Source organism: Cherax quadricarinatus, chromosome 72 (assembly GCF_038502225.1).
Source record: "Cherax quadricarinatus isolate ZL_2023a chromosome 72, ASM3850222v1, whole genome shotgun sequence".
In the NCBI taxonomy this organism is placed as follows: Eukaryota; Metazoa; Arthropoda; class Malacostraca; order Decapoda; family Parastacidae; genus Cherax; species Cherax quadricarinatus.
Window position 1 is genome coordinate 23,731,108 of NC_091363.1, and position 127,275 is coordinate 23,858,382.

The 127,275-nt window shown below is 42.1% G+C and overlaps 1 protein-coding gene across 1 annotated transcript; it reads left to right on the forward strand.

The window, feature by feature from the left end:
- Window positions 1-47,589: 47,589 nt before the first annotated feature.
- Window positions 47,590-119,068, forward strand: LOC128701223 (TELO2-interacting protein 2; the record flags this gene model as incomplete). Its single annotated transcript, XM_070100473.1, is given in 4 exon segments — window positions 47,590-47,698; window positions 48,413-48,537; window positions 106,257-106,897; window positions 118,946-119,068. Coding segments are annotated over 2 exon segments (738 nt in total), but the record flags the coding sequence as incomplete, so codon positions are not given.
- Window positions 119,069-127,275: the final 8,207 nt, after the last annotated feature.

A 127,275-nucleotide genomic window follows, 5' to 3' on the forward strand; every position in this document is an offset into this window, starting at 1 on the left:
CATGTAGTGACTCATCAGTGAGGACGATGATGGTTAATTTAGCATATAGTGACTCATCAGTGAGGACGATGAAGGTTAATTTAGCATGTAGTGACTCATCAGTGAGGACGATGATGGTTAATTTAGCATGTAGTAACTCATCAGTGAGGACGATGAAGGTTAATTTAGCATGTAGTGACTCATCAGTGAGGACGATGATGGTTAATTTAGCATGTAGTGACTCATCAGTGAGGACGATGAAGGTTAATTTAGCATGTAGTGACTCATCAGTGAGAACGATGAAGGTTAATTTAGCATGTAGTGACTCATCAGTGAGAACGATGAAGGTTAATTTAGCATGTAGTGATTCATCAGTGAGGACGATGAAGGTTAATTTAGCATGTAGTGACTCATCAGTGAGAGCGATGAAGGTTAATTTAGCATGTAGTGATTCATCAGTGAGGACGATGAAGGTTAATTTAGCATGTAGTGACTCATCAGTGAGAACGATGAAGGTTAATTTAGCATGTAGTGACTCATCAGTGAGAACGATGAAGGTTAATTTAGCATGTAGTGACTCATCAGTGAGAACGATGAAGGTTAATTTAGCATGTAGTGATTCATCAGTGAGGACGATGAAGGTTAATTTAGCATGTAGTGACTCATCAGTGAGAACGATGAAGGTTAATTTAGCATGTAGTGACTCATCAGTGAGGACGATGAAGGTTAATTTAGCATGTAGTGACTCATCAGTGAGGACGATGATGGTTAATTTAGCATGTAGTGACTCATCAGTGAGGACGATGAAGGTTAATTTAGCATATAGTGACTCATCAGTGAGGACGATGATGGTTAATTTAGCATATAGTGACTCATCAGTGAGGACGATGAAGGTTAATTTAGCATGTAGTGACTCATCAGTGAGGACGATGATGGTTAATTTAGCATATAGTGACTCATCAGTGAGGACGATGATGGTTAATTTAGCATGTAGTGACTCATCAGTGAGGACGATGATGGTTAATTTAGCATGTAGTGACTCATCAGTGAGGACGATGATGGTTAATTTAGCATGTAGTGACTCATCAGTGAGGACGATGATGGTTAATTTAGCATATAGTGACTCATCAGTGAGGACGATGATGGTTAATTTAGCATATAGTGACTCATCAGTGAGGACGATGAAGGTTAATTTAGCATGTAGTGACTCATCAGTGAGGACGATGATGGTTAATTTAGCATATAGTGACTCATCAGTGAGGACGATGATGGTTAATTTAGCATGTAGTGACTCATCAGTGAGGACGATGATGGTTAATTTAGCATGTAGTGACTCATCAGTGAGGACGATGATGGTTAATTTAGCATGTAGTGACTCATCAGTGAGGACGATGAAGGTTAATTTAGCATATAGTGACTCATCAGTGAGGACGATGATGGTTAATTTAGCATGTAGTGACTCATCAGTGAGGACGATGAAGGTTAATTTAGCATATAGTGACTCATCAGTGAGGACGATGATGGTTAATTTAGCATGTAGTGACTCATCAGTGAGGACGATGAAGGTTAATTTAGCATATAGTGACTCATCAGTGAGGACGATGATGGTTAATTTAGCATGTAGTGACTCATCAGTGAGGACGATGATGGTTAATTTAGCATGTAGTGACTCATCAGTGAGGACGATGAAGGTTAATTTAGCATGTAGTGACTCATCAGTGAGGACGATGAAGGTTAATTTAGCATGTAGTGACTCATCAGTGAGGACGATGAAGGTTAATTTAGCATGTAGTGACTCATCAGTGAGGACGATGATGGTTAATTTAGCATGTAGTGACTCATCAGTGAGGACGATGATGGTTAATTTAGCATGTAGTGACTCATCAGTGAGGACGATGAAGGTTAATTTAGCATGTAGTAACTCATCAGTGAGGACGATGATGGTTAATTTAGCATGTAGTGACTCATCAGTGAGGACGATGAAGGTTAATTTAGCATGTAGTGACTCATCAGTGAGGACGATGAAGGTTAATTTAGCATGTAGTGACTCATCAGTGAGGACGATGAAGGTTAATTTAGCATGTAGTGACTCATCAGTGAGGACGATGAAGGTTAATTTAGCATGTAGTGACTCATCAGTGAGGACGATGAAGGTTAATTTAGCATGTAGTGACTCATCAGTGAGGACGATGAAGGTTAATTTAGCATGTAGTGACTCATCAGTGAGGACGATGATGGTTAATTTAGCATGTAGTGACTCATCAGTGAGGACGATGAAGGTTAATTTAGCATGTAGTGACTCATCAGTGAGGACGATGAAGGTTAATTTAGCATGTAGTGACTCATCAGTGAGGACGATGAAGGTTAATTTAGCATGTAGTGACTCATCAGTGAGGACGATGATGGTTAATTTAGCATGTAGTGACTCATCAGTGAGGACGATGATGGTTAATTTAGCATGTAGTGACTCATCAGTGAGGACGATGAAGGTTAATTTAGCATGTAGTAACTCATCAGTGAGGACGATGATGGTTAATTTAGCATGTAGTGACTCATCAGTGAGGACGATGAAGGTTAATTTAGCATGTAGTGACTCATCAGTGAGGACGATGAAGGTTAATTTAGCATGTAGTGACTCATCAGTGAGGACGATGAAGGTTAATTTAGCATGTAGTGACTCATCAGTGAGGACGATGAAGGTTAATTTAGCATGTAGTGACTCATCAGTGAGGACGATGAAGGTTAATTTAGCATGTAGTGACTCATCAGTGAGGACGATGAAGGTTAATTTAGCATGTAGTGACTCATCAGTGAGGACGATGATGGTTAATTTAGCATGTAGTGACTCATCAGTGAGGACGATGAAGGTTAATTTAGCATGTAGTGACTCATCAGTGAGGACGATGAAGGTTAATTTAGCATGTAGTGACTCATCAGTGAGGACGATGAAGGTTAATTTAGCATGTAGTGACTCATCAGTGAGGACGATGAAGGTTAATTTAGCATGTAGTGACTCATCAGTGAGGACGATGAAGGTTAATTTAGCATGTAGTGACTCATCAGTGAGGACGATGAAGGTTAATTTAGCATGTAGTGACTCATCAGTGAGGACGATGATGGTTAATTTAGCATGTAGTGACTCATCAGTGAGGACGATGAAGGTTAATTTAGCATGTAGTGACTCATCAGTGAGGACGATGAAGGTTAATTTAGCATGTAGTGACTCATCAGTGAGGACGATGAAGGTTAATTTAGCATGTAGTGACTCATCAGTGAGGACGATGATGGTTAATTTAGCATGTAGTGACTCATCAGTGAGGACGATGAAGGTTAATTTAGCATGTAGTGACTCATCAGTGAGGACGATGAAGGTTAATTTAGCATGTAGTGACTCATCAGTGAGGACGATGATGGTTAATTTAGCATGTAGTGACTCATCAGTGAGGACGATGAAGGTTAATTTAGCATGTAGTGACTCATCAGTGAGGACGATGAAGGTTAATTTAGCATGTAGTGACTCATCAGTGAGGACGATGATGGTTAATTTAGCATGTAGTGACTCATCAGTGAGGACGATGAAGGTTAATTTAGCATGTAGTGACTCATCAGTGAGGACGATGAAGGTTAATATAGCATGTAGTGACTCATCAGTGAGGACGATGAAGGTTAATATAGCATGTAGTGACTCATCAGTGAGGAAGATGAAGGTTAATTTAGCATGTAGTGACTCATCAGTGAGGACGATGAAGGTTAATTTAGCATGTAGTGACTCATCAGTGAGGACGATGAAGGTTAATTTAGCATGTAGTGACTCATCAGTGAGAACGATGAAGGTTAATTTAGCATGTAGTGATTCATCAGTGAGGACGATGAAGGTTAATTTAGCATGTAGTGACTCATCAGTGAGGACGATGAAGGTTAATTTAGCATGTAGTGACTCATCAGTGAGAACGATGAAGGTTAATTTAGCATGTAGTGACTCATCAGTGAGAACGATGAAGGTTAATTTAGCATGTAGTGATTCATCAGTGAGGACGATGAAGGTTAATTTAGCATGTAGTGACTCATCAGTGAGGACGATGAAGGTTAATTTAGCATGTAGTGACTCATCAGTGAGGACGATGAAGGTTAATTTAGCATGTAGTAACTCATCAGTGAGGACGATGAAGGTTAATTTAGCATGTAGTAACTCATCAGTGAGGACGATGAAGGTTAATTTAGCATGTAGTAACTCATCAGTGAGAACGATGAAGGTTAATTTAGCATGTAGTAACTCATCAGTGAGAACGATGAAGGTTAATTTAGCATGTAGTGAGTCAAGGAACGCTGTGATCTCATCATAGTGTTTACTGAGAAATCTGGCACTGTATTTAAAAAAAAATGAAATTTTTTTAAACATACCGTCCGCCTCCTACAGAGGTAGAGTGACCCAAAAAAAAGAAACACACTTTAGCCATCACTCATTTCATCACTGTCTTGCCAGAGAGGCGGCCATATTACAACTCAGCTGTCTTTCCAAGCTGCAACATCCACATCACTTCTGCAGAGCGTATACACTGTACAGTGATACCTTGTATAACGCGGTTTTAAACAGTGCGGATTTTGTTATAACAAGGTTTATAATTTTAAAGTTTTTAACAATTAGATTATTTTTATTAAATAGAAGTACGTTTTTATACGCAATAATGAATGGGAAGAAGAATTACAACGAAGCTTGTGAAACTAACAAACATAAATGTTAATTAAACAACATAGTACGTATATGTAATGATGTTTTAAACAGCACGGTTCTCTATAGCACGGAACTTTATCGGCACTTATTAACAACGCTATGCAAAGCCACCTCCAGGACTAAAGTCCGACTAACTGGAAATAAGTCACTCTGACTTTTAAGGCTTGTCCTAGGTTCTCTACACACATGCTGCTATGTTTGATAATCTATGTAACTGTATTTGTGTATACCTCAATAAATTTACTGGTTTCCCAGCATCCCTTCACAAATATTCCCCTGCTCACGCTCCAACAGTACAAGTCATAACATCACTTGACTCCTTTTCTAACACGCTTATGCACGTCTCTTGGATCAACGTCAGGAAACACTTAGCTAAGCAAAGAAATGCGAGGAACAATTTATAAGCTAAGGATAAAGTATAGTTATTCAGTAATGGATAATTGGGTAAAACATGCAAGGAACACTTAGAGGCCTAGTCACGGACCAAGACCACGGGGGCGTTGACCCCCCGAAACCCCCCTCCAGGTGCACTCCAGGTAAAAGTTAATTACAAAATGCAGAGTTTTACAAACAATAATGAGGAATAAAAATAATTCTGTAAAAAGTGCAAGATATGGAAGCCATATTAGTGTAAAAGAGACTGTGATGAGAGAGCATTTCGTAAATATAATTCACTGTTTTTGCAATAGAAAATTTGACGCCATATGAATGGCCCAGCTGGCTGCGCCATCTATCGGTTGTAGGATGACACAGCCTTCGATGTATACCTTTAACTTGTACGAAATCAAGGAAAATGCTATTATTATCTTGAATTCCCCCCAAAAAAAGTCTTCCTAAAAGACAATTTTTAAGAAAAAATAGTACTGTGATGTGGATTCCTAAGAAATGGTCTTGGAGCTAAATTTTGAAACGCCAGGTAATATCTTAAACATTTTTCTAGATCGAGAGTAATGTCATGTCCAATTACTCTGACGACTTCCACAAACTCTTCATTATTAATGACAATGGTAAAGACGGGAGCTTCATCCAGTGTACACTTGCCTCATACTAGTTCTTTTACAGACTGTGTACACAGAGCTAATCAAATATAATTCGATGTTGTACGTAACAGTATAGACACACAGTATATGAATGTAGCGGGAAGACCACTAGGGAAGACATTTCTGAATGTGTTTACCAGAGATCTGTGTGATGGCAGGTAAATCTACTGAGAGTTCTGAGCTAACATGATAATGTGGAACCTCGGTACACGACCATCCCACTACTCGAACAAAGCTCAGCACTCGACCAAGCAAATACGACCTGCCAGAACTTCGCTGTAAACTATTTTAAGTTTCTTCGTATTTTTTGGTGCTTTTGATATTTGTATAAGTCACCATGGAGTCTACGGCGATTAGTGATAACAGCCAACCAAACAGAAAATTGGTTGGGAGGAACTTGTTCGATACTCAAACAGAGCGGCACTCAAACAGCCTTCTGGAATGAATTATGTTCGTATACCGAGGTTTCGCTGTAGTTCATTTGTAGAACAATCTGATGGAGGGCGAGGAAGAGAAGCATAGTGTACGTAAATAGTAGTGCAATTTACCTTAACATAATGAATTTCTTACAAATTTGATAAAGTATCTAATTTACCAATTCTCGATATGTTTAAAATATACTGAGGCATCAAGCATAGTTATTTTTTTTTTTCAATTATCACTGTGCATGCTTCTGACTCTTCGGAAATATTATTAAAACTAGTTTTATTACTTTTGTTACTAATGTTATCTTAATTTATGTGAATTTATCATTAATTTACAGGTAAACAAGACTGTTGAAATGTTGAAGGATATGAGTTGCCTGATCAGAGACCGAGATCTGAAGTTGCAAGTAAGTTGATTGTTCTACTATATTGTATTACTACTACTACTACTACTACTACTACTACTACTACTACTACTACTACTACTACTACTACTACTACTACTACTACCACTAGTATTACACCTCACTCTAAGCCTATATATACCCTCTGTGTCCATGTATTGTTTGTAACGACTTGATAAAGCTCCTGGAGAGCGAAACGTTGCTACAATAAAATGTCACATTAGTTGCATTTGTGTCCTCTTACTTAACACGTAAGTTGTAGATTGTTGTATGAAGCTTCATGTAAAATATACGTAGCATTGTTAAATTTTGGGTGAGTTCTCCATTGAATTGCTAATTTGAAACTGTTGTTGACTGAAGTGTGATGCTGAAAGATATTTACCTAAATTCATCGAGTTGCAAGTTAGTTTTAGGATAAACCATACCACGGGTGGGGTTAGAACCCGCGATCAGAGAGTCACAAAACTCCAGACCGACGCTTTAGCCACTAGGCCAGCTAGCTTCAATAAGATTCATCCAACTAAGTATATTTCTACACCATGGGAAGGTTAGCATAGGCACCACTGTGACCAGAAATGCAAGATTTTACTGACGAATCTCCCGCCGCTAGCATGGCAGTGACGAACTCTAGCTCAGGTCCCCTCAAAGCCGTCAACGTGGTCTGATAAGTTGCAGGGGAAATTTTAATAACAGCGCTGTTATGAATGGTGTAGAAATTTAACAAGTGGACTTGCTAATTTAAGGGGAAATGTATTTTTAATGAAAGAGACGTAATATATAGCAGAAAAGCAAATAAATATTAAAGTTGTTTAATATATTCAGAGAATGGAAGTTGTATGTGAGATGGTATATATATGAATTATAATAATAATCAAGGAAGCCTTAGGATGACTAAAATTCACTCAGCATTGCAGGGCAGGGATAAGAGAGAGAGAGAGAGAGAGAGAGGCGGTGCGGGGGGGGGGGGGGGTTGAGGTAAGGCCACCAGCAGCAAGGCTGAGGAAAAGGGTCACAACTGGTGCAGCAAGCAGCATCGATTAAGAAATCAAATTGCTTTCATCAGATGTGAGACTGTCAGAGAGAAGGGAAGTCAAAATGCGAGTTTCAGGGCGTTGTTCAAGACGACTGAAATGAAGTAAGAAGAATAATTAGATGTACAGGATAGTCGCTCATGAAATATTGGAGTGACAAGAAGACCTGGTAATCTACGCAGAGTGGCGCTGAGCTCCTAGACTCTAGGAGCCTTTAGGCTTCAGCCTTTAGCCTTTAGGGCCTAAAGGAATCCAATTACCAGGTCTTCTTGTCACTCCAATATTTCATGAGCGACTATCCTGTACATCTAATTATTCTTCTTACTTCATTTCAGTCGTCTTGAACAACGCCCTGAAACTCGCATTTTGACTTCCCTTCTCTCTGACAGTCTCACATCTGATGAAAGCAATTTGATTTCTTAATCGATGCTGCTTGCTGCACCAGTTGTGACCCTTTTCCTCAGCCTTGCTGCTGGTGGCCTTACCTCAACCCCCCCCCCCCCCGCCTCTCTCTCTCTCTCTCTTATCCCTGCCCTGCAATGCTGAGCGAATTTTAGTCATCCTAAGGCTTCCTTGATTATTATTATAATTCATATATATGGCATCTCACATACAACTTCCATTCTCTGAAAATTGGGTTGGTCAAATGTTTTTTAGTGGGATGAATTGTAAAGGACCTGCCTAGTATGGGCCAACAGGCCTGCTGCAGTGTTCCTCCTTTCTTATGTTCTTATGTTCTTATGTTAAGATCAAACGAAAAATGAGGATGCAGCATTAAAATATAGCTGTTATAAGCAGGTGCTTCTGTACACTTGGCTGAAATCTATTAATAACTCGAGCAGAATCATAATTATTTTGGAAGTATGAAAGAGAACAGTGACTGGAAATGATGATTACAATAAAATGATTATACTTAAGATTATCTTTGTAGGTTATTAACATGCATATATGTAGAAGTGAAATACTAAGCAGTCTTACTAAATATATTGTATGTATTTGTCAACAGCTGCACCAAATGATTACAAGCCTGAAACCTCTGCAGGTGTTCAACATGTGTGGCTGGTACACCCTGGGCTCCAGCTCCTTTCTCTCAGTGAGTCTCAACTTCCATTGATATTGAAGATTGAGACACTTACGCAACATATGGGAATCTTTATTAAGGAAACGTTTCGCCACACAGTGGCTTCATCAGTCCAGTACAAAAGAGAGAGAGGTAAGTAGAGGAGGAGTTTGAGGTAATCAGTCCTTCAGTTTGTCCGAGGGACTGATTACCTCAAACTCCTTCTCTCCTTACCCTTTCTGCCTTGTAATGGACTGATGAAGCCACTGTGTGGCGAGACGTTTCCTCAGTAAAGATTCCCATATGTTGCATAAGTGTCTCAATCTTCAACTTGTCGGTTTTCAAACCATTTATCCATTGATATTTTTCCCTTGTCTCATGCAGTCCTCAGCGACGTTTAAAATCTAATATCACAAAAATATTAAATGTTTAAAAAATAGTATGGTGATACTGACAAGATGTGGAATAAGACATGTACAGTTCAGGACATATATTAGAGGCAACGTTTCTCCCATCCTAATAAAGAGATTAGGACTGAAGCCACACTGGGCGAAATGTTTCCTGTAATAAATGTCCTGAGCTGTGTATTATCTTTGTCCACACTGAGTGTCTATTTGACTATTGGTTTCCGCATTTACGGACGTGAGTTTCCATTACCAAAAATTATTAATATAATTTCCAGAATGATTCATTTTATTTTTAACTTCGTTTAAGTTTAAAGTTTGCGAGAGAGAGACTGCCGGAGTTATGGTGTCTGTCATAGTGGCAGCTTCACCACCAGTGGCTCGTACGTTGAACTACGTGAGACCAGCAGTAACAGCTTGGTTGATCAGGACCTGATGCGCCGGGTGGCCTGGTCGTGGACCGGGCCGCGGGGGCCAGTAGGCCTGCTGCAGTGCCCCTTCCTTCTTGAGCGGGTGTGACTTGGAGCTGCTTAGCATGGGCTTGATGCAGTGAGCTTTCTGGAGAGCATAAGAATGGAGGAACACTGCAGAAGGCCTACTGGCCCATACAAGGCAGTTCCTTGTCAAAACTACCCTTCTCAAAGTTACCCAAGGATTTACTCCCGTTGATAAATTAGACACATATGCAACGCTTGGGTATCTTTACTGAGGGAACGTTTCGCCACACAGTGGCTTCATCAGTCCATACAAAGGAGAATGGTGAAGAACAGGAGTTGAGGAAGTCAGTCCCTCACCCTTGAGTCGATGCAGTCAGTCCATCAATCTTGAAAAGAATACAGCATATGTGCGAAGAAGTAGCTTATATACCATAAGCAGGAGAGGTGCAGCTGTCGTAGGTGGTATCACATTTGTCGGTTTTCGGTTCTCCGAACCATTCATCTACATTTACTCCCGTACACATGACACCGATCAAACCCAGGGTACTAGTCTCCATTACCCTAAACTCTTCGCACCTAGGAAACCACGATATGGGTTTCAACGAAAGTGCTGGGTTTTACCCTCAATGAAACCACCAGAAACACGAGGACTGCAGCATTTCTCTTCCAGCGCCTCAGCGTGGCTATCCAGTGGCTGCTGCTTCTTCCAGTCCTGGCATATGAGGAGTTCCAGGAAATCCTCAACATAAATTAATTTTCAGTGGTGACGTGTACTTAGCTCAGTGAGGACGTTAGTGTACTCTCCTTGGACTGAACCAAGATGCCCTCCATCGAGCAACTTGACCAGCAGCTTAAGGAAAAATTGAGGGTAGCGAAGATGTAGATACGGCGATTGACTGAAGAAAACAAGAGGATTCGTAGTAGTCCTGTTGTGAATCCTCAGGTCAAGAAGGGAACCTGGACAGTGGCTGGACAGCATGGAACGAAGTTGACGATCAAGAAGACGAATGGAAAGGTAGAAACGACGAAGAAGAAAGAGACTGCTGTGGAAACTGTTGTGGAAACATCTTATGCATTCTCTGTGCTACCCGACGAATGTGAGACGACTACTGAAAACGTCACGACGAAAGACACCATGGAAGGTAAGAATATTGTTGTTGTTGGGGATAGCCAAGTTAGGTACATGGATACGGCGCTCTGCTTGAAGGACAGGAGTAGGAGATAGAGGGCTTGCTTTCCTGGGGCTGGGATAGAGGATATTGTTAGCCGACTTGACAACATCATGAACGGTAATGGGGTCAATCCTATTATCTGCCTCAGTGCTGGAGGCAACGATGTTGGCAAGCGTAGAAGTGAGGATTTATTTAGAAGGTTCAGAACAGCAATAGACATAATTAGGAAGAAGGGGAGCGTCATGTTATATGTGGCATTTTGCCAAGAAGGGGTGTTGGAAATGAATGGTTGTCCAGAGCAAATGGTATTAGTTGTTGGCTGAACAAACACTGTAAGGATAATGTTGTACCATTCATTGACAACTGGGACAACTTCTATGGCCGAAATGACATATATGCCAGGGATGGGGTTCACTTATCCAGGGCAGGTGTGGGTTTTCTTGCTAGCTCAGTTGAAGGGGTTGCTAGAACTTTAAATTAGGATTAGTTGGATGTATGGGTTTAGAAATAAAAAATAATGAGTATGGACATATTGATTTAGGCTTTGATATTATGAATCTTAATAATAACAGTCATGAAATAACGTTGGGTAATGATAATTTCAGTAATTGTGTGAAAGCAAAGGTGAATAAGAAAAATGTGCAGAAGAAAAAACATATGATGGTATTTTATGCTAACAGTTGAAGTGCAAGAAATAAGATTAATGAACTACGTTTGATAGCATGTGCTGGGAACTTTGATATCATTGCATTAACTGAAACCTGGTATGATTTTAAAGAGTCGGGATATGATTGCTGAGTGTAATATTCAAAGGTTTAAGTTGTTCCATGTGGATAGATGTAATGGGAAGGGGGGAGTTGTATTATATGTTCGAGAAAATATTAATTGTTGCATAAAAACAGGTATAAAAATAGATGGAATAGTAACAGAATCTGTTTGGGTAGAGTTTGCAGATCAAGAAAAACTAATTCTAGGTGTAATATACCGACCTCCAGGCTTGGATCACGATAGAGGGAGACTTCTTTGGGACGAAATTGTTAGGGCTTCTGGACACAGTAACGTAGTCATAGTAGGGGACTTTAACTTTAGTCAAATTGACTGGAATTCTTTGAGGGGTAATCTGGAGCCCAGTGACATTATGGAAACAGTTCAGGACTATTTTCCGAAGCAGTGTGTAACAGAGCTTACCACGGGTAATAATTTGCTAGACCTAGTCTTGTCAAACAAGGAAACACTCGTAAATAATCTGGAGATCACCGAAGAGCTTGGCGCAAATGATCACAAATCCATCACTTTTAGCAATAACTGGGAATACAAGAATTATGATAATACGGTAAAAGTCCCTGATTTTTGTTCTGCGGATTACAATGGACTCAGGGAACACCTGTCTAATCTCGATTGGGGTTATCTAGCTAATGATTTTATTGACGATGATCATACCTATGATTACGAAGGGATCTCCATTTATGATTTTTGTCTTAATAATGTACACAGTGCCCAGAGTATATACATTCCCCAGAGAGAAATTAGGTCTAATAAAAAGATCCCAAATGGGTTAACAGTAGGCTAAAGCATCTATTAGGGGAGAAAAGAGGAATTTACAGGCGCATCACAAGAGGAGAGGTTAACCTTACTGACCAATATGTTCAGCTTAAAAGAGAAGTAAAAACGGGAATTAGAAAGGCTAAACGTGGCTATGAAATTAGAGTTGCTAATGAATCAAAGACCAATCCAAAGGGGTTCTTTCAAGTGTATAGGACGAAGGTGAAGGAAAAAGTAGGACCTCTGAAAATTGGGAATGGACAGCTGATGGATAACGAACTGGAAATGTGTTCCTTATTTAATGACTATTTTTTGTCAGTTTTTACACAGGAAGATGTAAATGAAATTCCAGAAATTAAGAAATTTTCAGTTCCTGATGAATTCAAATTAACTAATATTACTGTCACGAGGGACATGCTTATCAAACAGACAAACTGAAGCAGAATAAGTCCCCAGGGCCTGACGAGTTGTTTTCCAGGGTACTGAAGGATTGCAAGATGGAACTTAGTGTGTGTAATGCATACATCCTTACTGGTGATGTGCCAGAGATGTGGACGATGGGTAATGTGGTTCCTATATTCAAATCAGGAGATAAGTCCGATTCTTCAAATTACCGCCCAATAAGCCTGACATCTATAGTGGGCAAGTTATTAGAATCAATTATAGCTGATATTATTAGAAGTCACCTTGAGGAGCATAATTTGATTAATGAATCTCAGCATGGGTTCACAAGAGGTCGTTCCTAACTGACAAATTTACTGACGTTCTTCAATAGAACATTTGAGGCAGTAGATAATGATAAAGAATATGATAATGTTTATCTGGATTTTAGTAAAGCCTTCGATAGAGTACCTCACAAGAGACTCTTAAGAAAAGTGGCAGCTCATGGTATAGTAGGTAAAGTTCTAGCATGGATAGAGGCATGGCTTACCAATAGAAAGCAGAGGGTTTCCATTAATGGGGTCAAATCTGAATGGGGATTAGTCACTTGTGGCGTTCCACAAGGATCAGTTTTAGGCCCTCTCTTGTTCATAATTTACATTAATGACCTTGATGAAAGAATTACGAGTGACATGAGCAAATTTGCTGATGATACAAAGATTGGCCGTATAATTTATTCTGAGGAGGATAGCAATGAACTTCAGGAGGATTTGGACAAATTAATGTCTTGGTCTGAAAAATGGCAGACGAAATTTAATGTGGATAAGTGTAAGGTACTAGTCCTTGGTAATGAAAATAACCCTCGAAGCTATAAACTAGGCGAAGTAGAGCTTGATCATGCAGAATGTGAAAAGGACTTGGGAGTCATGGTGAGCAGAAACCTAAAGCCAAGACAGCAGTGCCTAAGTGTGCGCAACAAAGCTAACAGATTACTTGGATTTATCTCAAGAAATATAAGTAACAGAAGTCCAAAAGTTATTTTACAGCTGTATACATCACTAGCGAGGCCTCATTTAGATTATTCCGCTCAGTTTTGTTCTCCTTACTACAGGATGGATATAGACTCATTGGAGAACATACAGAGAAGAATGACTAAAATGATTTACTATGTAAGGAATCTCCCGTATGAAGATAGACTTAAAGCCTTAAATCTCCACTCTCTGGAGAGACGTAGAATGAGGGGAGATATCATTGAAGTGTTTAAGTGGATGACGGGCATAAACAAAGGAGATATTAATAAAGTACTGAGGGTGTCGAACCAGGTAAGAACCAGGAATAATGGATTTAAGTTGGATAAATTTAGATTTAGAAAGGACATAGGTAAGTACTGGTTTTCTAACAGAGTTGTGGATGCGTGGAACAATCTTCCCAGTAGGGTGATAGAGGCTAGGACTTTGGGTTGCTTTAAAAAGAGACTGTACAAATATGAGTGGGAGGGGCTGGGTCTGATTTGTGTCATTGGGTACGGGAGTAAATTCGTGGGTAGCTTTGGGTAGAGGTCATTTTGATAAGGACCTGCCTTGTATGGGCCAGTAGGCTTTCTGCAGTTAGTGTATACGCTGGCGCTTTCATACTAACGTCAGGTGGAAAAGGGACGTGTGGCAGACGAGGGCATAGTCACTGGTAGGCGGGATTCCCCAGTGGAAGTAGGTCCTCCCTAAGAGATGGATTAGTTGTAGTAGTAGTTGTAGCCTTAAATAAGGTTATGTACATGTCCTCCCAGCATAATGGGAAAAAAATAAATAATTTCAGTTTGCATACTTTGCTAACAAATCAAGTTATTGCCGTTGATGTTATCGATAATCTTATTAATATTGCAATTATTTGATTTTACAGTGTGTGAGTACGATTGTGACGTACCTGGTGATACTACTACAGGTGGGCTCCGTTTCTATAGAAGCATGTGCACATCCGGAAACAACACCGTCCAATCAAGGTGATGGACTTGCCTAGTATGGGCCAACAAGCCTGCTGCAGTGTTCCTCCTTATGTTCTTATGATGTAACAGTGACTCCAGTTGCTGTGATGACTTTATTTATTTATTTATTTATTTATTTCCAATTTGAGCACACATACAGAGGTACAAAAAAATACAGATAAGAGCAGCATGCCAAAGCCACTTATACTATGCATAGCATTACGGGCTGGCTTAAAATTAACTTAAGATTAACTAAGCAATGATGAAATCAGTGATAAAACATTAATGTAAACAGATTACTATAAAGCACAAGTGAGTATTACAAAGACAGGTCATATGGTTGCATTCAGTCATATGAAGGATTCTGTTAGGTAGTGTATTTAAAAAATAATAAAGTTAGATTGGGTTTTAGGTTTAACATTTATGTGATATAATTGTGAGAAACATTTAAGATATACAATTTATAAGGTTCATTTATTCAGTATTTATTTGGTTTTGGGTGAGTAAGTGATCTTTGAGAAGAGACTTGAATTTATAAACAGGTAGTGTTTCTTTTATATTTACAGGTAATGAATTCCAGATTTTAGGGCCCTTTATGTGCATTGAGTTTTTGCATAGTGTGAGATGGACAGGAGGAACATCAAAGAGTGATCTGTGCCTTGTGTTATGGTCATGTGTTCTGTTGAGGTTGGCAAGGAGATGTTTGAGGGGAGGGTTAATATCAGAGTTAAGTGTTCTATGTATGTAATAGGTGCAGTAATAAGTATGGATGTTTTGTATGGTGAGTAGGTTTAGTGTATTGAATATTGGTGGAGTGTGCTGCCTGTAGTGAGAATTTGTTATCATTCTAACTGCAGCCTTTTGTTGGGTAATTAGTGGTCTTAGATGGTTAATTGTTGTTGAGCCCCATGCACAAATTCCATAGGTGAGATAGGGGTAAATAAGAGAGTGATATAAGGCCAGGAAGGCTGACTGTGGAACATAGTACCGTATCTTCGATAGTATGCCTACAGTCTTGGAAATTTTCTTAGAAATTTGTTGTATATGTGTATGAAATTTGAGTCTATTATCAAGGTGGATTCCTAAGAATTTTCCCTCTGTTAGCTTTGTGATAGGTGATCCGTTTATCATTATGTTAAGAGGGACATCTGTAGCTCTGTTACCAAACTGAATGAAGTAGGTTTTGTCAATGTTTAGTGTAAGTTTGTTAGTCCTCATCCAGGTAGATATTTTCTGTAGTTCGGTGTTTACAGTATTGGCTAGCGTGACTGGGCTCGGGTGAGAGAAGACGTATGTAGTGTCATCTGCAAATAGTGTGGGTTTGAGTAATTGCGAAGCATTTGGAAGGTCATTTATGTATAGGAGAAAGAGAAGAGGGCCAAGGACACTTCCCTGTGGGACACCAACTGTAATTGGTTGCGCAGAAGAGTTTGCCCCATTTGCGTACACATATTGGCTTCTGTTGCTGAGGTAAGACTTGAGGTAGTTGAGGGAGTGCCCTCTTATACCATAGTGTGACAATTTTACGTGGAGCAAGTCATGGTCAACTGTATCAAAAGCTTTACGTAAGTCAATGAAGATCCCCAGTGGGACTTCTTTTTTCTCTATTGCAGAGTATATATGTTCTAGCATGTGTATAATAGCATCATTAGTATTTTTATTAGGCCTGAATCCAAATTGGCAGGGGTTGAGTATGTTTTGGGAGATAAGGTAGGAGTAGATTCGTTTATGAATTAATTTTTCGAAGATTTTTGAGAGAGGGTGTAAGTTGGATATTGGCCTATAGTTATTCAACTCTGTTTGGTCTCCTCCTTTGTGGATCGGGGTGACCCTTGCTATTTTGAGTACTGTAGGGAAGGTGGAGGATTCAATGGATTTGTTAAAGAGTGTTGCAATGATTGGTGATAGCACTTGTGACACTTTTTTGTATATAAAGGGTGGTAAGGTATTTAAATCTCCTGCCTTGTTTTTTAGTGCGTTGATAATAAGGGAGACTTCGTATGGGTTAGTCGGAACTAGGAACAGTGTGTTCGGGTAGTTGCCGGTGAGGTAGTCATTTGGTGGGGTATCTGAGCTTGGGATTTTATTGGCAAGGTTTTGTCCTATAGTGGAGAAGAAATCATTGAGTCTGTTTGCTGTTTCTGTTGGTGGGAATTGGGGTTCATCTGATTTTGCTAATTTTATTTCGGTATTTCGTGATATCTTTTTTGTTCCCAGAATTTCTGATAGGGTTTTCCAGGTCTTTTTTATATCACCTCGTAAGTTGGATAATCTGTTCTCATAATACAATTTTTTTGCCCTTCTTATCAGGCTGGTTAGGATTGACGAGTAACGTTTTGTTTGGTCTCTGGTTATGTGACCCATTCTGTACTGTTTTTCATATTGGTGTTTTGTATTTATGGATTTGAGAATGCTGGGTGTTAGCCAGGGACTGTTCAGTCTCTTTGCTGTCATCTGTTTAGTTTTTTTAGGGCAGTGCTTGTTGTAGAGGTATTGGGTCTTTTTTAGAAAATTATTAATACATTCGTCAATATCTGTATAGATTTCTAGCTCAGTGTGCCAATCAATGTTTGCTACTGCTGTTGTGAAGTTATTAATGGCTGCCTCATTGTGAAGTCTGAAGGTGACTTTAGTAGTGTCTTGGGGTAGTTTACCAAGAGTTGTTATGAGGAAAGTAGGGTAGTGGTCTGTGGTATTATCTGTAATTATGCCTGATTTTAAAGGGGATACGGTGTTGGTCCAGATGTGGTCAAGTAGGGAAACACTAGTCTCTGTAACTCTTGTAGGTTTTGTTACTGTTGGTAGTAACATACAGTTACTCATTGTGTTTGTGAATTCAGTAACGTGTGGGTCCCGGTCTTGCAGGAGATTTATATTGAAGTCACCTGAGAGTAGTAAGTGATCTTTGTTCACGCGTGCATCAGTTATCATACTTCCTAGATTTTGACTAAATTGGCTAATGTTTGACTGTGGAACTCTGTAGATGTTTATCAATGTGAGAGGTTTTTGTAGGTATTTGGATTTGAATTTAGCTATTATATATTCCCCATGTTCATCCCTTGTGCAAGTATTAGTGATACATTCTAGTTGGTCTGAGTAGTATATGGCTGTGCCACCCCCTTGTTGGTCTGGCCTACAGTTGTGTATGGCTGTGTAACCAGGAATGGCATAGACATCTGTACTATCAGGCTTTAGCCAGGTTTCAGTTAGTGTAATGATGGACATATTGGCATGTAAGGAATTTAGTAATGCTATGAGGTCATCGTAATGCTTGCTTAAAGATCTGATATTGTAGTTAAAGATAGTTATGTTGTTGTTGGCACTGAGAAGTGCCTTTGATTGTTCTGCAGTGTAGTAATTACAGTAACTGTTTGATTCATTTAAGTCATTAAATAATAGGTTGGTATCAGGATCAATGCTTGTAATCATAAGATTTGCAGTGAATCTATAGTTAGAATTAAGTATAAAACAAAGTAAGTAGTCTTAAGCTAAAAAATAGCACCTGGATTATTTAACAAATGTAAAATAATGAGCTAAGGGACTAATACAAAGTAATGATCAAATAATGGAGCTTGGGAATATGATAGTAGGTAGTACTATAAAGGTAATTTTTTAAAGTTAGAATTATAGTATAAAATTATAATATAAAAGGGACTAATATAGGTTGTGGTGAACAATAAAGTGGTAATCAAATAAATGAGCTTTGGAATATAATGGCAAAATTGTGAACTTATTCTACTTTAGCACCTGAGAATAGCACCTTGATTATTTTAACAATTGTGAATATATAAACTAGGATAGTTATATAAAGCTAAAATAAAGGAGAAAATATATAAGGGACTAAAATTAAGTGATGGTAAGCAAAGTTAAGTGGACAGATGGTAGGAATTATAATATAATCTTATAATATAAAAATACAATTTGAAATGGTACTTGCAATTGCACTAGAGTCTGGTATAGGTTGTTGACAAGATCAAGATTATAACTAGATTTAAATTGACAAAATAAAATTCACAATTAAAGTACCAAAAGAACAATAGTAAAAAAATAACAATGGTAATGTCTTGGTTATAATATGATAGTAAGATGGTAGACAGGTACACAGATACACAGGTACACAGGCACACAGGTACACAGGTACATAGGTACACAGGTACCCAGGTACACAGGTACAAAGGATAATATAAAGGTTGGAGTTGAATATACAAACTTGAAAATTTGGCAACAAAATGTTATGGGAAGTATAAAATAATGTTTAATGTACAAAAGTAAAATTGACTGGTAGTAAATATGGTGTCTAATAAAATTTTAGTAAGTAATAATGATTACAAAAAAGTGAAAAAGTAATGTTTATTTCATTCAATATTGCACTGGTAGTTATACTTGAGGTTATATGGCAGTACAAGGTAATTAAGAGTAATCTAGGATAGTAAATGTGGTATTAAAACAGGTAAAGGTAATTAGACAAGTAATGGTTATTAAATGTCAAAAATGTTAAGAGTAAATTGAAATTTTAGTAAAAATGATATTTATTAATTTTAGTAAGTAATATCAATTGATAGTATTTAAAAAAATATGAGGTAGTAATATGGACAGAGAAAGTATCAATTCAGCTAATGTTCAAGCGAACAATAGTAAATAAGAAAATCACATAAGGTGACTTATGCTTACTAGTAAAATCACAAAATGAGGTAGTTGATTATTTAATTATTAAGAGATTGTACAATGAAATTTGAACAATAATGGAGCAAAACATACACTACACTACGTAGGCTTTTAAGTTGGACATTGTTTAGTTATTCTCTGTAAGATTAGTATCCCTGAGAAATCGTGATAGATCATTCTCGTTCGTGATTGTGTACAGTTGACCTACATTTGTTTTCCTAACAAGAATTTTCCCATCCCGTGTGAAGCATTGGTGTATTGTGTCGTTATTCTCTCGCTTAAGTTTTCTGACTCTATACAGGATATTTTAAAGCAGTAGTCTCTTAGTCTTTCTATATAAGTGCACAAATAACCCGCACATAGAAGAGAAGAGCTTACGACGACGTTTCGGCCCGACTTGGAGCATTTACAAAGTCACACTAAGAGGAAGGGGCGAAGGAGGGAGTATATATAGGACAGCAGACAATGGCGGGAGCAGGAGAGGTAGTAGTGGAGGTAGTAGTAGTAGTAGTAGTAGTAGTAATAATAGTAGTAGTAATGGATTCAGTCAAATACTAAGAAAGAGGAGCACTGCAAGGGAACTAGGGGCCCACAGAGGGACACATTAGACGGTCAAATGAGAGTGATATCTAGAACTGAAGAAATTTGATCTGGTAAGAAACATAACTAACTTTGACACTTATCCGAAATTTCGTATCAAGATCAGAACACCTCTTCCATAAAACTATAATTTTGTGAAAAAATAACCATTATTTTGAACAATTAGCTGATTAACACAGAAGTAAAACACAGTTTACCTTTGCACTCCTTTGAAAGTTATTATCACAGTTATAACGAAGTGAATATAACAGCTAATTTATGTTGCATCGCACGCTTAAAGTTTGCCTATTTAATTCTAACGTGATATTTAAGATTGCAGTTTTGTAAAGAGAGAGAGAGGGACAGACTTGGCTCCACTTCGAGGACAGCGAAAAGCAAGCTTCTATACCACAAGACGGGCAGACAGCAGCAATTTCACACTGGCTGTATCCTTCTCCAGAACATCATTCCATCTGAGATTATATATACCCAGGATGTCTCGAGTATGGAACACATTCGTACAGCATAATGATGTCAACGAGGTAAAGTCAGTTGATCAAATGAAAATGCTGGCCCACAGATGTCTCCAACTTCATCCTGTTCCCTACTTGTATGTCTCTCAACAATAAAAATGCTTTCAAATGAGCTAATGTAGGTAACAGCTCTTAGCTTGCCAATAAAGTTAGGAATCCTTAACCTGTAAATAGCTTGTCAATAAAGCTAGGGATCCTTAACATTGTCAAACCCTGTGTAAAAAAAATAAAGAATAAAATAAAAGAAAAATGCAGAGAGAGAGAGAGAGAGAGAGAGAGAGATAAACACAGAGAGAAATGCAGAGAAACAGAGAGAGAGAAAGAGAGAGAGAATGAAAGAGAGAGAGAGAAAGAGAAATGCAGAGAAACAGAGAGAGAGAGAGAGAGAGAGAGAGAGAGAGAGAGAGAGAGAGAGAGAGAGAGAGAAGTTATCCTTGGGGTGAAATTTGACTCCAAACTGACCATGAAGAACTATGTTGTAAATCTTGCAAACAAGGCAGCCAGGAAGCTTACAGCACTTCGCCGTATCTCGCATCTGCTTGACAGTAGGGGTTGCAAGATTCTGTACGAGGCACAAGTACGCTCTCACCTTGAGTATGCTCCACTTTCTTGGTTTGCCTGCCCCACCCCCTCTCATCTGCGACTGCTTGACAGAGTAGAGAACAGAGCAAGACGTCTCATCTCTCGCCTGGACCAATCCTGGATAGATCTGTCATTTCAGCAGAGCCTACAACACAGGAGAGAAGTGGGTGGCCTTACAGTTATGTACAAGGCCAATTTTGTCAAAGTACTACACTTGGATTCACTTCGAGGACAGCGTGAAACAAGCTTTTATGCCACAAGACGGGCAGAAAGCAGCAACTTCACTCTGGCTGTACCCTTCTCCAGAACATCACTCCATCTGAGATCATATACCCAGGATGACTCGAGTCTGGAACACATTCATACAGCATAATGATGTCAACGAGATGAAGTCAGTTGATCAAACGAAAATGCTGGCCCACAGATCCTCTTCAAGGGGGGCTCCTTGTTGTGGTGAAGAGGCTCTTGGTCTGAGGAATTAGACCTGTCGGTCTCCTTCCTCAGACCAAACCTAATTACCCTACAATCCCCCCTTCCCTATCCCATCCTCCCAATCCTCCCCTTTTTCCTTTCCTCCTCCTCCTCCCCACCCATCCCTTTTGCTCTTCCTTTTTGGCCTTTGGGATTCTTTCCCACAGGCACGCTAGTTCCTAGGTAGGGGAAAGGGTACCGGGGTCCATCCCATTCCATTGAGGTTCTTGGCTGTGGTGTAGTTTGCCGTGGAATCTGGATTGCCTGGGGATGTCCCGATCCCTCTCCGGTATCCCAGAGGGCGGCTTTGGGTGTCTTTCGGGCGACGGGTGTATCTCTGAAAGCCACCTTTTGGATTCCGGGGGTGGTGGCCCAAGGAGGTATGCTTTGTGGCAGATATCCAGCCGCCCTCTCTTTTGTCCACCGAGGTAGCTCGGCAGATGTGAGGTTGCTATCCCGGATTGCTGGTTTCTTGGCATGATGGGTAGGGTATGGCACGGGTTCCATGCTGCATCTGTGCTACTTGCGGTGCTGAGGTCCTCTTGGGCATGGAGGGAGATTTCTGGCCCTTTCATTCCTCCTAGGAACTATCCCTCCCCGGTCCCCCCTTTTTTTATTCTTTTTTTTTATTTTTATTTTCTTTTCTTCCTTCTTTTTTTTTCTTAAAAACAAAAAGAAAGAAGTAACCTAACCATGGAAGCCCTAGTCCATGAACCTGCTACCCCCGGGCCCCTTCTTGATACTGCACCCTGTTCTGACCCCGCCTCGTCTTTGGACCACTCTTTGGACACATCTAATGCCTCTGTACCTCTTGCTTGTGCTGTTTCCTCACCCGCTTCAGGTACTGAGGTCTCGACTGACTCCTTCGATTTATCTAACCTCCGCTCTCCTTTGACTATGCTTCTGGCCTCTCCCTCTATGGTGCGGCAATTTTCGAATCGCCGGCCCGTTCCACGTCGGACCAACTCTGGTCCCACGCCTAAACACCAATGACAGTTACCTGCTGATGATACTTCTCCACCTTCTCGTTCTTCTCAGAAAAGATCGACACGTCCTGCACTCCCTTTCCACGCTCAGTTTCAGAATGCACAATGGACTAAATTCTTCACTTTACGACCGACTTCCTCTATTGCCTATCTTTCCGACCATAGTATTGGCAAGGCACTCCTTCGCCATGTTGGTAAAGATATTTCTTTTCATGCTCTTAAGAGTGGTATGTGCATCATCACTGTACAGAATGCTACCCAAGCTCATGATCTTTCTCTTCTTTCCCATATCGATACTGTTCCTGTCACTATTGAAAAACACCATTCCCTCAATTCTTGTAGTGGTACCGTCATTCTGCCCCATACCATAGTTCAACAAAATTTCCAGACATGTGGCAATGACATTCTTGAACAGCTGGAACTCCAAGATCTCCCAATCCTCAAGGTAGACACTTATGTTCTTCCTGCCTGCGGGCGGAGACGATACCCTAGCAATGTGGCTCGTTTAACTTTTGACAGCTGTGAACTCCCATCCTCATTTTATGCAGCATGACATCGGTTACACGTTCGAAAGGTGATCCCTACACCACAACAGTGTAGAAATTGCTGGCGATTTGGCCATCCATTCGAAATATTGCAGATCTATACCCGAATGCCCAGTCTGTGGTGCTGATGACCATTCTAATACATCTTGCAATCGACCTCCCTCTTGCCTTAATTGTCATGAGGCTCACCCTTCGTACTCTCGCCGTTGCCAAGTCTGCTTAAATGAGCGGGAAATCCATTACCTCAAAGAGGCAGAGGGTCTCCCTTATACCATGGCAGTTTCTCATCTCCGCCTCCAAGGAAGACTACCTCGTGTTTCTTATTCCCGTGTTTCAAAACGTCCCCCCACTTCTGGGGTCCCATCTTCTGCAGCCTCCTCTGTGGTTACCTCTCCCATAGTCATTCCTGTATCTAATTCTTTTGCTCTCCTGGGCTCAGACGTCCCTACTTCAAATGCCTCAGTCTGTTCTCTCTTCTTCGTGTTCTCCCTCACAAGCCTCGATATCGACGACACCTCCCAATCGTCCCTCTACTTCTCAGAAATCAAAAAAAGCTCCTTTAACCCCTCCTTCCCTTCTTCCACCTCCCCATTTTACCTTCCCTGTCTGTGTACCTGGTTCTTCCCCTCTCACTGGCTCTGTTACGAGTGTAGAGGTTCACCCTCCTCCTCGTACTGTACCTTCCTCCCCTGTTCCCTCCCAAGTTTCTTCCTCGTCTGCCACCTCCCAGGTTTTTGCCTCTTCTGTCCCCTTCCACGCTTCTTCTCCAGTTCCCTCCACCCTTTCGCCCCCCCTACCTTGGTACAGTCAATTACAGTTCCAATCTTTACTCATCTTCCCCCTACCATCTCCAATATTGTCTCCCATACGACGTCTCTGAATTCCGAAACACTTGAAGCAATCTCTGAATATATTGCAGAGACCAAACCATCAATGGACACTGATCCACCCTCTGTTCCTTCTCTCTCCTCTCCTCCATCTGCACAACTCCTTTCTTTGCAGTGCACTGTTCCTTTGCTGCTTGAACATTTTTCGCTGCCTCCGCATGTGGACTTTTCTAACCCCTCTAGTCTGTAGGAACCCTTACCTGTGGATTTCAGGTATCTTTGTCGTTGCCAATCATGGCCTATTTACAGTGGAATATACGTGGCCTCAGGGGTAATCGGGGGGAGCTTCAGATGTTACTCTCCCAGTTTTCCCCTGTTGGTGTTTGCTTACAGGAACCAAAATTACATTCTGCTGCTGTCTATCCCATCTCAGGCTATAATTTATTGTATTCTTCAGATCTTTTTCCTGATGGGACCTTTAATGAAAGTGCCCTTCTTCTATGCACTGATATTCCGTACCATCAGCTATTTGTTCGTACTTCGCTGCATTACACAGCATCCTGTATCCACTTGCATAGGTGGTATACGCTCTGTTCTTTATATCTCTCTCCTCGGGCATTATCTATTCCGGATATTGCCTTTCTTGTTTCATCATTACTGCCACCGCTTCTGTTACTTGGCGATTTTAATGCCCATCATTTCCTCTAGGAGGGTCTCACTGTGATTCCCGTGGCATTCAGTTAGAGACTTTTCTTGCTACCCACCCCCTCCATGTTTTAAATACAGGTATTCACACCCATTTTGATCCTCGGACTCACACTCTCTCTTGCATCTATCTCTCAATCTGCTCTTCCTCCACCGCATTAGACTTCACCTGGTCTGTTTTCCCAAATTTACATGACAGTGATCATTTCCCAATCATTCTTTCTTTCCCTTCATATTCACCACCTCTTCGTATCCCACGCTGGCAATTTGATCAGGCAAATTGGAACCTTTACTCACAACTAACTGTTTTTAGTGAGGTTCCTTCTTTGTCCTCCATTGATGAGCTCTTACACCTCTTCTCGTCCTCCGTTTTAACTGCAGCTTCTCATTCTATACCCCAAAGTTCGGGCAGGCATTCTCAGAAATGCGTGCCTTGGTGGTCTCCTGCTTGTGCTCATGCAGTACGTTTGAAATGCGCTGCATGGGGCAGGTACAGGTACAATAGAACCATGGAGAGACTTCTTGATTTTAAGCAGAAGCGTGCGATCGCTCGCCGTGTCATCCGTGATGCTAAACGCACTTGCTGGCGAGATTATGTCTCCACCATCACCTCTGGTTCCTCTATGAGTGCAGTCTGGAAAAAAGTACGAAAAGTGAGTGGTAAATATTCTCCTGACCCGGCTCCTGTTCTGCGGGTTGCCGGTGTTGATATACCAAACCCACTAGATGTTGCCAATGAAATTGGCAATCATCTGGTCTGTATTTCTCAGGGGCTCCATCTATGCCCCTCGTTTCTTTCCTCAAAGTCTGCCAGAGAGTTAGCACCCTTGGACTTTTCTTCTCTCAGAGAAGAACAGTATAATGTGCCTTTTACACTTCAAGAACTGAAGGCAACACTCTCAGCTTGCCGATCATCGGCAGCTGGGCCCGACGACATTCATATTCATATGCTACAACATTTACATCAGTCAGCCCTTGCAGTCCTATTACGCCTTTTCAATCTTTTTTGGTCAAAAGGAGTTCTTCCACAGCCGTGGAAATCTTCCATTGTTCTCCCTTTCCGCAAACCAGGCACTACGGGACATGAAGCCTCCCACTATCGTCCCATTGCTCTTACCAGTGCAGTTTGCAATGTGATGGAACGCCTGGTAAATAGACGTTTAGTGTGGTATTTAGAGACACACAACAGTCTCTCCACTCGTCAATATGGCTTTCGTAAGGGACATTCTACCATAGACCCCTTACTAAGCTTGGATACGTATGTTCGTAATGCCTTTGCGAATAACCACTCAGTTATTGCCATATTTTTTGACCTTGAGAAGGCATATGACACAATTTGGAGGTATAATATTTTGGCCCAAGCCCACTCCTTAGGCCTCCAAGGCAATCTACCATCCTTCCTTAAGTACTTTTTAACTGACAGGCATTTCCGTGTTTGGGTTAAAAATGTGCTCTCCCCGGACTTTATCCAAGCTGAAGGTGTCCCCAGGGATGTGTTCTGAGCACAACACTTTTTCTCCTTGCTATTAATGATTTGGCCTCTAGTCTTCCATCAAATATTGGTCATCACTCTATGTTGATGACTTCGCTATTGCCTGTGCAGGCGCTGACTGTCACCTCATTACAGTTTCTCTCCAGCATGCGGTCGACCGTGTTTCCAATTGGGCCACCACACATTGGTTTAAATTTTCAAGTACCAAAACTCACCGAATTACTTTCACTAGATGCTCTGTCATCTCCAATCATCCTTTGTACCTCTATGGCTCCCGTATCCCTGAACGTGATACAGTCAGAATTCTGGGCCTCCTCTTTGACCGTAGGCTATCCTGGAAACCTCACATTACCTCTCTGAAGGCAACTTGTCACAGCCAGCTGAACCTTCTTAAAACCCTTGCTCATCTTTCATGGGGAACTGATCGTCGAACTCTCCTTCGCCTACATTCCACCCTCATTTTATGGAAGCTTGATTATGGTAACCAGATCTATTCAGCGGCCTCTCCTGCTACTCTCTCTAGCGTCAACCCCATTCATCACCAAGGATTACGTTTATGCCTTGGTGCTTTTCGCTCTTACCCTGTTGAGAGCCTCTATGCAGAAGCGAACGTTCCATCCTTATCCGATCACCGTGATGCCCATTGCCTCCGCTACTATGTACGTTCTCATGATCTCCGCAATCCTTCCACTTATCAAATGGTCACTGATATTAGTAGACATTCTTTATTTGTTCGCTGCTCCTGTTCACTCCGTCCCTTCTCTCTTCACCTACATTCGCTCTTGTCTTTTCTTCAATTACCACCTTTCTATGTTCATGCAGCATCTCACTTTTCCCTACCCCCTCTGGGAAGTTCCAGCTGTTCGAGTCTGTTCTTTCTTTCTCCCTTGTTCGAAAGCCCAACTGTCTACAGTCGCTTCCCGCTCTCTTTTTCTTGACCACTTCCACTCTCATTCTCATGCCATTGCAGTATACACAGATGGCTCTAAGTCTTCTGACGGCATAGGATTCGCAGCACTGTTTCCGGACAGCGTCATACGAGGGCATTTACTATCTTTGGCTAGTATTTTTATTGCCAAATTGTATGCCATTCTTGCAGCACTTATCCGTATTGCATATATGCCTGTGTCATCATTTGTGGTTGTCTCAGACTCCCTTAGTGCTTTACAGGCTATACAGAAATTTGATACACCTCACCCCTTAGTCCTCCGTATCCAACTTTGGCTACGCCGCATCTTTACCAAGCATAAAGATATTGTTTTTTGTTGGGTCCCTGGCCATGTTGACGTACAGGGCAATGAACAGGCAGACACTGCTGCACGGTCAGCAGTACATGATCTGCCAGTTTCATATAGAGGTATTCCATTTATGGGCTATTTTGCTGCAATAGCTACCCACCTTCAACTTTGGTCTACTCTGCTCGGTAACAAACTTCAGTCTATTAATCCAAGTATAGGTTACTGGCCATCTTCTTGTCACCAGTTTCGAGGTTGGGAGACTACTCTCTCCCGTCTTCGCATTGGCCATACTCGTCTTACTCATGGATATCTCATGGAGAGGCTCCCTGCTCCTCTCTGTGAGAACTGTCAGGTTCCATTATCAGTCAGCCACATTCAGTTGGACTGCCCACTTTATCAACGAGCACGCAGAATTTACCTCCAAAGTCGTCTTCGCTCCGCTGCTCTCTCTTTACCTTCCCTTCTCGCTGATGGACCCACCTTTCATCTGGACTCTCTCATTGACTTTTTGACAACAACTGACTAACTTCACAAACTCTGATGAAACCTTCAGCCCTTTCTACCTCAATCTCTTGCTAACCTCTACCCCCGCACTATCCCCTGCCCCGCTGTTTTCTGTAACCTACTGATCAACCCTCCCCCCTTCTGCCGCCTAATACCCTCGCTTCCTTCCCTACCCTGCAGCGCTGTATAGCCCTTGTGGCTTAGCGCTTCTTTTTGATTATAATAATAATAATAATAATGGCCCACAGATGGCTCCAACTTCATCCTGTTCCCTACTTGTATGTCTCATAACAATAAAAATGCTTTCAAATGAGCTGATGTAGGTAACAGCTCTTAGCTTGCCAATAAAGTTAGGAATCCTTAACCTGTAAATAGCTTGTCAATAAAGCTAGGGATCCTTAACCTTGTCAAACCCTGTGTAAAAAAAAGAGAGAGAAAGAGAGAGAGCATAAATACCAAGTTCAATTTTTGTGTAACACATTCTTAAATTTTTAGTGTAAATGCCCATTAGTAAATTTTAACCAATTCGACTTAATTTTCATTATTGAAAAAGTTTACTCACAAATACATTTCTTACAACAAACTCGTAAAAATATAATGAGTCCAGTCTGAAATATTTCACTCGCGTCATCTGGTGGAACATCAAATGGATTATGAAATTATATTTCCTGTCTGTTCTTTCGTATGTCAACATAATCGATTTTGAAATCACTGTAAGAGATTTAATGCTTTAATGTATATTTTCTAGAGTGAACTGTGAAATTCCTTAACTTGTTTAATGAGAAATGTTCATTACAGTAAGGCAGGTGTTAAAACTGATCACTATTGTTCAACAAGCAATGTCTCCCCTCACAAGCACTCAACGCTGCGAACATGTCGGACACCAGATATTCTCCCTTATATTCCTAGAATCTGGGCACCAGTTGAAGCTATCCTCAGCTTGTTGGGCACCAGTTGAAGCTATCCTCAGCTTGTTGGGCACCAGTTGAAGCAATCCTCAGCTTGTTGGGCACCAGTTGAAGCTATCCTCAGCTTGCTGGGCGCCAGTTGAGGAAGCTAACTTCAGCTTGCTGGGCACCAGTTGAGGAAGCTGTCTTCAGCTTGCTGGGCACCAGTTGAGGAAGCTGTCTTCAGCTTGCTTGGCACCAGTTGAGGAAGCTGTCTTCAGCTTGCTTGGCACCAGTTGAGGAAGCTCTCTTAAGCTTGCTGGGCACCAGTTGAGGAAGCTGTCTTCAGCTTGCTGGGCACCAGTTGAAGCTATCCTCAGCTTTCTGGGCACCAGCTGAAGCTGTCTTCAGCTTGCTGGGCACCAGTTGAAGCTATCCTCAGCTTGCTGGGCACCAGTTGAAGCTGTCTTCAGCTTGCTGGCACCAGTTGAAGCTGTCTTCAGCTTGCTGGGCACCAGTTGACGAAGCTGTCTTCAGCTTGCTGGGACACCAGGTAAGGAAGCTGTCTTCAGCGTGCCTTCTGGACACCATTTGAGGACGCTGTCTTCAGCATGCTGTTGGACACCAGTTGAGGACGCTGTATTCAGCAGACTGTTGGACGCCAGTTGAGGATGCTGTGTTCAGAATGCTGATAGACAATAGTTGAGGATGCTGTGTTCAGCATGCTGATGAACACTAGTTGATGGCGCTGTCTTCAGCTTGTTCGGCACCAGTTGAAGCTGTCTTCAGCTTACTGGGCACCAGTTGAAGCTGTCTTCAGCTTACTGGGCACCAGTTGAAGCTATCCTTAGCTTGCTGGGCACCAGTTGACGATACTGCCTTCAGTTTGCTGGGCACAGGTTGAACCTGTCTTCAGCTTGCTGGGCACCAGTTGAGGAAACTGTCTTCAGCTTGCTGGGCACCAGTTGAAGCTGTCTTCAGCTTGCTGGGCACCAGTTGAGGAAACTGTCTTCAGCTTGCTGGGCACCAGTAGACGATACTGCCTTCAGCTTGCTGGGCACCAGTTGAAGCTGTCTTCAGCTTGCTGGGCGCCAGTTGAAGCTGTCTTCAACTTGCTGGGCACCAGTTGAGGAAACTGTCTTCAGCATGCTGATAGACACTAGTTGAGGACGCTGCCTTCATGATGCCGATGGCCACCAGTTGAGGACGCTGTCTTCAGCATGCTGATGGACACCAGTTGAGGACGCTGTCTTCAGCATGCTGATGGACACCAGTTGAGGACGCTGTCTTCAGCATGCTGTTGGGCACCAGTTGAGGACGCTGTCTTCAGCATGCTGATGACACCAGTTGAGGACGCTGTCTTCAGCATGCTGATGGACACCAGTTGAGGACGCTGTCTTCAGCATGCTGTTGGGCACCAGTTGAGGATGCTGTCTTCAGCATGCTGATGACACCAGTTGAGGACGCTGCCTTCATCATGCCGATGGCCACCAGTTGAGGACGCTGTCTTCAGCATGCTGTTGGGCACCAGTTGAGGACGCTGTCTTCAGCATGCTGATGGACACCAGTTGAGGACGCTGTGTTCAGCATGCTGATGGACACCAGTTGAGGACGCTGTCTTCAGCATGCTGATGGGCACCAGTTGAGGACGCTGTCTTCAACATGCTGATGGACACCAGTTGAGGACGTTGTGTTCATCATGCTGATGGACACCAGTTGACGAAGCTGTGTTCATCATGCTGATGGACACCAGTTGAGGATGCTGTCTTCAGCATGCTGATGGACACCAGTTGAGGACGCTGTCTTCAGCATGCTGATGGACACTAGTTGAGGACGCTGTCTTCAGCATGCTGATGGACACCAGTTGAGGACGCTGTCTTCAGCATGCTGTTAAACACTAGTTGAGGACGCTGTCTTCAGCATGCTGATGGACACTAGTTGAGGACGCTGTCTTCAGCATGCTGTTAGGCACTAGTTGAGGACGCTGTCTTCGGCATGCTGATGGACACTAGTTGAGGACGCTGTCTTCAGCATGCTGTTAGACACTAGTTGAGGACGCTGTCTTCAGCATGCTGTTAGGCACTAGTTGAGGACGCTGTCTTCAGCATGCTGATGGACACTAGTTGAGGACAGTCTTCAGCATGCTGATGGACATCAGTTGAGGACAGTCTTCAGCATGCTTATGGACGCCAGTTGAGGACAGTCTTCAGCACGCTGATGGACATCAGTTGAGGACAGTCTTCAACACGCTGATGGACATCAGTTGAGGACAGTCTTCAGCACGCTGATGGACATCAGTTGAGGACAGTCTTCAGCACGCTGATGGACATCAGTTGAGGACAGTCTTCAGCACTCTGATGGACATCAGTTGAGGACAGTCTTCAGCACGATGATGGACATCAGTTGAGGACAGTCTTCAGCATGCTGATGGACATCAGTTGAGGACAGTCTTCAGCACGCTGATCGACATCAGTTGAGGACAGTCTTCAGCATGCTGATGGACATCAGTTGACAGTCTTAGCATGCTCATGGACATCAGTTGAGGTCAGTCTTCAGCACGCTGATGGACATCAGTTGAGGACAGTCTTCAGCATGCTGATGGACATCAGTTGAGAACAGTCTTCAGCATGCTGATGGACATCAGTTGAGGACAGTCTTCAGCACGCTGATGGACATCAGTTGAGGACAGTCTTCAGCATGCTGATGGACATCAGTTGAGGACAGTCTTCAGCACGCTGATGGACATCAGTTGAGGACAGTCTTCAGCACGCTGATGGACATCAGTTGAGGACAGTCTTCAGCACGCTGATGGACATCAGTTGAGGACAGTCTTCAGCATGCTGATGGACATCAGTTGAGGACAGTCTTCAGCATGCTGATGGACATCAGTTGAGGACAGTCTTCAGCATGCTGATGGACATCAGTTGAGGACACTCTTCAGAATGCTGATGGACATCAGTTGAGGACAGTCTTCAGCATGCTGATGGACATCAATTGAGGACAATTTTCAGCACGCTGATGGACATCAGTTGAGGACAGTCTTCAGCATGCTGATGGACATCAGTTGAGGACAGTCTTCACCACGCTGATGGACGCCAGTTGAGGACAGTCTTCAGCATTCTGATGGACGCCAGTTGAGGACAGTCTTCAGCACGCTGATGGACGCCAGTTGAGGACAGTCTTCAGCACGCTGATGGACATCAGTTGAGGACAGTCTTCAGCATGCTGATGGACATCAGTTGACAGTCTTCAGCATGCTGATGGACATCAGTTGAGGTCAGTCTTCAGCACGCTGATGGACATCAGTTGAGGACAGTCTTCAGCATGCTGATGGACATCAGTTGAGAACAGTCTTCAGCATGCTGATGGACATCAGTTGAGGACAGTCTTCAGCACGCTGATGGACATCAGTTGAGGACAGTCTTCAGCATGCTGATGGACATCAGTTGAGGACAGTCTTCAGCACGCTGATGGACATCAGTTGAGGACAGTCTTCAGCACGCTGATGGACATCAGTTGAGGACAGTCTTCAGCATGCTGATGGACATCAGTTGAGGACAGTCTTCAGCATGCTGATGGACATCAGTTGAGGACAGTCTTCAGCATGCTGATGGACATCAGTTGAGGACACTCTTCAGAATGCTGATGGACATCAGTTGAGGACAGTCTTCAGCATGCTGATGGACATCAATTGAGGACAATTTTCAGCACGCTGATGGACATCAGTTGAGGACAGTCTTCAGCATGCTGATGGACATCAGTTGAGGACAGTCTTCACCACGCTGATGGACGCCAGTTGAGGACAGTCTTCAGCATTCTGATGGACGCCAGTTGAGGACAGTCTTCAGCACGCTGATGGACGCCAGTTGAGGATAGTCTTCAGCACGCTGATGGACATCAGTTGAGGACAGTCTTCAGCACGCTGATGGACATCAGTTGAGGACAGTCTTCACCACGCTGATGGACATCAGTTGAGGACAGTCTTCACCACGCTGATGGACGCCAGATGAGGACAGTCTTCACCACGCTGATGGACGCCAGTTGAGGACAGTCTTCAGCATTCTGATGGACGCCAGTTGAGGACAGTCTTCACCACGCTGATGGACATCAGTTCCACCTCACAGTCGCCATCATCATCTTTTAATCTTCCGTTCAGCATTTAATTTAAAACATTTTTGAATGTTAAAATTTTTTTTTTTTCGTATTTTTCAACTGGAAATAATCCATCACGTATGAATTTTGTCTTGTTATTAATACTATTCAAACTTGGACGAAATAAAAGATTTTTTCCGCATGGAAGAATTCGTATGTTTTTTTAAATTTTACTTCCAGTGACCTAATATACTTTTTTTCTGCGTCTGAGTGATATGTACTATACTGATGTCCATAAAATTGTACATAGCATCATTGTAGTATATGACAGTACATAATGTCAGTACATAACATCAGTGTAGTACATAACATCAGTGCAGTACATGACATCAGTACATAACATCAGTGTAGTACATGACTTCAGTACATAACATCAGTGTAGTACATGACATCAGTACATAACATCAGTGTAGTACATGACATAAGTGTACATAACATCGGTGTAGTACATGACATCAGTGTACATAACATCGGTGTAGTATATGACATCAGTACAGAACATCAGTGTAGTACATATCATTACATAACATCAGCGTAGTACATACCATCAGTGTAGCACATGACGTCAGTACATAACATCAGTGTAGTACATAACAGTGTACATAATATCAGTGTAGTATATGACATCAATACATAAAATCAGTGTAGTACATAAGATTAGTACATAACATCAGTGTAAAGCATGACATCAGTACATAACATCATTGTAGTACATGACAGTGTACATAACATCAATGTAATACACGACATCAGTACATAACATCAGTGTAGTACATAACAGTATACATAATATCAGAGTAGTACATGACATCAATACATAACATCAGTGTAGTATATAAAATCAGTACATAACATCAGTATACTACAACACATCAGTACATAACATCAGTGTAGTACATAAGAGTTTACACAACATCAGTGTAGTACATGACATCAATACATAAAATCAGTGGAGTACATAACATCAGTACATAACATCAGAGTAGTACATAAAATCAGTGTAGTACATAACATCAGTACATAACATCAGTGTAGTACATAACAGTACATAACATCAGTGTAGTACATAACATCAATGTAGCACATGGCATCAGTACATAACCAGTGTAGTGCATAACATCAGTACATAACATTAGTGTAGCAGATGACATCAGTATATAACATTAGTGTAGTACATGACATCAGTGCATAACATCACTGTAGTACAAAACATCAGTACATTACATCAGTGTAGTACATGACATCAGTACTTAATATCAGTGTCGTGCATGACATCAGTGCATAACATCACCGTAGTACATAACATCAGTACATAACATCAGTGTAGTACATGACATCAGTGTAGTACATAACATTAGTACATAACATCAGTGTAGTACAGGACATCAGTACATAACATCAGTGTAGTACAGGACATCAGTACATAACATCAGTGTAGTACATAACAGTACGTAACATCGGTGTAGTACATAACATCAGTGTAATACATGACGTTAGTACATAACATCAGTGTAGTACATAACATCAGTGTAGTACATGACATTAGTACATAACATCAGTGTAGTGCATGATATCAGTGTAGTATATGACATCAATACATATCAATGTAGCACATAGCATCAGTACATAACATCAGTGTAGTAAATAACATCAGTACATAGCATCAGTGTACATAACATCAGTGTAGTACATGACATCAGTGTTGTACATAATATCAGAAGGGGCAAGCGTCTTGTTTACTGCTACAGTGAGTAATTGATCCCTGATGCAGTACCAGTATGCGTGTGTCAAGCGACCACCGCTCCGTGCGGTCCAGTGTTGCAAAGTGTAGTTTAATAAGAGACAGTCAATCTCTTACCTTAGCAGGACAATTAAGGAAAATCCTGCTTCCTGGCCCGGTGGTCTGGTGGCTAAAGCTCCCGCTTCACACACGGAGGGCCCGGGTTCGATTCCCGGCGGGTGGAAACATTTGACACGTTTCCTTACACCTGTTGTCCTGTTCACCTAGCAGCAAATAGGTACCTGGGTGTTAGTCGACTGGTGTGGGTCGCATCCTGGGGGACAAGATTAAGGACCCCAATGGAAATAAGTTAGACAGTCCTCGATGACGCACTGACTTTCTTGGGTTATCCTGGGTGGCTAACCCTCCGGGGTTAAAAATCCTAACGAAATCTTATCTTATCTTCTCACTTTATTACCATAGTAAAGATAGTGGACATTGTTGTCTATGCTTAAGACAGCAAGAATCAAACATTCTGTTTTGCTTCCTGGAGGAAGTGGCAGGGAAGCAAAAGTACTTGGTCAGCTTTTCCTTTGTGCTGGGGGCAGTGACGGCATGGGGCATTGTGGCGTCTTCAGATTATTTTTGACTCTACTGAGAGTGACACTGATGCCAGGATAACCAACAAAGAACACTGATCTGTGCGTTAGTGTGAACAACGCGTCTCATACAACACAATAAACACTTAAGAGAAGTGTGATCAGCTTCTTCAGTGATAAGATTGTGAACAATAAAGACAAATCTTGTGGAAAATAGTGTACCAGTGTGCGTATTTCTAGACAATGGAAGACGTGGACATCCAAGGACACTTCAGCTTCTATCAAGTCACCGATATCTGTCGAAGGTGTGAAGAACACCGTAGCTCACGCTACAAGAGCAAGGTAGGTTACGAATTTCTTGTAGTACAGGGGACTGTGCAGTTCTTGAGTCGCAAGGAGTTTGTAATTAACCTATAGTCGGCAGTTAGGTGCGGACTTTTGAGTCCACGCAAGTAAGTTTGTCAGCCATCAGTGCATGAAATATGCTGACATAACACACCCTAGGGGTAAATTATTGTTTGCATAATATGATCTATTCCAGCCCATTGAGAGATGATCATGACAACAATTCAAGACCTCGTCTGCAGGGGCGGCTGTGTAGACGATTTGCTGTCTTTTATCAGCTAAGTGTTCCCTATATTTAAATTTATAAATTATATCTTAGTTGGTAAAACCATTTCTCAACATCAATATAGTACATGACATCAGTACATAACATCAGTGTAGTACATAACATCAGTACATAACATCAATACATAACATCAGTACATTACATCAGTGTAGTACATGACATCAGTACATATCAGTGTGGTACATAACATCAGTGTAGTACATGACATCAGTACATAACATCAGTGTAGTACATGACATCAGTACATAACATGAATGAACTAACCCAGCTTATAACGACGATGGTGATTGGCTAACAAAATTAATTGCCGGTACTTTCTGTCTTTATATAAAAGAAGCTTAATGAATACACAATGAGCCAATAACTTTTTCAGACATAATATCCAATACTAAAACAAAAAAATGATCTGAGAAGGTGACCGAATATTCTGAAAGGTAATTATGATGGCAGCTGCTAAGTTATTGTACATCAGTCACATCTATTCAAGTTAAGCATAATATTGCTGGACGAGTTGGTAGGTGTATGAGACTTGGTGCCCATAATGTGTGAAGCTTGGTGCCCATCAGAGTACCATGATGACACTCTTCAGGTCGCTTGCTCTATCTAGGCTGGAATATTGCTGCACACTAATAGCACCTCTCAAGGAAGGTGAAATTGCTGACCTAGAAAATGTACAGAGAACCTTCACGGCGCGCATAACGGAGATAAAACACCTCAGTTACTGGGAGCACTTGAGGTTCCTGAACCTGTACTCCCTGGAACGCAGGTGGGAGAGATACATGATTATATACACCTGCAAAATCCTAGAGGAACTAGTACCGAACTTGCACAGGAAAATCACTCACAACGAAAGCAAAAGACTCAGCAGACGATCCAACATCCCCCCAATAAAACGCAGGGGTGTCACTTGCATGTTAATAGACAATACAATAAGTGTCAGGGGCCCAAGACTGTTCAACTGCCTCTCAGCATACATAAGGGGGATTACCAATAGACCCCTGGCAGTCTTCAAGCTGGCAATGGACAAACACATAAAGTCGGTACCTGACTAGCCGGGCTGTGGCTCGTACGTTGGATTGCGTGCAGCCAGCAGTAACAGCCAGGTTGATCAGGCTCTGATCCACCAGGAGGCCTGGTCACAAACCGGGCCGCGGAGGCGTTGACCCCCGGAACTCTCTCCAGGTAAACTCCAGGTAAACATAATGTGTGAGGCTTGGTGCCCATATATGTAAGACTTGGTGCCCATATATGTAAGACTTGGTGCCCATAATGTGTGAGACTTGGTGCCCTTAATGCGTGAGACTTGGTGCCCATAATGTGTGAGACTTGGTGCCCATAATGTGTGAGACTTGGTGCCCATAATGTGTGAGACTTGGTGCCCATAATGTGCGAGACTTGGTGCCCATAATGTGTGAGACTTGGTGCCCAAAATGTGTGAGACTTGGTGCCCATAATGTGTGAGACTTGGTGCCCATAATCTGTGAGACTTGGTGCCCTTAATGTGTGAGACTTGCCCTTAATGTGCCCATAATGTGTGAGACTTGGTGCCCATAATGTGTGAGACATGGTGCCCATAATGTGTGAGACTTGGTGAGACTTGGTGCCCATTAATGTGTGAGACTTGGTGCCCATATATATAAGACTTGGTGCCCATAATGTGTGCCCTTAGAGACTTGGTGCCCATAATCTGTGAGACTTGGTGCCCTTAATGTGTGAGACTTGGTGCCCATATATATAAGACTTGGTGCCCATATATGTGGTGCCCTTAGAGACTTGGTGCCCATAATGTGTGAGACTTGGTGCCCATAATGTGCGAGACTTGGTGCCTATAATGTGTGAGACTTGGTGCCCAAAATGTGTGAGACTTGGTGCCCATAATGTGTGAGACTTGGTGCCCATATATGTAAGACTTGGTGCCCATAATGTGTGAGACTTCGTGCCCATAATGTGTGAGACTTGGTGCCCATAATGTGTGAGACTTGCTGCCTTAATATGTGAGACTTGGTGCCCATAATGTGTGAGACTTGGTGCCCATATATGTAAGACTTGATGCCCATAATGTGTGAGACTTGGTGCCCATAATGTGTGAGACTTGGTGCCCATAATGTGTGAGACATAGTGCCCATAATGTGTGAGACATAGTGCCCATAATGTGTGAGACTTGGTGCCCATATATGTAAGACTTGGTGCCCAAAATGTGTGAGACTTGGTGCCATTAATGTGTGATAATTGGTGCCCATAATGTGTGAGACTTGGTGCCCGTATATGTAAGACTTGGTGCCCATAATGTGTGAGACTTGGTGCCCATAATGTGTGAGACTTGGTGCCCATAATGTGTGAGACTTGGTACCCATATATGTAAGACTTGTTGCCCATATACGTAAGACTTGGTGCCCATAATGTGTGAGACTTGGTGCCCTTAATGTGTGAGACTTGGTGCCCATAATGTGTGAGACTTGGTGCCCATATTTGTAAGACTTGGTGCCCATAATGTGTGAGACTTGGTGCCCATAATGTGTGAGACTTGGTGCCCATAATGTGTGAGACTTGGTGCCCATAATGTGTGAGACTTGTCTCAGTAGTAGTAACCAGTTACCAGTAACCACTGTGCCAGTTGACTCACGACCAACCGTCCCTGCCTGAGTCACTGTCTATTCATATTGAGCTGACCTGGCATTATTCAAAGACCCTCATATGGGTACGTGGGCGGCCAGTCAGTCAGTGTTAGGAGTGTGAGCAAGGAGGCAGGTCACGGCTGTAAGGGCGCATCCCACCTTATCTGTAATTATACGTACTACCAGCCTACGTGAGTAGAATTGATCAATCAAATGCTTGATGATAGAGTTATTGCACCTAGCAATTCCCCTTGGAATGCACCCTTGATACTAGTACCTAAGAAGGATGGTACTTGGCGCCCAGTGATTGACTTTAGGAAGTTAAACGCGAAAACCATTCCAGATCGCTTTCCACTCCCAGTACTGGGTGATCTTTTACGTAATATCGGAGATAACAAAGTCTTTTCAACCCTAGATTTGTTACAAGGGTTTTGGCAAGTCCCTCTTCACGAGGACAGCCAAGAGCTAACTGCATTCTCCACTCCTACAGGTCATTATCACTTCCTCCGTATGGCATTTGGATTACGATCTTCCCCTATCACGTTCTCAAGGCTCATGACTAATATCTTTAGAGGTCTCATAGGTAATGCACTTATGGTGTACTTAGATGACGTAATCGTCATGTCTAAAGACGTGGATACACACTTGAAAAGACTTGATGTAGTACTTGGTAAGCTTGAAGAAGCCAATTTAAAGATCAAACTGTCTAAATGTCAATTTTTCAGATCAGAAATTAAGTTTCTTGGTCACGTAGTCACTCCTAGAGGGGTTACGACTGACCAAAGTAAAGTAACTGCAGTACTAAATTTTCCAACTCCCAAAACTGCTGATGCCGTAAGATCCTTTGTGGGCTTAGCAGGTTTTTATAGATCCTTCATTGCCAATTTTTCTTCCATAGCTGCTCCTCTAACTGAGTTGCTTAAGAAAGATGCTCCTTTTGTTTGGACCTTCCATCAAGAAAGAGCATTCCACACTCTAAAAGAAAAGCTAACATCTGCTCCAATTTTGAAATTTCCAGATTTTTCTAAGCCCTTCTATCTGACAACTGATGCTAGTTCAATTGGCACAGGTGCCGTACTAGCTCAGAAGACCGATGGCAAGTACAACGCAGTTGCATTTGCTAGCCGAGTCCTTACGAAGGCTGAACGTAATTATACAGTAACTGAGCAAGAAGCTTTAGCAATAGTATGGTCTTTAAAGCACTTCCGAGACATTATTTATCAGTACTCTGTTCATGTCTTGACAGACCATGCTCCACTGATACCCTTATTCCAGAACAAACAACCTACTGGAAGGTTAGCCAGATGGACCTTGACTATCCAAGAGTTCAATCCCACCTTTGAGCATTTACCTGGCAAGTCAAATGTAGTCGCAGATGCCTTATCGCGACATGTTAGTATAGTAACTGCAGACCCTCCATTTAGAGCTGAAGATGTAAAGAATGCTCAACGAACAGATCCCATGTGGTCTGGTGTGATTCGATTCCTGCTCCAGGAAGATCTTATTCTGACTGTGAAGCCACCAGCACCCATCAGTGACTTTGTCATGAACCAAGAATTACTGTATCGAACAGCCGAGTTGGGTACTCCTAGCAGAAGAGTATACCAGTTAGTAATTCCACAGTCACTAGTGAATGTAGCCTTTCAGCTAGTTCACGATGTACCAGGTGTTGCACACCCTGGTATGGATCGTTCAGTAAAACAAGCCAGATTGAAATACTTTTGGCCTCGTATGGCAACTGATATTTCTGAGTATGTTAAGAAATGTAGTGTCTGCATGCAACATAAAGGCAATGCTAATGGTCCTAACCCAATCCAAGTATATCCAACTACTAGCGAACCTTGGGAAAGAGTTGCGCTAGATTTGTTAACTAATTTCCAATGTTCCCTCCAAGGCAACAAACATCTGTGTGTTATGGTAGACCATTTCACCAGATATTGTGAGTTAGTTCCTATTGCAGATAAGACTGCCGAGACAGTAGCTAAAGCGTTTAAAGAACGCATTATCTGCAGGCATACCACTCCTAAGTCCCTAGTAACAGATAATGGAGGTGAATTCTGTAATGAGATTCTTGAAAATTTGTGTACCTTGTACAAGATCTCTAAATCCACCATTGTTCCTCATCATCCTGCCAGCAATGGGTTAGCGGAACGAACCAATAAGAAAGTACTTGATGTCTTGAGAGCCACTATCAATCCCAACAGTGAAACTTGGGATGAAGTTATACCTGATGTGCAGTGTGCTATAAATTCTGCTTACAATGTTTCTATAGGTGACACTCCACATTATGCATTGTATGGTGTAGATAAACGTTTGCCTTATGAGTTGTTATATTCTAATCCGAAACCAAATTACAACCCTGATGATTTCATAGCAACTCGTACCAGCTTAGCTCAAAGTGTTTTTAGAAGAATCCGTGAAACACTTCATAAATCAACAGCAGAATTTACAAGAGTCGCAAACACTCGAGCAAAGCCATCCAAAATCAAAGTAGGTTCGAGAGTTATGCTGATTAACTTTAACAAAACGTCTGCAATGCCAAAGCTTGATCAAAAGTTTATTGGTCCTTATCGAGTAGTTGAACATATCACTGGTAATAAGTATAAGGTTAGAGAGATTAGTACTGGTCAGTATAAAGAATCGCATTTAGATCATATGAAGTTAGTATGTGATGATAATGATGTTCCAACCCAGACTAATGTGACAGACTCTGACAATCCTCCTGATCCTGTACTCTCTTCCTCTGATACTCAGTCAGACGATCAACCTGAATGTCGTTATTCCCTACGTACACGACAGGTCTTGAGAAATCCTCAAGTATCATTTGAAACTTCCAATTCAGATTTGCCTCAAATACAGCATGAGTTAGCCAATGCTACAGAGTTTGATCCTCCCAGAGATGACACCCATTCTGCATATGTCAATCTCACCCTAGCAGAGTTGGGGTTAAATGTAAATAACCTGTATAGATGAATAATTACAGTATCAACTTATCAGTATTCAAGAATTTTTTTTTGTGTTCATGTTCTCTCCGCATTCTGAGAGTTAACAGTCTAGATTTGAGTGCACCGAATCTGCCTTTCTGTTAAACACTCTTTCTTTGTATATATTCCTTCCTCAGAATCCGTAGATCACATGAATACAGATCGATCGATCAAAATTTTTTCTTTTTATCACTTGTAATCTCAACGTTGAGTTCGTTGTTAATTTGTTGAGTTTTAAGTTGTACTATAGTATACCTTGTATTGCATTCCAGTTTCAGTCAAGTAAGCTTCCATTCCAATGTTCTACTTAGTATGTTATAATGTTTAATTGTTGTGTACTTTGACATTGTATAGAATCAGCCCAAGCCGTATACCTGCCATCTCTAGTTTGTATTAGTTGTATGTCGGGACGACATACGTTAGCGTCGCCGAGCTCTCAGTAGTAGTAACCAGTTACCAGTAACCACTGTGCCAGTTGACTCACGACCAACCGTCCATGCCGGAGTCACTGTCTATTCATATTGAGCTGACCTGGCATTATTCAAAGACCCTCATATGGGTACGTGGGCGGCCAGTCAGTCAGTGTTAGGAGTGTGAGCAAGGAGGCAGGTCACGGCTGTAAGGGCGCAACCCACCTTATCTGTAATTATACGTACTACCAGCCTACGTGAGTATTTCTTTACCTAATCCACGTATTCGAACTCCCACATGATACTTGGTGCCCTTAATGTGTGAGACTTGGTGCCCATAATGTGTGAGACTTTGCGCCCATAATGTGTGAGACTTGGTGCCCATAATCTGTGAGACTTGGTGCCCATAATGTGTGAGACTTGGTGCCCATAATGTGAGAGACTTGGTGCCCATAATGTGTGAGACTTGGTGCCCTTAATGTGAGAGAATTGGTGCCCTTAATGTGTGAGACTTGGTGCCCATAATGTGTGAGACTTGGTGCCCTTAATGTGTGAGACTTTGTGCCAATATTGTGTGAGACTTGTTGCCCATAATGTGTGAGACTTGGTGCCCTTAATGTGTGGGACTTGGTGCCCATAATGTGTGAGACTTGGTGCCCTTAATGTGTGAGACATGGGGTCCATAATGTGTGAGACTTGGTGCCCATAATGTGTGAGACTTGGTGCCCATAATGTGTGAGACTTGGTGCCTATAATGTGTGAGATTTGGTGCCCATAATGTGTGAGACTTGGTGCCCATAATGTGTGAGACTTGGTGCCCATAAGGTGTGAGACTTGGTGCCCATAATGTGTGAGACTTGGTGCCCATAATGTGTGAGACTTGGTGCCCATAATGTGTGAGACTTGGTGCCCATAATATGTGAGACTTGGTGCCCTTAATGTGAGAGACTTGGTGTCCATAATGTGTGAGACTTGGTGCCCATAATGTGTGAGACTTGGTGCCCATAATGGGTGAGACTTGGTGCCCATAATGTGTGAGACTTTGTGCCCATAATGTGTGAGACTTGGTGCCCTTAATGTGTGAGACTTGGTGTCCATAATGTGTGAGACTTAGTGCCCATATATGTAAGACTTGGTGCCCATAATGTGTGAGACTTGGTGCCTTTAATGTGTGAGACTTGGTGCCCATAATGTGTGAGACTTGGTGCCCATATATGTAAGACTTGTTGCCCATAATGTGTGAGACTTGGTGCCCATAATGTGTGAGACTTGGTGCCCTTAATGTATGAGACTTGGTGCCCATATTGTGTGAGACTTGTTGCCCATAATGTGTGAGACTTGGCGCCCTTAATGTGTGAGACATGGTGCCCATAATGTGTGAGACTTAGTGCCCATAATGTGTGAGACTTGGTGCCCATAATGTGTGAGACTTGGTGCCCATAATGTGTGAGACTTGGTGCCCATAATGTGTGAGACTTTGTGCCCATATATGTAAGACTTGGTGCCCATATATGTAAGACTTGGTGCCCATATATGTAAAACTTGGTGCCCATAATGTCTGAGACTTGGTGCCCTTAATGGGAGACTTGGTGCCCATAATGTGTGAGACTTGGTGCCCATAATGTGTGAGACTTGGTGCCCATATATGAAAGACTTGGTGCCCATATATGTAAAACTTGGTGCCCATATATGTAAGACTTGGTGCCCATAATGTGTGAGACTTGGTGCTCTTAATGTGTGAGACTTGGTGCCCATAATGTGTGAGACTTGGTGCCCATATATGTAAGACTTGGTGCCCATAATGTGTGAGACTTGTTGCCCATAATGTGTGAGACTTGGTGCCCATAATGTGTGAGACTTGGTGCCCATAATGTGTGAGACTTGGTGCCTATAATGTGTGAGACTTGGTGCCCATAATGTGTGAGACTTGGTACCCATATAAGTAAGACTTCGTGCCCATATATGTAAGACTTGGTGCCCATAATGTGTGAGACTTGGTGCCCTTAATGTGTGAGACTTGGTGTCCATAATGTGTGAGACTTGGTGCCCATATATGTAAGACTTGGTGCCCATAATGTGTGAGACTTGGTGCCTTTAATGTGTGAGACTTGGTGCCCATAATGTGTGAGACTTGGGGCCCATAATGTGTGAGACTTGGTGCCCTTAATGTGAGAGAATTGGTGCCCTTAATGTGTGAGACTTGGTGCCCATAATGTGTGAGACTTGGTGCCCTTAATGTGTGAGACTTTGTGCCAATATTGTGTGAGACTTGTTGCCCATAATGTGTGAGACTTGGTGCCCTTAATGTGTGGGACTTGGTGCCCATAATGTGTGAGACTTGGTGCCCTTAATGTGTGAGATATGGGGTCCATAATGTGTGAGACTTGGTGCCCATAATGTGTGAGACTTGGTGCCCATAATGTGTGAGACTTGGTGCCTATAATGTGTGAGATTTGGTGCCCATAATGTGTGAGACTTGGTGTCCATAATGTGTGAGACTTGGTGCCCATAAGGTGTGAGACTTGGTGCCCATAATGTGTGAGACTTGGTGCCGATAATGTGTGAGATTTGGTGCCCATAATGTGTGAGACTTGGTGCCCATAATATGTGAGACTTGGTGCCCTTAATGTGTGAGACTTGGTGTCCATAATGTGTGAGACTTGGTGCCCATAATGTGTGAGACTTGGTGCCCATAATGGGTGAGACTTGGTGCCCATAATGTGTGAGACTTTGTGCCCATAATGTGTGAGACTTGGTGCCCTTAATGTGTGAGACTTGGTGTCCATAATGTGTGAGACTTGGTGCCCATATATGTAAGACTTGGTGCCCATAATGTGTGAGACTTGGTGCCTTTAATGTGTGAGACTTGGTGCCCATAATGTGTGAGACTTGGTGCCCATATATGTAAGACTTGATGCCCATAATGTGTGAGACTTGGTGCCCATAATGTGTGAGACTTGGTGCCCTTAATGTGTGAGACTTGGTGCCCATATTGTGTGAGACTTGTTGCCCATAATGTGTGAGACTTGGCGCCCTTAATGTGTGAGACATGGTGCCCATAATGTGTGAGACTTGGTGCCCATAATGTGTGAGACTTGGTGCCCATAACGTGTGAGACTTGGTGCCCATAATGTGTGAGACTTGGTGCCCATAATGTGTGAGACTTGGTGCCCATATATGTAAGACTTGGTGCCCATATATGTAAGACTTGGTGCCCATATATGTAAGACTTGGTGCCCATAATGTCTGAGACTTGGTGCCCTTAATGTGAGACTTGGTGCCCATAATGTGTGAGACTTGGTGCCCATAATGTGTGAGACTTGGTGCCCATATATGAAAGACTTGGTGCCCATATATGTAAGACTTGGTGCCCATATATGTAAGACTTGGTGCCCATAATGTGTGAGACTTGGTGCTCTTAATGTGTGAGACTTGGTGCCCATAATGTGTGAGACTTGGTGCCCATATATATAAGACTTGGTGCCCATAATGTGTGAGACTTGGTGCCCATAATGTGTGAGACTTCGTGCCCATAATGTGTGAGACTTGGTGCCCATAATGTGTGAGACTTGGTGCCCATAATGTGTGAGACTTGGTGCCCATAATGTGTGAGACTTGGTACCCATATAAGTAAGACTTCGTGCCCATATATGTAAGACTTGGTGCCCATAATGTGTGAGACTTGGTGCCCTTAATGTGTGAGACTTGGTGTCCATAATGTGTGAGACTTGGTGCCCATATATGTAAGACTTGGTGCCCATAATGTGTGAGACTTGGTGCCTTTAATGTGTGAGACTTGGTGCCCATAATGTGTGAGACTTGGTGCCCATAATGTGTGAGACTTGGTGCCCATAATTTGTGAGACTTGGTGCCCTTAATGTGTGAGACTTGGTGTCCATAATGTGTGAGACTTGGTGCCCATAATGTGTGAGACATGGTGCCCATAATGTGTGAGACTTCGTGCCCATAATGTGTGAGACTTGGTGCCCATAATGTGTGAGACTTGGTGCCCATAATGTGAGAGACTTGGTGCCCATATATGTAAGACTTGGCGCCCATATATGTAAGACTTGGTGCCCATATATGTAAGACTTGGTGCCCATAATATGTGAGACTTGGTGCCCTTAATGTGAGACTTGGTGCCCATGATATGTGAGACTTGGTGCCCATAATGTGTGAGACTTGGTGCCCATATTGTGTGAGACTTGGTGCCCATAATGTGTGAGACTTGGTGCCCATATATGTGAGACTTGGTGCCCATATATGTAAGACTTGGTGCCAATATATGTAAGACTTGGTGCCCATAATGTGTGAGACTTGTTGCCCTTAATGTGTGAGACTTGGTGCCCATAATGTGTGAGACGGTGCCCATATATGTAAGACTTGGTGCCCATAATGTGTGAGACTTGGTGTCCATAATGTGTGAGACTTGGTGGCCATAATGTGTGAGACTTGGTGCCCATAATGTGTGAGACTTGGTGCCCATAATGTGTGAGACTTGGTGCCCATAATGTGAGAGACTTGGTGCCCATAATGTGTGAGACTTGTTGCCCTTAATGTGTGAGACTTGGTGCCCTTAATGTGTGAGACTTGGTGCCCTTAATGTGTGAGACTTGGTGCCCTTAATGTGTGAGACTTGGTGCCCATATATGTAAGACTTGGTGCCCATAATGTGTGAGACTTGGTGCCCATAATGTGTGAGACTTGGTGCCTTTAATGTGTGAGACTTGGTTCCCATAATGTGTGAGACTTGGTGCCCATAATGTGTGAGACTTGGTGCCCATAATGTGTGAGACTTGGTGCCCATAATGTGTGAGACTTGGTGCCTATAATGTGTGAGACTTGGTGCCCATAATGTGTGAGACTTGGTGCCCTTAATGTGTGAGAATTGGTGCCCATAATGTGTGAGACTTGGTGCCCATAATGTGTGAGACTTGGTGTCCATAATGTGTGAGACTTGGTGCCCATAATGTGTGAGACTTGGTGCCCATAATGTGTGAGACTTGGTGCCCATAATGTGTGAGACTTGGTGCCCATAATGTGTGAGACTTGGTGCCCATAATGTGTGAGACTTGGTGCCCATAATGTGTGAGACTTGGTGCCCATAATGTGTGAGACTTGGTGCCCATAATGTGTGAGACTTGGTGCCCATATATGTAAGATTTGGTGCCCATATATGTAAGACTTGGTGCCCATAATGTGTGAGACTTGGTGCCCATAATTTGTGAGACTTGGTGCCCTTAATGTTTGAGACTTGGTGCCCATAATGTGTGAGACTTGGTGGCCATAATGTGTGAGACTTGGTGCCCATAATGTGTGAGACTTGGTGCCCGTAATAAAAATTCACCACAGACACTAAAATTCTTGCCAAATAAAAATTTTGGTGGTCGGTCTGCAATCCAACCAATACGTCTCTCCATTAATCTTCAACAAACAACAAACTCAACAAACATGAATAATGTAGCTGGTTATTCTTTGGTCATGCGCCAAGAATGCACGAATGCTAATTAGCATATAGCTTGGTTAATACTAATAACTGGCGACAAGATATAAATAACCCGCCCATAGGAGAGATTATTATAATCATGGAGGAGCGCTAAACTCGTAAGATTATACAGCGCATATGTTGGGGGGTGGATGGTATTGAGGCTCAATTCAGGGAACAGGAGCACAGATCCAATTCCCTAGATCAAGAACCCCTCACCAGAGTCAATGATTCACAGATAGGAGAGAGGGATTCACACATAGGAGAGAGAAGCTTTTGGCGACGTTTCGGCCCGACTTAAACCATTTACAGGTTTCAGAGGAATGCTGAAGCCTCGACTCAGTCCTGTGGTTCATGATCAGCTTCACAGCTCGGTAGAGGACGTTGTCAGACAGTGTCTTCAGTGTCTGGCGTCACATCAACCGAGGAACAACCCGCTTAGCTGTGTATAACCAGCAAGGATATATACACTAAGATATATACATATCTCACCATACTGTGAAGTGTGTATCTATGTATACCCACCGGAAAGTGTCTCTATCTCTCACTACACATACACCCAGAGATTAATTTAGTTGAATATTAGTGATCATTGTCTCCTGGACAAGTGGTGAACTAGTGACGTGCAGCCTTAATGGCCGTCGTGTAGTTGACAGTATTAAGCTTAATCGCAAGTGTGTCTGTGGAAAGTGTTCACAAAGTGCCTATAACAGGTCTGGTCTCAGACCGGGCCGCGGGGACGTTGACCCGCGAAACCCTCTCCAGGTAAACTCCAGGTAAAGAAAGTTGTTTTAAGAGCTGATAACAATGTTGATAACGTTATAGCGTTATTAGTGTTGATTATAAGTATTGATAACGAAAGTGTTCGTAACGAGTGTTGGTACAAAGTGCTAACAAAAGTCTTGAAAACAAAAGTTAGCATGAACGTTACTAACAAAGTGTTGATAAAAACGTGGATAACAAGTGTTAACAACAACCTAGAGCGAGTTGATAAGTGTTGAAAGTTGACAAGTGTTGCAGAAAACTTAGATAACGCGTACCGCGAGTGCCGTTGTGACGGCGAGTGCCGTTAACACTGGTTATGGTAAGTGTTGGCAGGAGCGTTGGTAAGAGCGTTGATAGAGCGTTGAACACAAGTGTGATATAAAATTGCTGGTAAGGGTTATTTAACAAAAGTGTGTTGATAAAAAGTACCGATAACGGCATCTATTTCTCAGCACCACTTGAGGATCCAGAACCACTTAGGCCACAGCACCACTTGGGATCCCAGCTCTTCTTGGGCTCCACTGGTTCTTAATTTAATTACTCGCGTCATCCGGGCGTCATCTACCGTCAAGGGAAGGTGAGTTTATCAGTGGAAAGACATTGCTTTAATTCAACTTTACCCTTAGAGTTATTCGTATTTCCCAGCTGAACTGTGGTTTAATTAGTCAAGAAATTTATTATTTGTATTTTGAGAATAGTTGTAGATGAATGTGAATGACTCGTGTAAGTTGTGCTGGAGATGCTTGATGAAGGCGTGTGCTGAAGGGTACAACTGGTAGTACTTGTTGAAGGTGTGTTGAAGGGTACAACTGGTAGTACTTATTGAAGGTGTGTTGAAAGGTACAACTGGTAGTACTTGTTGAAGGTGTGTTGAAGGGCACAACTGGTAGTACTTGTTGAAGGTGTGTGCTGAAGGGTACAACTGGTAGTACTTGTTGAAGGTGTGTGCTGAAGGGTGTAACTTTTTTTTTTATTTAAAACGTAATATTACAACATAAAAAAATATATAGGAAACATCATCCCTTAACAAACAGGTATCCAAAACAGAATTCATAAGCACAGTACACCATATGAAATGCGCAACATTCCGACAGTCGCTATATACACTTCGAGCCACCTAGGATGTGTATCATGCATAAGTAAACATCAGATAAGATCTTTGTGGTCCAAATATGTCATCCTACCACAAAAATACACTAAAAGACATGCTATAATAAATCATATACCCGTATCTCCTCCACTAAAATAGATATTATATAATCACATAGCTAGACCTATAACATATATGTTTAGGAACATATTTTATAATTCTTAAAACATTATGACAAAATATTTCAAAACATCAATACACAAATAATATAATTACCATGCAAACATGCATCCTTATACCTGGACTAAAATTTCCCTTGTATCGTAACTCTCACAACAAGATAATACACGAGGTCCAATGAACCTTCTAACTCAACCATCTTACATCACGTTTGTCTGTTATATACAATTCACCACTAAACACCACCTTGACCATCCCTCAAATGCCTTCCACTCGAGGCTTCCTAACCATGATATTGCCACTCACGGCGTACATTACACATAACATAATAATGATGATATTTATACCAGAGCTATCAATACTAACCTAGATATTTAACAGTGTAGCATAACACCGAAGAATTTTTATTTATTTAAAATCATACACAAGACAAAATGTTAAGTTTAGATAAACATCTGCACTCCATGCGCTCCAAACACGCTTCATGTATCTACAGCTGGCATACGTAATGATCACCAGGACCAACACCTGGTTATCCTTTCCAGGGTAATCAACCTTTGGGCCCCCTCCTTCCAGAATGCCATACATACCGTTCTCCACACATACCTGGATCGTGCATTCACATGGTTTTCCATAATCATGTGGCAAGAGCTTACCCTAATACTGTGCACAGACAATTGAATTGTATTTCCTCCTTAGTAACACAGAGACAGCTTACCTCAAGGTACATGATACAGTCAAGCAATCACGTGAGCGACTGTGTCATATAACAGTTCATGAAAACACACCTGATTAAAAGAGAGCACTATTATACGCTCGCCCACAATCCGGGTTTATGTGCTGATCCAAACTCGCCACGATACATGAAATGCTCCCAGCCACCAAGACACACACTTCCCTCACACACCGTACACCACACATTTACTAATCAAAAGCATCATTCACGCCCACGCATACCTCAAGAAGCCAGCTTCATTTTACCCCTTAAGACTGCAACGCACGTAAGTCCCTGACACGGAAGCTACGATATCCCTCCGAAAAGGTTAAATGCCACCTGTTCCCAGTGATGTCCTTATTCCTCCGTTGTGTCGAATAAAATATCGCTGCCAGTGCCCTGATTCTCTCCCTTACTGACACATGTCTGTAAACCCATGACGTATACACCAAGTCCGTAACCCATTGCTTTCTGCACCGGCACCCCCCCCCCCCCACATCTAAGCTTAACGCCCTTAAAACGCTAATCCCACCTCCGCCCACCATACGTAAAACCCTACTAAACCACTCCCTCACTGGTTCCAACCTCGCACAAAAAAAAAAAACACATGAAAGACAGTGTCAATGTCCCCACACACACAACACTCCACACCCTCCTGCACACGCCTATTTGCCAACACTTCTCCAGATGGCAATATATTGTGAAGAAATTTAAACATTACCTCCTTTACCACTGCCTTCAATCTTTTAAACGGCCCCATATATGACTCCACGCATACATCGGATATATACCTTCCACCTTAGCAACCACCTCCCTACCATCCACCTGAGCCAGTCGTCCTATCTTGACCCTGTGTGGGGCCCATGCATAAATTAATCTCAACATTCCCTCACACATCTGGACATCTCTACCCCTCATCCAACGTTCTAAATCCCTGTGAACCCATGCCAAACCAGTGCCTGCAACCCTACCCTCCCTCAAATAACTGTGTTTAACATACATGCCCAACACAAATAACTGTGTTTAACATACATGCCCAACATCCTTTGATGCAGCGTCATTAATCCCAGCCCTCCCCGGCATGCCGGAAGACACATCATCTCTCGATAACCAGTCGCATACCGAACCCCAAATATATCGATATGCACGCTTCAACAGACGCTTCTCATCGCACGTTTTCAAGGGATATATACCTACCACATGCCACAGCTTACCATACAAAAGCACATTCACCACAATGGCATGCTGATGTAACGTCAGACCTGTACGCAATCCCGCCAATCTACCCAGAACCCTATCCACAGCTTCTCTCGAATTCACCTCCCTTGCCTCCTGAAGGTTTCCCATATGAACAACCCCACACACCAGGGGCCAGCCTTCTTCCTGTCCTAGAGTCCCACCCATGCTATCCCCCACCCTTATAAACATAGACTTTTCCCTATTAACCATCATCCCTGTTGCCCTTCCGAAACCCTCCACCAATTCACCCACCTTTCGTAAATCCTTTGACCTTCTGAATAGAACCGTGGTATCATCCACATAACCCACGATCCCTAGTTCCACAGCCACTTCATCTCTCTTCACTCCCTTACACTCCCTCGCACAGCCCTATAGAACGGTTCCTGAATCAACGCAAAGAGAAGCTGCGACACAGGGCACCCTTGCCTCAAGCCCCTTTCCATCCTAACTAGTTGTCCTAGCCTACCATTTACCTGCACCCGTACCATAGCCTGCTCATACAACACCTTTGCCCAACTGACGATTTCCCTCCCAAACCCTTACCACTGCATTAACTTCCACAGTGCCTCACGCTCCACACAGTCATATGCCGCATGCCAATCCAATGCTAATACCCCACCTTTATTTGCTCCCCCCCACTTTCGTCTATAAACCTACGTATGATCCCTTGCCCCACACACATTGATCGTCCAGGCACACCATATTGATCCTCATCCAAAACTCTGTCAAGAACTCTTTTTATCCTATTCCCTAACATTTTAGCAAAGATCTTGTAATCGCCACACATTAAAGATATCGATCGATAATCATGTACGTAATCAAAAGACTTCTTTTTCGGGACCATGAACACCACACCCATACGTTGCTGTTCCCCCAACCTACCTTTGGTTTTCCTTATAAAAATCACAAGGAATACCATCAATCCCCGGCAATTTTCCCACACTCATACCCTCCACTGCCATTCTAATCTCCTCCTCGCTTATAGGTCCACTCAGATTCAACCGATCCTTATGCTCTAGATTATAACATACCTATTCACCCATTTCCCCTAGCACCACATCATTAACCCCCCACTCTTGTCATGCATCTCATACCATGCATCGATGTAGCAACCCATACCCTCTGTTGACATGAGCACCTGCCCCTGATGATACCCCTCCAATTGCTCCTGGACACTCAAGCTCATTATTTCCGTCACCCTGCGACGTTTTCCCTGCTCTCTCAAGACATATGCCTTAGGGCAGTCGCCCCATAAAACCTCATCGATTCCTCCTGCGATTCGAGCTGCATCAAATTCACGATTTTGAATGTCCCTAATCAATTGTTTTAAACCCTCAATCTCAGCCACCGGATACTCGCCCCTCCTCCTCCTCCCATATAGCATTCCTGCAGTTGACCTTCAAGGTAATGTGAAACACCATATTGAAATCTCCGCTCTTCCCTTCCCCGTTTCTGATAAAAATCCCTCACCTTCCCCTTACCGACCGTGTCCCACCACTCATGGATGTCTACCCCCACCCAACCGTCTGCCCACCATCTCCTCCAAGCACTCTCAAAAGATTCCCTCCCACCCCCTTTACACAATAACCCAACATTCAACATCCAATAACCCCTGAAACGCTTTGGCAATCCCTCCCAGTCCAAGTCCACCAGAACCCCTCTATGGTCAGAGAAGCTCGCATTCAATGCACAAACACTGCTTACCCTCACCCCCCGAGAAACATAGATCCGATCCAGCCTCGCCGCATAATCGCGCCTAATGAACGTATACATGACCCCGCCCACCTCCTCCCCTCCAACATCCACTACATTCACACGTCCCAACACATCCCCTAAATATCCCGAAAAAAACCTTCCTTTAGGTTCTACGTCCTTACGGCGAACAATACAGTTCCAATCACCTCTTAGAATCATTACGGCTGGCAGCGATCTTAAATGGTAAACAAGGACGTCCTGAAAGAACCTATTTTTGACGCCCATGTCTCCTTCCGCAGGCCCATACACCCCTATGAAACCCACTTGAACCCCACCCCATGCACCATCCACCCAAACCACCCGCCCCTCCTCCCCCTATCTTTGCAGAGAAAACAGGCTAGCTTCTTTAATTAACAATGCCACACCACCTTTCAATCGTGCAGAACAACCCATGTACACATCGTATCCATCAATCATTAACTCTCCCAATGATTTGTAATTGTGTTCTTGCAGGAACACAACGTCAGGTACATATCTCTTTAAAAATACCTCCAGACTCTTACATTTGTCTACTGACTTCAACCCATTAATATTTAAAGTAATACACTCGAAGGATTCAATGGAGGCTTGCCTTTAGAGACCTTAACACTCTTAAATCCTATACGAGCACCCCCACCTCTCCCCCACACCCCCCCTGTGCCTTCCCCTTTTACAAGCTCAACACACATTGTTCCACCCGTACCTCTACGGGCCACATCTTGCCATGCTTTTTTCCCAGACCTTTGCCCAGGAGTTAAAACGTCATCACTATCGGTTATCACAGCAGCTGTGAAGGCTTACTCAGCCCTGTAATAACTTCAGACAGTATTACTCAGGCTGGCTCCTCCTCAAGAAAATTAATGAATAGAAAAAGAAATAACAGACAAACACTTTATTATACAGAAAATATAAAATATAAAACACTTACATATGAAATATTAATCCTACATTAAAGAAAATGAAAAATGAAAAATATAAATAACTGAATTCAATGCTAATATGTATAGGAGTGTCTGGTGTTGGTGACACTGTTGTTGAAATCGTAGCCGTTGCTGATGATGGGGGGGGGTCGCAGGTATTGGTTACGACCCACTGGCTAGTTCTTCACAGTATAGCCGTGAGTATTATATCCCGATGACAGGAAAGCAGGTTCTTTACCGCTGCAATGATGTGGGGTTACGTCCTGCAATTTCATACAGGTGCACAGGTAATTAAATCCAAAATGGGATGTCTCGAGGACGTTAGTCCGTCTCCATCAGTTCTTCTCGTTGATTGACAGGTGACCCTCTCTGTCATCCAAGCTGAAAAGATAGACAGGTTATGCACTGCTTAAATAATCACTCTCCATGATAAGTACAATACCCAAAAGACGTGGTGATTATTACAACAGTCAACTTAGAGCAAGGCTGAAAAGACTAAGTTTATTATTGGTCAAAAGTGAAGCTTTCAACCAATAAATCCACTAGAATACAAGGCAGGCATGTACTTACAGTAGTGTTGGGAGCTGTGAGTCGAGTGATTTACTGTTTGACCAGAGCCCCACACGTCACCTTTCGGGGGGATGGGAAGAGGGAGGGGAAGGGATAGTGGGAGCTAGACTGACCCTACGTTAACAAGCAGCCGGCAATCAAACTATCACTTTAGGGGTGGGGGAGAAAAGGCGGGAATAGTGGAAGCTGGACTTACCCTACCTTAACAAGTAGCCAGCAATGAAACTATTGTTACTATATACTCCCTCGCTACTCCTATCTACTGAACTTTTCCCTCACACTCCCCCATACCAAGACTTATAGTCAAGGAGTATAAGAAGAATAGGCGAGGAAAAAGTTGTAACATATGGAAGTTGCGTAAGGCAAGAAATCTTCTACTGACTGTCACGACTTAACCAGTCAGAGAAATAATTGGATGAACCATTGATATGCACAGTATGGAACTTAAAAGCCTGGAGTGCCAATGTCCACATCAAGAGGCGACTGTTGGTTCCCTTAAAAGTTTCTAGGAATATCAAAGGTTTGTGGTCCGTTTCTAAAATGAATTCTTTTTTCAGCAAATAAAATTTAAGTTTGGAGATTCCCCACACAAGGGCCAAACATTCCTTTTCTATGGTGGAGTATCTCGTTTCTGTGGGAAGGAGTTTCCGGCTTAGGAAGCATACAGGGAAGGGAGTACCATCATTGTATTGTAGTAACACTGCACCTAAGCCAGTATTGGAGGCATCAGTTCTTAAACAAAATGTTTTATTAATATCTGGAATCTTAAGTATAGGGTCTTTCGAAAAGATACTTTTAATCTCATTAAACTTTTCCTGAGCTACGTCGGAAAGTTAAAGAGGTTCCTTTACAGACTTTTTAAGGAAGTCGGATAAGATGCCTGTAAGATCAGTAAGGTTCGGGATAAACTGTGCATAAAAATTTACAGAACCAAGAAAGCTATGCATGAGCTTCTTGGTTTTGGGGAATTTAAATTCTAATAAAGCTTTGATCTTACTGGGGAGAGGCTGCAGAGAGTTATTAGAAAGTATCAGTCCAAGATATCTAATCTTGTTATACCCCAGGAAACATTTCTTCGGCTTGGCAGTGAGGCCATGTGAGCGTAACCTATGCAAAACTGATGTTAATGTTTGGATATGTTCGCCCCACGTGGATGTCATTACGTAAATGTAATCAAAATAAACTGAAACATTTGGCATATTACCCAAGACCTTTCTCATTTTCTCATCAGTCTCAAATAGGTAGCACAGGCAGTTACCAAACCGAAGGGCAGTTCTATATTGCATCAGTCCTTGGTGTGTAGGAATAGCGGTGTACTGCTTAGAAGGATCTAACATTACTTGATATGCCTGTGCAATATCAATCTCTGAAAAGAAGGAAGCGTTATAAAATTTGTGTAGATCGCTATCTATTAAGGGCATAGGCTCAGCATCTCACCGAGTTATAGCATTAAGGCCTCTGAAGTCAATAGCAAGTTTATATGAATTATCCTCCTTCTTAACCATTACTACTGGTGAATAATATGAAGATACTGAAGGTTCAATGATCTTTAGTTTTAATAATTTGTCTACCTATCGGTCAAATGCATCCCTAAGGTGAACTGGAACTGGGTATAATTTTCGTTTGATAGGATTGTCCGTCACTAAGTCAATCTTATGGACTACCGTGGAGGTAACACCTGGAATATCAGTAAAGACGTCTGAAAAGTTACTCACACATTGAAGTAGTTCATGTCTCTTATGGTCATCCAAAGATTCATTAATATTAATGTTGGTTGCGTCCGAGTGGTCAAGAGTCACCAAGTCATGTAGTTCTTCATCATAGTCTAAGTTAGAGGTGTCAATTACGCACACATTACATTCTTCAGTTGTCTTATCAAGTTCGTGTGGAAAAACTAAGTCAAAGTTATTAAGGCAGTTAACCGAATTTCTTCGGTAATATTTCTTAAGGATGTTGATATGATAAAGCTTAGGTTTTCCCTTGACTTCTATGAGGTAGTCAACTTTCCCACAAATTTTTAATACTTTATATGGACCTTTCCATGCTACTAATAATTTATTTGACTTGATAGGCAAAAGTACAAGAACTTCATCCCCTACTTTAAAACTTCTCCTCTGACTTTTGGAGTCAAAATAGGTTTTGTACTGGTCCATTGACAAGCTTAGGTTTTTCGAAACTATGTCAGAGGTCTCCTCAAGTTTGGATCTAAGGTTAAGGAGAAACTGATAAGAAGACTGAACCTCAGCATTTACCTTCTCATTAGTCCATAAGTCATGAAGGATGGACAATGGGCCTCTGGCCTGTCTACCATAGAGAAGTTCAAAAGGTGAAAACCCCAAAGAGTCACTGGGAACTTCCCTCATGGCAAACAAAGCACAGAGTAGGTAACGATGCCACTCCTTAGGTTTAAGGGAGCAAAGTTTCCTTAAAATGGACTTGAGAATTGAATGCTGGCGCTCAATCCTCCCATTACAGCTGGGATGATAGGGTGTGGTGAAGAGAGCCTTCACTCCCAGAAGTTGGTATAGGTGTTGCATTAAGTCAGATGTGAATTGTGTCCCACGGTCAGACAAAATTTCTCTATGGATACCCACTCTGGAGAAGATGGACAAAAGGGCTTCAGCCACCTCTGTAGTAGTTATGGTCTTTAAGGGTATGGCTTCAGGGAAACTCGAAGCATAATCAACTAACGTTAATATATATCTATGTCCCCCAGATGAAAGTGGAGATAAAGGACCAACGATGTCAATAGCTACTCTTTCAAACGGTACTGTAAAGATAGGCATTTTGACCATAGGTACTCGCCTGGTACCTCGGGAGGATGACAGTTGGCAAACTTTACACGATCTACAATAGGTAGTGATATCTGAGGACATTTTTGGCCAAAAATAGGTTTCCCTAATTTTATTTAAGGTTTTACGATGCGAGAAATGTCCGGCCACTGGCAGGTCATGAGCCATTTTAAGAACAGTCTCTCTGCAGTTTCTTGGAACAACTAAGATGGAATAGTCTATCTCATCTGAATTTAATTTGAATACTGACTTGTACAAGATAACTTTTGTATATTCAAATTTATATGAAAAGTTTTTCCTTTGGATAACTTGATTTTGTTTAGCAGCATTATGGCAATTCTGAAGAGAAGGGCAATTACGTTGTAAATTGACAAAGGAGTCCTTCGATATATCTAAAGGCTTAAAGTCAGGGAAAATCAAAGGATGGATAGTAGGAGAAGCCTGGGCTTTGGTCTGAGCCCTAGTCAAGACATTTATGGTATCGGAGGTGATATCTTCACTTTCATCTAACAAGTGAACCGGTGATCCTACTTCGCTTTCGAGAGTAGCATCACTGGTTTTTAATCCCACATGAAACTTACGAGACATTGTCTCATCTGAACTTTCGAGGGGCTTCTCTGACTCTACAGGAAGATGATCTGAAACACCTATGTCCATCTTTGGTGGTGAAAGGTCAACCTCAGAAGGAAGAATGGCACCTTGTACATTACCTATTAGTACGGAGCAAGAAGTGATGGGAGCTAGTACGGCTTCAGACCAACCTGTGAACCATTTAGACCTAATGTAACAACGGATGGTAGGAAAAGTGTCCGTACGGCCCAAGTCTGAAAGTATAGCAGAGGAATGAGTTTCTTTAAGGTTAGGGAACAGCTTATCAGAAATAACTACACATGTGCATCCAGTGTCTCGTAAAATGGTAGATACATTAAGTCCATTAACTGTTCCTGAACAGAAGGGTGCTTGGTCATTACAGTCTTTAAAACATCTTCCAACTTTTTGGACCTTCTTAGAAGGACAATCTGGACGTTTATGTCCCTTAACACCACACAAATGACAAACAGGAATAAAAGAAGTCATTTTACTTTCCACTAGAGGCTTTGATTTCTTAAGGTCTGATGAACCCTTGCCCTTAGGGTTCGATCCCTTTAGGTCTTTATAGGAATTGTGAGCCTCAGCATACAGGTCAGCAGCCTCAGCAACTTTCTCAGCTTTAATCAGGTTACGTTCTCTGATGAATGTTCGTATCTGGTGAGGAAGAGCTGTCAGGAACTGGTCAGCAACCATGAAGTCTCGAAGAGATTCATAACTATGATCAATTCCTGAACTCTATCCAAAAGTCGAACAAACGAAAGAGTGTTACCTGTAACTGCTGAAAGTTCTGGCCAGGCTGTAAGATGGAATACCTGAAATCTTTCCTGTAAGAATTAGTGGTTTTTTGATATGCTTTAAGGATTGCCTTCTTCAGTAGGTTATAATTACATATGATATCCTGCGACGAAGTTGCATAGATATTCAAAGTGGTACCAGAAAATAACATTCCTAACCTGGTAGCCCAGGTGTCAGCAGGCCATTCACAGAGGGTAGCGGTATTTTCAAACCTGATAATGTATGAAGTTATGTCTTCCCCCTCTGTGAAGGGAGGTAAATTAGGTGTTGGAATATGTGCACTGACTGCACGTTGTTCCATTACTCCTTCCTCTAATTGTTGTTGTGTAAAAGTTAACTTTTTATTCTCTAATTCAAGGCGAGATTTTTCGAGCTCTCGATCCTTTTCTCTCTATTAACTCATGTTCTCTAGTTTTTTCCTCAACTTCTCTATCCTTTGCTCTTTCCTCAAGTTCTCTTAATTTAACCTGTTCCTCACGTATCTTAGCTTGTTCTTCACATTCTCTAGCTCTTTCCTCACGATCAAGTCTATCACGCTCTTTTTGGTCTTCTCGCTCTCTAACCGTCTTTCGCGGATTTCTCTCTCAATTCTCTCTCCTTTTTCTCTTCTCTTTCCCTTTCTAGCTGTCTTTCTTCTCTCTCAATTCTCTCTTTCAAGTCTTTCCTGGATCTTAGCACTAATGAAAGATTCTAAATTTTTCCCTGTTATTCCTAACTTACTTCCAGCGTTCATCCAAAACTGGTATTCCTCCATGCTTGCAAGAATAACTTAAACTATCAGGGGAAATGAAACGAGTATTAAAGAAAATGGAGGGTTCAATTCCTGCTCCGCTCAAACTGTAAATAAACCAGAGGGCTCGATCCCTGCTTCAATTAAACATGTATTAATTAAAACGAAGGGTTCTATGCCGAATCCGAGCAAACAGTAAGTAGAATGGGGTCATTTGACCATCCAATCTTCTCACCAACAAATCAAGAGTGTCCTATGACAGTTCCCTTGATATAATAAAGAGCTCAGTGAAACAAATTGTCACTGGAAAATCTCGGGTCCCTAGAGTCTAATCCTCCAAAGTGTTTCAAGCTCCAAAAAGTGGCAGAATTAAATATTATATCCTGCCTGACTTGTCTTACAATAAATTGAGACTATAACAATCACCAAATCTTTTAAATGCCTGTACTGTAGTCCTACCAAAGAGAATGATTACTCATGGCTGGTGGTAACCGTCTGTGGTATGCGGCGTTGAAGTTCCAATGGTAGATTCGAGATGGAGTTGAATCTTGATTCAGTCGAGTTAATCCTGGCAAGGTCGCCACTTGTGAAGGCTTACTCAGCCCTGTAACAGCTTCAGTCAGTATTACCATGGCTGGCTCCTCCTCAGGAAAATTAATGAATAGAAAAAGAAATAATAACAGACAAACATAAACACTTTATTATATAGAAAATATAAAATATAAAACACTTAAATATGAAATATTAATCCTACATTAAAGAAAATGAAAAATGAAAAATATAAATAACTGAATTCAATGCTAATATATATATAGGGGTGTCTGGTGTTGGTGACACTGTTGTTGAAATCGTAGCCGTTGCTGATGATGGAGGGGGGGGGTCGCAGGTGTTGGTTACGACCCACTGGCTAGTTCTTCACAGTATAGCCATGAGTATTATATCCCGATGACAGGAAAGCAGGTTCTTTACCGCTGCAATGATGTGGGGTTACGTCCTGCAATTTCATACAGCTGCACAGGTAATTAAATCCAAAATGGGACGTCTCCAGGACCTTAGTCCGTCTCCATCAGTTCTTCTCGTTGATTGACAGGTGACCCCCTCTGTCATCCAAGCTGAAAAGATAGACAGGTTACGCACTGCTTAAATAATCACTCTCCATGATAAGTACAATACCCAAAAGACGTGGCGATTATTACAACAGTCAACTTAGAGCAAGGCTGAAAAGACTAAGTTTGTTATTGGTCAAAAGTGAAGCTTTCAACCAATAAATCCACTAGAATACAAGGCAGGCATGTACTTACAGTAGTGTTGAGCTGTGAGTCGAGTGATTTACTGTTTGACCAGAGCTCCACACGTCACCTTTCGGGGGGGGGGGGGGAAGAGGGAGGGGAAGGGATAGTGGGAGCTAGACTGACCCTACGTTAACAAGCAGCCGGCAATCAAACTATCACTTTAGGGGTGGGGGAGAAAAGGCGGGAATAGTGGGAGCTGGACTTACCCTACCTTAACAAGTAGCCGGCAATGAAACTATTGTTACTATATACTCCCTCGCTACTCCTATCTACTGAACTTTTCCCTCACAGCAGCTCTCTTGCGAGAGCTACTATCTGCAACCAAAGCCTCCTCTAGACTATTATCCCTGTGGACGTCCACTACTACAACCTGCTCTGCTTCCACACCACACGCGACCTGCACGTTGGGGCCTCCTTCCCTTGCCTCTACACCCTCTTTTTCCAACCCAGCATGGATCATCGCAGACGCCGAAACGTCCAGCAAGTCATGCAGAGCCTCCTGAATGGATGCCTCCATTACATCCTGAGCAATTACAGAATCCTCCTCGGCCGTCGCCGATACCAAGCCTACGTCCTCTCCAACGCCAAGTAGGGTCACACATGCAGAAGACATCTCTGTCTCCCTCTCTACCTCCTCACTCCAAGTCTCTCATGCCAGAGACTCATGCTGCGTTGCCGTAGCATATGTTTGCTGCTTCATTGCATCATCAGTCCTTGTATCATTCGTTGATCTTCCTTGTCGCGTAGGACGTTGCGCCGAGATGTGGTCATATGTCCCACACAGTCGACACTTGCGCCTCTGACCCGTGTACGTAACAAAGACTTGAATGTGGAAGTCCTCCAACACTACGTACGATGGTATAGGGTGCTTAAGGGACATTTTAAGGGAAAACAACCCTTCCGGCATACCAACAAGTGGTCCATCACGCCAACGTCCCAATGTCGCCAAATGTATCGTACCATAACGCCCAAAAATGTTCCTTAAATCACTCTCATCAGCTTCAAAAGGAAAATTATGCACCTTGATCCAAGTGTAAAACCGTGATACATCATGGAGGCGGACAGTAACACCAGGGTTAACCGGCTTAACCACATCCTGGTACCTGGCCACCATGTTTTCATAAGTGCTGCTCTGCCGGAATTTGACGAAAAGCCTTGAACTACCATTCAACGACACTCCATAAAGCTCCTCATTTTCGATGCCATACGTCTCCCTTAATATCGCCGTCAGCAAAAGATGGGTGTTCTGACTGTTGAGCGAGCCATTCACAAGTTCAAGACAGTGTTGATACGCCTACGTCCACCTTCCACCATTATGAAAGTGCTGACAGGAAAACTGCGCAGAAAACCAGCTGATTCAGGAGCGTCTGCGCAGCAGGTCCACACGGCCCGAGAGCGATAAGGACAATGATGCTGAAGGGTGTAACTGATGGTGCTTGAAAAAGCACGCTGAAGGCTAGAAATACTGATACTTGTAGAAAATGCAGGTTGAACAGTACAACTGGGCATCTTTGCTGAATTAGACTGTTGAATGGTATAACTAGGAATGCCTGCAGATGTGGGATAAATGAGTATTATTAGGAACACTTAACGGTGTAGGTTGCGTAGGTATAACAGGAAATGTTTGAAGGAGTTGCTGATTATGAGGTATAACTGGGAATGATTGAAGAAGGTGGAGGTTATAAAGTGTAACAGGAAGTGCTTGTAGATGAATGGTTCAAAGAACCGACATGTTGTTAAATTAGACACATGTGCAACTCTTGGGTATCTTTATTGAGGAAACGTTTCGCTACACAGTGGCTTCATCAGTCCATACATAGGAGAAACTTGAAGAACAGGAGGAGAATGAGGTAATCAGTCCCTCAACCTTGAGTCGATGTAGTCAGTCCATCAATCTTAAATAGAATACGGCATATGAGCGGAGAAGCAGCTTATAAACCGTATGGCAGGAGAGGTGCAGCAGTCGTAGGTGGTGTCACATTTGTCCAATGTGGAAGTAGGTCGTGCCCAAGGGGTAGGCAAGCGAAGAATTCCCAAGTATTAAGATCCCAAGAAGTTGCAGTGTCTGACAGGATTGTAGATGAATGATTCAAAGAACCATGCAACTTCTTGGGATCTTAGCACTTGGGAATTCTTCGCTTGCCTACCCCTTGGGCACGACCTACTTCCACATTGGACAAATGTGACACCACCTACGACTGCTGCACCTCTCCTGCCATACGGTTTATAAGCTGCTTCTCCGCTCATATGCCGTATTCTATTTAAGATTGATGGACTGACTACATCGACTCAAGGTTGAGGGACTGATTACCTCATTCTCCTCCTGTTCTTCAAGTTTCTCCTATGTATGGACTAATGAAGCCACTGTGTAGCGAAACGTTTCCTCAATAAAGATACCCAAGAGTTGCACATGTGTCTAATTTAACAGGAAGTGCTTGCTGAAGGTGCAGGTTGAATGGAATACCTGGCGCATGATTAGCGTTCTAATAAGCACTATTTACCTTGCAGGTAAGTGAGAAGTGACAACTGTTATGGGAGAGTTGACCCACCATTGCTAAGGTAAGTTCCCACTTTATACCAGTCGTCTCGTAAATCGCGTTCCAGTGTTAACTATTATCTTCTAACATGTACAACATCTGTGGATGAAAAGAAATAGTTGCAGATCTATAACATCATGACATATTCCTTCTACTGTTATGGTCTGCTGTGTTCTTTTATACGAAAATAACTTATGAGCTTCGTTAGTGATTCATTATAAACGACAGAACAAGCTTCAGAAAGCCAGCACTGGAAACGCGCTGAAGATTGAAGGTCTGTGTCTCGACACTTTACGGAAATTCTCTGGAAATGACCGCAGAGTATTTCTCCTTTGTTATTGCAGTGTTTGAATGGGTTGATCTCCAGCTTTGTGTTACTGTACATGCAGGTATACATATGCACTTGGATACATTCACGTGTATATGCAGTAATCGCGAACGAGCGACAGAAGATGCAAAATACGCACAGGTGGAGTTGAATGATAACTCGAGGCATTTCGTGTTGCAATCAACACGATTTGCCTAGAGCTATCAGTCATCAGGAGCTTGCAATGTTTCAGTGATAAAGTAATCCAGACTGATTCATTCAGGAGATCAGTGACTGTTTCCTTTCACAAGCTTCCTCTCCTTGAAGCTCTTAATACATAGTTATATACGATCATGAAATTTTGCCAACTACCTACATACGAACACAGATATACACATACGTAAACATGTGCACATGCAAACATGTGCATGCATGCAAGCACACAAGAATACATTTGTAGCTGCTTACATATGCACACTCATACATGAGCAAAGGCTTACAAATTTTTGTATTTTGTATTTTAGAGCTTAATACTCTGGAATGCAGGATATTGTGGAGAGGCGCAAGGTAGAGATAATGGATCTGGAGTCGAGTTATGACCAGAACTTTGGTAAGATGGGAAAGGAAGAAGGATGGGTTAAGGATGGAAATATGGGAAATGAGTGGGTTTGGGGAAGGGAAGGGAAGTAATGAAGGCAAGTAGCCTAACCACTTTGGTGCATTTTAATACAAGTGTGTGTGTGTGTGTGTGTGTGTGTGTGTGTGTGTGTGTGTGTAGTGTTATTCGCCTTACTCCTATATTGGGAGAGTTTCTTGGGCCAACTTAGTGCTCTGATCTGGACTCTTTGTAGCTGTAAAATGTTGGATTTTGTTGTCAGTGACATGGGCACACGAGGATATTCGAGCATAGGTCTTATCTTGTACAGGTGCTTTTAGATGTGGGAAGAGCCTTGATTAAACATGTATAGATTGCTGAGGCGGCTTTGACTAAGTTCACCTTGACGGAGATGTGAGATTTGGAGTGGAGTAATATGTCTATCTCACATCCCAGGATCTTGTTCGGGTTTCTGATAGCAATAGGTGTGCCTCTGATGGAGATAACCCCTTCATCTTCTATAGTTTTTGCAAAACATCCATTGGTGCTAATGAAGACTTTGTATTGGTCATGATTTTCCATTTTTTCTCCCAGTTAGCTGTTCATTTTCTCTTACCCTCACACGCTTATGTTTTACCGATATGGGGTGGATGACATGCATGGATAACATCGTCAGCAAATTGTATGATAATGTCGTTGAATTCGGATTGAGGGAGATAGTTTACATATAGGTTGAACAGTACGAGCCTTGTGGCACTCCAGCTGTCGGTGTGAAAGGCTCTGCCGACTTGCCGTTGAAGGAGGGGATGATGCGTCTTTCTGAGAAGTTGTGTATGAACCTGAGAGAAATCCAGTTGTGGTCCGGAAGGTCGGCAAATTTAAATAAGAGACGGTCGTGTCACAGAATGCCAAATGCTTTGTGTACATCCCTATTTGCAATTAGGGCAAGGTTGCCCTATTTCCTCAAGCTGTCCACAGCATCGAAGACGATACTGATACCGTGTTGGGTTACCCTGTTCTGTCCTGAAACCAAACTTTTTTCAGTTAAGAGGTGATTGTACTCCATGTAGTAGTAGTTCATTATGTTGGAAATTATTTTTTCAAGGACTTAGTGACTTCAAGTAATGAGACAGGTCTATAGTCCTTCGGTTTATCTTTGTCTTTATTGGGTTTTGCAATGAATATCATCCTTGCCGTCTTAAGTGTCTCAGAAAAGTGTCCCGAGGCCTAGGTGGCATTAAAGATATTTACCAGAGACATTTTGCAGTTTCGAGGTGAGAACTTTAATTGTTTCACTGTAATACTTGAGAGGCCAGGGGCTTTATTTCTCATTCTGCCTATAACTTGACTCATCTCACTGAGTGTGATTGGTCTTGTAAGGGGGTGTTCATGTATCAGTTAATTGTATTGGTTCGAAATTAGTCCGGTTGTCATCTCCCCATTCGTTGCCTCACTTGTGATGGTTATTGTTAAAACTTCTATCACTGTGTGAGAGAATTTTCTCAGACATCGCACATCAGATTAGCTTGGTCTTGTGAGTCACCAAGTTTAATATCAACTTCCTCATCGTCGTCGTCGGTGAGGGAATGTATTAGGTAATAGGTTTGTGTTTGGTGGCTGTATAGCCCTTGTGGCTTAGCGCTTCCTTTTGATTATAATAATAATTGTTTAGTCCCCAGAGGCTGGCGAATCTTAGTCCAAAACTGTTGAGGTCGATGTTTGTATTGGTTAGCTTGAAGAAAAAGATATTTCTATATTTCACTTTTGAGTTGTGTGATTAAGGTGATTAATTCTCTTCTCAACCTCTGCAGTATAGCCCTTGTAGGTTGTCTCGTTTGGTGGTGCCTTCTACACTTTGCTTGATAATTTTTCATGCAGTCCATAATTTCCCTGGTTGGTTTATATTGCTGATAGATCATTTATGTATTTAATTGACAACATAAATGAGTGGCCTCTGAGATTCTTTCATGGAAAGAGCTGATTGCCTCGTCCCCTTCAGGGACTGCCTGAAGGGGTAGTCCCTGATGGAGTCAAAACCTCGAGTTTTTACATTGGGTTTCGGAGGAGTGGGTATTCTAAATGGTAAAGTCTAGAGTTTTGTTATAACAGGGATGTGGTCTGACCCAACGTTTCCATCAGGGGAGAGACTGCAGTAGTACAGGTCACAATCTCTGTTGGTTAAGATTATTTCAGGTGTCCTCGGGTGAGGGCCTACCTATGACTTGAATGTTGGACCTTGGAGCGATAGTTCTTGCTGACATATTAAATATTTGTTTACCCTTTAGGTCACCCAGCGGATGACCGACGCCACAGTTGAAGAGGGCGAGGTGATGGGCATTAAAATCTGCCAGGATTGTTGGAACATTTTACTCGGTATCTGGTGTAGGGTAATAGACTATATATATATATATATATATATATATATATATATATATATATATATATATATATATATATATATATATATATATATATATATATATATATAATATATTAATAATAATAATAATTTTTTTTCCCCAACAAGTCGGCCGTCTCCCACCGAGGCAGGGTGACCCAAAAAAGAAAGAAAATCCCCAAAAAGAAAATACTTTCATCATCATTCAACACTTTCACCACACTCGCACATTATCACTGTTTTTGCAGAGGTGCTCAGAATACAACAGTTTAGAAGCATACACATATAAAGATACACAACATATCCCTCCAAACTGCCAATATCCCAAACCCCTCCTTTAAAGTGCAGGCATTGTACTTCCCATTTCCAGGACTCAAGTCCGACTATATGAAAATAACCGGTTTCCCTGAATCCCTTCACTAAATATTACCCTGCTCACACTCCAACAGATCGTCAGGTCCCAAGTACCATTCGTCTCCATTCACTCCTATCTAACACGCTCACACACGCTTGCTGGAAGTCCAAGCCCCTTGCCCACAAAACCACCTTTACCCCCTCTCTCCAACCCTTTCGAGGACGACCCCTACCCCGCCTTCCTTCCCCTATAGATTTATATGCTTTCCATGTCATTCTACTTTGATCCATTCTCTCTAAATGACCAAACCACCTCAACAACCCCTCTTCTGCCCTCTGACTAATACTTTTATTAACTCCACACCTTTTCCTAATTTCCACACTCCGAATTTTCTGCATAATATTTACACCATACATTGCCCTTAAACAGGACATCTCCACTGCCTCCAACCGTCTCCTCGCTGCTGCATTTACCACCCAAGCTTCACACCCATATATGAGTGTTGGTACTACTATACTTTCATACAATCCCTTCTTTGCCTCCATAGATAACGTTTTTTGACTCCACATATACCTCAACGCACCACTCACCTTTTTTCCTTCATCAATTCTATGATTAACCTCATCCTTCATAAATCCATCCGCCGACACGTCAACTCCCAAGTATCTGAAAACATTCACTTCTTCCATACTCCTCCTCCCCAATTTGATATCCAATTTTTCTTTATCTAAATCATTTGACACCCTCATCACCTTACTCTTTTCTATGTTCACTTTCAACTTTCTGCCTTTACACACATTCCCAAACTCATCCACTAACCTTTGCAATTTTTCTTTAGAATCTCCCATAAGCACAGTATCATCAGCAAAAAAGTAACTGTGTCAATTCCCATTTTGAATTTGATTCCCCAAAATTTAATCCCACCCCTCTCCCCAACACCCTAGCATTTACTTCCTTTACAACCCCATCTATAAATATATTAAACAACAATGGTGACATTACACATCCCTGTCTAAGACCAACTTTTACCGGGAAGTAGTCTCCCTCTCTTCTACACACCCTAACCTGAGCCTCACTATCCTCATAAAAACTCTTTACAGCATTTAATAACTTACCACCTATTCCATATACTTGCAACATCTGCCACATTGCTCCTCTATCCACTCTATCATATGCCTTTTCTAAATCCATAAATGCAATAAAAACTTCCCTAACTTTATCTAAATACTGTTCACATATGCTTCAATGTAAACACTTGATCTACACATCCCCTACCCACTCTGAAACCTCCTTGCTCATCCGCAATTCTACATTCTGTCTTACCTCTAATATATATATATATATATGTCTTGGAGGAAAATGTCCAGTTCCAACTACTAACTGACCGCACGAGGTCGTCAGTTCAGTTGCTATAATGCTGTCTTCGTCAATGTGGATGTTAAGAAATGCATATCTTTGTTTCGCTAAGATGTCCACCCCACTAAACGGCCCTCTCGATTTCTCGACAGCAGAGTAACCACGTAGCTTTATATGTTGGTCTGCTCTCGCAGCTATCTCATTCAGAAGGATGCCAAGATTGTGACTGCATTGTTCAACTTCAAGAAGATAGCGATTGTTGAAGAAATGTTAGATGTTAATTTGTAAAATTGTGATCCACATTATTTCGTGTAATTAGCGTTTTTGCTGCGTACAGAGAGCTGGTGTCTGAGATTATAGCTGCAAGGTGTGTGCAAGCTCTCGTTACTCGACTCGTCAAGGGAAGGGCTGTAGTCGTGTGTGGTTTTCTATGTACCGGATATTTTGTCCTATTCACTGCTGTTGGTGATATTAAGTGATGAGTCAGACTCCTCATCTTACAATTGGGGCATGTCAAATGCTTCGTTCACAATACATACTACCTCTTCGTTAAAACCTCAGTGGGCACATTCATACCACTGACGATAGGAGACAGTGGGATGCTCAATCAGGAAATTTATTTCTCGACTCTGGGTATCACTGGAAACTAATTGGATGTTTGGGTCAGCCTTTATAGAGGTAGATCATAATAATAATCATAATAATAAATGTTTATTTCCTTGCGAAGCTTATAATGTGAGGTTTAAATATTTTAAAATATTAATTACAAAGGCCTCTAGCATGCCTAGGCATTTCTGGCAGACTAATCCTAATTCTTATTTTTAATTGACACAGGTTATAGAGCAGTACATATAAATATATATATTTGCATACTGGGTAACTGAAGTAATTTATTTATAATAATAAGGAAATATAAAACATATAACACTATTACAATTAGTAGATTTAGTGATGGGAATGACGAGTCTTAACATGATACACTGCATCTATTAAAGCTCCTATATTGGGAGAGTTTCTTGGGCCAACTTAGGGCTAACTTAAGATTTATTATGCAATACCTATATTAGGTATTTTATATTTACAGTTATTTGGGTGAGTGTAAGTGTAAATTAGGGGGAATTACAGATATCGAGAGTAAGTCTATTTTGTTGTTGATGTGTTTATGATACGAATAAGAGAATAGATGGTTTTGATAGCTGATGATGGGGTGTGTTTAGAGATTTTTTTTAACGGTAGTTTTAAAAATGGTGGTCGAGTCTGCAGTTCTAGAGTTTTCAGGCGGGAGTTTCAGATTTTAAGCCCTTTTATGTACAAAGAATTTTTGTATAGATTTAACCAGACACAAGGAATGTCAGAGATTTTTGTGTCTGGTATTGTGTTTATGGGTCCTGCCACAAATATCAAGAAGTGAAATTTTATGGTTCTGTAAATGAAAGTTGTACAGTAGTAAGTGTGAATGTTCTGTACAGTGAGTAAGTTAAGGTCTTTGAAGAGTGTTGAAGGGGGGTGTTGCCTAGTATTGGATTGCGTGATAACACTTACTGAAGCTTTTTGTTGGGTTATTACTGGCTTTAGGTGTGTTGCTGCTGTTGATCCTCAGGCACAAATTGCATTAATGAGGTAGGGATAAATGAGTGAATAGTATAGTGCGAGTAGGGCTGATTGTGGTATGTAGTAATGTATCTTGGAGAGGATTGTGCATCAGTGTTTGGTGCATGCTCAGGGGCAGTTATTACCTCACTGATCTTCCATTACAGGTGGGTCTTTGTTGTGTAATGAGGTTTGATTACGTGTGGTTGCTGAGGAGTGTAGATACTTCCTGGCTTGAGGGGTCTGGTTCATTACTGAGTTCACATTATCTGGGATGATTAAGGACCTGGCTCCAGTTGCTACTAACAGGTCATTTAGAACATACGAGCAAAGCCGGGCTTTGATACCTACGATCTCCCTGGCCAACATTAACATCTGGATCCCTCTCATAATGTCTACCTCTGAGGACATGGGGGACATAGGGTTGGATGATGGTCCTTGGGCTTAGTGCATGCTGGGGTTAGGGTTTGGGACTACAGAAGGGACAGACGTTCTAGCATTATAGTTGGTAGAGGTGGCAGTAGTAGTTCCACCAGAACCACGTAGATAAGGGGAGGAGTCCTGGAACATAGGTGGTGCTTGGGGAGTGACTTTCTTGGAGCTCGCTTGTTTCTTACCGTCCAGAATTTGCTGGATTGTAGATTTCCTGATGCGGTAGCTAGGGAAGACAGCGTGGTGTTGCTCTTTACAAATTGCTTGTGCTCTCTAGGTTGGAATACTGCTCTACACTAACGGCCCCTTCAAGGCTGGAGATATTGCTGACCTGGAGAGTGTACAAAGAACTTTCACAGCACACACAAGTACGATAAGGCACCTAAACTACTGGGAACGGTTGAAGGTTCTTGATCTGTATTCCCTGGAATGCAGGCGAGAGAGATACATAACAATATACACTTGGAAGGTACCAGACCTGCACACGAAAATCACTCCAAATGAAAGCAAAAGACTCGGCAGGAGATGCAACATTCCCCCGATGAAAAGCAGGGGCGCCACGAGTACACTGAGAGACAACACAATAAGTGTCCGGGGTCCAGGACTGTTCAATTGCCTCCCAGCATACATAAGGGGGATTATCAATAGACCCTTGGCTATCTTTAAGAAGGCACTGGACAGGCACCTAAAGTCAGTACCTGACAAACCGGGCTGTGATTGGTACGTTAGCTTGCGTGCGGCCAGCAGTAACAGCCTGGTTGATCAGACCCTGATCCACCATGAGGCCTGGTCTCAGACCGGGCTGCGGGGGTGTTGACTCCCGAAACCCTCTCAAGGTACAGTCCAGGTTCCTGTTGGGGAGGGGGGATGGCATTCCCTGAAAACATGCTCACAAGAGCAGATTTGTGTGTTATGGCCAGTGAGTAAGTGACGAACCTTTCCATGGAGATTTGGTCTAGTGTATACCTGGTATCAAAACATTTCATACCATTTTGACATGATTTTGGCTCCTTCCGGTGTCTCTAGGATTAGTTTGTGTTTGAACTTTTGGCAAACTTTGGCAGTCACGCGTGAAACTGTTGATGCGTTCAACAAATACAGTGCACTGTGCCTGGTAACTGTCGGGAGTTTACCTGGAGAGAATTCCGGGGGTTAATGCCCCCGCGGCCCGGTCTGTGACCAGGCCTCATGGTGGATCAGGGCCTGATCAACCAGGGCGTTACTTCTGGCTGCACACAATCCAACGTACGAACCACAGCCCGGCTGGTCAGGTACCGACTTTAGGTGCTTGTTCAGTGCCTGCTTGAAGACAGACAGGGATCTATTGGTAATCCCCCTTATGTATGCTGGGAGGCAGTTGAACAATCTTGGGCACCTGGCACTTAGTGTCTGGTGGAATGAGGATTATACCCACATTTTTTCCAGAACATCATTCATGAGCAGCTGGAGCAGCTCTCCTTCAGAGGAGAGTACAAATGCTGCACCAGAGTAAGTATGGAATACATCCACAGGCGCAACAGTGTTATTTTAACAAATACAATCTAGTATGTCCCTCTTGGATTTTTGGGTATCCGTGACCCGAATTCTTAGTTTTATCTTCATGTTGCAGGGCAACATGACGAATATATGCTGTGAAAAAAGCGTGTTATTCCTATTAATACGTCGGATGACTTCTGAAGGTGAGTCCCTAAGATAGCCAACCCTTGAGAAGTGACGGGGACGGTGCCCAAGGCAACGAACGAACGAAAGTTCAGATAAGATCCCAAATGGGATGAGCGGGGAAGACGGGACAGACGAAGAATAGTGCTGGAGAGGAGTGTTCTTAGTCGTAGAAATAGAGCCAGGACTTAACCCAGCAGCGAAGGCGATCGAGGGACAGATACTGAGAAGAGAAATTCAAGCTCTTCTGTTGGGACTCCGGTGGGGTGAACGGGGAGGAAGGGACAGGCGAAGTTTAGCGCTAGAGTGGAGTGTAGAACTGAGCCATGTCTTAAATTAACCCAAAAGCTAAGGCGAACGTGGGTCAGAGAATGGTACCTGTCAGAGAAGGTACCTCGCGGAGAATCCAAGGTTATTTGTAAATAGAGTTAGGAGCAGGATCATGCAAGGAGTAGAAAAGGTTGTTGGTTTGTGGGTCTGCGAATGTCTTCGTCAAGGAGAGAGGTCCAGTAGTCATGTCGTGTCTCAAGTTTGTCTATCTGTCTGTCACTGAGCGTCTTCCAGTACAGATTCAGCGCAGGGATGTCTAATTGGGCATGGAGAGACTCGCTTGTGGCGAAGTCCTCCCATCTGACATCAAGCACCCAGCGCAGCGCCTTGTTCTGGACACGCTGCAGTTTAAGTTTGTTTTTGCTGCAAAAGAGAGGGCTAGAGGAGAGTAAGTTATCAGAGGACGTATTAGGGATTTGTAGAAGTGTAGTTTGGTGCGTTGAGAGGCTTGTTTCAGCTTGTAGAGGCCCGCAAGGGCCTTATTAGCTATTGCATGCCTTCAGTGAATGTGTCCGTGTAAGCGTAGAAGGTAGTCAAGATTAACGCCAAGGACAGTGACAGATTGTGTGATGGGGATGTAAGTGCGGGTGTCAGCTGTTCTGAGCTCGACAGGTAATGGAGGATCACGTTTTCTGTAGTCAAAATATGTAATGCTGGATTTAGCTGCATTGGTTTTGATCCTCCATTTTTGTTCCCAGATGGCTATCATGTCGACCTCATTTTGTGTTTTGTGTGTGAGTGTATCTATATTGGCATGAGTGATAAGTTGTGTAATGTCGTCTGCATAGGCTAGTGTGATGGAGTTTTGGTATACAGGTGTTGGAATGTCGTTAGTGTATAAAATGTAGAGGGTAGGGGAGAGGACAGATCCCTGGGGTACTCCGGCATTTAGTGTGAAGTAGTCAGAGTAACAGCCTTGGAATTTTATTCTCATGGTACGGCCGTCTAGGAAGTTGCAGAGGAGTTTACGAGTAGTGTGAGGAGGTTAAAGTTAGTGCAGAGTTTGTACTTGAGCCCTTGGTGCCAGACAGTGTCAAAAGCTTTTTCAACGTCTTTTGCAACCAGGGCTGTCCTGTTTCTTTGTTTTGTGTTCATGTGGATGTAGTTGAGAATGATGTTAATGGCATCCTGTGTGGATCTGTGTGTTCTGAAGCCAAACTGGCCATCAGAAAGTAGAGAGTTGTGTTCCAGGTATCTGCGAAGGTGATGGTTGATGAGTTTTTCAGAGTTTTCCTAAAGTTTCGAGGAGGCTGATAGGGCGATAGTTTCTAGGATCAGAGTGGTCTTTATTGGGTTTAGGAAGGAGGATAGCAGTAGCAGCTTTGAAGAGGGAAGGGAAGTATCCAGAGGCAAGGGAGGCATTGAGGAGGTTTGTGTAGGCAGTAATGATAGTCAGGAAGGTGTTTTAGGATAATATGGTTTAGGCCAGAGGCACCAGGAGACTTGTGAGGAAGGTGTCTGAGGAGAGTTTTAATGTTGTGTTGGTGAAAGGAGTGTCGAGTTCTTGGGAGGAGGTAAGAGAGTCTAGATGTATGTGGCTGTCTGGTGGTGTTTCTTGTGTGTGTGCGTGCAGTGTTCCAGTGTTCTATGTTCTGAATGTGTTGAATAACGTTAGGGTGAGGTGGGTGAGGGTGGAAGATGTTGGTAGCATCCTGCGGGTCTGAGATGTGTGTTGTTGTGGGTGATGTGTTTGAATTTGTTGGTGGGAGTTGTGCCTCTGATTTTTTTGATAAAGTTCCAGAAGGCTTTAGTGTTTTTAATACGCTGTTTGTCTGCTTGTTGTATGAGTTGTGACCAGTGATTGTTGTGGTCTTGGTCTAGGCTGTGTAAAATGTTGTTTCTAAGGTAAGTGAGATCTAATCGAACCTGATTAAATCTGTGTTGTAGGTGAAGCGGTGGTGGTAGCAGATAATTAGTCTTCTTGTTATGAGTGACGGTTTGAAGGAATAACGAGTGGTGTGAGTTTTCTTTGGTATTGCGATGTTGGCTGCTTGTGTAATGGTGTCCTGGATGAGATCAAGTTGAGTATCGATGTCAGAGATAGGTTTGTTGTTGTAGTCATAGGTGAGGTTAATATTGTCTGTGTTGTTTGAAAGCATCCCAGTCAGCGTTCTTGTAGGAGAAGGAAGGTGTGGCCGGGATGAGGATAGGGTTGGAGGAGATGTGTAAGATGACTGGGATGTGATCAGAGCCTGTAATAGGGCCAGGTGAGATGTAGTGTTGAAATAGAGAGCTGGCTCGGTTTGCCAGAATGATGTCTGGTTTGCCTTGGCCAGTGTGGTTGTAGAAGGTATTGAAATCTCGGCCGAGATGAGTTAGGTGTTTATAGTTGCAAGAAAAGAGCTCTTCAGATCATTAATTCTCCACGCACCAACACCACTCCCAACAAAATTATAATTCTTCCCAACAGCCAGGTTGCACTGAACTTTTCTAAAGTACTTTCACAAGCTAACACCAGAGTCGCCATCGCTTCTAGCACTTCAATAAAGGATCTAACCAGGATAAAATCAAAGCACCACGAACCAGTCAATGCAGGGGTTTACACTATACCCTGTGGAGGCTGTGACAAGATTTATGTAGGTGAAACCACAAGAAACCTCGACACCCGCCTCAATGAACACATTTACGCATGTAGGAACGAAAACTTGAACAACGCCTGTGTACAACACCGATATTCCACCAATCATCTCATGAAATTCAGGGACGCCCAATTAGTGATCAAAGAAACTAATTTCCGCAGACGCAAGTGCCTCGAATCAGCACTGACGGCTGTTTCGGATACAATTAAACAAAACAAAGGCAGCTTCATCATCTCTGAAGTCTTAGCAAGAATCCTCCTGAAAACAGTAAACCCTGCCATCACATAGTCTCTCCTGTTATACTACACAAAGCACATTACAGAGAGTGAACACTGAAACAGGCCTTCTCTATCCAGTCTATATTGGTCCAACCTATTTTATGTTGCCCAAGTAATAGCTTTTATATCCTTTTACTCATGTACGAGTTAATTGCTCTACCACATTGTATTACTACTACTGCTGCAACTTATGTCACTTCTACTACTACCAGGCTCCAGGGCCGGATTACCGCATAGGCAAACTAGGCATTTGTCTAGGGCCCCGCGCATTTGGGGGCCCCACGGTCCAAGGGGTTCAGGGGCTCATCCAAGACTGTGCACATGGTGCAAGTGCAAAGGGGTCCCTACCTAAAAAGTTCAAGTGTTTGGAGAGTAAAATTGATTTTTAAAAATTAATCAAAACAAAAATAAATAATGAAATAAAATAAAATAAAAATAAATAAACCTAACCATAGATGGCAACACTCAACACACCTTTGTTTACATCAGAACAGCTGTGTTTTCCCGCTAATGGGTGAGTATGGGTGATTCCTCTCCAATTTTCTGTAGTAATTACACGTTATCTAGACTTGTACTGTGACAAATTAACTGAAGTGTTGTTGATAAGATAAGATAAGATTTCGTTCGGATTTTTAACCCCGGAGGGTTAGCCACCCAGGATAACCCAAGAAAGTCAGTGCGTCATCGAGGACTGTAACTTATTTCCATTGGGGTCCTTAATCTTGTCCCCCAGGATGCGACCCACACCAGTCGACTAACACCCAGGTACCTATTTGCTGCTAGGTGAACAGGACAATAGGTGTAAGGAAACGTGTCGGAATTTCCACCCGCCGGGAATCGAACCCGGGCCCTCCGTGTGTGAAGCGAGAGTTTTAGCCACCAGACCACCGGGCCACTAGATAGACATTGATGTGTATGGATAAATGTTTGTTTTTGCCTCTAAATGTTAAGGGAGGTACCTGATAGGGTTACTTGACCAGTAAAGACGCATGGACCAGTAAAGACGCATTTTTGGTAAAAATACTATAAAGAAAAACCTAAAAACGCAAACTGACTTCCGTTTGTAGGTTTTAAAAGCATTTTGTCCTGTCTTTAAGCCTTTATCATTTCAATAACAGATCTCAATTGATTGATGTTCTACATCACTTCCGTCGCAAATGCTTAGTTTTCAAGTTGCGACGGAAGTGATGTAGAACATCAATTAATTTACTACATATTTCCCCAGAAACACATAAGCCACATCAGAAAATCGTTGGTTGGGTGAAACTGAAAATTGTCCCTGCATTCTTTAATTCTCATGTCGTTATCTATGGTGGTAGGCCATATATCATGCAAAACATAATGATTAGTTTAGTTATGAAAATGGTAATATAAATACCATTGTGCATTGTTCTTGGACTCGGTATGATTTCTGTTTAAGTAAATTGGATTAGTAAAATATTCGTAGCCCAAATCAATAACCTAATCTATGGTAAAAGTTCTGTATATGACTCCTTTCTGGTAACGTTTTGAATTTTTAGATGTGCAGCCAGAGGAAAGGGGGGCTACAATTGACAGAAAAAAATTAATAATAATTAAAAAATTAATAATAACTGACAATGAAAAATATGTATTTGCATGATTACAGACAGTGATACATCCTCATTATGGCATCTCGTGAACGTGATGTTGGACGTTATTATGCGAGTGGGTCACAGAAAAGAAAGAAGAAAATTCAAGAAGAACAGAAAAAGAAAGATGTAGGAAGCTGCAGAAAGATCACAGACATGCTCACGAAAACAGTTTCTGATGTTACCAGTACAGTTGAATCTGCAGATACGTCAGATCATACAGGAAGCCCTCCCTCCATTATTTCTCAGCCAGCATCTACTTCTTTTGTGTCTCCTCTCAATGTCTCAACGGACATTTCATCCACAGGATTTGTCTTGAAAGATCCTGCCTCATGGCCAAATGTAATCCCAGATTCTCTACGTAATGCTTTCATTGCAGAAAACTTCAGTCAAACTCTGAACATTGACTTAGGAAATCAGCAAAGATTTATGATGATGGAAGTCGTCGTTGTTTAAAGTCATCTATGTTTTATAGGAAGCTTGCAAATTCAGAAACTGTGAAAAGATCATGGATGGTATACTCTGAAAGCTCAGGAAAAGTGTACTGTTCAGCATGCAAGCTATTTTCTGCCAGGGGTTCAATGACTGGAAAAATTCCAAGCGTTTCGAGGAACATGAAAACAGCACCACTCACAGGAGCTGCATTTTAGCCAGTGTATTTCGTGCACAGAAAAAAGGCTTATTGGATTCTCATTTGGAAAATCAAACTGAAAAAGAGCGCACTTATTGGAGAAAAGTTCTAGAAAGAGTTGTTGCTGTTGTAAAATTCTTAGCTCTAAGAGGACTTGCTTTCCATGGAGAAAATGAGGTTTTTGGTTCGGAAAACAATGGCAATTTCCTAGGGATCATAGAACTGTTAGCACAATTCGATCCATTAGCAAATTAGCCTTGGGAATGCAGGAAGAGGCACTGTATCTTACATGTCATCTACTATATGCAATGAATTTATTGAACTGATGACTAAGAAGGTCCTCAATAACATCATAGCAGCTGTGAAAACTGCAAAATACTTTGCAATAAGTGTAGATTCAACACCAGATATTTCACATACAGATCAGTTGACATTCATTGTTCACTTTGTCGACTCCAGTGGTAAGCCTGTAGAGCGCTTTTTAAAATTCATTCCTCTTTCAGGCCATGATGGAGAAACAATGATGAATGTAGTACTGGATTCTCTGCTTGAACATGATCTCTCTATTATGGATTGCCGTGGCCAGAGCTACGACAATGCAAGTAACATGTCGGGTAAATATAATGGATTGCAAGCCCGTATCAAGCAAATCAACCCACTTGCTGAATATGTGCCCTGCTCAGCACATTCTCTTAATCTTGCTGGGTCATGTGCTGTGGAGTGTTGTGCCGCTGCAGTTTCATTTTTTGGACTTTTACAAGCACTCTTTAATTTTTTCTCTGCTTCAACGCATTGGTGGAGTATACTCAAGTCAACCATTCATGGAGATATCATTAAATCATTATCAACAACAAGGTGGTCAGCGCAGCATGATGCAACACATGCTTTGAAAGACAGCTTTGCTGAAATACGTTCTGCTTTGATCCAAATAGCAGAGGATGAAGACCAAACAGCAACTACAAGAAGCGAAGCAGCCTGCTTAACATCAAAATTGGAAGATTTTGAATTGGCCTTACTCTGTGTGCTTTGGGACTGTATACTGGAACGGTTAAATGCCACGAACAAGACACATCAGAAAACTGAAATTGAAATGGCTACTTGTGCTAACCTCTATGCAGGCTTAGTGGAATTTGTAAGCTCACTTCGCAATGATGAAGCTTTTGAAATGTTTGAAGAGAAAGCTAAACTGCTGGTGAAAGACTACAGTTACCGGGCTGATCATCAGCGGTCAAGGAAGAGGAAACGCAATTTTGAAGAGCCAGACAATGAAATTGTGTTGCTACCACATACCTGGTTGGAGGCAAGGTTGCTACCAGTGTGGGGGAAGCGGGGAAGGGGGAGCACCTGGCCTTCGCACAGGTGGACTCCTGGAACCACGGACCCGGGGGGGTTGTGCAAGGTTGGGGTGTGGGGGAAGTGGGGAAGGGGGAGCACCTGGCCTTCGCACAGGTGGACTCCTGGAACCACGGACCCGGGGGAGGGTGGTTGTGCAAGGTTGGGGTGTGGGGGAAGTGGGGAAGGGGGAGCACCTTGCCTTCGCACAGGTGGACTCCTGGAACCACGGACCCGGTGGGGGGGTGGTTGTGCAAAGTTGGGGTGTGCGGGAAGTGGGGAAGGGGGAGCACCTGGCCTTCGCACAGGTGGACTCCTGGAACCACGGACCCGGGGAGGGGGTTGTGCAAGGTTGGGGTGTGGGGGAAGTGGGGAAGGGGGAGCACCTGGCGTCACACAGGTGGACTCCTGGAACCACGGACCCGGGGGGGGTGCAGGGTTGGGGTGTGGGGGAAGTGGGGAAGGGGGAGCACCTGGCCTTCGCACAGGTGGACTCCTGGAACCACGGACCCAGGGGGGGGGTTGTGCAAGGTTGGGGTGTAGGGGAAGTGGGGAAGGGGGAGCACCTGGCCTTCGCACAGGTGGACTCCTGGAACCACGGACCCGGGGGGGGGGTTGTGCAAGGTTGGGGTGTGGGGGTAGTGGGGAAGGGGGAGCACCTGGCCTTCACACAGGTGGACTCCTGGAACCACGGACCCGGGGGGGGGGTTGTGCAAGGTTGGGGTGTGGGGGAAGTGGGGAAGGGGGAGCACCTGGCCTTCGCACAGGTGGACTCCTGGAACCACGGACCCGGCGGGGGGGTGGTTGTGCAAGGTTGGGGTGTGGGGGAAGTGGGGAAGGGGGACCACCTGGCCTTCGCACAGGTGGACTCCTGGAACCACGGACCCGGGGGGGGGTTGTGCAAGGTTGGGGTGTGGGGGTTGTGGGGAAGGGGGAGCACCTGGCCTTCACACAGGTGGACTCCTGGAACCACGGACCCGGGGGGGGTGCAAGGTTGGGGTGTGGGGGTAGTGGGGAAGGGGGAGCACCTGGCACCTGGCATGGTTGTCGAGGCAGACCCTGGGGAAGGGAGGATGCCTGAGGGGACACAGGCGGACTCCTGGACACACGGACCTGGGAGAGACGAAAAAGGATGCTCACTGGTTGTCGAGGCAGACCCTGGGGAAGTGGGGAAGGGAGGATGCCTGAGGGGACACAGGCGGACTCCTGGACACGCGGACCTGGGAGAGACGAAAAAGGATACTCACTGGTTGTCGAGGCAGACCCTGGGGAAGTGGGGAAGGGACTTGTGTTGCTACATACTTCGTCATTCTGGATTCACTGATTACAGAATTGGTGAAAAGAAAAGAAATCTACCAGAATCTCTATGACAAGTTTGGATTTCTGTTCAAAATTACTACTATGCCAGATGCAGAATTGAGAGAAGCTGCATTAAAGTTGGAACAACACCTCTCAGCAGATGTTCAGGACACATTTGTTGAAGAAATAGTTCATTTTTCTGGGTATATGAATCAGATTAAAGCTCCACCTGAAAAATGTGCGCCCTCAGCTGCTTTGAAACATTTAAGAAATGCAGGTATCTCAGAAACCTTCCCTAATGTTGACATAGTGTATCGCCTTTACCTAACACTTCCAGCTACTAACTGTGAAGGAGAACGTTCATTTTCTGTTTTGAAAAGAGTGAAAAACCAGCTCCGTTCAACAATGAGCCAAGACAAATTGTGTAACCTAGCCTTGTTGACCATTGAGTCTGATCTAACAAGAAATATTGATTTTCAGAATATAATTGATGATTTTGCCAATATGAAATCCAGAAAAAAGTTTATTTAAGAAGTGCCTGTGATATAAACAATTCTTTACTTTCTTGAGTTTATATGATTTGATAGTCTTATGCATGATGCAATGATGATAATAATGGTCAGTGATTTATAAAGGGAATAATAGTGTTGTAGTGGTTATGCTGAATATAATAGGTACATGATGTCACTACTTTAATAGCCTAATCCAGTAATACTATGCTGTCTTGAGTTTATTCTCTTTAAAATGCATGATTTAACAAGATAGTTATAATGGCTGTTGGTAAATGGTTTTGGTTGTCTTGATGTACTTTCCCTATTAAATTTAATCTAAATAGCAAGAATGTATTTAATTAGACCTTAAACAGGCTCACACCGACCCCCCCATCCCCACCCCCAAGCTGGAAGGGGTCGCTTCGCTTACCAGTAACTCAAAGGGGGCCCCGCCAATCTGAATAGCCTAGGGCCCGGAGACTTCTTAATCCGGCCCTGACAACATCAGTGGGTTCAGTGGTTACTTTATGATGGTCAGGAAGTCTTTTTCTAAGTAATGCAATATTCCAGCTTAATATAGAAAGTTTATACGAGTTTTGATCCCCAGTACCAACAATACCACCAGTCCGATAACATTCTTCTTTGCAAATATACAGGGTCTAAAGCCAGCAACAAACAACAAAATACCTTTCATCCGTGGACTGCTTGCAGAGGCAAAGGCAATGTTCGCGGCTTTCACTGAGACCCACATAAAGGATCACTTGGACAGCGAAATATGGATCCCAGGTTACAACCTATACAGATGTGACAGAGTGAACAGGCAAAAGGGGGGGGTTGGCCTGTACATTGCAGAGTCACTTGTTTGCACAGAACTGCTTAATGCCTCAAATGACGTAGTGGAAGTTTTAGCAGTAAAGGTCGAGAACCAAAACCTAGTCATTGTGGTAGTCTACAAGCCTCCGGATGCAACATCCCAGCAATTCCAGGAACAGCTGTTAAAAATTGACCACTGTCTGGAAAATCTTCCAGCTCCTGCACCCAACATCTTGCTCCTGGGGGATTTCAACTTAAGGCACCTAAAATGGAGGAATATAGCAAATAATATTGTTGCAGTAATAACACCAGGAGGCAGCTCTGATGAAAACTCACACTCACATGAGCTTTTAAATCTCTGCACAAAATTCAATTTAAACCAGCAAATAATAGAGCCTACTAGACTGGAGAATACACTAGACCTCATCTTCACTAACAATGATGATCTGATAAGAAATGTCACCATATCAAAAACAATATACTCAGATCACAACATAATTGAGGTTCAGACATGTATGCGTGGAGCCCCAGACCGACAAAATGAGACTAGTTACGAGGGAGCATTCACCAAATTCAACTTCAATAACAAAAACATAAAGTGGGACCAAGTAAACCAAGTCCTAACCGATATAAGCTGGGAAGATATACTAAGCAACACAGACCCAAACTTATGCCTAGAACAGATTAACTCGGTGGCACTCGATGTATGCACAAGGCTTATTCCTCTAAGAAAAAGGAGGAGTAGATGTAAAATAGAAAGAGACAGGCGCTCCCTTTACAGGCGACGGAAAAGAATAACAGAGCGGCTAAAAGAGGTCAATATATCTGAAATGCGCAGGGAGACACTGGTCAGAGAAATAGCAAGCATCGAACTTAAGCTAAAAGAATCCTTTAGGAGTCAGGAATCGCGGGAAGAACTAAAAGCCATAAATGAAATCGAAAGAAACCCAAAGTATTTCTTCTCCTATGCCAAATCAAAATCGAGAACAACGTCCAGTATTGGGCCCCTACTTAAACAAGATGGGTCCTACACAGATGACAACAAGGAAATGAGTGAGCTACTCAAGTCCCAATATGACTCAGTTTTTAGCAAGCCGCTAACCAGACTGAGAGTCGAAGATCAAAATGAATTTTTTATGAGAGAGCCACAAAATTTGATTAACACAAGCCTATCCGATGTTATCCTGACGCCAAATGACTTCGAACAGGCGATAAATGACATGCCCATGCACTCTGCCCCAGGGCCAGACTCATGGAACTCTGTGTTCATCAAGAACTGCAAGAAGCCCCTATCACGAGCCTTTTCCATCCTATGGAGAGGGAGCATGGACACGGGGGTCGTCCCTCAGTTACTAAAAACAACAGACATAGCCCCACTCCACAAAGGGGGCAGTAAAGCAACAGCAAAGAACTACAGACCAATAGCACTAACATCCCATATCATAAAAATCTTTGAAAGGGTCCTAAGAAGCAAGATCACCACCCATCTAGAAACCCATCAGTTACACAACCCAGGGCAACATGGGTTTAGAACAGGTCGCTCCTGTCTGTCTCAACTACTGGATCACTACGACAAGGTCCTAAATGCACTAGAAGACAAAAAGAATGCAGATGTAATATATACAGACTTTGCAAAAGCCTTCGACAAGTGTGACCATGGCGTAATAGCGCACAAAATGCGCGCTAAAGGAATAACAGGAAAAGTCGGTCGATGGATCTATAATTTCCTCACTAACAGAACACAGAGAGTAGTCGTCAACAGAGTAAAGTCCGAGGCAGCTACGGTGAAAAGCTCTGTTCCACAAGGCACAGTACTAGCTCCCATCTTGTTCCTCATATCCGACATAGACAAGGATGTCAGCCACAGCACCGTGTCTTCCTTTGCAGATGACACCCGAATCTGCATGACAGTGTCTTCCATTGCAGACACTGCAAGGCTCCAGGCGGACATCAACCAAATCTTTCAGTGGGCTGCAGAAAACAATATGAAGTTCAACGATGAGAAATTTCAATTACTCAGATATGGTAAACATGAGGAAATTAAAACTTCATCAGAGTACAAAACAAATTCTGGCCACAAAATAGAGCGAAACACCAACGTCAAAGACCTCCGAGTGATTATGTCGGAGGATCTCACCTTCAAGGACCATAACATTGTATCAATCGCATCTGCTAGAAAAATGACAGGATGGATAATGAGAACCTTCAAAACTAGGGAGGCCAAGCCCATGATGACACTCTTCAGGTCACTTGTTCTATCTAGGCTGGAATATTGCTGCACTCTAACAGCACCTTTCAAGGCAGGTGAAATTGCCGACCTAGAAAATGTACAGAGAACTTTCACGGCGCGCATAACGGAGATAAAACACCTCAATTACTGGGAGCGCTTGAGGTTTCTAAACCTGTATTCCCTGGAACGCAGGAGGGAGAGATACATGATTATATACACCTGGAAAATCCTAGAGGGACTAGTACCGAACTTGCACACGAAAATCACTCACTACGAAAGCAAAAGACTTGGCAGACGATGCACCATCCCCCCAATGAAAAGCAGGGGTGTCACTAGCACGTTAAGAGACCATACAATAAGTGTCAGGGGCCCGAGACTGTTCAACTGCCTCCCAGCACACATAAGGGGGATTACCAACAGACCCCTGGCAGTCTTCAAGCTGGCACTGGACAAGCACCTAAAGTCAGTTCCTGATCAGCCGGGCTGTGGCTCGTACGTTGGTTTGCGTGCAGCCAGCAGCAACAGCCTGGTTGATCAGGCGCTGATCCACCAGGAGGCCTGGTCACAGACCGGGCCGCGGGGGCGTTGACCCCCGAAACTCTCTCCAGGTAAACTCCAGGTTATAGTAGTCCTGGGATCTTTACACAAATAACCCGCACATAAAAGAGAGAAGCTTACGACGACGTTTCGGTCCGACTTGGACCATTGACCATTGAGTGTGACTTTGTCAATGGTCCAAGTCGGACCGAAACGTCGTCGTAAGCTTCTCTCTTTTATGTGCGGGTTATTTGTGTATCGTTCCAGTCACGGTATTGTGCCTTTTTTTTGTTATTCCTGGGATCTTGAGTTTCTCACCATAATGAAAAAATTGTTCATATAAATAGCAGACCTTATCAGTGTCGACAGTGTTACCCTTGTCCATGAGTTTAAGTGCACTTCCAGTTGTAAGGCCTCGTGGGAGTCTGTTTACACAGAGTACGACGCTGTTCATATGTGAATGTATATGATAGGTGACACCACCACTCACATTCCCTCCTCCACTAACATTACACGCAACACTATAACTGTAATCACCAACACCACTACCAACATTGTGTTCATTACATTTATTAACAGAATTGTATTTAACATAAATGTCAAAGTGGTTAACCTCATCACACTGCACCACCACTTATATTACGCTCGTCACTATTACTAACATTATAGACACAACTGCCCTCATCACACTCTTCACCACCACTTATATTACGGTCATCACTATTACTAACATTATAGACACCATTGCCCTCATCACACTCTTCACCACCACTTATATTACGGTCATCGCTATTACTAACATCATAGACACCATTGCCTTCATTATGATGCTCACTACAGTTATCAACACAAGTATTATATTCGTCATTACTGTAATTAAGAACATCACCACCACCTTGTTCAGCGGCCTTACACTTGCTTTCACAAATTGTGACAATCTTGTTATTGGTACACTCTACACATCTTTCCTTGTGTTGTTCAAGTTGTTGTTTCAGGAGAAATTGTTGTGTTTCCAGTACCTTTATGAGCGACATCAGGTTGTATACCACAGGAGCAAGACTTGGAACATCTGGAGATGTGAAGTCCCCGGTCAGCTGAGCTCCTTGGCTGACTGTCAGCTGGCTCAGCTAGGCTGGTATTGACAGCAGACGTGATGGAGGTCTGTTGACGTGCTCCCCAGGTGAGGTGCTCAACCCCATTGTCTGAGGGCAGGCATGAGCCAGTATTCAGACTCGAGGTACCTGGTAGTCCTGGGGGGTCATAATGAGGGGTACAGGGTGAGGTGCGGTTGGCTGCGATGTGGGCAGCCCTCACACTGCAGTCAGCATGAGCTGCTGTGACTCCTGAGGTCTGACAATTGATACATTGTTTAGCAACAGTCTGTTGCTGTTTGATCATATCATAACACCGTTCAGAAGGATGAGCATTGGCACACACTGCACACCAGTGTGACTTAGATGGGCATTTCCTGGCGATGTGGCCCCAGCATTGACACTTATAACATCGACGTTGAGGAGGTCTGTACAATACAATGTTATAGCGTCTGATGAGGGCTGCACGGGAGTGAATATAGCATGGCAGGGTCTCCTGGCCAGTCCACTCAGTTAATATCAGACGTTGGAAAGTCGACGAGGGCTTGCAACTTGCTCTGATGCCAGATATTGAGGATTCAAGTGCTTGTTGACGTTGTAGATGACAATAAGCACTTTAGGTGCCCTTGGTGGGGCAGCTTGGAGTTTGATGTTGGCATATTCGTGAGTGAGAAGTTTTTCTATAAATGCTGAATCATTAGGCACAAAGACGTAGTTATCCTCATAGTGGACAAATTTAATCGTTTTCTCATGATTGTCTACACTAGCTTCGAAAAACCAGTTACACTTGGTCTCTCGATCAGTGTTGTTAGGGAAATCTAACCTGACAGCTTTGGGAGGGTGTGTGTAGTGATACTGCTCCTGTGGGGAGCAGCAGCAGGATAATACTGCACCACCTCTCGGGGCCCTTAACAACAACAACAGTTTGGTGTGTGTCATGGGCGCCAACACATGGTGTGTGATTCTCTTCTCTTCTACTATCCCTATATTAGTGATGCAGATTACATGGTGAGTTTAAATATGTGGCCTGTAGTTATAACTTTTCTCTTGACATATGCAAGACATCACCATCCCTGTAGAAGCCGTTATTAGATGTACTAGTCATTATATTTTGTTGTTGCAGAAGTACTATGAAGATTCTATGTTCAATAAAGCCTAGAGATAAGGCCTGTGTTTCTATCACAACAATTTATTGAACATAGAATCCTGGGCTACCTGGTGGTGATCCTGCGCTAGACTACATCACAACATGGAGAGTTTACTGAAACCTGAGAGGCTAGACTGTGACCCCAGCTTATCAACGGCTGCTCAGGAATGGAAGCACTGGTTTAAGACTTTCGAAAACTTTTTGGGAGCCCTTCCTAAAACAGATCTAGATAAACTAAGTCTGCTCATCAATTTTGTGTCACCTAAGATATATGAGGCTATTTCTGAGTGTAATACCTATGAAGATGCTATCAAAACCCTCAAGTCTCAGTATATTAAACCTACAAATGAAATCTTTGCACGATATCGCCTTGCAACTCGCCGCCAGCAGATTGATGAATCCTTAGAGGAATACCTTCAAGCACTGAAAATTTTAGGTAAGGACTGTCACTTCCAAGCAGTGACAGCTGCTCAATATTGTGAAGAGTCCATCAGGGATGCTTTTATCAGTGGCCTGCAATCACCAATAATAAGGCAGCGTTTATTGGAGAATAAAACTCTCGACTTAGCCGCTGCCTTTGACCAGGCAAGAGCTCTAGATTCAGCCCAGAAGAATTCTGAAGTATACAGTACCACTCAGCCTTCTCGAGTGGTAAGTGCTGCAATTCCTGACCAAGACTCTCGCAATGAAGTTACTGTGGAACCTGCCTCAGTGACAGCAGCAGCAGGTACGGTGTGTTTCTTTTGTGGTTTTTCAAGACATCCACGTCCAAAGTGTCCTGCTCGTGAAGCAATGTGCCGTAAATGCCACAAGAAAGGTCACTTTGCTAAAGTATGTCGTGCTAATGCATCAAGAAGAGCTAGTGCCTCCACACATTCCAGTTATCATGCGACACTAGCAACAGTGACTTCTGCGGCTACTCCAAATTCACTGTCAAAGGCAGTTGTGAAAGTATTCATCAAAGGAACAGAAGTAGATGGTCTTATTGATAGTGGCAGCTCAGAGAGTTTCATCAATCTTGACTTAGTTAAACGCCACTCCTTGACTGTACATCACTCATCAGGTACCGTTTCCATGGCATCAACATCTCTCTCTATTCAGACCTTAGGGTTTTGTAAGGTAAATCTCAGAGTTAATGGAAAGAATTATCAAGATGTACATTTAGCTATTCTGCCACAACTGTGCTCTGATGTTATCCTTGGTCAGGACTTTCAGAAGCTGCATGGTAGTGTCACCTTAACATATGGAGGTGAACTGCCTCCTCTTGTTGTCTGTGGACTTAGCACTTTAAGGGTAGACCCACCAAAGCTGTTTGCAAATCTTACCGCGGATTGCCATCCTATATCAGCTAAGTCACGCCGCTATTCTTATGAGGATCGGATGTTCATTGAGAAAGAAACTCAGAGGCTGCTGAAGGAGGGCATTATAGAACCGAGTAATTCCCCTTGGCGTGCACAGGTTGTTGTTGTTAAAGATGATTATAGGAAACGGAGACTGGCTATCGATTACTCTGAGACAATCAACAAATTTACACTTCTTGATGGGTACCCTCTACCTCGAATTGATGATACAGTGAACAAAATTGCTCAGTACTATGTGTTTAGCACAATTGATCTACAGAGTGCCTATCATCAAGTCCCTATAAGGAATGAAGATAAACCATACACAGCATTTCAGGCTAGTGATGGCCTGTATCAGTTTACCAGAGTCCCTTTTGGAGTCACCAATGGGGTAGCCTGCTTCCAACGAATTATGGATTCACTCATTCAGGAAGAGCAACTCATGGGAACTTAGGCGTATTTAGATAATGTTACCATTTGTGGCAAGACCCAGGAGGAACATGATGCAAACCTTGATAAGTTTTTGGAAGCCGCCAAGAAGAAAAATATCAGTTACAATGAGGAAAAGTGCACTTTTTCAACTAAAAGGCTTAGCATCCTTGGTTATGTAGTGGAAGGAGGTTCAATATTCCCAGACCCTGAACGACTACGACCTCTACGGGAACTTCCAATGCCTCAAGACAAAAAGTCACTCCGAAGAACTCTTGGTCTCTTTGCTTATTACTCACAATGGATCTACAACTATTCAAGTAAAGTCCACCCATTGAGTGCTACCACATTTCCTGTGACAAAGGAAGCAGAAGCCGCTTTCCATACTCTCAAACAGGACATTGAAAACTCAGTAGTTCAAGCCATTGATGAGTCCCTACCATTCGAAGTGGAAACGGATGCATCTGACATTGCCATTGCTGCAGTCTTATCTCAGGCAGGACGACCAGTAGCCTTCTTTTCGAGAACTTTTCAAGGATCAGAGAAATGTTACGCTGCTGTAGAAAAGGAAGCCCAGGCCATCATAGAAGCAGTTCGCCACTGGAGGCATTATTTAACTGGTAGACATTTCACCATAAGGACTGACCAACGGTCTGTGATGTATATGTTCGACAAGAAGCACAAAAGTAGGATAAAGAATGACAAGATATTACGCTGGAGGATGGAACTATCGTGTTATGACTTTGATATTCTGTACCGACTGGGTCAAGAGAACATCTCACCTGATGCATTCTCTAGGTCCCACTGTGGAGCAGCATGTCATGATTTGCAATCACTCTCAGCGCTCCACAAGGCTTTGTGTCACCCAGGAGTTACACGCCTGTACCATTTTGTCAAATCAAAGAACATGCCCTACTCAGTGGAAGATGTGCGACAAGTGATCAGAGCATGCAGAGTATGTGCAGAGTGCAAGCCAAACTTTCATCAGCCAGAGAAGACTCATCTCATAAAATCCACCCAGCCTTTCGAGAGACTGAATATAGATTTCAAAGGACCTCTACCAAGCACAAATCAGAATAGGTATTTCCTTAACATAGTAGATGAATATTCAAGGTTTCCCTTTGTATTCCCCTGTGCAAATATGACTGCTTCAACTGTTATTAGTTGTCTTTCACAGTTCTCTATTTTTGGTATGCCAGCTTATATCCATTCAGACAGGGGATCCTCGTTCATGAGTAACGAACTTCAGGAGTTTTTGTCTAGCAAAGGTATTGCCTGCAGCAGAACAACAAGCTACAACCCTCAAGGCAATGGTCAAGTGGAGCGGTTCAATGGTACTATATGGAAGGCAGTTACAATGACATTGAAGTCACGCAATCTACCTGTTCAACACTGGCAAACTGTCCTACCTGATGCTCTTCACTCTATTAGATCATTGCTGTGCACAGCTACTAATGCAACCCCTCATGAAAGACTCCTCAACTATTCACGTCGTTCCTCTACAGGAGCCTCTGTGCCCACTTGGTTATGTCATCCTGGACCCGTTCTCCTGAAGAGTCACCGTAGGATGAACAAGACGGATCCTTTAGTGGAAGAGGTAGAGCTCCTGCAAGCTAATCCACATTACGCCCACATTCGCTACCAAAATGGTGAAGAGACTACAGTTTCTACAAGACATTTAGCCCCAGTTGAAATCCCCATTAGTGTGGAATCTCAAGATACACCAATAGATGTGAAAGATGCTTCGTTTTCTCCTGGAAAGCCCCTTGAGACTACCCCTACGAAAATAGAGGATTCTGCTCCAGCAGTTAGTCAAACCCCGCTGGAAAATATTGAACCTGGTGAAGAGGCTCAAGGGCTACGAAGGTCGGGACGTGTACGTCGCCCACCTAACAGTTTGGGAGATTACTGTCTCTGATATTTTAGAAGGGGGAGATTGTAGTGATACTGCTCCTGTGGGGAGCAGCAGCAGGATAATACTGCACCACCTCTCGGGGCCCTTAACAACAACAACAGTTTGGTGTGTGTCATGGGCGCCAACACATGGTGTGTGATTCTCTTCTCTTCTACTATCCCTATATTAGTGATGCAGATTACATGGTGAGTTTAAATATGTGGCCTGTAGTTATAACTTTTCTCTTGACATATGCAAGACATCACCATCCCTGTAGAAGCCGTTATTAGATGTACTAGTCATTATATTTTGTTGTTGCAGTACTATGAAGATTCTATGTTCAATAAAGCCTAGAGATAAGGCCTGTGTTTCTATCACAACAGTGTGCTCCCACTGTATTGCTTTCAGCAAGCTTTCTCTGGAAGCCTCGTTCTTTTTTCCGAGCCTGTTTACTAAAATATGTTTCAAATCTGCCTTCACCATCATCTACGTCAACACCATCAGCTATACTCATAGCTGACAGGAGTTTCACACTGGCGATGGGTTAAAGGATACCGGTGAATAGAAGGGACGAGGAAGGGATATTCACCTCGCTAAACACAGGCAATATGGGTGTAGTGGCCTGCGGGTCGCAGTGCGATTTTCAAGGTCATTCACGGGGCCACAGTCGTCTCGAGAGTTACCAATATTGCACCACTCGTTAATTACTCCAAACCCGCAGCACTTAACACAGCTAGCACACGTGTTTACCTGGAGTTTACCTGGAGAGAGTTTCGGGGGTCAACGCCCCCGCGGCCCGGTCTGTGACCAGGCCTCCTGGTGGATCAGCGCCTGATCAACCAGGCTGTTGCTGCTGGCTGTTGCCCACTCTGTGGGCAAACAAATCAGCACAAACTTACTATGTTTATAGATGAACCTCTGGCATGTTAAAGTTAAAAAGCCGTCTCCAAAGGAGTTACCAGGTACTGGGATGCTCGTTAAGTTGTTCTTAACCACTCTTGTTTTGTTCCAGCTATGCAGCATTCCTCCCAGAAACACTCAGTGCATAGAAGAATAACAGGTACATCTTCCTCAGTTAGAGATATAACACATTTTGTACAAGTGGCACAGTCTGATTCATCTGGCAGGCCTCAGTCAGGTCTGGATCACCAACTCACGCAGGATGGGAGATTCGTCCGTATTTCTCAGGGAGGCAGAGGCGACTAGCTGTGCGGAACTCAGATATTCGAGTACCAAAGGAGCAGCAAAATACGCCTCTACACTGCACGTTGATAGAGGCGAACGGCTGAGTTTAAATGCAAGGAAGAGGGGTAGCTGATGAGGGGCAGCAGAGGCATCAAACGGAACGCTATTTCCAGTGTTACACTAAGTATATCACGAGTCACAACTCACACATAAGAGTTCTCACAATACTGCAGCTGCGATTCAACAGTATAAGTTTCTATGAGGCCCAGAGGAGACACATTCGTAAGAAGGGTGAGAAAGAAACCGTGGAGTGCTGGCAGGACTGGCACGGGCACTCAAGCTCTTATATGGACTGGCAAAATCTGCCTCTAAACCATAGGTAAATAGAGGCGAATGGCTGTGTTCCAAGTCGAGGAAGGAGGGGAGGGGGTAGGAGAGGGGAGAGGAGTAGTGAAGGTAGGCCGTTGAGAGCCACTTAAAACTAACATTTTCGTTCCAGTCACGGTATTGTGCCTTTTTGTTATTTATTTAACATTTTCGTGTTTCACTAGCTACATCACTAGTCACAGCTCACACATAAGAGTTTCCACAACAACGCAGCTGCGATCCAATGATATGAGTTGCATGATAAGTTGACAGTCGGGTGATGAGCAGTCCTGAGATAGAAGGCCTACGACCTCACTGAACACACATCCTCTCCCCTCAACCACTCAGCCTTGACTGTGCCTGTGTACCAGAGACAAATTTCCACCGTTCTCTCTGGGACGCTTGTCCACATCTATTTAGCGTGCCGGGCACTACAGGAGGGGCACCTGTACATCGGCTTACTGTACCCAGCTCCATTTTTTTCCGCTCTGCAGAAAATTCTTTAATGGTCTTTGGTGGGAAGCTGGTTACTGAACTCAGGTGGGAGTGTAGGCGTCCCTCTCTGCTGGAGCTTGGCAAGGGCGTCCCTCTCTGCTGGAGCTTGGCAAGGGCGTCCCTCTGCTGGAGCTTGGCAAGGGCGTCCCTCTCTGCTGGAGCTTGGCAAGGGCGTCCCTCTCTGCTGGAGCTTGGCAAGGGCGTCCCTCTCTGCTGGAGCTTGGCAAGGGCGTCCCTCTCTGCTGGAGCTTGGCAAGGGCGTCCCTCTCTGCTGGAGCTTGGCAAGGGCGTCCCTCTCTGCTGGAGCTTGGCAAGGGCGTCCCTCTCTGCTGGAGCTTGGCAAGGGCGTCCCCCTCTGCTGGAGCTTGGCAAGGGCGTCCCTCTCTGCTGGAGCTTGGCAAGGGCGTCCCTCTCTGCTGGAGCTTGGCAAGGGCGTCCCTCTCTGCTGGAGCTTGGCAAGGGCGTCCCTCTCTGCTGGAGCTTGGCAAGGGCGTCCCTCTGTGCTGGAGCTTGGCAAGGGCGTCCCTCTGTGCTGGAGCTTGGCAAGGGCGTCCCTCTGTGCTGGAGCTTGGCAAGGGCGTCCATCTCTGCTGGAGCTTGGCAAGGGCGTCCCTCTCTGCTGGAGCTTGGCAAGGGCGTCCCTCTCTGCTGGAGCTTGGCAAGGGCGTCCACCGGATCTAATTAGAAACGTAAAGTTTCTATCTCTATTTACAAAGGAACTTTTGTTCCTTTTATCGCCCAGCCTTGGGCATTATTATTATAATTAAGGGGGAAGCGCTAAACCCGGAGAATTATACAGCGCCTGGGGGGGATGTGGAAGGCATTCAGGCTTAATTCGGGGAACTGGAGCACAGATCTAATTCCCTAAATCAAGAGCCCCTCACCAACCGGTGACCCGGTGGCCTGGTAGCTAAAGCTCCCGCTTCACACACGGAGGGCCCGGGTTCGATTCCCGGCGGGTGGAAACATTTCGACACGTTTCCTTACACCTGTTGTCCTGTTCACCTAGCAGCAAATAGGTACCTGGGTGTTAGTCGACTGGTGTGGGTCGCATCCTGGGGGACAAGATTAAGGACCCCAATGGAAATAAGTTAGACAGTCCTCGATGACGCACTGACTTTCTTGGGTTATCCTGGGTGGCTAACCCTCCGGGGTTAAAAATCCGAACGAAATCTTATCTTATCTTATCTTAACCAGCCTTGGCCAACAATTTTTTTTCGTACCATCGAGAAACCGGGCTTGATACGGCTTATGCTGTCAGTGGCCCTTATAACCCCAACAAAGAAGAAAGAAAGAAAGAAAGAACCTAATTTCTGCTGTTAGTGGCTCTATAAACCCAAACAATAACAGCCACCTAATTTCTCCTTAATTTACTTTATTCTGGAGGTAAGTGTGGCGGGTTTAGTGCTGTTATAGAGGCGCAGTTGTGATGAGAATTGACGGAGTAGCGAGAGATAAGACGCCACAATTATCACTATATATTGTGAATAAATAACAAAAAGGCACAATACCGTGATTGGAACGATACACAAATAACCCGCACATAAAAGAGAGAAGCTTACGACGACGTCTGGTTGTCTTTGTTGTGGACGTTTCGCCATCCAGTGGCTGGCTGGATGGCGAAACGTCTACGATGGGGATGCCCGGGTGTTGTGCATGTGTCTTAATTTCATCTTGTCGGTACTATATACAATTCTTCTTCTTCTTCTTCTACTACTACTACTACTACTACTACTACTACTACTACTACTACTACTACTACTACTATACTACTACTACTACTACTACTACTACTACTACTACTACTACTACTACTACTACTACTACTACTAGTACTAGTACTAGTACTAGTACTAGTACTACTAGTACTAGTACTACTAGTACTAGTACTACTGGTACTAGTACTAGTACTACTGGTACTAGTACTAGTACTACTAGTACTAGTACTACTAGTACTAGTACTACTAGTACTACTATTACTACTAGTACTATTACTACTATTACTATTACTATTACTATTACTATTACTACTATTACTATTACTATTACTACTATTACTATTACTATTACTATTACTACTATTACTATTACTACTATTACTATTACTACTATTACTATTACTACTATTACTATTACTACTATTACTATTACTACTATTACTATTACTACTATTACTATTACTACTATTACTATTACTACTATTACTATTACTACTATTACTATTACTACTATTACTACTATTACTACTATTACTATTACTACTATTACTACTACTACTAGTACTACAGGGGGTAATTTACCCCTAGTTTGGGAACCACTGCCTTAGACAAATAAGTGTTTTTCAGTGAAATATATATATTATCTCAAGGCGCCCATTGGAAATAAGTCACTTTGATTGCATTTTTTAACACATTGGCTGTCTCCTGCCAAGGAAGTGACCCAAAGAAAGAAACACTTTCACCATCATTCACACACATTCACTGTCTTTGCAGAGGTGTCCAGATATGACAGTTTAGGTGTTACCCCAGACAGCCAATATCCCAGACTCCTCCTTCAAAGTGCAGACATTGTACTACCCACCTCCAAGGCTCAAGTCTGGCTAACCAGTTTTCCCTGAAATCCATCACAAAATATTACCCTGCTCACTCTTCAACAGCTTGTCAGGTCCCAAAAGCCATTCATCTCCATTCACTCCTATCTAACATGCTCACACATGCCTGCTGTATGTCCAAGCCCCTTGCACACAAAACCACATTTTGGGTTACTCTAAACAATTTACACTATGTATGATAATTGTACTTGTGTGTGCCTGTGCCTAAATAAACTTTCATGTCATAAACTGCAGACCATAGGCATAGGCTTGTAAAAATAAAGATTATTATTATTATAAGTACATATACAAGGTATACAGGCCTAGCTGACATCAGTGACATACTACTATATAGAAAGCCGCTTGTTATAAGATAAGATTTTCTTTGGATAACCCAAGAAAGTCGGTGCATCATCGAGGACTGTAACTTATTTCCATTGGGGTCCTCAATCTTATGCCCCAGGATGCGACCCACAAATACACTTACAAACGCACTTACAGAAATACACTTACATAATTGGTCGAGTTGGGAGCAGTTCGAAACTCGGGGTACCACTGTACCTTGGAGCCTCCTACTCTTTTTGGGCTATGTACTGTATAAAAATGACCTGCACTCTTTGTAAATACAGCCTCTCCTCACTCAGCGACGTATTCGTTTACCGACGCCTCGGACTTACAATGGGCTCTCTGACCAGTATGCGTGCCTAAATAATGTATATTAGAGCTGATTTCCTCTATTCTGTGTATTACAATATACGTACAGCACACTACTGTATAAACATTTAAAAATATACTTGAAATGTTATAAATGGTGCAAAGGCGACATTAAAACAATATCAAGTATGCTCCTCACTTAGCAACGAAATCGTTTACCAACGTGGTCTTAGGAACGGAACTCCATCGTTAGGTGAGGAGAGGCTGCAAAGGATTTTAAATGTTATTGAAGGCTGCTTCTTGATGGAACTCGGGCATTATTTTCATTTTAAAGATGCAAGCAAGCTATCATAACCTAGCAAAAATAATTCTTGTAAACATAGTTATCTTTTTGGCTATTAAAAAAATACCACATATATTTCTATTAGAATGCAGCATTCAGTGACCAGTCAAGTGAGTATCGAGCCAGTGGATTTGCTTGCCCAATCAGAATGAACATAAAGACATGCCATTTCCATATACATGTACAGTGGACCCCCGGTATACGATATTAATCCATTCCTGAGAGCTCATCATATTCCAAAATTATCAGAAGGCGAATTAATTTTCCCCATAAGAAATAATGGAAATCAAATTAATCCGTGCAAGACACCCAAAAGTACAGTGGACCCCCGGTATTCAGTGGCATCGGTATATGTTAAATCCGGTATTTGATACATTTTAACGGAAAAATTTTGCCTCGCCACTCGTTAAAAAACTCGCCACACACGATTCATCCGGGACGCATCCACGCGAGTGCCAGTGAGTCACCAGCACGGCTTGCAATAGCTGTTAGGGTGATTTTCATCCATAAAGGTTTGCAGTTCAACCCACTTTGCATACATTTCCTTAATTTTTGAAGTAGGCACAATGGATTCCACAACTGGCATAGACTTCTCAGGGTTAGCCCCAAACCCTTCAAAATCTTTCTTAATTTCCATACTAATTCTCACCCTTTTTACCACAGGGTTGGCGCTAGAAGCTTTCTTGGGGCCCATGGTGACTTATTTTGCAGAAACAAGCATCAAAAACACTGTGATAATATGGAATGTACTGAATGTATGCTTAGATGCGAGCACACTGGCTGGCTTGTAAACACTGGTACTCATGTGGACGCGTCCTGGACGAATTGCGTGTGGCAGGTTTTTTAACGAGTGGCGAGGCAAAATTTTTGCGTTAAAATGTATTGAATACCGGATTTAACGTATACCGATGCCATCGAATGCCGGGGGTCCACTGTACAGTGGTCTCTTGAGTTATGATATTAATCTGTTCCAGAAGTCATTTTGTACCTCTAAGCTATCATGACTCCAACTCCAAATTACATTGTTTTATGGTAATTCGTTCCAAGAACCTGCAAGTACTGTAACTTGGACATACACACTCAGATGTAACTTCCACTGTATCTCCCTTCATTAGTTCTTGATTATCCACAGTAATAAGTCTTTCCATTGCAATGATAATTTCTCTACCTTTTTGTACTAGCTTACATTAATAAGCCATTTTAATAGTCTTAATTGTTTCTATTTGCTTGGTAATTGCAACAATGGTCGATTGTAAAAAGTCAGAGAAATGGCTGGTTTATTGCCCATTTTAGGGGCCATGATAACTTGGTAATACAAAAGATGGTGTACTTATAACAAATACTGTTGTGAAGGGTACATACTCCAGAGTTATTGTGTGAAAATCATGATAACTTCAGAGTGAAAAGTAAACTGATCAACTGTAATATAAACTTTGCTATTGGCTAAGATGCTACCATATAGACATTCATCTCCGTTGCTGATAGGCTGCTAAGTGACTTTCACAGACCCCCATTCCTATTGGTTCAGAGGCTCTCCAAGACCAAGCCACTGAGTTGCTGGTTGACTAGGCAGATCTTCACAGGAACTGATGGTCCTGTTGGCTGAAATGCTGCCCAAGAGGCAAGCTACCACACTGCTGGTTGGTAGAGATCTATCCACGTGCGCCAACCATAATAACAACAATAATTTTAATAATAATAATTAATGTGTATGTGTTAATGCTTTAGGTTCGAACCTTCTGCTAGGCAACACACTCCCCCACTCTTCAGAGATCTAAACCTACTTATTATACAAAACATTCACTCATACTACTGTGCATATTACATTTACAGAACAATAAATTCTAATTTCAATTCTGATCTGAAATTATTTCTTGATAGCTGCGACAAAACTCACAGGCATAATACTAGACACAGACATCTGTGATATTCCCCGTGTCTGGCTTCGTCTTTATAAAAAGACGAAAGGACAAAAGGACCCAAAATATGGAACTCCCTACCACAAATCTCCAGAGCCTTGCTGTCTGCCAGAAGCTTCAGAGCTACTGTAAAAATACACCTCCTTCACTAATACAGTAGGGCCCCACTTTAAAGCATTTCGCTTTATGACGTTCCGCTAATATGGTCACTCCAAATGATGATCAAAAAACTCTGTATGGCTACTCCCACCTGACTTTCTAATACGGTCACCACGCCCCGGCTGGTTTGTTTACATTCTGTGTGAGATCAGTAAACACTACGTCTCTCCATTATGTCTGGAAACTCCAAAATTTCAAGTGTTTTTAAAAGTTATTTCATATTTCATATGTACATACTCTGACAATTATACTTATGTATACCTGTACCTAAATAAACTTAAAACGCTTTGCTGGCGTGCAGGTACACATGAAAATCAGTAAGAGTGTCTTATGTCTTGAGACGTCATATTAGTAATGATAATAATAATCACGAGTCTCATTAAATGTTGTATATTACGTTAATATACACATTTTCTTTAACCCTTTCAGGGTCCGTCCCGTAGATCTACGACTTTACGTTCAGGGTCCAAACCGTAGATCTACGTCATGAGCTCAGCTCACTCTGATAAACTGTGAGTGGTACATTTGGGCCTAGATATGAGAGAATACATCTATGTGGTATGTGTGCACCACATAAAACAGATCCTGCAGCACACTGTGTATAATGAGAGAAAAAAAACTGAAATCATGATTTTTCGATTAAAACAGCGACTTTGCAGTGTTTTTTCGTATGTTTTTTATAGTTGTATTTGCGATTTCTTGGTCTCATTTGATAGAATGGAAGACATATTACAGAAATAAAGATGATTTTGATTGGTTTCAGCACTGGAAATGGCTTGAAACTGAGCTCAAAGTAGCAGAAATGTTAAATTTTTGCCGATATTCAAGAGTAAACAAACGACCTCACACGTCTAATACACGCCAGCTAGAGGGCCTAATATGCATTCACAAATATGGTGATGATATTTATACAATTATTACAGTATTGCATAACAGTAAATCTTCTATTTTTTGGTGTGAATAAAAATTCATTATGTGAATAAAAAATCAAAATGGAATTTATTTGTAAAGCCTCAAAACGTAACTAATGAACAGAGGAAATGTTAGTTTAGTTCCAGGAATACCTACATTGTTTATTCTGGACCCTATTTTGAAATTGGAATATTTTGAACTTTGTGTTAAATTGGCCAAATTAACAATTTCAGATCACTTTAATTTGTAGTTCAAACAGTTGACTTGGCGATTTCTTGTGCTCAATCGATAGAATAGAAGTAATACTAGTGAAATACCTAAGAATTTGGTTGACTGGAATAATGTAATTGGCCTAAAATGGGAGTCAAAGTCGCCGATTCGTAAATATCGCTGACACATCAAAATTCGTGAGAGCATAATTTCGTCAATTTTCCATGAAATTTCGTACTTTTTGTTTTATTACCTTCACAAAAAGATTCTCTACTATTTCATAAGAAAAAATAACAAATTTTTTTTTTGAAAATTCTTGGACACTGGGGCACCACTTCAGATTTGGGCCTTGGACCCTGAAGGGGTTAATCCATCTGTGATATTTTTTCAAAATTATATAATAAACACGATACATATAAAGACGATAAATACACCCCACAGTAGAATAAACAAACAAATATGAGATGTAGCCAGACAACTTGTATGAGTGACGCCATATTAGTAATGATGATAATAATCACAGTCTCATTAAATGTTGTATATTATGTTAATATACACATTTTCTTTAATCTATCTATGATATTTTTTCAGAATTATATAATAAACACAGTACATAACATATAAAGATGATAAATACACCCTACAGTAAAATAAATAAACATAAATATGAGATGTGGTAGCCAGATAACTTGTACGAGTGACGGCAAGAATAACATTTTCTCTAGTCCAACATAAGAGAGAATGCGTTACTGGGGGTAACTGTAGAAAATTTTTCCTTTCGTATGTAAGTTTATTCAGGTATACACAAATAGTTACATAGATTATCATACATAGCAGCATATGTGTAAAGAACCTTCACTCTGAGCATCAATTCTTCTAGAAATGGTGTTATATGAGAATGGGAGTGTTCCTCTTTATTTATTCTACCATATCATTGTAGAGATAACTTGTACACAATGTAACTTGTACACAAACTAGACATGTACACCTGGTTTATTTACATAACTCTGTGCCTGTCCTCCCTCGTGTATTCATTCTCTCTCTCTCATTTATTCGTTTTATCTCGTTTACTCGTCCCTGACCCTACATTAAGACTTCAAATATCATACATACCACACATACAAATATCATACATACGTACCACACTTAATTTCTTACAATAAATACTACTCTTCTCACCCTAGATTAAGACTTCAAATATTTTAAAGTAAGTAATGAGTGAACTTTATATGCATTTTATCGCTCTGGGACGCTTAACCCTTTCAGGGTTTCCGACGTACTAGCACAGCTTATGCACCAGGGTTATTGACGTACAGTGGTCCCTCGATAATCGTCCGGCCTGAAAGTCGTCCATTTCGGAAATACAGTGGACCCCCGGTTTACGATATTATTTCATTCCAGAAGTATGTTCAGGTGCCAGTACTGAACGAATTTGTTCCCATAAGGAATATTGTGAATTAGATTAGTCCATTTCAGACCCCAAACATACACGTACAAACGCACTTACATAAATACGCTTACATAATTGGTCGCATTGGGAGGTGATCGTAAAGCGGGGGTCTACTGTAGTCCTGTTATTTCGTCTAAATATTGGCTCGCAAATGGTCCGGTAACTCGCTAATAGTCCTTCGTCCGGGACACGTACTCAAGCTCTGAGCCGCCTGGGCCTTCCCTTCCCAGCCAGTGTGCCATTGTTTACCAGTGAGCGACAGTCCCCTCACGTGCTCCAGCAAAATATTTCACAATGCTCCATTTATTTTAGTGCTTGCAAGTGCTAAATAAGCTACCATGGCTCCAAAGAAAGCTCCTAGTGCCAGGCCTTTGCTAAAGAAGGTGAGAAATATGATTGAATTTAAGAAAAACGTCATTGAACAATATGATAGTGGCGTACGTATGGGCGAACTGGCCAGGATGTATAACAAATCGCGTACAACCATATCTTCCATCATAGCCAAGAAAAAGGAAATCAAGGATGCTGTTGTTGCAAACGGGGTGAATATGCTGACAAAAATGAGATCACCAGTACTCGAAGATGTTGAGAAGTTATTATTGGTGTAGATAAACGAGAAACAATTAGCAGGAGATAGTCTTATGACGTCGCTTATTTGTGAAAAGGCTAGGCAGTTGCATGACGATTTGGTAAAGAAATTGCCTGCAACTAGTGGTGATGTGAGTGAATTTAAGGCCAGCAAAGGCTGGTTTGAGAGATTTAAGAAGCGTACTGGCATACACAGTGTGGTAAGGCATGGTGAGGCTGCCAGTTCGGACCACAAGGTGGCTGAAAAATATGTGCATGAATTCAAGGAGTACATAAACAGTGAAGGACTGAAACCTGAACAAGTGTTCAATTGTGATGAAACAGGCCTCTTTTGGAAGAAAATGCCAAAGAGGACCTACATTACTCAGGAAGAAAAGGCGCTGCCAGGACACAAGCCTATGAAAGACAGGCTGACGCTAATGTTCTGTGCTAATGCTAGTGGTGATTTCAAAGTGAAGCCGTTACTAGTGTACCATTCTGAAAATCCCAGAGTGTTCAAGAAAAACAATGTTATGAAGAGTAAATTGTGTGTGTTTTGGAAATCTAATAGTAAGGCATGATTCACAAGGGACATTTTTGTTGAGTAATTCAATGAAGTGTTTGGCCCTAGTGTGAAGAATTACCTCCTGGAAAAGAAATTGGATCTCAAGTGCCTCCTAGCAATGGACAATGCACCTGCTCATCCTCCAAACCTGGATGACCTAATTCTGAAGGAGTTTGGGTTCATCACAGTAAAGTTCTTGCCCCCGAATACCACTCCTCTCCTCCAGCCGATGGACCAGCAAGTCATTTCAAACTTTAAAAAACTCTACGCCAAAGCAATGTTTGAAAGGTGCTTGAATGTGACCTCAGACACTCACTTGACCCTACGAGATTTTTGGAAAGAACACTTCAGTATTCTCCATTGTGTAAGCCTTATAGGTAAGGCTTGGGAGGGAGTGACTACCAGGACTTTGAACTCTGCTTGGAGAAAATTGTGGCCAGATTGTGTCCACAAGAGGGATTTTGAAGGGTTTGAGGCAGCCCATGATGAGCCTATGTCAGTTGTGAACTCAATTGTCGCACTGGGGAGTTCCATGGGGTTGGATGTGAGTTTGGAGGATGTGGAAGAGTTGGTGGAGGACCACAACGAAGAGCTGAGGAGCTGCAAGAGCTTCAGCAGGAAGAGCAACAGATCGCATCTCAGAATCTTGCTGCAGAGGAGGAGGAAGAGAGATGGAGGAAGGTGCCTTATTCAGAAATTAAGGAGATTTTTGAAATGTGGGGTAGGATGGAAAGATTTATGGAGAAACATCACCCAGAGAAGGATGTTGCAAGCCATATTGGCAACTTGTACAGTGACAGTCTTGGCCCATTTTAGGGAAGTTTTAAAGAGATGCCAGAAACAGAGCTCTCTGGGCAGTTTTTTTGAAAGACAGGACTCCAGTGACTCTCAAGGTGGTCCTAGTGGCATTAAGAAACAAAGAAGAGAATTATTATTATTATTATAATCAAAACAGAGAAGAGAAGTAACCCCAGAAAAGCAATTGGTACCCGAGGTGTTGATGGAAGGGCATTCCCCTTCCAAACAGTAAATAATCCAATCTGTCTCCTTCTCCAGTCTTCCATACACAAAGAAGAATCACCAATAAAGGTAAGTGTTATTCTGTTAATGTTTAATTTATCATGTGCCACTGCATTGTTTATGTACTACATCTATATTTCATGTAAAAAATTTTTTTGTTTTAATACTTCTGGGTGTCAGGAACGGATTAATTGAATTTACATTATTTCTTATGGGGAAAATTGATTCGTAAATCGTCCGTTTCGATAATAGTCCCACTTCCAGGAACGGATTATGGACGATAATTGAGGGACCACTGTACTAGTACGCCTAAATTCTAGCGCCTTCAAATCTAGCGAGAGAAAGCTGGTAGGCCTACGTATGAAAGAATGGGTCTGTGGTCAGTGCGCACAGTATAAAAAAAATCCTGCAGCACACAGTTTGTAATGAGAAAAAAAAAACTTTGACCGTATTTTTGGTCTAAAACAGCAACTTTGCACTCTATGTTCGTATGGTATTTATGGTTGTATTCTAGTTTTCCTGTCTTATTTTATAGAATGGAAGACATGTTACAGAAATTGAGATGAATTTGATTGGTTTCACAATGAAAAGTACCTTGAAATTGAGCTCAAAGCAGTAATAGAAATGTTCGATTTTTGCAAAAGTTCAAAAGTAAGGAAATCATGCCACGCGTCCAATACACGTCAACTCGTGAGTCGAATGTTCTTTCACAAGTACGCTGATATTGTTTATACCATTTCTACACTAATGTAATAGTCTGCATTACAGTAAATCTAATTTTTGTGAGAAAAATTCAGAGTTGAAAGCGAAAGAAATGTAAGGGGGGGCTGGGGACGTGACTAATGAACAGAGGAAATGTTAGTGCCAGGAATGTCTGTCTTGTTTACTCTGGACCCTATTTGGAAATTGGCATCTTTTGAAATTTGTGTGAAATTGGCAAAATTGCTAAATTCTGACCACTTTATTGGATAGTTGAAATTGGTAAATGGGTAGTTTCTTGTACTCATTCGATAGAAAAAATTGAGTTCTAGCGAAATAGTTATGATTTTTGTCAATTAGTACACTGGAATCGGCCGAAAATAGGGCTCAAATTCGGCGAAACCGCCGATGCGTAAACATCGTCGAGACCGCTAACTTCACAAGAGCGTAATTCCATAAGTTTTCCATCAAATTTCATACTTTTGGTGTCATCATGATCGGGAAAAGATTCTTTCATATAAAAAAAAAATTTATTTTTTTCCCCGAAAAATTTTCGACCCTGAGAACAAGTTTAGGAGAGGGCCTCTCGGCCCTGAAAGGGTTAAATGTCATAGAATATTATGTGTAGGTGGGGTGGCCTGGTATGGTAGCCCGGCTGGCTACCATACATACCACACCTGATTTCTTGGAATAAATACTACTTGTCTCACCCTAGATTAAGACTTCAAATATTTTAAGGTAACTAATGAGTGTACTATGTGTATTTTACTTTTTTATTGTTTTTAATGCCTAGTTCTATTGCTAACTTAATATATGTTAGTGTAAAATTGTTATCTAGTATTTGTGTGCATTTATAAGTGGAAAAAAAGGGTGTTCCACTTTACGGCGAGTTCCACTTTACGGCGAGTTCCACTTTACGGCGGTAGCCTGGAACCTAACCTGCCATATAAGTGGGGCCCTACTGTATGTACATGCATTGGACTTAGATGAACAAATGGACTTAAAACGACCGCTCAGAACTGAACCTATTTGTAAGTAGGGGAATATCTGTATACAAATACAGTGGTACCCCAAGTTTTGTACAGCTCCCAACTCAAACAGTTATGTAAGTGTATTATTGTAAGTGCTTTTGTAAGTATATTTTTGGGGGTCTGAAACGGACTAATCTAATTTACATTATTCTTTATGGGAACAAATTCGTTTGGTAATGGCACTCGAACAGCCTTCTGGAATGAATTATGGCTGAAACTTAAGGTACCACTGTATGTATTCCATAATCGAAGACAATCCAAAATCAGAAATACTTCGGTCCCAAGCATTTCAGATAAAGGATTCTCAACCATACTAATATTGTTTCTTCTGATTATCTAGTATTTTTAGGTAGTATAATTATAATTAATGCTTAGCGTTTATAATGTTCATAAAATGTTCTTAATTGTCAAAAACGCTTAAATTCACATGCCATGATTAGTGTTAAGTACTTTGTGAGGACTTTGCCTGGCCCATGACTGGACTCAGAGAGTAGATAAACTCTTAAAACTCTTCAAAGGTATATCAAAGGTAGTCTAGCCAAAATGTTTCAGAGAACAAGGGGCTTTCCATACAATGTATGATGATGTACACTGTACTCATAACTTAAACCAACATGATACCAAGTACACTGCAAACCTATCATTTGTAATTTCTGCACATATGCTGGTGATTTTTTTTTTTTGAGTGCATAACAAAAAAAAAAGTGGAAAAAAAAAACTTTCAAAATGCCAAGAGAGGGAGCCAGGAAACATCATATTTTGCTATTATTGGGTTAAAGGGTTGTGACAGTCCCTAAGCTATCTACTATTATGACCAATTAGGGATTGACACAACTTTTCAACAAACAATGGTTGACCCATCCATAACTAAATGGACACTCTTGTGCAAGCTTTCTGTCCCACTAGCACTGTTTTATAGAACATGGAGGCTTCCCCCCCCCCCCCTGATCATAAAAGAATTAAATGAGGCACCTTTGTTTTTGCTCACTCCACACATTTATGTACATGGCAGCAACTTTGATATACCTTTGGTGAGTTTCGAGAGTTTTTCTACTCCAGAGCCTGGCCATGTGCTAGATTTATCTGGTGCTTGCCTGGTCAACCAGGAAGATGTAATGACATGATTGCAAACAAACCATACCACTGGTGGGGGCTTGAACCCACGGTCTCAAGTCTGGAGTTTTACGACTCTATGGCCGTGGGTTCAAGCCCCACCCGTGGTATGGTTTATAGTAATCCTGGTTACCAGTTCTTGACTGAAGAAGTTCTTCCTAGCTACAAAGAGAGTAGTGATGCCAGAAAAAAAGGATCATGAAGTTAGCAGAAATGTCCCACGAGAAGCAGTTGATGATCTCGTCAAATACACTGACATCTCGGACAAATTAGATTTACAGGCCCATATCAACTTTTGCAGCTTCACAGAAATTGTCATAGAAATAGAAACAACATGGCAGAGAATATAAACTGGATATATTCATGAAACCTGTTGCTGCTTTTGTCTCTCTTCATCCATCTACAAGTAGGCCTAAGGGAACTTTATAGTTTCTCTGATTCATAATAAGTTATTCTCAGTAACCATCATACAGTCATGGCAAAATAATCTCATTTATCCACCGTAAAAGTGTTTAGTACTGTGTAAAAATTACTCTTCTGTACTTTTAACACCTTTGTTTTCTATGTTTAGTACTGTGTATAGGTGTCTGCTGTAGAGTACTGTAGTGCTTTTATTTTGTTATACTTAACATTTGTTTGGCAAACCTTAGTAAAGAGACGCCTGAGCAAACACTAGGATATATTTATTAGAAAAAGTTTTAGTCCTGGGACTTAATTGCTTCCAGTGAAGTGTTCAGTGTGTTTGATATACCGAACTCTTGGCATTACTGGGCGCCCTTTTTTCCCACATTAGTCTGCTAAATTGGTGTTGTACCGTATATACAACATACAATATTTATATAAAATGTAAGCTAAATTTTACATGCCATGAATGCAACATGAGTATTGTAAAGAACCCAAGGACACAATACTGTGACTGGTACAATACTGTGACGATGTTTCAGTCTGATTTGGACCATTTACAAGTGCGACTTGTTACTTGTGTACTAGTACTGTATATTTCCTACATTTTCTATGATGTTTTAAAAATCATGCATTATATTAAAGTGCATATATAAGCATGGTAAATATTGCTGGGATGTTCTAATTCATATTGTTTCCTTTTTCTAGGATTCTATTTGCTTGAAAAGAAAATTATGACTCGTATACAAAGTGATACACTATTGAACTTACTGGAGAAACTGAATATATCCGAAAGTCAAGTGAGTGAAGATGAACTTTCGTCCACCATAACTTACATCATCAAGGCTTGTCGAGTACCTCCTCTTCAGAATAAAGATGTGCCCTATACTGCATCAGATTTTGAGGGTGTTGCAAATAATGCTGAAATTCAATTAAATGTTATTTTAAAAATTATTGAGAAAATATGTTTTGCTAAAAGACATGAACAGCATTTTACTCCTTTGTTTATAAGAAATGTTGTGGTTAATTGTTTACTTGTTGCTTGTGAATTCATTGATGAAAATTGGGAATGGTGCAATAAAATAACTGCTGCTGCATCTGCAAATGTAATAACCAAGTTGTGTGATGTTTGCAACTGTAAATCTGCGCAACAACTTCTCAATTGCTCTCCCACTGAAACAGTGGACAAATCAAGTCATAACAATGGTACTCCTGTTGCTGAAAAAGAAAATGCTCTCTATTATATAAAATTTATATTACAAAAGTTTAGTGAATTGTTCAACAAAAATAATTGGAAATTATATCCTTCCTTAAAGATGTCCTATTGGTGGATTCTTCAACATCTCAATGTAAGTTATATTTTCCTAATGCTTTTTTTTTTTTGTTTTTACATTTACAGACTACTTATATACATGTTTAATCTTTTGTTAAAATTTCAAATTAAATTGCTTAAAAAGAATTAAATATTTTGATTAACAACTGAAGAAACATCTCAAGCATCCCTGCTTCCCCTTCCTGTCCCCTTAATGGCCGTTCCCATTAGTACAATGGCCTCGTGCCAGTTAACAGCTAGTATTAACCCTTAAGCTGTCCAAACGTATATCTACGTTTTTTCAAAATTTGAAAGTATGTAAAAAAGCGTACAGCTTCTTCGTTTTTTTTTTGTACATCTGAAAACGTGTAAAAAACTTTGTTCTATGTTTTTTTTGTTATATTTGAAAATATGTAAAAAAACGTGGATCTACTTTTGGAGCACTACACATGTGAACGTAGATCTGTTTGGACAGTTTAAGGGTTAACAAGATAAATTTATTTCCCAAGAGGATACATCAAAGCTTTAATAGTTGTTAACAGTAAATTGTAAAAATTTTAGGGAAACTCCTGTAGCTTTCAGGCAGTCTCAGGCCAGGACTAATAATGATAATGTTTATTTCTCTAAGTTGTACAAATAATGTAGTTTAAATGGAGTAATATAATAGGTACCAAAGAAAGCCAGTAATTATGCAATTCATTTTGGGCAACTAATCAGGCTTACATGCTACTTAACAACTAGACATAACATATTAAGTAGGACATCTTGTGCAGTAGCTAATGACAAAAGGGTAATTGCAAGAGAGTTGCACATTATTTAAACTGATTCATTGATCATGAGTTTTAAGGAGTAATTGAATAGGGTTGATGAAGCTACAGCAAGTTAGATTGCAATACAAGTAAAAGGGGACAAAATATGTCACCAGTTATGTATGGGAGTTTAAGGAAGGCTGGAAGAAAAAAGGAACAGACTCAGATAAAAGCTGATGTTCTCTGACTTAGCATATTGCTGTCTATATTACATTAACCCTTAACCCTTTCAGGGTCCATGCCATAGATCTACGGCTTTACGTTCAGGATCCATGCCGTAGATCTACGGCTTTACGTTCAGGGTCCAAACCGTAGATCTACGCCATGAGCTCAGCTCACTCTGATAAGCTGTGAACAGTAAATTTGTGCCTAGATATGAGAGAATACATCTATGTGGTATGTGTGCACCACATAAAACAACTCCTGCAGCACACAGTGCATAATGAGAGAAAAAAACTGTGACCACAATTTTCGATTAAAACAGCGATTTTGCAGTGTTTGTATGTTTTTTATAGTTGTATTTGCAATTTCTTGGTCTCATTTGATAGAATGGAAGATATACTACAGAAGTAGAATTGATTTTGATTGGCTTAAGTACTGGAAATGGCTTGAAACTGAGCTCAAAGTACAGTGGTCCCTCGCTTTTCGTAGTTCTCGGCAATCGTAAATTTCGCCAATCATAGGGGTATTTTCGTATAAACATGGACTCGCTTTTCATAGGTTGACTTGCGAATAGTAGTTCGTCCGGGACGCGTACGCACGGTGTGAGCAGGGGAGGCCTCCCTACCCAGCCAGTCTGGCATTGTTTACCAGTGAGTGAAGGTCCCCTCAAGTGCTCCTACGAAATATTTCATAATATTCCACTCATTTTAGCGCTTGCAAGTACTAAATAAGCTACCATGGCTCCAAAGAAAGCTCCTAGTGCCAAGCCTGTGGTAAAGAAGGTGAGAAATATGTACAGTGACAAAGTCTTGGGCCATTTTAGGGAAGTGTTAAAGAGACGCCAGAAACAGAGCTCTCTCCACAGTTACTTTGCGAGACAGGACTAGAGTGACTCTCAAGGTGGTCCTAGTGGCATTAAGAAACAGAGAAGAGAAGCAATTGGTACCTGAGGTGTTGCTGGAAGGGGATTTCCCTTCCAAACTGTAAACAATCCAATCTCTCTCCTCCTCCAGTCTCCCATACACTAAGAAGAATCTCCAATAAAGGTAAGTGTTATGCTGTTAATGTTTCATTCATCATTTCCCATTGTATTGTTTATGTACTACATGTATATTTCATGTGTGTGATGAATGGTTTGAAAAATCGACAAGTTGAAGATTGAGACACTTATGCAGCATATGGGAATCTTTATTCAGGAAACGTTTCGCCACACAGTGGCTTCATCAGTCCAATACAAAGAGGAAGGCGTAAGGAGAGGAGGAGTATGAGGTAATCAGTCCCTCAGCCTGGAGTCGATGTGTTCAGTCCATCAAGATTGATGGACTGAACACATCGACTCCAGGCTGAGGGACTGATTACCTCATACTCCTCCTCTCCTTACGCCTTCCTCTTTGTATTGGACTGATGAAGCCACTGTGTGGCGAAACGTTTCCTGAATAAAGATTCCCATATGCTGCATAAGTGTCTCAATCTTCAACTTGTCGGTTTTTCAAACCATTCATCACAACTGTCAGACACTGCAGCATCATGGGATCTTGTTACAAAGAATTCTTCAACACTTGTTCAACCTTTGGATGAAGACCTACTTCGACTAGTGGATGGTACCACTATGACCCCGCCTCCGCCTGCTTCACGTCACCTCACTACAGTATATAAGCCACGTCTACGGCCCTATGCTGTACATTCTACAAGATTGATGGACTGAACACATCGACTCCAGGCTGAGGGACTGATTACCTCATACTCCTCCTCTCCTTACGCCTTCCTCTTTGTATTGGACTGATGAAGCCACTGTGTGGCGACACGTTTCCTGAATAAAGATTCCCATATGCTGCATAAGTGTCTCTATATTTCATGTAAAAATTTTTTTTGTTTTAATACTTCTGAGTGTCAGGAACGGATTAATTGTATTTACATTATTTCTTATGGGGAAAATTAATTCACAAATCGTAAATTTCATTTATAGTAGCTGCTCCAGGAATGGATTAATTACGAAAAACGAGGGACCACTGTAGTAGAAATGTTAAATTTTTGCCGATGTTCAAGAGTAAACAAATGACCCCACAAGTCTAATACATGACAGTTGGTGGGTCTAATATACATTCACAAATGTGGTGATATTATTTATACAGTTATTACAGTATTGCATAACAGTAAATCTTCTATTTTTTGGTTAGAATAAAAATTCATTGTTAATAAAAAATCAAATGGAATTCATTTGTAAAGCCTGGAAATGTAACTAATGAACAGAGGAAATGTTAGTTTAGTGCCAGGAATGCCTGCAATGTTTATCCTGGACCCTATTTTGAAATTGGAATATTTTGAACTTTGCATTAACCCTTTGACTGTCGCGGCCGTATATATGTCTTACGAGGTACCGTGTTTGACGTATATGTACTCATAAATTCTAGCGGCTTCAAATCAAGCAGGAGAAAGCTGGTAGGCCCATATGTGAGAGAATGGGTCTGTGTGGTCAGTGTGCACCATATAAAAAAAATCCTGGAGCACGCAGTGCATAATGAGGAAAAAAAAACTCCAACCGTTTTTTTTTTTAATTAAAATGCCGACTTTGTGGTCTATTTTCGTATAGTATTTATGGTTGTATTCTCATTTTCGTGGTCTCATTTGATAGAATGGAAAACATATTATAGAAATAGAGGTGATTTTTATTGATTTTACTTTAAAAAGAACCTAGAAATGGAGCTCAAAGTAGGGGAAATGTTTGATTTTTGCTAATGTTCAAAAGTAAACAAATGATGCCATTGTCCAATAAATGTCCAAATAGCCATTTTAATATGCAGTCATGAATGGGTTGATGTTATTTATACAATTATTACAGTATTGCAGTAGTCTGCATAATAGTAAGTCTTCTATTTTTTGTTTGAATAAAAATTCAAAATAGAAAGCAAGAGTAATATCAGAGGGGCCTGGAGACATGACTGATGAGCAAAGAAAATGTTATTTTAGAGCCAGGAATGTCTGCACTGTTCATTCTGGACCTTATTTTGAAATTGTCATATTTTTTAGTTTTTGTGAAATTGGCCAAATTGCAAATTTCTGACCACATTATTAGGTAGTTGAAATTGGTAAATGGGCAGTTTCTTGTACTCAATCGATAGAAAAAATGGAGTTCTAAAGAAATAGCTTTGAGTTTGGGCGACTGGAACATTGGAATTAGCCGAAAATAGGGCTCAAAGTGGGCGAAATCGCCGATTTGTAAACAGCGCCGAGGTCGCTAACTTCGCGAGAGCATAATTCCGTCAGTTTTCCATCAAATTTCGTTTTTTTTGGTGTCATTACAATCGGGAAAAGATTCTCTATCATTTCATAAGAAAAAATAATTTTTTTTTTTTTTTTAAATTTTGCGACACCAGGAGACACCTCAGGATTGGGGGTTGCGACAGTCAAAGGGTTAAATGGGCCAAATTACCAATTTCCAGTCACTTTATTTTGTTGAAACAGTTGACTTGGAAATTTCTTGTGCTCAATCGATAGAATAGAAGTAATACTAGTGAAATAGCTAAGAATTTGGTTGACTGGAATACTGTAATTGCCCTAAAATGGGAGAGTCGGCAAAATCGCCGACACATCAAAATTTGCGAGAGCATAATTGTCAATTTTCCATCCAATTTCGTACTTTTTGTTTTATTACCTTCAGAAAAAGACTCTACTATTTCATAAGAAAAAATAAAAAAATTATTTTTTTTAAATTCTTGGACCTTGGTGTGCACTTTGAAATTTGGCCTCTGGACCCTGAAAGGGTTAAACTGTCCAAACATAGATCTACATACATTCACATGTGTATTGCTCCAAAAGTAGATCTGTTTTTTAACATATTTTCAAATAAAAAAAAATATAGATCTAAAGTTTTTTTTACATGGTTTCAGATGTAAAAAAAAAATGATTACATTTTTTTACATTCAGATGTTGAAAAAACGTAGATCTACGTTTGGACAGTTTAAGGGTTAAGGAGTTGGTGTGTTTTTTGTCAATAGCTCTGAATCAACTGGTAGACAGGTGACTTCTACATGGATGTAGTCATCCATGTAGATATTTTTAGCTCATAATTGACAATGTTGTTAATAGAATTTGTATCTGAGTTTGAGATGACAAGAGTTGTCATCAGAGAACAGAACAAGTTCAAGGAGATGAAATGCATTGCAAGATCATTGATGTTTATGAGGATGAGCAAAGGGCTAAAAGCACTGCTCTGAGGCATTTAAAAATCTACTTGCCGTGTTGATGAGGTTATGCCATTGGTGGAGACACGTTGGTGTCTGTTATTAAAATACAACATCTTGTGGTCCACTCTTTTGAAATTTTTCTGCGGGTTTATGAAGAGGGTCAGAGGATGTTCATTATTTTTATGAGCTACAGTTCAAGCATTTTTATAATTGCATCTTTTGTACTTTTGATTTAAAACCAAACTGGAAAAATGCAGGCAGGTGGATGGGTGTTGTTGGTAAGGCAGGGACGTGGGTAGGTGGTGTTGGTAAGGCAGGGATGTAGGTAGGTGGTGTTGGTAAGGCAGGGACGTGGGTAGGTGGTGTTGGTAAGGCAGGGACGTGGGTAGGTGGTGTTGGTAAGGCATGGAGGTGGGTAGGTGGTGTTGGTAAGGCATGGAGGTGGGTAGGTGGTGTTGGTAAGGCATGGAGGTGGGTAGGTGGTGTTGGTAAGGCAGGGAGGTGGGTAGGTGGTGTTGGTAAGGCAGGGAGGTGGGTAGGTGGTGTTGGTAAGGCAGGGAGGTGGGTAGGTGGTGTTGGTAAGGCAGGGAGGTGGGTAGGTGGTGTTGGTAAGGCAGGGAGGTGGGTAGGTGGTGTTGGTAAGGCAGGGAGGTGGGTAGGTGGTGTTGGTAAGGCAGGGAGGTGGGTAGGTGGTGTTGGTAAGGCAGGGAGGTGGGTAGGTGGTGTTGGTAAGGCAGGGAGGTGGGTAGGTGGTGTTGGTAAGGCAGGGAGGTGGGTAGGTGGTGTTGGTAAGGCAGGGAGGTGGGTAGGTGGTGTTGGTAAGGCAGGGAGGTGGGTAGGTGGTGTTGGTAAGGCAGGGAGGTGGGTAGGTGGTGTTGGTAAGGCAGGGAGGTGGGTAGGTGGTGTTGGTAAGGCAGGGAGGTGGGTAGGTGGTGTTGGTAAGGCAGGGAGGTGGGTAGGTGGTGTTGGTAAGGCAGGGAGGTGGGTAGGTGGTGTTGGTAAGGCAGGGAGGTGGGTAGGTGGTGTTGGTAAGGCAGGGAGGTGGGTAGGTGGTGTTGGTAAGGCAGGGAGGTGGGTAGGTGGTGTTGGTAAGGCAGGGAGGTGGGTAGGTGGTGTTGGTAAGGCAGGGAGGTGGGTAGGTGGTGTTGGTAAGGCAGGGAGGTGGGTAGGTGGTGTTGGTAAGGCAGGGAGGTGGGTAGGTGGTGTTGGTAAGGCAGGGAGGTGGGTAGGTGGTGTTGGTAAGGCAGGGAGGTGGGTAGGTGGTGTTGGTAAGGCAGGGAGGTGGGTAGGTGGTGTTGGTAAGGCAGGGAGGTGGGTAGGTGGTGTTGGTAAGGCAGGGAGGTGGGTAGGTGGTGTTGGTAAGGCAGGGAGGTGGGTAGGTGGTGTTGGTAAGGCAGGGAGGTGGGTAGGTGGTGTTAGTAAGACATGGAGGTGGAGGTGTTGTTGCTGCTAAGGTAGGGAGGTGGGTAGGTGGTGTTGATAAGGCGGGGAGGTGGAGTAGGTGTTGTTGGCAAGGCAGGGAGATGGGTAGGTGGTGTTGGTAAGGCAGGGAGGTGGATAGGTGGTGTTGCTAAGGCAGGGAGGTGGAGTAGGTGTTGTTGCTAAGGTAGGGAGGTGGACGAGTGTTGTTGGTAAGGCACGGAGGTGGGTAGGTGGCGTTGGTAAGGGAGGGAAGTGGGTAGGTGGTTTTGGTAAGGGGTGGAGGTGGGTAGGTGGTGTTGGTAAGGCAGGGAGGTGGGTAGGTGTTGTTGGTGAGGTGGGGTAGGTGATGTTGGTAAGGCAGGGAGGCAGGTAGTTTGTGTTGGTAAGGCAGGTGCCAGATGAACCAGGCTGTACTCGCCTTATTTTGGGTACAATTAGGCGAGTACAACCTGGTTGATCAGGCTGTGATGGATATGTGGGGCAGCGGACCTATTGCAGCAACAGCTTGGTTGATCAGGCAAGCACCAGATAAGCCTGGCGCATGGCCGGGCTCACAAAGTAGAATCTCTCGAAACTCTTCAAAGGTATATATCAGAGGTAAAGGGAGGTGGGTAGGTGGTGTTGCTAAGGTAGGGAGGTGGAGTAGGTGTTGTCGGTAGGGGATGGAGGTGGGTAGGTGGTGGTGGTAAGGCAGGGAGGTGGTTAGGTGGTATTAGTAAGGAAGGGAGGTGGAGTAGGTGTTGTTGATAAGGCACCGAGGTGGAGTAGGTGTTGTTGGTAAGGCACTGAGGTGGAGGTTGTGATGTTGCTAAGGTAGGGACGTGGGTAAGTGTTGTTGGTAATGCAGGTAGGTGGTGGTGGTGAGGCAGGGAGGTTGGTAGGTGTTGCTGTTAATGGTCTCAAAGATATTTACGCATTGGCGATTTCGTCCACTTTGAGCCCTATTTTTGGCCATTTCCAATGTTGCAGTTGACTAAAATCATAGCTATTTCCCTAGAACTCCATTTTTTCTATCGATTGAGTACAAGAATCCGCCCATTTACCTTTTCCAATTACCCAATAAAGTGGTCAGAAATTGGCAATTTGGGCAATTTCACACAAATTTCAATAGATGCCAATTTTGAAATAGGGTTCAGAATAAACAAGACAGACATTCATGGCACTAAAATAACATTTTATCTGTTCATTACTGGTTTGGTAATAGAGTTGTGGATGAGTGGAACAAACTCCCAAGTACCGTTATAGAGGCCAGAACGTTGTGTAGCTTTAAAAATAGGTTGGATAAATACATGAGTAGATGTGGGTGGGTGTGAGTTGGACCTGATAGCTTGTGCTAACAGGTCGGTTGCCGTGTTCCTCCCTTAAGTCAATGTGACCTGACCTGACTAGGTTGGGTGCATTGGCTTAAGCCGGTAGGGACTTGGACCTGCCTCGCATGGGCCAGTAGGCCTTCTGCAGTGTTCCTTCGTTCTTATGTTCTTATGTTCATTAGTCACGTCTCTAGGCCCCTCTTACATTACTTTTGCTTTCCATTTTGAATTTTTATTCTCACAGAAAATAGAAAGTTTTCTGTTATGTATACTACTGCATCATTGTAAAAATGGTATAAATTGTGTCAGCGCACTTGTTAAAGAATATTATACTCGCCAGTTGATGTGTACTGGACACGTGACTTGATTTGTTTACTCTTGAACATCGGCAAAAATCGATCATTTTTGCTACTTTGAGCTCAATTTCAAGGTACGTACTTGTCATCACGAAATCAATCAAAATCATCTCTATTTCTATAAGATATCTTCCATTCTATCAAATGAGACCAAGGAAATGGGAATACAACCATAAGTACCATACAAAATTACACTAGAAATTAGCTGTTTTAAACCAAAACCACGGCGGAGTTTTTTTTCTTATTATGCACAGCATGCCTCAGGATTTTTTTTATACTGCGCACACTGACCACACAGACCCATTCTTTCATATGTAGGCCTGCCAGCTTTCTTCCACCAGATCTGAAGGCGCTAGAATTTAGGCGTACAAGTACGTGACCGACCCTGGCTGTAATGACGCATTTGTACGTGACCAACCCTCAAAGGGTTAATGGCATTTCAATTAATTTCAACGAGGAAAATTGATTTGATATACGTACGAGCAAACCGAGTTGCCAGCTCGGTCATGGAATGAATTAAACTCACAAGTCAAGGTACCACAGTATACAGTAGAGTATATGGGAAGTTGGGTGGCAGAAAAGATTGAGTGCCACCACAGCCAAAACACAGGCTAGTGAACAAATCTATTTCTTAATATTTTGTTTATTTGTGGAAATGTGTAGATACTGTGTCCTGCCTCAGTAAGTTCAGCTCAGAGCCCCATAACCCAAGTATGATAACTTGAGCTTCATAGCTCCATTCTCCCGAGCATCCAATGTTTTTCTTCACCGTTTGAAATTGGTGCTTCGTCTTTTGTCAAGCAACATCTCACATAGTAATGATATAAATACAGTAAAACCTACAATTAAAGAACCTCCCTTTTACAGATTTTTGTTTACTACAGGCAAAAAAATATTAATCATCGAACAAAAAAAAAAAAAAAAAAAAAAAGTCCAGGGTTCCAAATTTTGTCCATTACAATAATGTCTGGCTGTCTTCTAAAGCATCAGACCAAATCTGGTATCTCCAACACACATCCAGTAAGAGCCAGATTGGCCACATCCAGAAACTGTCTGTTTTCATTATTCCCTGAGCCACAAGCCATTCAGCCACCTCTTGCCTTACCAACAACACCCACCCACCTCCTGCCTTAACTTTGTGAGAGCATAATTCCGTAAGCTTTCCATCAAATTTCATACTTCTGGTGTCATGATTGGAAAAAGATTCTCTATCATTTCATAAGAAAAAATAATTTTTTTTCAAAAGTTCTTCGAGCCTGAGAATGAGCTTGGGAGAGGGCCTCTTGACCCTCTAATGGTTAATCTGTTCCAGCCCCCTAAAATCCACCCCAATTTTTTTGTTACGGGTTTTTAAATAAGACATGTATTTATAAATAAAAAATATTGTATAAAAACATAATAAAACATAAAAGAAAATGTAAAGAAAAGCTGGTTTTATAAAGTATATTTACCTCAGAGATCAGATGACTTGGGCTAATGGAAGACACTGGCAAAGGTGGAGGGTTAAACTACAAGTTAACTACATGCAACTGGCAAAGGTGGAGGGTTAAACTACAAGTTAACTACATGCACACCTTGGTCATGTTTTTCTGTAATTTCATGCTTTAATTCAATGGGCATCATCCTCCTCCTCTTCCCAGCACTGTTCTTTGCACTTACTTTTTTGGAATCATGATTAGGAAAAACAAATTTGGCAAATTAACTGCATAAAAAGCAAACACAACACAACACTAAGGTATTTGAAGAGGTAGATCATGGTAATGAATATGATATTGTGTATATGGACTTCAGTAAGGCTTTTGACAGGGTCCCACATCAGAGACTATTGAGGAAAATTAAGGCACATGGAATAGGAGGAGAAATTTTTTCCTGGATAGAGGCATGGTTGACAAATAGGCAGCAGAGAGTTTGCATAAATGGGGAGAAATCAGAGTGGGGAAGCGTCACGAGCGGTGTTCCTCAGGGGTCAGTGTTGGGCCCCCTGCTGTTCACAATCTACATAAACGACATAGATGAGGGCATAAAGAGCGACATCGGCAAGTTTGCCGATGACACCAAAATAGGCCGTCGAATTCATTTTGACGAGGACATTCGAGCACTCCAGGAAGATTTGAATAGACTGATGCAGTGGTCGGAGAAGTGGCAGATGCAGTTTAATATAGACAAATGCAAAGTTCTAAATGTTGGACAGGACAATAACCATGCAACATATAAACTAAATAATGTAGATCTTAATATTATGGATTGCAAAAAAGATTTAGGAGTTCTGGTTAGCAGTAATCTGAAACCAAGACAACAGTGCATAAGTGTTCGCAATAAAGCTAATAGAATCCTTGGCTTCATATCGAGAAGCATAAATAATAGGAGTCCTCAGGTTGTTCTTCAACTCTATACATCCTTGGTTAGGCCTCATTTAGATTATGCTGCACAGTTTTGGTCACCATATTACAGAATGGATATAAATTCTCTGGAAAATGTACAAAGGAGGATGACGAAGTTGATCCCATGTATCAGAAACCTTCCCTATGAGGATAGACTAAGGGCCCTGAATCTGCACTCTCTAGAAAGACGTAGAATTAGGGGGGATATGATTGAGGTGTATAAATGGAAGACAGGAATAAATAAAGGGGATGTAAATAGTGTGCTGAAAATATCTAGCCTAGACAGGACTCGCAGCAATGGTTTTAAGTTGGAAAAATTCAGATTCAGGAAGGATATAGGAAAGTACTGGTTTGGTAATAGAGTTGTGGATGAGTGGAACAAACTCCCAAGTACAGTGATAGAGGCCAGAACGTTGTGTAGCTTTAAATATAGGTTGGATAAATACATGAGTGTATGTGAGTGGGTGTGAGTTGGACCTGATAGCTTGTGCTACCAGGTCGGTTGCCGTGTTCCTCCCTTAAGTCAATGTGACCTGACCTGACTAGGTTGGGTGCATTGGCTTGAGCCGGTAGGAGACTTGGACCTGCCTCGCATGGGCCAGTAGGCCTGCTGCAGTGTTCCTTCGTTCTTATGTTCTTACGTTCCACGGCGAGGTAACCACGTGCACTTTGCTGCGCCAACTAGTGGTGGCATATCTGAAGCTCGCTCACAACTTGGATTTTGGCTCGCAACTCCAATCAAAATATCAACCAAGCGACAGCTCGTAACTCGGGAAACTCGTAAGTTGGGGCACTCGTAAGTCAAGGTACCACTGTATTTGTTATTGGCATTAACTATATTTTTTCATGGTCAATTATAAATGCTGTACACTACTACTATGTCTATATCTACAGTATATTTTCACAATATAAACTTAATAATTTATGAAATCATTGTGTCAGGATTGTAAACTCCCTGAATGGAGTATTTGTACCCATGACAATCCAGCCCTTGAACTAGCAGGCCGGTGTGCTATCCACTTTACTTATCCACTGTGAATGTACCATTAACAATGTGTAGCTATAAAAGGGTATTACTGTCCTGCCATATGAATGTGAAACAGGAACCTATTAAATATTTTGCTCTTAGGGAAGATTGCTGGTCTTTTCTTAATGTATAAAGATGTAAAATGCCAGGTAAATTTTACAAACTGCTAGTTTTGTTCAGTAGTTTTATAGACATGCATTTATATCCTCCCTGGGATGTGACCCAGTTGACTAAGACACAGGAACCTACTACCTGCTGAGTGAACAGGGTTCACTCAGCAGGTGTTTTCTTAATGGTGTGTTCTTTACTTGTTCTTATTTGTGATATTTCCTTTCCAGTTGTGGAATCCTTGTCAAATACTAAGCTTTTGGGAGGATATGATAATCCCAAAATCCTTTAATACACACTATAACTAGAGGTCTTGAATTTTTCAGCAAAGGACTTTAGGGGAGCATTTGTCATACCTCCTCCCTCCTGCACTGTTTATTCTGGATGATTGGGAGCAGCAAAACAAAATACTTGGAATTCGTTGCCTATTTTACATATTAAAAACTATGGTAAGCATATTTTGATTTTAATTTGTAATTTATGGATAAGTATTTCAGGTAGAAATATCCTTCAATTTTGAGTTTTTCTTTTTGTTAAACTACTGGGCAAAAACATGTTGTAATGACAATAAACTTGATATTAACATTTCTTGAGACTGTCTAGTAGGGTGACATAGCAAAAAATAGGTTTGATAAATACATGAGTGGGTGTGCGTGGGTCTGAGTTGGACCTGACTAGCTTGTGCTACTAGGTCAGATGCTGTGCTCTTCCCTTAAGTGAATGTGACTGACCTGGCTAGGTCAAGGCATTGGCTTAAGCTGGTGGGAGAACTGGACCTGCCTCGCATGGGCCAGTAGGCCTGCTGCAGTGTTCCTTCTTTCTGATGTTCTTATGCTCTTAAACCTATTGTAAATTTTTTGATAAATGCCAATTTTGGCACACAAGTAGACTCATATATAGTATAACAAGCAAATTCAGGCTGAGACACTACAAATATAGCCCAGGACAGGTGTGTTAACCATTTTCCTAAATGATGCTTATGAAGCTTAATTATATTTCAGAACTGCCAACTGTGAATGACCAGAGTGATATTTGATTCTGAAACTCCCAGAGCGTTCAGGCAAAAGAATGTCCTCAAGGATAATTTGTGTGTGCTGTGGAGGGCAAACAGTAAGGCATGGGTCACTAGGGAATTTTTCTATAACTGGTTACACCATGCATTTGCCCCCAATGTGAAAAATTACCTAACTGAAAAGAAATTAGAACTTAAGTGCCTCCTGGTGTTAGACAATGCCCCTGGTCATCCTACAGACGTGTCAGAGCAACTTTATGGGGACATGAGCTTCATTAAGGTGAAGTTTTTGCCTCCTAATACCACTCCTCTCCTGCAGCCCATGGACCAGCAGGTTATTTCCAACTTCAAGAAACTGTACACAAAAGCTCTGTTTGAAAGGTGCTTTGTAATGACCTCAGAAACTCAACTGACTCTAAGAGAGTTTTGGAGAGATCACTTTAATATCCTCAATTGTGTAAACCTTATAGGTAAGGCTTGGGAGGAAGTGACAAAGAGGACCTTGAACTCTGCTTGGAAGAAACTGTGGCCAGAATGTGTAGACAAAAGGGATTTTGAAGGGTTTGAGGTTAACCCTGAGAATCCTGTGCCAGTTGAGGAATCCATTGTGGCATTGGGAAAGTCCTTGGAGAAGGGGAGAGAGAAATTGAAGAAGTTGCCTACTACAAAGATAAAGGAAATCTGTGCTAAGTGGCTTGAAGTGCAAACCTTCATGGATGAAAATCACCCTCACACAGCTATTGCAAGCCGTGCTGGTGATTATTACACTTGTTGTGAAACACTTTAGGCAAGTCATAAAGGAACGAGAGGTACAGGCCACTATGGACAGATATCTTGTGCGAAAGAAGTCCAGTGACTGAAGCTGGCCCTAGTGGCATAAGAAGGGAAGTAACCCCAGAAAAGGACTTACTACCTCAAGTCCTAAATCTTCAATAAAAGTAAGTGTCATTTAATTGTGCATGCCTTTTTCAGTTTGTGTGTATAAAATTAACATTTCATGTGGTAAAAAAAATTACTTTTGTGAGGATTGTGTAAAGTGATTTCATAAGGAGTTATTGTTGTGTGGATAGTTTTGTTAGTATATATACAGTGGACCCCCGGTTAACGATATTTTTTCGCTCCAGAAGTATGTTCAGGTGCCAGTACTGACCGAATTTGTTCCCATAAGAAATATTGTGAAGTAGATTAGTCCATTTCAGACTCCCAAACATACACATACAAACGCACTTACATAAATACACTTACATAATTGGTCGCATTCGGAGGTAATCGTTATGCGGGGGTCCACTGTATATGAAAAGAAGTCATTTATTCTTAGAAAAAATAGTTTTTATTGAAATTTTTGATGTTATCATGAATCAAACAATTTAATAGGTCTTTAGCTATTAAAAACAAATCATACATCATATATCAAACATAATTTACCTCAGAAGTAACCTATACAATTATCCTAACTCAGCATCTATGGCTGGACTCTCATTACATTTTGATGACTGAAAATCACACAAGATTCACACGAGATTGTTGGGTAGTTAAGTACATATTATTGCATTTGTAATGGGATTTATGTTGCACATTAGATAGTCTCAAAGTATTTTTGGAAGCATAGATACCAGAATTGGTCAAGAATACACTACAATCAATCAAAATTACAGAATTAGTTATTCAAGAAAACACCAATTAAATGAGTTGTCTTTTCTGATCACATTTCTGTGACCTGGAAGTTAATTGTGTGATCAATCCTCGTTGTCAGTGAGAACTGTAGCCTCTCCTCACTTAACGACGGAGTTCTGTTCCTAAGACCACATCGGTAAACAATTTTGTCACTAAGCAAGGAGCATACTATAATGGTAATGGGGTTGTCAACCATCTATGATATTGTTTTAATGTTGCCTGTGCACCATTTATAACATTTTTAGTATATTTTTAAATGTTTATACAGTAGTGTACTGTATATTGTAATAAACAGAGTAGAGGAACTCAGCTCTAATATACATTATTTAGGTATGCATACTGGTCAGAGAACCCATTGTAAACTCTGAGTTGTCAGTAAATGAGTACATCACTAAGTGAGGAGAGGCTGTATTAAAGTTCAGCCATTTTTTTTGCACTTACAGCACTTTACACAGCCCTTCTTGCATTTGCATGACTTAAGCTCATAGCAGATGTAGGCTGCTTCTGGTAAACTTGTCCAGTATGGTTAGTTCAGCACCAGTTGGTAGGAAGGAGGCAGTTCAGGTGCTGGTTTCAGTATTTGACCCCACACGTGGTTTCCCTTATAAGTTGTTCTCTTAACATGCTGCTCTAGAGCTGCTGTCTTTATGAAAATCATCTGCACATTGTTCTTCTTTACAAAGTTTCTTTTGTGTTTTGTCAGTGTCTGTACATGTGCTGGTTCTGTCATAGCAGAATAAACACCCTCTGTGTGTGTGTGCTTATGTATATGTATATGCATGATATCTTGATGTATGTCATAAGGTGTTGAGGACAGCTTCAGTAGTACCTCTTGTTAGTTCTGGCAGCACAGCCCACACTATCCACATGTTCAGCAAAACAGGAAACAGTGTCACATTCTGTCAGTGTGTGAAACATTGGCAGTACACTATTTGTCTTCTCTATACCAGGCCAGTTACAATCTTATGAGCAACCCAGTACTAAAACTTCTTGCCAGTTCCAAGTGCTAGCCAGAGTTCATCTTCTGACTGCATTTCCTTGGTCACTAACACAGCCTGCATAATGACATCATTGTTAACACTCTGAATCAGTAACTTATAGTGACCATGTATGGCAGCATGGAATCCATGCAGCAAGGTGTGACTGTCAGCTTATTAATGGTACATGAGGTGAGCAAGGCCAGATCTGGCAGTTGTGGCGTACTGTGGACTGTCTCTTCATCAGTAGTGGTGAGCCACTTGTCATTGTTAAACTGCTTGAGAAGTGCTTTTCAACAGCTCTATCTTGATTTTTTCCTCTCAAAATCCTGCCAATTGCTTAAAATGGCAGTTACTTTCAATACACACATGTACTCCTTTATCATGTTTTGATTTTCCACTGTTTTTCAGAGAATCTCAAGCACAAATGTCACAGATCAGGTCCAGGTGTGATTCAGTTTGAGGCATTCCAAACAAGTATGAAGTGAATTTTTCATATGTTATTATTTTATTGTTAACACACTGGCCGATTCCCACCAAGGCAGGGTGGCCCGAAAAAGAAAAACTTTCACCATCATTCACTCCATCACTGTCTTGCCAGAAGGGTGCTTTACACTACAGTTTTTAAACTGCAACATTAACACCCCTCCTTCAGAGTGCAGGCACTGTACTTCCCATCTCCAGGACTCAAGTCTGGCCTGCCGGTTTCCCTGAATCCCTTCATAAATGTTACTTTGCTCACACTCCAACAGCACGTCAAGTATTAAAAACCATTTGTCTCCATTCACTCCTATCAAACACGCTCATGCATGCCTGCTGGAAGTCCAAGCCCCTTGCACACAAAACCTCCTTTACCCCCTCCCTCCAACCTTTCCTAGGCCGACCCCTACCCCGCCTTCGTTCCACTACAGGATGATACACTCTTGAAGTCTTTGTTTCGCTCCATTCTCTCTACATGTCTGAGCCACCTCAACAACCCTTCCTCAGCCCTCTGGACAACAGTTTTGGTAATCCCGCACCTCCTCATAACTTCCAAACTACGAATTCTCTGCATTATATTCACACCACACATTGCCCTCAAACATGACATCTCCACTGCCTCCAGCCTTCTCCTCGCTGCAACATTCATCACCCATGCTTCACACCCATATAAGAGCATTGGTAAAACTATACTCTCATACATTCCCCTCTTTGCCTCCAAGGACAAAGTTCTTTGTCTCCACAGACTCCTAAGTGCACCACTCACCCTTTTCCCCTCATCAATTCTATGATTCACCTCATCTTTCATAGACCCATCCGCTGACACGTCCACTCCCAAATATCTGAATACATTCACCTCCTCCATACTCTCTCCCTCCAATCTGATATCCAATCTTTCATCACCTAATCTTTTTGTTATCCTCATAACGTTACTCTTTCCTGTATTCACTGTTAATTTTCTGATTTTCCATACCGTACCAAATTCATCCACCAACCTCTGCAACTTCTCTTCAGAATCTCCCAAGAGCACAGTGTCATCAGCAAAGAGCAACTGTGACAACTGCCACTTTGTGTGATTCTTTATCTTTTAACTCCACGCCTCTTGCCAAGACCCTCGCATTTACTTCTCTTACAACCCCATCTATAAATATATTAAACAACCACGGTGACATCACACATCCTTGTCTAAGGCCTACTTTTACTGGGAAACAATCTCCCTCTTTCCTACATACTCTAACTTGAGCCTCACTATCCTCATAAAAACTCTTCACTGCTTTCAGTAACCTACCTCCTATACCATACACCTGCAACATCTGCCACATTGCCCCCCTATCTACCCTGTCATACACCTTTTCCAAGTCCATAAATGCCACAAAAACCTCTTCAGCCTTATCTAAATACTGTTCACTTATATGTTTCACTGTAAACACCTGGTCCACACACCCCCTACCTTTCTTAAAGCCTCCTTGTTCATCTGCTATCCTATTCTCCGTCTTACTCTTAATTCCTTCAATAATAACTCTACCATACGCTTTACCAGGTATACTCAACAGACTTATCCCCCTATAATTTTTGCACTCTTTTGTCCCCTTTGTCTTTATACAAAGGAACTATGCATGCTCTCTGCCAATCCCTAGATACCTTACCCTCTTCCATACATTGATTAAATAATTGCACCAACCACTCCAAAACTATATCCCCACCTGCTTTTAACATTTCTATCTTTATCCCATCAATCCCGGCTGCCTTACCCCCTTTCATTTTACCTACTGCCTCATGAACTTCCCCCACACTCACAACTGGCTCTTCCTCACTCCTACAAGATGTTATTCCTCCTTGCCCTATACACGAAATCACAGCTTCCCTATCTTCATCAACATTTAACAATTCCTCAAAATATTCCCTCCATCTTCCCAATACCTCTAACTCTCCATTTAATAACTCTCCTCTCCTATTTTTAACTGACAAATCCATTTCTCTAGGCTTTCTTAACTTGTTAATCTCACTCCCAAACTTTTTCTTATTTTCAACAAAATTTGTTGATAACATCTCACCCACTCTCTCATTTGCTCTCTTTTTACATTGCTTCACCACTCTCTTAACCTCTGTTTTTCTCCATATACTCTTCCCTCCTTGCATCACTTCTACTTTGTAAAAACTTCTCATATGCTAACTTTTTCTCCCTTACTACTCTTTTTACATCATCATTCCACCAACCGCTCCTCTTCCCTCCCGCACTCACTTTCCTGTAACCACAAACTTCTGCTGAACACTCTAACACTACATTTGTAAACCTACCCCATACCTCTTCGACCCCATTGCCTATGCTCTCATTAGCCCATCTATCCTCCAATAGCTGTTTATATATTACCTTAACTGCCTCCTCTTTTAGTTTATAAACCTTCACCTCTCTCTTCCCTGATGCTTCTATTCTCCTTGTATACCATCTACCTTTTACTCTCAGTGTAGGTACAACTAAAAAGTGATCTGATATATCTGTGGCCCCTCTATAAACATGTACATCCTGAAGTCTACTCAAGTCTTTTATCTACCAATACATAATCCAACAAACTACTGTCATTTTGCCCAACATCATATCTTGTATACTTATTTATCCTCTTTTTCTTAAAATATGTATTACCTATAACTAAACCCCTTTCTATACAAAGTTCAATCAAAGGGCTCTCATTATCATTTACACCTGGCACCCCAAACTTACCTACCACACCCTCTCTAAAAGTTTCTCCTACTTTAGCATTCAGGTCCCCTACCACAATTACTCTCTCACTTGGTTCAAAGGTTCCTATACATTCACTTAACATCTCCCAAAATCTCTCCCCTCTACATTCCTCTCTTCTCCAGGTGCATACACGCTTATTATGACCCACTTTTCGCATCCAAATACTTTTGACTGTGGCTGTCTTCTGCTTGTGGACAATGGCTATTCCATCAATAATACTGCTGATTGTAACAGGAACCTGTTTTATCTTCAGCCAGCTGTACTCTAGGATTTCATCACATCACTTTCTGTATCAATCTAAGGTTTATTGTCAGAGTGCAGATGAACATACCTGGTTTTCATGAAATAATTATTAATGGCATTCTTAAGAGAAACCAGCTGCTGCTTGAATTTTTTTCTTGTAATTCCTTTGAGAGGATGCAGTGAAGACTTTTATCTTGTTTTTGTGAATAACATCAATAGATTAGATTCTTCATGAAGACATTCTTTGGCAGAAGCTTGGAACTGTTTTGCTTGTTTTCTTCATATTCTGCATGGGCAATTAGATCTATACATTGATCTATACATCTACATATTGACAAGGGAGCTGACATCTTAGGTGAATGAAGCTGACACACTTTGTGTCTAGTCTTCTTTTGACAAACTGGCTTTATCCCACCAAGGCAGGGTGACCCAAAAGGAAAACCAAGTTTCTCGTTTTAAATTTAGTAATATATACAGGAGAAGGGGTTACTAGCCCCTTGGTGTCTAGTCATGATGACAAATCTAGCTGCTTTTCCGAGTGCTGGTGCTTAACTTCACATTCTTCTATGGCTCTGGCAGCTTGTGCTCCACAACCATTCAGTGTTATATGTAACTGGAGCTGTTAGTGAGGCCAACTGCTCTGCCATCTTCTATCTGGAGATTGTTCTGGGGGTCAGTGCCCCCTTGGCCTGGTCCTTGACCAGGCCTTTCTGTGGAACAGGGCCTGATCAATGAGGCTGTTATTGCTGGCTGCATGGACTCCAACTTATGAACCACAGCCTGGCTGATTGGACACTGACTTCAATGCAGATAGTGTTTTGTTCATGTGCCCAGTTAATTGGAATTGAAGAGATCACATACTTCTTTACTGTGAAACATCCTGCCTTAACCCTTAAACGGTCCAAAGAGATCGACGTTCAAATTCGTAGTGCTACAAAAGTAGATCTACTTTTTTTTACATATTTTCAAATATAACCAAAAAAAATGTAAATAAAAGTTTTTTTGCAAGTTTTCAAATGTAAAACAAAAAAGATCTACATTTTTTTACATACTTTCAGATGTTAAAAAAACGTATATATACGTTTGGACCATTTAAGGGTTAAATGTCCAGGCTACGTCTGGGTGCCTTGTTACAAGGTCAGTTATGTATGGTGATGCTGAACATTGTTTGCAGCCATATTATTATTATTATAATCAAAAAAGAAGCGCTAAGCCACAAGGACTATACAGCGTTTGCAGCCATAGCTGCTTCACTCTCCTGGCTTTTGTAGTCTTTTTAGTATGTTCTTGGGAGATGTCTAAGCTCAAAATGAAATATTTATTTCCAGTGAATACAGTATATAATACAGTATAGAGTAAATACAATAGATGACAAGTTATTGAGATTTGAGGGAAAACCCCTAGTTATGAGGAGCATTTTGGGCAGCCTTAAATAGTAAAGTGAAACTACAAGTTATTATAGTCTTTCCTATATTCACTTTTTTCCTTCTTTTATAGTTTATTACATTTTATATCCCACATTAGTATGAC